At 46.8% G+C, this 113167-nt stretch overlaps 2 protein-coding genes, 1 long non-coding RNA gene and 1 other non-coding gene across 5 annotated transcripts; 2 read left to right on the top strand and 2 right to left on the bottom strand.

Moving 5' to 3' along the window:
• Positions 1-1251: 1251 nt before the first annotated feature.
• Positions 1252-9456, bottom strand: Rad1 (Radiation insensitive 1). 2 transcript variants are annotated; one of them, XM_037412810.2, is made up of 7 exons: positions 9217-9456; positions 8957-9112; positions 6993-7078; positions 6002-6236; positions 4789-4853; positions 2041-2185; positions 1252-1376 (listed from the first exon to the last, which is right to left on the bottom strand). In XM_037412810.2, the coding sequence occupies exons 1-7, from the start codon at positions 9370-9372 to the stop codon at positions 1341-1343; spliced, it is 879 nt and encodes a 292-aa protein (XP_037268707.2). In that variant the 5' UTR covers positions 9373-9456; the 3' UTR covers positions 1252-1340. The 2 variants fall into 2 exon arrangements, with proteins under 2 accessions (XP_037268707.2, XP_075745253.1); XM_075889138.1 differs by lacking the exon at positions 1252-1376 and having other exon boundaries at positions 2045-2205.
• Positions 9457-17198: 7742 nt separating this feature from the next.
• On the top strand, positions 17199-71247 carry LOC119177205 (potassium channel subfamily K member 18-like). Its single transcript, XM_037428621.2, has 5 exons — positions 17199-18889; positions 64949-65130; positions 65647-65770; positions 67927-68164; positions 68751-71247. The coding sequence occupies exons 1-5, from the start codon at positions 18481-18483 to the stop codon at positions 69190-69192; spliced, it is 1395 nt and encodes a 464-aa protein (XP_037284518.2). The 5' UTR covers positions 17199-18480; the 3' UTR covers positions 69193-71247.
• A 23441-nt stretch (positions 71248-94688) lies between these two features.
• TRNAE-CUC (transfer RNA glutamic acid (anticodon CUC)) lies at positions 94689-94760 on the top strand. Its single transcript has one exon. It is a non-coding gene; the product is annotated as a tRNA-Glu (tRNA).
• A 15826-nt stretch (positions 94761-110586) lies between these two features.
• Positions 110587-112166, bottom strand: LOC142803650 (uncharacterized). Its single transcript, XR_012894216.1, has 2 exons — positions 111570-112166; positions 110587-110686 (listed from the first exon to the last, which is right to left on the bottom strand). It is a non-coding gene; the product is annotated as an uncharacterized LOC142803650 (long non-coding RNA).
• Between the last annotated feature and the right edge of the window lie 1001 nt (positions 112167-113167).

Raw genomic sequence — 113167 nt, 5'->3', positions numbered from 1 at the left:
CTCTCTCTTTGGTAGGGCTTATTGTTTTCCTTTCAGAACTGCTATGCAATAACTAATGCTATTACATAGTTTTCTTGAGAACCCTAACAATAAGGCATAGTAAAAGTGACATTAAGGAAAGTACTTGTCAGAGTGGTGACAAGTGTTATAAGAAGAGGCCAGTATATTTGGCAGCACAAAACTTCATTTTAAATATATAGAACTGTAAAATAGGCACCATAAATTTTTAAATAAGCTAATAATTTCTATCAAGGATGAGCCCAACCTATATCCAACACAGGAAAAGCAAATCCCCAATAATTTGAATTGGTACAAGAACACCAACAGTTGAACATTGTCACTTGCTTGTCTAACGCTGCCTTGTGCATCTGCAGCGTAGCATAGGAAGTTGAGTGCCCAATGTAGAAGCAACACACTCTTGGATATAACTTTTTTTTCTCATGGCTAAAAAACGCTTCGAAACAATTCTAAAATAGGAGGCCTTTGCCCATTGAAGCCCTACTGAGGGATGTTGACGAGATGCAAATATCTTGCATTAAATATTTTCCATTAGAGGCAATTTCACGCATTCTTGATATTGAAACTATTACCAATGAAGATGAAAATCTCATGACGGAAAACAGCAATGAAAAGCTGTGTGAATTTTATCCCTGAAACTGCGTACAAAAACAAAACTGAAGGTGAGACAGTATTTACATGGCCGCTGATGTTTAGTATAGGCCTTACAGGCACCGGAGTCGGCATTGGGTCTATAGAGGCATCATAAAAACTGTACAGCATATCTCAGTGACACCAAATTCATGCTCATACATCAAAAAGGCTTGATACTAAGGAAAGGAAGAAGATAAGCATTTGTAGAAAATCCAGTCTCTAGTTACATCAGATTAAACACCGAGACATAGAAAATATCTTGGAGCTTGTGTATCACTATGCATTATGTAATCCATAAAATATACTTAAGTAATGACACTAAACAATAACTCTAAGTTATTATTATGCCACATCAAATGAGTGCTCACATTACTTGCATAGCAATCAAAGGACATGCATCAGTCGTAACAGTTGGTCCCCTAAACTTTGTACTTTGTGCAGTGACAATAATTTGCTTGTGAACGAGTGGAAAGGCAAATATGGGTTCGCAAATGGAAATGAAAAGAAATAGTGTAAACAACAAGGGGAATGCCTAGGACAGCACTTGTTCAATATTGAAAAGCCTTATACAGCTCGTGAATGCAGAAAAAGCACTAACAATACGTAAAAAATCATGTTTATTTACAGGTATGCATACAAATTTATATTCATCTGTACAAAAATGAGTAACATTGCATAGCGCTGCTTCATCAGCGTTCTTGTGGTTCTTCCCTGTTTGGAGTGCACTGTAATTACAAAATATGAAACATCATATACATATTATATCTACAGATGAATTGTACAACTGTACAGATGAATATAATATGTACAGATGAAACATAAACTGGGAGGACGTGAATGATTATATATATGAATGGTGGAACTGACGAGAAGTACAACACATGTATTTGCTTGCAATCGTGTATTGTGCGCTATATTGCACCCGTAATATTGAAGCTACGTACAAGCATTCATGCCTAGGTCTAAGGAATGCCTCTTTTGGTCTAACTAATCTTCACTCCGGTTGTGAATAAGCAGAATACCAGAATAACCTTAAAAACTGTGTACCACAATTTATTAAAATGATTGAAACCAAAAAAAAAATACAGAACTAATAGGAATTTGTGAGACAAAATGAGCAGAATTGCATGCCAAAAATTACCCTTGCACTGGTTGGTGTAACAAAGAAGATCAAGTTAGGAGAACTACAATGTTCCTGATGTAGCCAAATGGTCACATACTTCAAGATAGAAAAGGATAAAAAAAATTGGGTGTATTGGTAAAACAATACTTAAATTTTCAGTGAAAAACTTGCTGTTGTATTGTGCAGTGATTTTCAGTCAGCATACAAGACAGAAGACTTTCTCTTCTTTCGTGCACAAGAGAGTTTTTTGGTGGGTAAGTACTCACATAATACTCGACAAAGGTTGCAGTGCCTTCTTCAGTGCGTATGAGAAACTGGAAGCATATGAGTCCGAGCTGGTCTGTGCGGATGGCCACTTTGCTGGACAAATTGAGAGCCTTGATGCATTGCTTCATGAGGTTTATCTTGTATCTGAACAGAAGGATAGGCCACTGCAATCTTTTAACACTCACTATGGTGAAACAAGAATGCAAAAAAAGAACAGCATCTGAAAGATGTTCTAAACAGAGACACTGAACAAATATAAATCTCGCAGACTTTCAAGATTTTATCGCCTTGGTGTACATTTTAACAGAAGAGTTGTGGGTACTCGAAACAAACAGCAATGAAGAGGGCATGGCATTGATTTTTTTTTTGTTTAGAGCTTCCTCCAACACCAGTTTTCTGAGGCATACATTCCCAATTTATTTCAATAATTCATCCTCAAACACAGTACACAAGCAGCACGAAGCATGGAAAAGCAGATTGAAAAGCAGTCCAGTTTTATGTTGCTGGTACTGTTCCTACGACATTTATGCTGCTAGTTTGGTTTGCTTTGGGAACACGTTTTAACTAAACTCGTCAGAAGTCAGCATACCTTTCTAGTGTCCTTTATTCAATTTCATATCGAAGACTGCCTGTGGTCACTTCCAGTGAGCAAGAGATGAAATTAGTTGACATGGAATTTTGTTCTCATAAGATCTGACAAAACATTACAAATACTGAAGTTATCTCGAATTCAAAAACTGTACAATGCAACAACGAAAGTTCTTGTCAGCACAACAAGAAATACTAATAGCAGATTGACACAGTTCAAGAATGGACAGGCATTCGAGTTTTTAAGTGATGCAGCTTGCCGTAAGATGCACTGAAAATTGTGCCTTCATCAAACACTAAAAAAGAAAATTTGCCAAGCACAAAGGCACACAAACTACTGATGTGGCATTTCCAACATGTTACTCCGTCACCAGCAAATAGGGCAGTGTCAATGAAGTATTTTTCTGTGCTGCATTGACAACTGTTTTATTGACAAGAAACACAATGCATACTTTTGTGTCCATTTAGATAGGTATGTTCTTCATAACAGCACATACTAAGTGGCTCGGAACCATTTGATGAAAGTGTGAATACATGGAGGGGATGTACAGGAGAGCTGGATAAATGTACGGTCAGTTTTCTACTTAGCGTCTTTGAATATTGTACCGAGTAAAGTGATGTTGCAATTAGCTGGAAGCAGATATATATATGTAATGTGACATGGCAGCATTTCAACGCAAATCCCTGTGAACCTAAATTCCTATCTCAATATAACACAAACGCAACGTGAAGTGGAATGCGCTGCATGTATGGCTATTGCCAAACAAAAAGTAAAAGCTGACTCGTATATCACGACTAACCAGCTGCGGTGGTCTAGTGGTTGCGGTGCTTGCTGAACAGAAGGTCGTGAGGTTGAATCCCAGCCGTGGTAGGCCCATTTCAAAGCATGTAAAACACTAGCAGCCTGCTTGCTTACATTAAAATGGGCATTTAAGAACCCCAGGTGGTCTAAATTACCAAAGCCTTCCACTATAAAGTCTCTATCTTTAATCATATCGTGGCTTTTGGACATGTAACGTCGACAAATATTATATTATAAATAAGAACTGCCTGGCTTTAAGGCATGGCTAAGGAACGTACACTAGTGGAATGTACACTACACTACAGTGTAAAGGACAGATTGGATGACATTAATGCTCTATATTCATTTCAGAGCCGAGAACACTTTTTTGAGCGTGGTCAAAAAATGCTGCCGATCAGTAGTCGAGGCTCCTGAGAACACGAGAGCCAAATATTATAGCACAGCACACAGCCTGAAGTTCACAATAAATTCTTAAAGTCAGCTAAAAACTGCTTTTTCTTCTTCCAACAAATGACGCTGCAAGCTTAAAAATGACTCGTCACAGCCATTGGCTGAGTTGAGCATGGTGTGCTCGGTCGTTACTGGGGCCGTTGCGGGAGGCCAACTCTTTTTCACATGAGCGCATGCAATCACACTGAAAAGCCACGTACTCGGAGAAACAAAAAACGAGAGAGTGCTCAAGGTCACAAGGCGCATGTGGCATATTTTCTCTCCTCGTGTCATCCCTCCCTTAGCTTCCAGCGCTTTTGTCGGGAAGAGAGAAGAGAGAATGCAACTGCAGCGAGTGACAAATATTTGTAACTCAGCTCATACTGGACTTAAGGGGACTGAATGCTGGGCGAGCTGGTAATACACAACTGCAAAAACTGCGCCAAAAAGACACAAGAGCACAGAAGGCACACACACAAGCCGAGGGGCGTGTGCCTTCTGTGTTCTTGTCTTTTTTAGCGCAGTTTTTGCAGTTTGTACTGCTCGAATTCTAAAAATTTTCGAGGTGGTGAACTCGTGAGGCAATAAGTTCCCTTAGTGAATCCACTCCATGACTACTTGAATAAGCATTGCACGGCCCCTTTAATAGTTCTCTCTTAGGAACACAATCACTTTCACAGCGAACCACACACTGGATGCAGCATCGGACTGTCAGTGGCAATGTTCCTTATCACATGCTTACCACGTAGTCATGCACAAACAATACTGTCAGCTATAGATGCTGATGGATCTCCTGAATATAAACAGTCAAAAGTATGATCCCTCCATACCAGCACTCTTCTGAATAATCTAGTACCTTCCTTTTAGTGTCATGCTATCACACTCAAAATAAGCAGTACTGCTTTGTACAGAGGTCCTAGTCACTCACGTGTTTCTCTGCTCTGTCTTGCACTGAAATGACTCCATGAAATCCGACTCCTTAGAGTAAGACACCTGCATAATGTGCGACAAGCTCCATTAGACGAGGACGATGTTTGTATTGATAAAATTAACGCAATAAGAACATCCACAGGAGACCATTGACACTAAAAGATTGAGTCTCAATTTAACCAAAGCCATCAAACAAGGGACGCTTGAGCCTGGTGTCAACAGTTTGACAATGGGGCTTATCTTCACCAAGGCAAAGGCAGGACATGTCCATTTGTTTCTGAAGCACTATAGGTCTAGTGAGAAAATTTTCTTGTTCATGCATATTTGATACTGTTACCGTGGTGCATCTATATACAGTAGACTCCTGCAAAACGAAGCCAGAGGAACCAGGAAAATGTGTTTTGTTTAACAGGAGTTTCGGATACTGAGAGATATACAGGAGTGCACAATCCAAGTACAAAACTAATCATATTAGAGACAGTTGTCCTATTTAAGCAGCAATTTTGCTTAAGAAAGTTTCTTGTACTGAGAGCCAACTGTATGAGGATTTGCATAATGTAGAAATATCTAGTTTGTCAATAATAATCTCCATGCTGCTCAGGTTCAAAAAATGTCTTAACTTTCGAAGAATTTGGAAGTAGAGGCTGTAAGGCTTCAGTTAAGGTGTGCGACTAAATGTGTGCAGAATAGTGCTTGTTGAGGTTCAAAAAATGTCTTAACTTTCGAAGACTTTGGAATTAGTGGCTGTATGGCTCCAGTTAAGGTGCGTGACTAAATGTGCGCAGAATTGTGCTTGTTGATGCGTGTGTAAAAAGAACAAGCAGAGCAAGGAGCATGAAAACAGATTCTGTGCAGCAAGCCAACTTATCTTTTTTGTTGCACATTTGCAAAGAACGATTGCAGCTGATTCCCTGAAATGTCTATATGTCGTGCAGGTATACATAGACATATTTGTACACAAGGATATTTTTTTCAGAAATCTAATATTAATTCTCAGTGTTCTTCTCTTCAATTCTCAGGGCTCTTTTTGAGCCCATAAGAAATTAACATTCCAATTACTACTGCTTAATAATAATATGAAAAATGAATTTAAAGAACTGTTTTCATAAAAAAATGAAGAAGCAGTACACCCACACTCACACTTTTTAGGATATAAGCAAACGTGAGACGTGTGGAATGGTCCAAATGAAACAATGTTCACCAGAACTTACTTCGACAGTGCCTGCAGCTCCAAACGTGCTCAGCCTGAAGTAAGGCTCGTTTGGAGATATGAAAACTTCCATGTCTTCACTGGAAATATCGAGCTCAGACCAGACCTCCTTGATACTTTCAGACTTCAGGATGACGACGTTAATCACGTTGTCTCTTGAGAGGTCGAAATTGACAACACCTTCGGATTCGAGCGTCCGTATCTTGCAGTCAGTCACAACACCGCCTTCTTCAAGGCTAAAAAAAAAAATGGTTAGTATATCTCGTTTAACTGCTTCAAGAAATGTCAGCCGAACGCTTATAAGACATTGCACGACATGAGAGCTAAACAATAATTAGCCATAGTCCATTTCTCTATATTGATACTACTGAAGTCATCAACAAGTCAAGAATGGCGTAATGCGCAGGATGTAAAAGCACCATGTACGCGACATGACTTTACTTGCAGGCAAACTGACTCTTTGGAAGATGAAGTGCTCAGGCTACTACCGTATTTAAAGAGGTACGTGACAAAGCTTATTGGTATTATTTCATGACAGCAAACACGAAAAGAGAAAGACAAAAACAGGGCCAGCGCTTCGACCTGTTTGTTTCTTTCAGTGTCTTCGTTTTTTGCGCTGTTTTGCAGTGGTGAAGTTACTATTTGGTTCAGTATCTATTTTCCCGGCCTGCATTGGCATTACATTTCACAGAAAAATTCTTGTCTCATCGTCTAAGCACCAGAATCATTGATTTACAGGGTCAGAAGATGGTGGTAAGTTGTCAAATTGGCTGATTGGGAAAAAAAAAACATAGTGATAAGCCCCAAGTGAAAGGGGAGTGGTACAATAATGTTTCAAAAGATGTTTCAAATGTCTCTTTCACCGAAAAAAAAAAAACAACCTTTGCAAAGAGTCACAATATGTCAAGTGCTGGGGTCATATGAAAATGTTAGCCTGACCCCATATCTGAATTTGTGTGCTAAGAGCTAGGAGAACAGCAGTGCAAACTCACAACATAACAAGAGGATTGCCTTGGCCTCCGTAGCAGAGTCGTGTCGAAACAGGTCCCCCCATGGCACCAAACATTGTGAGACACTCCTGAACACAATGAGAGAGTGAAAATTTTAAGAGACAAATGAGTTTGTGAGACAGCAAATGCAAATTTGTCATTGATGAAAAAATTAAGCCCTGAAGACCTGCACAGTGCGACTTGTTAACTTGAAATTAATAAACAGATAGTGTACCATTATGTTACATCTGAATGGGTCTTGTGTGGCCACCATTTTCTTATAACAGTCACAGCAATTAAGTGAACCTGAATTTGTAAACAATATAGGTACTATTGCATAATTGTTCCTTTGCAATCATAAAAGCTTTGCTAATGTGCACAAATAGCATTTCATGCCATATAAATGATTAGTCCGAGCATCTGTTGTACAACAATCAAAACCCCTAAATGTTTACAAAATGTAATATCTGCATTTCAAAACTTTGTTTAACCTTATGGTGTTTAGCAGGCATAGATTTTATTTATTATTATTTGCCTAGCAAATAGGACTTTACTGCTCATGTTTTACAGCCATTTATTTTGCCTGATGTCCAATCTGTCAACGTTTTGACTGAAAAGTTGCACACCCATATACAATATACACATGGTAGTTACTTTCACCCATCAGTGCAGTTATTGTTGCAAATACACTTATTTGAGTGAGAAAATGCACATTCATCGTTATGGCTGGCAATAGCCTTCTAAGGCTTATTTTGTTTACAGAAGAGCAGCTGACCACTGCAGATGTTCAAAGAGATTTCCATTTATTAATATGTCATGCAGAAATACATTATCTTTAGATAGAATAGCCAAGCAGTTTCTCTCAACAAACCAAATACATTGCATTTAGGCATGCGAGCCGTGTTTCCTGCAACAGTAAGTTTCTGGTGCAGCATTTACACTATTTACTCTTATGTAATGCAAGTTTTTCTCCAAATTTTTGCTAACCGAAAGAAATTTTTATGTTACAACCGAATATTAAAATTTGAATTGTCTAAAACGTGCAATGGTTCACAAAATTCATTTCCATTTTATGTTTTTTTTTCCTGGAGGCAATGAACAGCCATCCTTCGCATTATATTCAAGAAAAATTGATAACCTCTTCTTTGCACAAGTTTTCTGTCTTCAAAAATGTGCTAAAAAAAAGACAGAAAAAGGTGACTTTGAATCACAGTTTCTTGCACAGAACTTTTCGAAGCGCCAGGATAAAGGATAAGCTTTCACAGTAGTGTCATCTGACTTATACAGATGAAAGAAAATTAGTTGAGGTGAGAAGAAATGAACTTCTAGGTAATGCTGATGGCCGCCAAGAGATTCCTTTTGACCATCCTCCATCACACCTCCTATAATATCAACATTTCTTGATAAATATGTTTTAAATCTTTCTGGTAATGCATTTAAATATCTTCTTTTCGTTTTCACAGGATTAAACAAGTTTTTAAAAGGTGGTGAACAACGAAAGAACATGTTCTGTAGCATGAAAGTCTAATAAAGTAAATGGAACCAGGAAATTATCAACGTTTATTCTAATTTATTTGCAAATACTGGTATTCTGATGTCTAGGCCATGGCAGAACAGTACAGCATAGAAAAACTCAGAAAAGACATGAAAACATTCAGTACCTTTCTGGTATTAGACACTTCTTTCGCGTATAATAAATACGATTATATTTCACGTATAACAAATACGAAGCGAGGCGGCACAGCAAATGTTAAATGAAGCGGAAATCAGTACACTTTGTAATGTTCCTGGTACGCAGCTGACATTTTGAGCGTAGGCGTAACACTCAAGTAGTCACTACCAACATTTTATTTATTTTTTTCTTTAAACGTTACTTCATGTCTTGTGCCTACGAAAACGTGTAACGATATTGAAGATCGAACTGTAGTTGTCTCACTTAGCAAGGGAGCAGGATATCAACGCCTTACCAGCCAGATAGACAAACTGATGTCGAAAGAGAGCGTCGGTTCCTTCAGAGAGTAATTCTCAAACAGCTCTCGTTGGACGAAAGCAATAGCTTGGACGCATTTGCCCTCCTGAGCGATCACTCGGATTCCCATGTCGTTGATCTCCACCGTGGCTACCTGATGAGATACACAACGGCATAACGACGCACAAACTTCTAAGAGGGCACGAAGACAGTAAATCAACAACGTAAGTTAACTGAACGCACGAGGTTCTTACGTACTTCTTTGATGCTGATTGCTCTGAGAAGTTGCGAGAGGTCCTTGGCATTGTCGAGCTTGGCGATAAACGAATACTCGACCTCGGCCAGACTGCTCTGATCTTCGCTCATGTTACAAGAAATTTCGCTAGAGACTGGCTCGTAGAAACGATATAACATGCGGATCGCGCAAAAAAACTCTAACTCAAAGTTTCACACACTACAATCAGCAACATCGCAACAATTTGCCGCCACTCAGTCAAGTAAAACGCGATTGGATTGGATAGGCTCGCACAATGCTTGACTGTAACCAAGATGACCAACATAACTTTGAAGCTAACTAAACAAAATTTATTAAAAATCACTCCGTACAAACAAAAACATACATTTGAAATTAGTAATTTAGCACGTATTGTTTGAAATTTGAAGTCGACAAATTGGTTTAGATAAATGCCATCAGAAAGCAGCACCGACGCCACTTTATCGTAAGCGCGCATTATTCAAACGCAGATGCGGCAGAACGCGCCACTTTAGCCCTTCGAGTGTGTTGCAGGCTATCTAAGTCACCAAGCTTTCTACGTCAATGTGGTTCGTTTCTAGACTACCCATGTGCAGCGAAAACCATAGAGTCAGCAACGTTTGATTGCCCCACGCGAATAAGGCAGAAGCTGAGTTAGCCGAGAACACAGCATAAAGGGGCCGTAATGTAGCTGGGCTCAATAGTAGATGCATGGCTAAGTAAGGCACGTGGTTGTTTCATGAATACTCTTTAGTTAGCGGCGTAGTCAGAAATATTTTTCGCGAGGGGGGTTCAACCCACTCTCCACCATGTTAGATCGTGTTTCGTTCGCGTGTTTGCATGGGTACGTGCACATACAAACGCATAAAATTGACAAATTTCGGAGAAGAAAAGAGTTGACGCCACTGCCGTCCCTGGCTACGCCATTCTCCTCAGTTGTAGCCGCAAGCACCGAACCCTTCTTGCTGCTGGCTGAAGAGCACTACTATTCTGACACTCATTGGCCCCGTGTTCAGAATACCGTTTCTTTACACAAACATTTTTAAATGCGAAGCATTTCTAAGCGAATTTCGGCGACTTCAAGCGTATCTATCTATCTATCTATCTATCTATCTATCTATCTATCTATCTATCTATCTATCTATCTATCTATCTATCTATCTATCTATCTATCTATCTATCTATCTATCTATCTATCTATCTATCTATCTATCTATCTATCTATCTATCTATCTATCTATCTGCCTACGACTTTTAGCTTTCCTGGCCGTTTCGATAGTGGTATCGATACTAATCTTAGTATGGCATAACATGACTGTATGAAGAACATATTTGAATAGTCATAACATGAAAAACATGTCATGTATGTCATGAATATCATGATTTACATTTCATCACCCTGCAGCTCTTGCGGGGGTTTCGTTCACATGGCATGTTGCAAAACCGGTATGGTATGGCATGATTGCATGGCGTACACGAGCGACAAGCCCTGACATGAAAATCATGACATTCTTGTCATGTAACAACATGACTACATGCCACGCTCACGATGCGCTCGCGACCGTTTCGCTAGCGTCACATATACCAAATTTGGTATTACGGTACGTGAATGGGGGACGAAGGTAGGATACTGGTACAAACGTGATAAAGATTAGATGCGTGTCATGTAACAACATGACTACATGCTACGCTCATGATGCGCTCGCGGCCGTCTCGCTATTTTCACATGTACCGAACTCGCTATTAAGCGACGCGAACGGACGACATAGGTAAATGACACATCCAAACATGATAGTCACGACATGCGTGTCATGTAACAACACGGCTACATGCCACACTGATGATGTGCTCGCGGCTGCTTCGCTAGCTTCACATTTGGCATTACGTGACGCCAATGGATGACGAAGGTATATGACTGGTGCCAACATAATAATCATAAGATACCTGTCATGCGAGAACATGACTACAGGCCACAGTCAAGGTGCCAATGCATTTCGACGTGACGCGGTGCGCATGCTCGCCGGCGTTGCCACGCCAGGCACTGGTCCTCTCATATACCAACACCACCAAGACTATGAATAGTCTAGGTGGTGTTGCATATACTCGCCGGCGTGCGCCACGCTTCTTTGAAGCGTGCGCGTATCAGCGCGTACGGCGTCCATCCGTCACGAAAACAGGGAGACGCAGTGTTGTCTGGGTAACGCATAGGCACGAAATGCAGCACGTTACATTTCGCGCCGGTTGCCGTCGGGCCGCGCCGACGGACGCTGGTCACGCCTGGCGTCAGACTATAGAGTGCTCGCGTTTTGCTAACGTAGCGTCGCTGTGCCCAGCGTGCGCACATCTCAACGCTACATTGGAGTATATTGGGCCCTTCATAATGCACTTGTGGCCGTTTTGCTATAGCTCCACATATAGCAAACGCAGCGTTATGTGATGTTAATGCATGGCGAAAGTATAAGACTGGTGCAAACATGATAATCTTGACACGCGTGTCATGTGAAAACATCACCACATACCACGCTCATAACGTGCTCACCTGTAGCGCTAGCTCCGCATATACTAAATTTGGTATCACCTGACGTGAATGGAAGGCGAAGGTAAACGACACATCCAAACATGATAATCATGACACGGAAGTCATGAACGGTATCATTTACCTCCACCTCGTAACGTTGTTCTGATTTTAAAGTGACATATTAACATATCTCATTTATGCTTCGCACATCATCGATTCCCACTGTACGTGGGATCTGCCTTTTTTTTTTCTGCGTGCCTCGACGATAACGAGAGACCGTTCTTTTGCAGACGTCATGTCAAATAACACCAAGGAAGTTCGTATGCCGTATCATTCACAGAACCCAAAGTGGGCATTGGTTGTCAGCTTTGGAAGATACATCGTCATTTTACGTGTAATAGGCCTTTCAGTTAGCTTTGAGACCTGTCATCGCAAAGTCAGTACTTCTTTCTTTCTTTCTTTCTTTCTTTCTTTCTTTCTTTCTTTCTTTCTTTCTTTCTTTCTTTCTTTCTTTCTTTCTTTCTTTCTTTCTTTCTTTCTTTTTCTTTCTTTTTTCTTTTTTTCTTTCGTTCTTTCTTTCTTTCTTTTTCGATGTAACTTATTACAGGTAACATGTCTTCGTAGTACCAATGCTGCATCCCTGTACTTTCACAGTACACAACGCACTGTCACAACCTCAGTGCATGCTTAAACAAGGGATGTTGGAAAGGAGAGCCATAGTCATGGGTCGGTAAACTCACGAGTCCATTCACTCATACACACTCAGAGTAGGATTGAGTGGTGAGTCTGGATGAGTAATATCTTGGCGAGTTCTGGTCCGAGTAAGTCATGTTGAAAAAACTTATTGAGTGTGAGTTCATGTGAGTTCTGTTGAAGAAATATATAATCCTGAGGCCAAGTGAGCCCTAAGAGCGAAATGTGATTCTTGAATGAGTACGAGTGAGCTCTACACCTTTTTGCCAATCCATGTTTTTATTTACTCAACTTCAGCCTTCCTCTCTGCTTTGTGTAGGCTCACCCGTATAGCCAAGCCGACTCACACATACTTCAAAGCACAGACGCTGATACGCCAGCTCAACATTTACTGATCAGAGAAATCAATTACGGAGGAGGGTGAGGGGCGTGCCATAATCTCCCTCCCCCCAATCATAGAAAAGTCTTTCCTGGGAATATTGATAAAAACATTTCATGTGAGTCATCTCTTTCAATAAAAAAAATTACTTACCAGAGTGCCACCACCGATAAGTCATATTTGAAGGTACGACATCAAGCGGGGCCAACTACGATTACGCGAGATATTGGTGTTAAACAGTATTGACACCATGTTCGAGCACTTTGACTCACTCGGACTCGGGCAGAGCCGTAAGTTTGCGTGAGTTCAAATGAATAATATTTTGGTGTATTCAAGTCTGAGTGAGTCCCCAAGGCAAATTATATTTTATGAGTGCGTCTGAGTGAGCTTCACATTTTCTGCCGACCAACGGCCTTGGCCAATGGGGTTGCAGGGGCGGCCAACCACCTCGCCTACGGCATTAGTCTACGAGTCATATGAAATCGCCTTGTCAAAGACGCGTCATTAACTGGACCAAACTGGCATGCTGATGCTAACGTGATTGGTCATACTGAACGCCGATGCGCAAAATCTTCAGTAGCTTCGGAACTTCTGAAATCTTCACTCTTCCGACAAGCGTGCTTTGACGTTAGCACTACAACACTGCAGTGAAACGCAACCTAAAAAAAACTGACACATTTCACAAGGAACGAGAGAAAACAGAGTTTACAAAAATGTGCATTGAATAGCGTGGTAGCTTCATTAATAATAAAATATATGAAAGCCGCAACAACAAACCACACTTGGCTGCTACTCACTATGCCACTTTTTGTCACATCGTATGTGCGTCAATAGTAAGTCGGGGTGCATGTTTCGATGCATTGCGATAAAACACGACACCACCTACATAACTAAGAAATGTTGTTCTTGCAAAAAAACCAAATCACTTGACATAATGAATTATGCTGCAAAATATAACGAAATAACTAATATTTGACTTAGTTTTCTCAGTCAAACAACCGACTGAAATGAGCATATCAGACTGGATAAGACCAGGATAACCAGCGCGTATGTAAGAAAACAAACAAAATTACGTCTGGTGCGAAGTATATTGAATCAGCAACTAGCTTGTGTGCTTTATCTCGCTCCACTTTTTCCTTTCAACAAATGCATCATATCTCGCGCTGTTTATATTACAAAGTTTTACGTGGTGGCAGCATGGTTTTATAATGCACCATAGCCGACAAAATGTCGCAGTCATCCGTGTGCTTATAAAAACGAGATTGTAGTTGTTTAAACGCGATGGTGTAAAAGAGCTCGTTTCGCTGAAATTGCGGCGTAGACGTTGGTTTCGGTGTCGTTAGTCGTGGGTGAAACATCGGCGTTGGCCGTGACTGAAAACTCGAGATGTTTGCAAATAAATAAATAAATATCGAAAAGAAACATTTAGTCCGAGCAAAAATGAAACCTAGGCCGTGTGAGGGACAAGCAGGTCTTCAACCACGGAGCCACGCCAGCATATATACCTGCCTCGCAAAAAAAAAGAACGCTCTAAATATCTCATAAAATGGGAGGAGTCTTCCTAACGCATGTTATATTGCGTGGTATAATCGTGGGATCGAACCAGGCGTCAAAAATGCGAATTTCAAAACGAGTAAGTGATTTACAGACTGCCCACTCATTACAAAGTTCGGAGCTACGCGTAAAACCTTTAACCCTTTAATGCCTGAATTACGCAACCAGCGAGCAAAATAAAAGTTGTTTTCCTTTTGCAGCTTTAAGTAGCAACCTTTAGATGATTCCGCAGTTGAACTATCTGAAATTGAACTTAACAGCCAATTCTCCAGATGACACAGAAGCGAGGATCTTGCGACAAAAAAACGTGCTTCAGAACTACGTAACATGTTGTGTGCCACCTCTTGAGTTCGCACACACCAATTAAACAAAATTATTTAACATAGAACTCTCGTCACTAAAGCGAGAAAAAAAAAAACGAACATGTGAGAAGTTGTTGCATGCGCTTGGCACTCTCCTCGATAAACTATAAAACAATGGGATCCAGCTTAAAGTGCCTTGGACGAGACTGCGTTAGATTTTTCATGCTGAAAGCTACATGCCAAGTGAGTACTTAGCAACTGGCAATAAAGGTGGCACGCGTTTCGCGACGTATATTTGATCGAAGTATTTAAGTATGTCGCGAATTCATGACATCGGGCAGTAAAGGGTTAATAAGGTCGCGCAGTGGCTAGTTTGCCAATTCGTAAAAAGAGCAATTATGGTACAGTGAGCACTTTGCAACTGCCCTTGCAGTAGGCATCCTAGGATATATTGAAAGGATCGGTGTTACGCGCAGAAACATTCTTGCGACACTGTTGAAGGCGAATGTGCACGGGGTCCAGTTACACTATCACGTTCTGCTCTTGTAAACAGGAGCTCAAGCGTATCCAAGTTTTTGTTCCACCTTTATCAGGCAAATATTCTAGAATAAAAAAAAAAGAACTCGCAAACACTGTTAGGCTCGAGAAACATGAGATGTGAGACTTTTCTCAGTTAATTTTAAAAAATGGCATATCTGTCGGAGCGTGTTATCAGTTTCCCGCATTGCACACGTGATGTGTCCCTCCACTTCGTAAGCGGACAAGCGACGCGAACGACTTAAGAAGAACTTAGAAGTGTGGCAGCTTGGGCTAGCTGGTATGACATGACGACAGTTATAGCGCGAGAACAGAAAGACGACAAAGAGACACGAAGGACATTCCAAGATTTTGTGTCTTTCGTGTCCTTCTTGTCTCTTTGTCGTCGTTCCGTTCTCGCGCTCTAACTATCGTCTTACCAAGAACAGCGCGTGCGAATGGTAAGACGAGTTCGTTTCGTAAAGGGCACAGTGCACCGAAACGACATGACAAGCACGGTGAGACTTCGCGTGAGGGGACAAAACAAAAATTTCATAAAAACCAAATGTCGTGCCGGGGATCGGTGTTAGGCGGGTGATTATGGAACGAACTGTTAAAACAGCAGCGGGAGGAGTACGAACGAAGGAGGAAAAAAAAACGTAAAAAGAGAAAGGTGTCTACGGCCGCTGCAGGGCTTTCTCAGAACTCTAGGCTCGCGTCTGGATCATCAATCAGCCGTGCGCGCGTCACACTAGCAGTAAGAAAAAAAAAGAGGAAAAGAAGCATCTCTCTGTCAGTCATCAACGAGAAGCGAGTCTCGCGCGGAGCGCTGCGGAAGCCTCAGCGTCGTAACCCGTCGTAGCTTCAGCGTCGTGTTCCCTTTCCAGCCAGGAGAACTGAATGCCAAAATGTAGAGAGAACGAAGGAGGGACTTAACGGGAAAACGGAGAGGATGATAGAGAAGCGGACGGCGGCTTTCACTGTGCTTCTCGGTGGCAACGCACCAGCGACAAAATTCGACAGAAGTAGTATACAACTTGTATACGTGCGATGTATATATATGCTGATCTGTATGTATAATGCTTTCGATGTGAATGCCATGTAAAAACACTTGCTGACGTGTGTCATGTGCTACTGCCATGTAAGGGACCCTGGGCCTTTGTCAAGCTGCTGCGACAGCTTTCTGCCCGGGTGTCCCTCCAGATTGTTTTCTGGTAAATAAAATTGAATTCAATTGAATCGAATACTCTGTTCGACCGACTGCCAAAAAGGAACCCAGGGACAGACAGCAAATGTGTGTGTGTGTGTGTGTGTGTGTGTGTGTGTGTGTGTGTGTGTGTGTGTGTGTGTGTGTGTGTGTGTGTGTGTGTGTGTGTGTGTGTGTGTGTGTGTGTGTGTGTGTGTGTGTGTGACGGGGACAGATACAGAGGGATAGAACGATGTAAGCAAGGAAAGGGAAATGTCGAAATTTGAAACGACTCGAGACAGAGTGAAGGCAAGCTATGTAGGCAGTGAGAACCATTGAAGCAGTCTCGCGTCAGTGACCCGACGCGTACAAGCAGAACCAACAAGCCGGCCATGACGCAAGCAGAGAAGTCCTTCTCATCCTCTTTCCACTGCCCCAGGCAAGCAGCCTGCTCTCTTCTCGGGCATGCGGTCTAAAGTCTTGATCCCAGCGGTCTTTTCTCACCATCATCATCAGCCTCTTCTTTTGTTGTATCGCTCCAACAGAGGATGGACTGCTGAAGAAAGAGAGATACAAATAAACAAACAAGGCCCGCAATGGTCGCCTCTTTCGATGCTCCCCGTCATCGGCGCCCTCTGTACCGCCAGTGCGATGGTGTGGGTGCCGACGCGCCGTGACATCACGCAGGAGTCAACGTCGAACCCTGCGGCGAACGATGCCGACAGCGGAGGTTCGCCCTAAAGGCCGCCGCCAGTGGCTGCACACGCGTGCCTCTTCCACACTACTGCAGCACCACCACCAACACCATATAGCTGGAGGCGCGCGCCGCTGTTCCACGAGTCGCTGCAGCGAGGCTCCGACAGTCTTATTTTTGGAGGCCGCGCAGAGCGCGCGCTTTCTTTCTCCCGCAGAGGCTGCCGCACCGGTGGCAGCGACGGCGGCGTGGCACAGCCCACAACAACAGCGACGGGCCGAAAGAGAAAGCCTGCGCGGCCGCAGCCGCCGCAGGTTTTAAAGGGCCGCGCCAGCCAGACGGTCGGGGAGGAAATCTTCGTCCCGCTCCGCGGAGGCCAGTGTGGACCAACACTCCTGCGTTCTCGAAGGTGGTCGTTGTAAAACATTTTCTTCTGGCAAGCCGGTGACGATCACACGTCGCAGAACCCCAGCTGTGTTTGATATGATAGTCGGCTCGCGTTTCCGGGAGGGCGACTCGACACGTGGTGGTTCTGTGGGATGCGGAAGTTTTTGCTGTGGACGGCGCCCGGAGAACACCATTTCTTCCAGGGTGCGCCGATGGAACATCTATAGGCTCGTAGATGACGGATGTATTTCTGGAAGATTCGGGGTATCGCTGTGATTCCGCTGCGGGATTTAGCGTGTTTTGCGAAATAGTGTCGCACAAAGGCACCTGGTCGCATCACTTCTTGAGGTGACAACCATGTTGTAGAAGTTTCTCTGTGCATGTAGACTGGTGCCTCTGAAATTCAAACGAATTTGAACTATAAGCAGCACGCTGAGAAACACAAGTTGGTCATCGCTGAAGTTAAAAACGCCCACCTGGACCAGCGAAGAAGCCTGGCTTTCTCTTGTTCCACGTGCTTTTGGAACTGCCGCCGTGAAGCAACGTGTTCGACGGCCGTCTTGAGACGCCCACAAGAAAACATACGTCACAGCGGTGCTAGACGCATTGCAAGGCCGATGAAAAACGCTTTTCAAAAGCGGAACTGTGCGCTTAGCTCTGCGCGCCATTTTGCTGCTTCTTCGCTGGAAGATGCCAGGCCAACCTAAGGCTCACAGAACGCCTGATCATCGGCCCTATGCGAAGAAAACAACAATGCCATCATCGACCGCCGGGGTGTCAGAGTGAGTGTTTAATTGCGCTGTAATCATGTTCGTATCTTCCGCGTGACTATGACGAGTCGACCGCCTGACCAAGTCACTGCGCCGAACGGTATCAATGGCATCCTTCGTCTTTACTGCCTACAGTTCTTAGACCAGCTTGGTGTGACTGCCTGGTGCAGTGGTGATCGTTATGAGTGCTTCCAGGAGAATATCCGGTGATCGCCGCGATTCTTGGTCGGCACCGGGCACAGCAAGGTCCGTGCTGTTGCTAGCTCCAGGATGCGGGAACCACGCCGTTCATCGCGGTGTTCCAAGTGCCGTTACTACTGCCGGGCCGGTACCACGTCGCTCATGTCGCACTTCGGGCTGTGCAGCCTGGTGGTCGGCTACTGCGTGATGGGCGCGTTCCTCTTCGAGTTCCTCGAAGCCACAAACGAGCGCAACAAGCGGCTCGAGATGATGCGCTGGCGATCGAACCTGGCCGATGCGCTGTGGCAGCTCACGTCTGAGTCGCGCATTCTGGACCAGACCAATTGGACGGGCGAGGCGGTGGCCAGACTGCGGCGCTTCGAGGTCACCCTCGTGCAAGCGGTGCGCAAGGAAGGCTACGATGGTAAGGAGGATGCCCAGCTGCAGTGGTCTTTCACTGGGGCCCTCCTGTATTCCATCATTGTCATCACCACCATCGGTGAGTACTTGGGGGTTCCGGAAAGATATTCTGTGCCGTCACTTTTGGTGAAAGCAGGGTGCTCGATGGGCTTCGGGGAGCCAGACATATTTTGTGACAAGGACGTTTTGTTGGGCAAGAAAGTCTACCGTATTTGCAAATAAGTAAAACAAAACACACACAAACACATACAAACAGAGAGACAGAGAGAGAGAGAGAGAGAGAGAAGAAAATTACGGGATAACAAATACACAGTCTCTATGCAGTGTTTTCATGCATGTGGCCCCACCAGTGGCCCCGTCTAGTGGCTAAGGTACTCGGCTGCTTACCCGTACGTCGCGGGATTGAATCCCAGCTGCGGCGGCTGCATTTTCGATGGAGACGGAAGTGCAATAGGCCCATGTGCTCAGATTTGGGTGCACGTTCAAGAACACTAGATGGTCGGAATTTGCGGAGCCCTCCACTATGGCGTCACTCATAATCGTATGGTGGTTTTGGGACGTAACTTATCAATCAAATGTTATGAATGCGTGTTAATTTTTTGTGCTTTATTTATTCATAACCATAATTATTCAGTCATTTATAATTCTTACGCAATAAAATGTTGTTACAGAAATGTATACGGACGAGGGTCCTTCGTCTCTGTATTTTATAAAGCGGGACCCTCGGACGAGAGCGTACGCCTTTGACAAATCATCGTGGCTAATCAACAGGTTCGTTGTTATAGATGAAGTGCCGGGAAGACATGATCACGATAGGAACGTAACAGCGACATGCGCAGCCTTTTTTTTTTTGTATTTGACTGCGGCCGAGCTTCGCGAGCTCATCGACATGTTATCGCTCAACGCAAGCTATGCCTAGATGTACAATGAACTTCTTGAATGTTTCCGCTATTCTAATGGTATTGCTCGCCAGCCGAATAGTGGAATAGAATCTAAGTTTCCGAGCACGTCCGCTGAGCTCGAACATAGCCCACCCCGGTGATCTAGCGGCTATGGCTCTCTACTACTGACCCGAATGTCGCGGTATCGAATCCCTGCCACCGCGGCCTCATTTAGATGGAGGCAAAATACTAAAGGATTGTGCGCTAAGATTTAAGAGCATCATTGAAGAAAACCACGTGGTCGAAATTTCAGAAGCCCTCCACTACGGCGTCTTTCATTATCCCATCGTGGGTTGTGGTTTGCAGTTTCAACGAGTAACGACACAGAATGACTTAACATAAGTTGTGAACAAGCATAATTTAGCCGATCTAGCTACGGGCACGATCGCACTCACACTTATAAGTTCTCATGCGGTAGGCTCCTTCTGCCGTAATCGGCACCATACCCATGGCTCCGGAATATATATATATATATATATATATATATATATATATATATATATATATATATATATATATATATATATATATATATATATATATATATATATATATATATATATATATATATATATATATACATGAAATAGATGATCAGAGTTTCTTCCGGCTACCGTGATAAAAGTTATAAACTTCGAGAATAGTGCAGTATAGGAAACAAAACAATAAAATATTTATTTAATCCTAACAGTTTCGGCTGGTGGACCATCCTCCGAAGAAGGCTGGTCCACCAGCCGAAACTGTTAGGATTAAATAAATATTTTATTGTTTTGTTTCCTATACTGCACTATTCTCGAAGTTTATAACTATATATATATATATATATATATATATATATATATATATATATATATATATATATATATATATATATATATATATATATATATATATATATATATATATATTCAGATCCTGCCCACGGCAAGTTATCTTTTCACCCACTTTTCTTTCTTCTCATTTACATTACAATTGGCCTAATAACTTTCCCTATACCTTCCTTGGCATTATTGTCTGTTAGATCTCATTAATATTGTGTAAAAACACGAAAAACGAGCCCTTAAGTATTCACTTGATTCCCTTATTCATTAACGAGGGTCTCGTACTGGCAGACTTGGCGCCTTTAGGTTGTATACGGGGGACTATTGGTCAGCTGCCAGTTAGTAATAGGTTCACGTGCTACGTGACGCCAAACAGGCTCATAAAGAGTGTGCTACACTCGCCGCCATGGCTACTAGTGGCGCTGACTGACACTCCCACGTTTAAATTGACATAGATACTCAATAAAGTGGCTGGGGGGATAGCTGTCGTGGTAGCTCAGTGGTAGAGCATCGAATGCGTTATTCGAAGGTCGCAGGTTCGTATCTTGCCCATGGCAAGTTAACTTTTCACCCACTTTTCTTTCTTCTCATTTACATTACAATTGGCCTAATAAATTCCCACATACCATCCTTGGCATTATTGTCTGTTAGATCTCATTAATATTGTGTAAAAACACGAAAAACGAGCCCTTAGGTATACACTTGTTTCCCATATATATATATATATATATATATATATATATATATATATATATATATATATATATATATATATATATATATATATATATATATATATATATATATATAACAATACGCTGGCTAGTTGCCGCATGGCTACTTCGAAAGCGTGGAGCAAGTTCCCGAACATTACTCCACGTCTCTCCACCCCCACCTCCCGTTTTTCCCCTTTTCGTTCGTAACCTTGCGTCAGGTCTCCTCTCAAGTAACAAAGCAAGCGGGATGACGATTACTGTTACGGAATGAGGAGGCTCCCCAAATGACATCCAGTGTATACGGTGGATGTCACTCGGTATACTTCTGAGCACAAGTTAGTCCAACAAGGACTCCAAACATTATTCGACACCTCGTGTGCTGATATTTTAACTGCAATAACAACGTGACCGCCCATAACTGGTTCTTGAACGGTGGGTTTATCGCGGTGCGGCAGAAAGCGTTTCATGCAAGGCTTGGGCCGCTGGCAGGCTTTCGAAAAAGCCGGGAGCGGGAAAACGCGGCGCCTCCGCGGAACTCGTGCCTCGATGACGACTCTGGGTGATCGATTGTTAAACCGAAATAGCTAGCCGGAGGCCTTTCGTTTTTGTATTGTTAGCGCTCAACAACACGCCCCTATGACGGGCCGAAGCAAGTCGCTTGCTCGGGCCCATCATAAATGGCAAGGAAAACGCCACTGCGAGCACGTTCCTACGCATTTTTGCGGATGAAAGAAACCCATCATTTTATCGGTTGCAGGTTATACTCTAAATGAAAACTAACAAACAATGAAAGCAACTGAAGCACAGGAGACGTTTATTCCAGTCTTTTAATTATGTAGCAGTTATGGCATAAATGTGAAGACATTGAGCTATATACGAAAATTTGCCGTTGGTACACGGACCGAATTTACAAACTTTGGATAACACGCCCGATGATCTGCCATTTGAACTACAACGGTGTACGGAAGCCACTCGAGCCAACTTCCCTTCCTTTCTTTTTCGTTTCTCTCTCTCTCTCCGTGCGTGTAAACGTGGAAGCGTTAGCCGGCCCCTTCTTTTCTTCAGGTTGGAATTCATTGATATCCGTGGATGCTGTTTTACAAGTTTTATTTGGAGAAGTAGGAGATCAAAACCATTTACTTGCCTGACCTTACGTATGAAGTTAAGCAGGGTCCTTACGACCATGCTTACGAGCAGGTTGAAGGCATATGCGTGGCCTTCCCGCTCCTCGATTCCATATTATATACCTTGCCTGTAACGAAGAAATTTATTCATTTTACTGACACCGAAAAGCACGATACTTCACTGAATTGTTTCTTGAATCGAAATAAACTTTCTCACGCCTTTCGTTTTCTTAGTTGTGGCGGTTCCTACGCCTGTGTCCTACGCCTGTGTCGTGATGCAAAGACTGACGCATTCTTTTAACCAGTGTAATGCGACGCACGTGCAGCTTGATCGTACTCGGTTCGTATTGCATGACTCGCGACAATGCCCTATCCATTACAGTGCTCAACCGCTGATCCGAAGGTCGCGAAATCGAATCCCGACTGTTCGGCCGCATTTCTACGGGGGCGAAACGTTAGGGGCCTATGTACTTAGACTTCATCAATCATCAGCCTGTCTACGCCCACTGCAGGACGAAGGCATCTCCCATGTTCCACCAGTCAACTCAGTCCTGTGCTTGCAGCTGCCACTTTATACCCGCAAACTTCCTAATCTCTTCGGTCAACCTAACTTTCTGTCTCCCCCTAACCCACTTGAATTCTCTGAAAATCCTGTCAGTTACCCTTAATGACCATAGGTTATTCTGCCTACGCGCTACGTGCGCAGCCCAAGTCCAGTTCTTCTTATTCATATCAACTATGATATCCTTAATCTCGTTTTGTTGCCTGATCCACTCAGCTCCTTTTTTTTTTGTTTCTTAAGGTTACACCTATCATTTTCCTTTCTATTACTCGCTGCGTCGTCCTCAATTTAAGCTAAACCCTTTTTGTAAGCCTCCGTAGGTAAGTGTCGGCAAGATGCAGCTGTTATATACTTTCCTCTTCAGGGATAGTGGCAATGTACCAGCCATGATTTGAAAATGATTGCCGAACGTGCTCTACCCCATTAGTATTCTTCTAGTTACTTCAATCTCGTGGTTCGGCTCCACGGTTAGTATCTGTCTTAAGCAGGCGTACCCTTTTACAGCTTCCAGTGCACTGCTACTTATCTGGAAGGGCTGTTCTCTTCCGAGGTTGTTGCACATTACTTTCATTTTCTGCAGATTGATTTTAACTCAGCTCTCCTTGTCTAATTCAGCAATCATGAACTGCAATTCGTCCACTGGGTAACTCGGCAATGCACTGTCATAGACAAAGCGCAGGTTACTTAAGTATACTCTTCATTAAATCTTATCCCTAAGTCTTCCCATTCTAGGCCTCGAAAAACATTCCGTAAGCATGCGGCGAATAGCATTGGGGAAATCGTGTCTCACGTTGCACGTACGGTGTTGCATTGCTGCGCTCATGGGCGTATAGGTTTCATCCCCAGCCAAAGAGGTCGCACTTTGATGGGGCCGGATTGCAAAGAACAACCGTGTACTTTTATTTAGGTCCACTTTTAAGAGCCCGAGTCGGTCGAACGTAATTTTGAGTCGCATACCACGACGTGCTTAATAATCAGATCGTGGTTTTGACAGATAAAATCCCAGCAGCTGTTATTATCAGCCTTCATTGCGAGCAAAGCACATGATCTGACCTTCACCTTCTTCATCTCTACATATCTTCTCCTGTACATCTTCGTCATCTGTGTATATCATCATCAGTCACAGGGCCTCGAATCCGTCATGGCGGCGAGCTCATCAATGTCTCATAAACATCACTGCATCGCTTCAATTATCTCTCTCACGAGTTCGAGCACGTCAGTTCGCATACCGGGTACGGAGGCCACACTCGCACGAAGGTGAAGCGCGAAAACACTCTCGTATACTTAAATTTAAGAGATTCCCGAGTGGTTTAAATTATGCGGAGTTCCCGCCAACGGCGTATACATTGAATTCGTATATTAACGCGACAGCGTTTGAGAGCTCATTTCGCAGAAATTGTGGTGTCGGTGTCGGCGTAGTTAGTTGTAAGTTTAAAATTGTTCATGCCAACTCTTAAAGAAGCGAGAGAGGTCCCTCAAAAGTTCTCTTCTCGCCAACCAGCAATGTGGGCCGTCCAGCAGGCTAAGGAAGCGTCCGTCAGGTATTCCCTGTCGGTCCCTACATGGGAGATGCCCGCTACGCGCTAAGCGCGTCCTGTCGGACAAAAATAAGGTTTTTATTTTTCCATTCCGTTCTATTGTCCGCGACCAAAAATCAAGAATGATGCTTAGGTTTTAGTCAGAAACCAACCCAGGTTTTTGGCGAGGAAAAACATTCAAGCGTTCTACCACAAAGCGATGTTGTTGCTCTAAACGGCTTCGGAAAAAAAAAGAAAATGCTTTGTGAACGTCATGTAGTGGAAGGAATCTTCTTAACACATGTGACATTGCGCGGCAGAAGCGTCAAATCACGCCAGGCGTCGGAACACGTGAATTACGCAACGAGGGAGTGTTTTAAAAACCTACCATTACAAAGCGTTCAGGCATATTCTTTTTATCACCGCCAGCTGGAAAAGCACCAGCAAAGTGAGCAGCTGCGTAGGTTTGCGTGTCACCTTACGGACGCGCAGATCAGCGATTGGAAAAAAGGTAAAATTATAGCATGATGAGCGCTTATCTTTTCAGTTTTTTTTTGTGTCAAAAATTATCATATTCTGTGAAAGAGAAAGTAATCACTTCTTCCTTTTACCCTGCATAAACATTGACTGTCTACTTACATTAACCGCCGGTTTCCTGGCCAATCGCCTTTAGAGCGTAAGAGCTAGAACAGAGGAACAAACAAGCAAACAACCCTCCTGAGAGGGTATAGGTGCTACCCCGCCACGGTGGTCTTCTGACTAAGGTACTCGGCTACTGACCCGCATGTCGCGGGATCGAATCCCGGCTGCGGCGGCTGCATTTTCGATGGAGGCGAAAACGCTGTAGGCCCGTGTGCTCATATTTGGTTGCACATCAAAGAACCCAGGGTGGTCGAAATTTCCGGAGCCCTCCACTACAGTATCTTTGATAATCACATGGTGGTTTTGGGACGTTAAATACCACATATCAATTAATCAATCAATCAACCAATCAATGGCTATAGGTGCATATCATCCAAGGAGCACCACCGTGTACATCATAAACAATATAGTATACTTGCAGTAGGCATTCTAGGATGACTTGAAACGGCCTTATGCGCATGGTTGTTGGTTTCCTTACGGCACAGTCGAGGGATGCGCCGAGAACTGAAGCTAGGCTAGCAGTTCAGATGACGAAGCTCATACGTCCTCCAAGTTTTTGCTTTGGGCACGCCCAACAGCTTCATTATTCTTGACTAACCAACCCATGCCAATCTGTAGCGCCCGCCTGATGAAACCAACAGACCATGAAGCCAAGGAACGTACTGGGAGCATTATGTGCAGCATGTCATGTAGCACGTGCTAGGCGGCAAAAGCTACTTGCAGTCATCGCTGCAATAATTGGTGGCTAACACTTCCGGATTTGTACACGCATAAATGCCGAATAAGGCGAATGGGAGGATGACCGCCACCGATGCTGAATCATTAAACAAGTTATCAGAATGTTGCAAGTATTGTAACGTTTCCTTTGCTTTCCTCGGTTTCATTATCTGTTCCTCTCACTTGGTTGTGTCTAAATAATGAATGATACGATAACAAGCACCTGTCTGTAGCACCCTGAATAGACATAATGGTACGTCAACAGCCACCTGTTTGTAGCACGAAGTCACAAATTAATAATCGATCCGGATTGCTAAAAAAATAAAGCGTCTTTGTGGCCGAAAAGCACCTCCCGGACTGGGTGGTCGCTGTATCAGTTAGCCTCCAAATAATATACGGGGTTTTGCGTCCTAAAACCACGGTATGATTATTATGGATGCCATAGTGAGGGCAGGGGGGGGGGGGGGGGGCTCCAGAAATTTTAACCATCTGGTGTTCTTTAACGTGCATTGACATTGCACAGTACGTGGTCCTCTGCCATCATGCCTCCATCGAAATGCGACCATTGTAGCCGGGATCAAACCTGTGACCTTCGTGTCAGTGTTCAAGCATTGTGGCCACTGATTCACCACGCTCGACCATTCCCAGCTTCCCGATAGAGCGACTACCCCGAAAAGGCGTCGGCCACAGGTTTTATCCCCGCTCCATCAAGACAAATGTTTCCGCAACTAAAAACGCTGCTCTTCTGAGAAATTCGTCTGAATTGGTTCGTAGCTTGTAGCTGTAACTACACGCGCGTGTAGTTGTCGACTTATCTTCCTTAATCCTTCCGCCGCCTGGTGAGATCTCACTGAACTAATTTGCAGGTTGTGTCTAACGAAGAAACCGAGCCTTCAATCAATTATCTACCTTTGTCCCCGCCGGCACATGGATGGGGAACTATATATACACGTCGGTTCCCTACAGAAGCCCGCGCTTCGTTGTGGCGGCCGCATGAAGAGTTTATCCGACAGCAATAATAACACTATACGATGAGCAGCCTTTTCAAAATATACACTCACTCTGTTTGCCGGTATTTACACTTACCACCGGCCGCCTCTTTCGTCTGTTCCCTGAGCTCATATTCACTCGAGAGCGGTATATGTATGGTCTCGCAGTACGGCTAGCAGCCGTAGTCCCATGCATGTATACCTCGGCTCTGTGAGCTGCCCCACGCGTACAACAGGCGTTAAGTTTAAATCCGTGCGTAGACGCAGTTTTTTTCTTGTTCTCAGAAGTTTTCCGCCGTCTCCGCGGCGGGTGTTTTCACACTGAAGCCTTGGCTACCGCGGTGATTCCTGTTTTATGACCGGCCCGTCCCAGTTTTTTTTTTTTTTTTATCGGTCTGCAGCTGTCGGTTTGTACCGGTGCGGCATAAATGTATATAGGGCCGTCAAAAAGACGCTGCTGTTTTTTGGTTTTGTCGGTGGCGGCATGACTGCACCACGGCCTTGGTTTTGTATACCTTTTTCGAATGAAGGTTGTTACGATTCTTAAAGACTGGGAGTGCAAATACAGACACAATAAAGAAGTCAAGACACCAAAAACGCCTTTTTCCTTAACTTTTTTTTTCTTTCGTCCGTGTTCCCACGTTCAATCTTTCAGAATGATGGAATACAAACCAACTAATACGATTAATATGTAGGTTGCCGGCAGTTCTAGCCTTGTGAAATTTGCAGGCAATTGCTCCGCCTGCTTTTCTCTTTTGTTGTCATATGGAATCAATTGCTTTTTAAAGCAAAGTGCGGGCACGCTCTAGATAGTCACGTGAAGCGCGACACTACCCTGTATAAGCCGGTTGCCTGTGAGCTATTCCGCACGCAGTGTTGTACTGGGGCTCATATATTACCATACTACACCCTCAACATAATTGTCACTCATCACCAGCCACATGCGACGTCTGTAGCGGTCAAAAAATTGAAGAGTAGTCGGGACACCTGCTTCCTATATATATATATATATATATATATATATATATATATATATATATATATATATATATATATATATATATATATATATATATATATATATATATATTATTTATTTACAATACTGCTAGCCCTTGCGGGCTGTAGCAGGGGTGGGAGGTGAACAGGTGAACAATACACAAACAATGTTAGGCAAAAAACAAGTCCAGCCGTCGTTGAAAATCCTGTGAGGATCTACATCCTGTAAGTACCTCGGGAGGAAGCGCATTCCAGTCAACAATATATCGCACCAGAAACGAAAACTTAAATACATCCACCCGCGGTACATAAGCTTGGACAGAAAGTGAGTGATTGGTACGAGCCGAGTCAGCCGACACATATATATATATGTAGCAACTAGATATTTTTTTGAAAATCTGCCTTTCATATATATATCCTTGGCCACGTGACAATTTCAGTGCAATGACGAATTCAATAACAGCATTTTCTCTATAAATTTCCCACTCACCCAAGATACAGCACTCTTTAGTGTACAGAGATGCGGCCCTTGCCCCGCCGCGGTGGTCTAGTGGCTAAGGTACTTGGCTGCTGCCCCGCAGGTCGCGAGATCGAATCCTGGCTGCGGCGGCTGGATTTTCGATGGAGGCGAAAATGCTGAGGCTCGTGTGCTCAGATTTGGGTGCACGATAAAGAACCCCAAGTGGTCGACATTTTCGGAGCCCTCCACTACGGCGTCTCTCATAATCATATGGTGGTTTTGGGATGTTAAACTCCACATATCAATCAATCAGAGATGCGGCCCTCAGAAGTGTCCCTTTCATTGCAGAATTGTATGCACCGTTTTCCAACAACTGACTCTTTCTCGACCATGAATTTACCGGCAATTAACCGTTTCTGACATGGCAATGCGATATTTTATTAACGCTACGGAGGTAATCTGTCGTTTCGCGTTAACGCACATTGTTGTTACCTGGATGTGGACGACCATCTTTCTTGCCTGTAGCAACTGTGGTGTTACGCTGCTAAGCACGGGGATGAAGGTCCTATTCCCGGTATATGGAGCAAAGAAGAGGTTAGAAGGGAGCATTGTGCCATAAGAAAGAAAGAAAGAGAAAGAAAGAAAGAAAGAAAAAAGTAGTCGGTCATACGCACACACGCCAAGCATCACTTGGCCCCATTTTCTCGACAGCGTAAGCGTTTCTGAATTTCTTTTACAGTGCAGCTCTCAAGGCCTCACCACACGCATTCGTTGCAGCAGGTAAGCGCGTCGCTTTTTGACGCGGCGCCACGCCCTCTCTCATATGGAGAGGGAAGCCGCGTAGATCCGCGTAGCCATGTGCCCTCTCTCTTCATAGAGAGAGTGGGCACGGCGCCGTGTCCGAACGCCACGCGTTGACGCGCTGCAACGGATGCGTGTGGTCAGGCCTTTAGGCGCCCGTTCCTGCGTTGGGTGGCATCGCCGTCGTTGGCTGGCGTCGGCGTAACCAACAAAGTGACCCAGGACGAAAGAGAGCGAACGCAGAATATGTCTATATCGTGAGTCACTGGCCTCTCACTTCGTTTGCCTCCTCCGTCACGTGCTGCCTCTCGGTCGTAGCTCGTGCGAATGCAGGGCTGGCACGTGCACTGCTGCTGGCCTCGCTCGTCGTAAAGGGGCTGTTGTCAGTATGCTTGGTTCGCGACGCCCGCAATACGCTGGGCGCTGTGCGTAGCTCTCAAGTGCTGGCAGGTTCTGTGGCAATATGCAACGATGTCGTATTACTAAAACTGGAGATAGCCAAAACTTCAGAGTTGGCGTAGCCCCAACACAAAGTTTCGTAATTGCTGGTGAACATTTTTTTCCCGTTTTTGTTGGCAATGTTTTTTTTTTTGGGGGGGGGGGGGCTTTCCTCTTTTCTTGAAAGGAGTGGTACCACAATGATGATATCTGACCAATAACACTTTGTGTTAAGTGGTTAAGTAGAGAGCCTGTGTCAGCTGCCCAACGTATTCACTCGCATATTGGTCGCACTGCGATCATATAGGCTATGAGTATAGTGCTGGCCACGGTGTTAGAATAGTTGTGCTGGCTATGGTTGGCTTGTTTTGAATAACTAGATTGGGTAGCCGCACGGGGTAAACGGTCGCAGCGTCCAAAAACACTGTGCACATATGACACACAGGCGTACGCACACATAAAACATAAACACACAGCAGTAAAAAACACTACGCACACACGCGCACATAATAAACACATACAGTACTAGCGTTCACGTGCATAGTCAGCTAAAGCCATCTGGTAGACTGACTTTGTGCAGACTCGCACGCTCAACGTCAGCGATAAAGTGAAAGAGGAGCAGCAGATACATAAGCCAGACAGATTTCTTTCTCTACTTAGCGCCGTCTCACTGCCGGTTGTCAAGTGTTGCATTCATCAAAGTCAAAGCGAAAATAAGGCTTGCTTCCGCACTCTAACAACAACAAACAAGTGTCATTTGACTCTTTTTTTTATAGTTCTGACTTGCCGCGCATATGACTCTCTTTAAAAAAACACGTCAACTCTCTTTTTTCGGAGTCATTGTACTTTTTTCAGAGAGCCATGTGACCCACAAAACATGAATCATGCTTGGTTAAAGAAGGTCATATATGCGGCAAGTCAGAATTTAAAATACAAAGTCATGGCATTTTTTTTTCTTTTTACAGTGCTGTTGCGGAGGCGAATTTATGGAGCCCTGCTTCTGCTGTGAAAAAACGAGCTTGCTGCACGGGGATCACAAACGCAAAGCGTTAAATTCTTGCCCGACTTCATCCATTCGCTGCTTGCTATCTTAAAGCGCCTGCAGTCAACAAGGAAATGAAATATCCAATTACCTATGCGCATTGCGAAGATTTTAGAACACCTGCAGAAACAAGTTTGTCGAGGCGTCGTGCTGTAGGTACATCTATAATTACCGTCATCGACGAACTCTGTATAGCGGGCAGTTGTCGCGTTGCGCTGGTCCGATGTTTCCAAGTCCGGCATTTCATCCTTCGCTTCACAATATCCACGTACATCGTGACATAGTTTAGCACGTTGAATACCCTACCTTACATAAAATATGTCGTTTCTATTAGCTCCGTCGCAGCTTTCATATTATAGCTCGTTTACTCATTGAGATGATAAAACAAAGAAGAATCGCATTATGCAGGTTTGTAGGTTCCGCCAGTACGGTTCAATTCTGGTCTGGAGGCTCGACAAACGCGGTAAGACCAGTGGACGAAAATTTTCGTCACCCGCGGCGCGACATCTTTGAAGCTATAAGGCGTCTTCGTTGCCGAGTTCAAGGTCATGGGTTCAATTCCCGGCAACGGCGGGCGTTTTTCAATGGAGCCTAAATGCAAGAACGTCCATACACATTGATTCATGTACCCGTTAAGAACCCCCCCCCCCCCCCGTGTTTTAAACCAGTATGGACTTTACCACTACGGCGGGCCCTGTAATCGAATCATGGTTACGTCACGCAGAATGCCGGAAATAAACTTTGTAGCGTACTACAGCACACGTGGCATAGAGGCATGCCATGAAATTCGCAAGGCCACCTGACTTGCAGCGATGAATATTATATCCGAATCATAGGTCTATCCTGGACTTCATGGAGGAAACACAGTTGCATAATTTTGTGTAATGTGAACTGATGTCATAGAGAAAACTAACGAAATAAAAAAATATATAATAAAGAAACGTTCAGTGCCAGCTGTTTGGCTGCTCTTACTACCTCGATCAAGGTCTCATTTGTAGCGTCACACTAAGCTGCCGAGATTTAAAGAAAAAGTGCCACCATATCCACGAAGTGAATGACGATGAGTGGGCGAAGCTCCGGAGGTAAACCTGGTAAACCATGAAGCCTCCGTACATTTTGCCCACTCGATTTTATTACAACGCTCCCCCTAGCGTACGTCGCCGCACTAAATCGAACGATTGCCTTCCACCAATGACACATGTCATATGTGACATCATTCCTATTTTATAACATCTCGCATCCTTCGTCATCAACTACAAGTACCGCCGTCGAGTTTATGACATCTTGCATCTTTTCATCATTATCTACTAGTAACGCCATCTAGTGAACACTGCAAGAACTAAACGAGAGGTGGCTACATACAGGGGACGCACAGCCCACGCCTTAAGGAGCTTCGCCCCTAAAAAAATACTGTGGTACTACAGTTTGTCTCTCTTGACGATATCATAGTCTGGGCACGTATCAACCCCACATGTTCATTAATCAACTTTCAGGTGATAGTGCACGTTGGCGCTGCCAGGCTTCCTATTCGCATGGCCAGGGTTATACACGCATACATTAAAAACGGCCTCGAAGAAATTGAACAGGAAGTAACAAATTCTCGCGTCTCCTTCACCTACAAATGCACTTGTGTTGTGTGTTCTTTGTAATAGTGGCTGCGCTTTCTAGCAAGAAAGATACAGATACGAGTCACCCCACATGCATGACGGCGAAGTGCACACATCACTAGGAAGCGCGGCTTCATTGAAAACAGAAACCATCCTGTCATTCCTCCCCTGGATTCATTTATACCGTTTCCACACCGGGCTGCTCGTATTGACTCCTTTTTTTTTTTGAGGCCGCCCTATCAAGAATCTTGAAAAGAGCTGCGTGGTCACAATGGGCACGCTTTCTTCGGTGAGGCTGCCTCCCCTCTTCAGCTTGTCGTGTTGGCTGGAGCGCGGCGTTCGTGGGCGTTTGTGTTGACATTCTCGGCAGTCTGGCCCGGGGTTGCGCGCAGTCTTGTAGGTGCGTCTGTTTGTCCGCGTGTTCTTGATGCGTCTGTGCGTGTGCGTTTGTGTGTATGCACGTACATGTTTGGCAGGAAAGAGAAAGGGAAATGGAATGAGTGAAACAATGAGAAGATGAAATTGAAGCTGTTGTATTTTTGATTATGTGCAAGCGAGAGACAGAAATAGTGAGTGTGTGAGTGAGTGAGTGAGTGAGTGAGTGAGTGAGTGAGTGAGGCGAGAGGGAGGGGGCAAAAAAGCATGGCTCGGTGAGCGCGCATGTTCGTGGGCTTCAATAATCTAAGTTTAGCCCGTTCTCTAGTCGTGTTCCCGAAGGGTTCAGCTGATCAGCGTTGCTCTCGTTCCCGTCACCATCCATGACAGCGCTTTTCTCAAGCCTCTCTTTCTCTCCGCTTCTCTCCTCTATCTATTGCTCTCTGCATTGACGATGAGCACTGCCCTTTTTCACGATACGTCCCATTTCAAGCAATTACCACTACGGCGGGCCTATTAAATCGAGGCATCGCGCTCGATTTAATAGGAAGCTACCTTAGTGATCGGTACCAGTGTGTGTCTATAAATAGGCAAACATCTATGCCCAAAAAAATCAAACGCGGTGTACCACAGGGAAGCATATTAGGACCTCTTCTATTTAACCTTTATATCAATGATATTGTAAATGTGGATCACTCAATAACGTACATTATTTATGCAGATGATACAAGCTTATTCTTTACGGGAACAAATATAGACGATTTGATAAAAGCAGCTAATAAAACGTTAGTCAATTTTTCGAAATGGTCCTGCCAAAATTCGTTACAGATCAACAGCTCTAAAACCAAGGCCGTTCTTTTCCGTGCGAAAGGAATAACATGTACGTACACACAAAAACTGATGCTAAATAATTTCAATATCGAACTTTCAGAGACTGTCAAAACTTTGGGCGTCATCTTTCATCAACATATGTTCTGGAATTCTCACACTGAACAATTGTGTATTAAGCTAAGAAAAGCCCTTGGCGTGCTGAGAAGGTGTCAGTCGTTTCTACCGCTCCCCCAGAAACTTCTTATCTTTAATACGCTTTTTTGTTCTCATCTACGCTATTGTCAGTTGGTATGGGCTTCTGGAACTGAAACATCAAAACAAAAGTTGTATACACTTCAAAAAAGCGCTTTGCGGGCTGTTGCAAATATAGGTTACAGAGAACACACATCCCATTTATTTGTCAAGTTTAAAGTTTTAAAATTTTGTGTGGCATATGAACATAACTTGTTGTTGTCTTTGAGGTCTGAAATTCGAAAGAATTGCGCAAACCTGAGAGGCTTAGCACATTTACAGCCAAAAATTTTGTTGCGTCCGATGCGGAGTTCTGAACACTGGCACATCCCCCGACCGCGAACAAATTACGGACTCCAAATGCTAAAGCACTCTGTTCCCCATATACTAAATAAGTTCAAGCTCACAGAACAGCAATTGCGTCTCCTTTCAAGTAGTGATATATTAAACCTGTTTGTATAAGGAACTATAAACCCAGAAAAATTACACCCAGTACTTGTAAATGCATGAAATTTTAAGTGTACCCCTTTCTGTTATAGCGTCTTATATTGGTTGCCTTTTTTCCCAAAAATTGTTTGTTTGTAAACACCCAAGTGTGCATCTATTCTGTACTTCATAAACAACCACTAGAATGTTATTTTCTTTTCTTTTTTCTTTCAATCATACGTGAGCACCGTATGGAGCTTGGTGTGCCATTGTTTCTGTTGCCTTGTACAAATGGGAGGTGGGGCTAGTCAAGCTGCTATAGCGCAGCTTTTTTCCTACTTTCCATGCCACAATTGTTTCTTGTTTGTGTAAATCACGGTGTATCGTTGTGGTGAAATAAATTTCAACTTTCAACTTTCAACTTTCATTACATTGTCCTCCTTGCAGGCAGGCTTTGCCGCGGTGCGTGTCGAGCGCGAGAGAAGCCACCCTCGCGGTCGACACGAGTGCGCGTTGTGTCTCCGCGTCGCATATCTTGGCGAGCTGCCCGCGAAGCGCGCGTGAACCGAGGCAAATTAAAAGCCACCGCCGAAACACGACGGTGCTTGGGTCGCCCCTGCTCCGTGACGAAGAACACATACACGCGCGCGCACACGCACTCTTCGACGAGGAGAAAGGAGAGCTTCCTCGCGCGCGTTCGCGACCCCCTCGCTGTCTCGTCGCAAGGGAGGCTCTCCTTCACAGCATCAACCAACGCAAGGATGAGGTTACGATAATGCGCTGCGCGCGCGACGGCTCATTCGTTCATCGTCAAGTTTGATCTGGGTTTCGCGCTAGTCCCTTCGTATTGATTGATTGATATGTGGGGTTTAACGTTCCCAAAACCACCATATGATTATGAGAGACGCCGTAGTGGAGGGCTCCGGCAATTTCGACCACCTGGGGGTCTTTAACGTGCACCCAAATCTGAGCACACTCGCCTACAACATTTCCGCCTTCATCGGAAACGCAGCCTCCGCAGCCCGGATTCGATCCCGCGACCTGCGGGTCAGCAGCCGAGTACCTTAGCCACTAGACCACCACGGCGGGGCGCTAGGTCCTTCGTATATCTGACGTAACGGCATTCATCTGTGACGTCCACCGTGGAGTGAGTGGTTGAAGAGGTGTTTATTAACGAAAGCTGGTTCTGAAAGAGAAAAGTACGAGGAAAGTAACCTGCACTGCGCAATCTAGAAATCGTTCGCGGCAGAAGAAGATGGCACATCCTATACAACAATTGCGGTTAGCGTGATAGCGTGCTAGGCTAGCAATAACACTCTGCTTCATATGTCTTAATTGTACCAGTTCGGAATAACTGGCGTAAACATTGAGTGTACATGTGCAAAGGGGCGCCTGCACGTCAAGCCCTGGTAATCGAGGCACTTCAGTAAGCGACGCACCCTCGCTGTAGTCCGGTACGTGAAAATACAACCCTTGCTTCATCTTATAAGATGAAGCAAGGGTTGTATTTTTGCGCACATTCATATATGAATGCGCGCAATGCAATTGCTCTCCTAAACTTTTCTTGATTGATATGTGGGGTTTAACGTCCCAAAACCACCATATGATTATGAGAGACACCGTAGTGGAGGACTCCGGAAATTTCGACCACCTGGGGTTCTTTAACGTGCACCCAAATCTGAGCACACGGGCCTACAACATTTATGCCTCCATCAGACATGCAGCCGCCGCAGCCGGGATTCGAACCCGCGACCTGCGGGTCAGCAGCCGAGTACCTTAGTCACTAGACCACCACGGCGGGGCGCCTAAACTTTTCTTCGTGTCCTTCCTTTGTGCAGGACAGCAAACCAGACGTGTGTCTTCTTAAGATCCCTGCCTTTTTTTCCCGCCTCTCCTTCTAACTATACTTGCAGGTATCAATGGACACAGGCCTAATACTATGTTGCCGGCATGAGATTCCTTTCAACGGTGTCTAGACTGTTGCACCACTGAGCTCGATGTCGAGGGTTCGATTCCAGACAATGGCATTCCTATTTCCTTAAAGACGAATTGCATAAACACTCACGATCGCCAACTTATGTGTGCACTCTAACGAACTCTAGGTAGTCGAAACCTGTCCTAAGTTTACCAGTGCCGTGTGCCACACAATCACATCACGATTTCTACCCGTAAAACTCTTGAAGTTGATTTGATAATGCACACTGTTGACTGCGGCACACGCGGTGGCGAATTGACTGCGACGTGCCGTCTCTTTCTACCACGATAAAGGCCTTGCCGGTTGCACCACTTTGAGCTGGCCAGATTTCAGGAAAAAGCGACCTTGGCACCGTGTCTCCTCGCTTTGGCGGTGTAGGAACACAAAGAAGACTGCGGCTGCGTGTTTTTCTGTGCTTTTTGAGCGCACTGGCCCACGTGACTGTTTTTTACTATAAATAATTAACTTTCTAATTCAAATGCCCATGTTCGCTCTTATGATTGACCCTCCTTTTCACACCACCGTTGTTACTTGATCTTTGTCTTTATAACAAAAAATAATGTCGAGCACCACGCAGATTGTTTTGAATCTTCTCACGCCACTTTACAACGCGATTCGAGCCTGATGAAGCGGGATGTAATTAAGACGTTTTAACACTTAACCTCAAAGCGTTGTGTGTTGAAAAAAAAAGTGGTTAACGATTTAGAGTACTCGGTACTCTACTATGGGAGAGCTGAAAGCCGTCTTCAAGGTGCTGCTGGGTGTGTTAACAGCCCAGCAGAAGGGTCAACAGCCCAGCAGAAGGGTTAACAGCCCAACAACAACACAAAAAAAACATCTTTTCTCGATCACAGAATAACAACAACGACAACTATACTACTACTACTACTACTAATACGAAACACTGCAATTATTGCACAGAATGCGTCACAATACAACACGACATATTGCCGTAATAGTGTGTTGTGCCAGCGTGCATTGCCATCGTACATTGTCATCAGGCGTGAAAACATGGGATTATTATAATGACTTCATAGATTAAAGCCAGTCACCCACTACAAAAGGCACACACGTTACTGCACCCTTAAGGCCACAAAATGGGTGCATAGCAATTTCGAAAACATTTCATACTCTGAGTGTCTGAAGTGCGCACAAGGAACATAATATCCCAATTGCGTTCAATTTTTAAAGCCGAAGCTTAAGAGTCCTCCAACTTTTTTTTTTTCCGGAAAGATATGTTTTGAAGAAATGTATATATTGAAGAAAGCTATGTACCAAATTAACGATGAGTAGATGGAAGGAATGAAGTGGCACCAGTCATCTTAGCCCGAATTATAAATTTAAAATGCAAAAACAAAAACTAGACTCTTACGATCACTTAATTTAGGCTGTAAAGTTATGCACAAAAAATGTAACTAATAGACTTTTGTTGAGTTTATGAACTTAATGATTCATTCTTTTTGGACGACTGTGTCCGCACCAAGAGAGGCAACTTTATCTGCGGTTAAGTAATTCACATGCTTTTCATAGTCAATGTAAAATTGTTCGAACTTTTTTTTAAAAGTAATACTGTATTTTAAAAGTAGTGCTTTTTTAAAAGCAACATCGTACATACGACCATTCAGTATGCAAAACGTCGTTAAGCATCATCAGTAGAGTTGCGAAAGATGCCTCGTAAAAAGTTCACAAGAAATAATAAAGAAATATACAACAACGTCATGCCGTATACTGCCGGGATAAAAGAGTTAAAAACGCGGCGCGCTTCGAAAGTAAGCTTTCCTTCTCGATAACCGACTGTCTGCACTCAATTTGCGAGCAATCATTTTGCTCACAAGCAGCGGGAAGCCATCATCGCGCCGAAGTCCAGAGGAGGCGCTTTTTTTTGGCGGCAGCGAATCGACCTCGAAATCTCATCTAAGCCCGGAAGCAGGCAGATAATCAACGAGAGGTGGGCGATAAATATTATTCTTTGCAACCGGGCTCCCGCCGTGCATCGCAGGGGCGGAGCGTCGCTTAGTGTGTATATAGTATATAAATACGCCTCTCTTGGTCGCTCCCCCGCGAGCCTTCTCAATCATCCGGGCCGTTGCGCCCGCCGAGCCAAGGTCAGAGCCCGTCGCCGGGCCGGACGTAATACGGGCGCACACGCACCGGGTGTGTTTCGTCGTCGTACGTCGCGTTCACCTCGACACGCGAGTATTTTTCGCGGCGAGGTGCGAACTTGAGGCGAACACGGTTGACGTGCAGTATGACGACACTGCGAAAGACGTCAGTGGTAACGCACGAATAAGAGAGTGAGAGAGAATAACATGGTAAAGGTGAGGGGATTGCCTGGGATTTTGTACGAATTGTTTCCTTATAGGAGGGGAAGGAGTGAAATGGATAGATACACAGATAAACAGGTAGAGAGAGAGAGAGAATGAGAGAGAGAGATAGATGGTGAGAAAATAAAAAAAAGTTCAGGCAAAGTGCGTGCTAGGCCGAAACGAAGATCTTGGTATGACGGACTTAAAATTCTAGTCTTTGAAGCCATATGAGTTCTACCATCATCATCATCGTCGTCAGCCTGACTACACTCACTGCAAGGCAAAGGACTCTCCATGTTTCTCCAATTAACACGGTTCTGTGCTTGCTACGGCCAAGTTATCCACGCCTTCGTTTTAATGTCGTCTGCCCACCTAGCGTATTGCTTCGGCCTACTCTGCTAGTACTATCTTGCAATCCAGTCTTACTCATAATGAACAGCGGCTATCTCGGCTTTTCACTGCATGCCCAACCCATGTCTATTTCCTCTTCTTGATTTCGACTAGGACGTCTTTGACAACTATTTGCCCCGTGATCTACACTGCATGCTCTACTCTTGTTCCCAAGTGTTACGTATATCGTGATTTGTTTCCATCACTCGCGGCGTTGATTTAACTCAACGTTGAGTGTATCGTAAGTCTCCAGACCTCTTCCCATCGCATAAAGCTGATTTATATTTTCCATTTCTAAAGATCAATATGCAAGAACCTAGTGTTCAACGATCTCAGAAAATAACAGCGGTTTCCGATAGGTAGTGAGTCAGTGGAAGTTGCATAGAAACACGTCTACTTTATGGCAGCTATTGACCATCAATATGAACTATGAGAACGAAGTAATTAAAAAAATAAGAATGTGGTGGAGTGCGTTTGAAGGTTATCGCCACACAACGGGCGGTTTGCTCATATTTGTCTCCAATAGTATATTAATAAATAAAAAAGAACGACATATTCAACAGCCTGTCGGTAAACGCACGAAAATAAACAGAAACGTGGCAAGACGAAAAAAAAACTATGAAATGAAATCTGAAAATTTCAGACGTGTGCACTTTTAGCGAGCTCACATGCGTATATATGGCACACACTGCGCCTATGGAATGCTGATGATTGATTGATATGCGGGGATTAACGTCCCAAAACCACCATACGATTATGACAGGCGCTGTAGTGGAGGGCTCCGGAAATTTCGACCACCTGGGGTTCTTTAACGTGCGCACAAATCTGAGCACACGGGTCTACAGCATTTCCAACTCCATCAGAAATGCAACCGCCGCAGCCGGGATTCGATCCCGTGACCTGCGGGTGAGCAGCCGAGTACCTTAGCCACTAGACCACCGCGGCGGAGCGCGCTTATGGAATGCGCGGAGGCATTAAATCTTCAGTTTTAGCAATAAATTCCTTCAGATCATCTCGATAAAAGCTTAGGTTATCGCATCGATAAAGCTGTTGCTGAAGTCCACAGATTCTATTGCGAATACTAGTGTACCCGAGGTCAGCGCGCGTTGTGCCAGCGCGTGTGCGTGCAACATTGAGTAACGTGTTGCTGGCATTATTGCGCATGCAATTCAAGCGCTGAACCCATTGATTTTTCACGCATTAGACTTCCACTATATATTTACAGTGCAAAAAATCAGAAACGTTTAGCGAACGCGAGAAAGAGCACATAGACGTATATAATTCCTCATCGCAATTATTCAAGCAGCTTCGCACTATAGCAGTGCCAAGCCTGCTGTATAGTGCGGCGCTCGGTAGCCTTCTTTGTTTATTTTTTGGTTTTCTCTTTCTTTCTTCTTTCCTTTTCTTCTATTTCTCTTTTCAAGATCTTTTTTTCTCTGTTTTTATTTTTCTTCCTATATCTATTTCTCGCTTGCCCCCCCCCCCCCCCCCACATTTTTTAATACATGGTTCTGCCTGCAGCAACGACAGCGTACGACAGACCGGGCCCCTAAAACGCTCCGCACTTAAAACGCCATAACTCATCCGTGCATCGTGCAAGCACTTGAAGGAAGACCAGTAGACTCGCATATGTACAGTCACTTTCAACTGCCGATTATCGCTATGTCACATTCATAGGCGCACGCAAGGTTCTCATGTGGGGACAAACAAAGTATCGCTGCACTTTTTCCCCTTCCCTATGCATCCCTTTGTTTGAGTCCCAACGAAAACGTGCTCCGAAATAGATACCAAAATGCAAACGAAGTGGTGATCTAATTCTTAATGTGGCCTGCCATTTGTCCACGCCTTTCCGACGGCAAACACGCGAAGTAAACAGCCGTTTGTAGGTGAAATCAGGCGTTCTTGGTCGGTATTACTTCCGAAAAAGTAACGCGCAGCCATAACCCAGAGCACCAAAAAAATGACAGCTTATCCACGGGGTGATTGATCGAAAGTGGAGCGAAGCTGGGTCCGCACGTCGCGGCCGCGTCGCTTCGGCCTCCCGTTCTCGTACGCCGGGATCTCGTCGGTGCCACCGCGCAGCTTAACGGCACGCTTCTGCCTCGCGCGCTCGCACATCGGGGTTCTGTCTTCGAGCGCGAGCCGCCGCCGCATGCGCGCACACTGCTTAGCAGCTTTGTCCATCCGCCGACCTTCTGAACGCGCGCGCGCGCGCCAAAAGGGCTTTTATTTTATTACACCGTGCCCCTAGCCTACGGTGCCACCAACGAACACGCGATCGTCAACGTATTCATGTGACGTCATTCCTATTTTCTCGCCCGCTTGCACACTGGGGTTCTGTCTTCGAGCGCGAGCTGCCGCCGCCTTGCGCGTATCATACTTTTTATCGGCAAACCATGAATCATCCGCTGGCCGCGTCCGTCTATCGTCTGCCTGTTTGTCTTTTTGACGCATGGACGGATAGACAGACGTACGGATGGACGCACGGACGGACTGACGGACGCATTGACTGATGGACAAATGGACGGATGCATGGACAGACGCACGGACGCACAGATAGATGGACGCATGGACGGATGCACGAATGGATGGATGGACACACGGATGGACGGACGCACGGATTAACGGATGGAGGGAAGCAAGAACGAACGGACGGCCGGAAGCACGAACAGAATGACAGAAGCTTCGCCCCACTCATCATCATTCACTCCACGGATATGCTGTGATTATTATTATTTATCATACTACAAGTAACGTGCTCTAGTATCGTACCATTTGCATTTTTCAGTGTATGTGCATTTTTGTTAAGGCGTGTTTACTCTAAAGAGACACTACACCGATTTTGCTGTGTGAGCTGTCTTCAGGAGTGTCTCTCTTTTTTTATGTCGTCGGCCTATGTACACTGCAAAGACACAAACAGTCCCGGGGTGTTCTCTCGAGGACCCCGCTCGCGCCTTGTCGTGCTCACAGTATTTCGTTTGCCAATTCTGTAGTCACATCGGAGGCCCACGCAGCGACACCGACTAAACGTGCACACCTGCACCTCATTTTCAGCCATGCTCCCCGTTCTGTCATTGTCCCTCTCGGGCTAAGTGGCGCAGCCTCCGCCATAATCCATGGTAACGAGGGACGGGGTTGGGGATACACAATAGGGTAGCGAAGAAAAGACTTCCGTTGGGTGCTCGAGCTACCTATTCAGACGCCGCGGAAGCCTCGTAGAGGGCATTGTTAACTCCCTCAAGATTGCCCACTTCGAGGTCGTTTGAAGCAAAGACATGGGGCGAATTTTCGCTCAGCCGCCTATCTCCCGAATACACGCCGACGACAGGTCTACGGATGCGTTTTGTTGGGGTTTGTGGTCTCTCGCCGTGTTACACTATAGTATACGATGAAATGTTGTTTTCTGAGGCGTCGTCGGCGTCGTCAGCCTAGTGTGACCATGGGGTCTGGCGACTTCGTCGGCGAGCGACTCGTCGGCCGATGGTTTGCGTCTCCCTCGTGTTTTCATCAGGGTCATGTCAATGTCTTCTCGCTCTAGTGTAAACACGCCTTTATATGTACAAGTACCGCAAGAGAGGTGGCTACATACGATTACGACGGGATGCCCAGCCCGCGTCTTAAGGAGCTTCGCTAAAAAAAAAAATGACGTGCGATGTCTGACTGAGTAAAGAAATGGGCAGAATATGCGCCCTTTTAAGATGACAGGGAGGACAACCGCCTTCCTGCTCCTCTCCCCCCTACCTAGTGTGCGCACGCCTGTGATCCTCTCTGCGTGTCACCGTCTCCTTCCCAAGGTACCGTCTTAGCGAGCATTTTGCGAAAAAAAAAAAAAACGAGGTGACGAGCTGCTCTGCACGCGACGCTGCGTCCTCGCGCTGCCTGACGCACACGTTTGTGTAGGCGATCGAACGGTGGCGTCGGCGGTGCCTGTCCAGAGAGGCCGAGGCGATTAACTGCGCTTTGCTTTCGCGCGCGCTGGCCCTTCCATGCGCCAGCAAAGAGGACGACGATGAGCGCCCGTGATCGCGGCCCTGCCAGACGCCAACAAAAGGTCGGGCCACACCGGCGCCTCGCTGGGGGAGGAGGAGGGGAGACAACGCGCCATGCTACGAGATGAGGATGAGGAGAAAACCGCGGAGAAAACCAGAAATGCAGGCAGGCAGGCAGGGCGAACGCTGCAAGACACAAAGAGCGCGTGAAAGACTTTGCCGAAGGAAGGAAGAGGGGAGGGTATATAAGGAGCAAAACTATAAGCATAAATGACAACACGAATACAGAAAAAAGAGAGAGAGGAAGAGGAACGAAGATAACTAGACGAGAACAGAGCAAGACAAGAAGGAGACGAAAAAGAAGCGACGGTTGTGGGGCCCGAGCACTTGCCGAACTCGGAGCTAAATTTAGGAGCGCCTCTTCCCGAAAACCGTCGGCCTGCCTGCCTTTCATCTTCTTCGTTTCGTTCCGCAGTGACGTCGACGGTGACGTCGTCGTTAACAAGGACGAAACACGAGCGCACGTCACGGCGGGCCACGCTCTAGATTTCGCGAGGCCGTGGGTTCGTCGTCTGCGCGAGTCCTCGTTGGTTCTCGCCGCCTCAGAGGCATTGTGCCGCGCCGCCGGAGTGACCCGGCCGTTCTGTGTGGCTTGTCTGACTCCCCCCCCCCCCAACCCGCCTTTCTTTGCTGCGGGACAGCGTAAGCAGTGCCGGCGCGTTTAGAAGTGGCCCCATAAAAGTGAGCGGCTGCATTTTTAAGCACTCTTGTAAGAGCCACTGTAACGACCCGAAGACGAGTTGTTTGCAAAGTAAGTTAGGCTTTCGGAGAAGGCTAGCTTTTCTTATCTCCCGCAGCCTAAATTTCAGCTTGTAGGAGTACCTATAAGCGGGGCCTCTGGGACGCTTCAGACAAAATTAGTCAGAAGTCCTGATTTATTATTATACAATAGACAAGTAAAAGCTTCAATAGCAAGAAAAGAAGGCAATACATAGCTCGTTACGAAATTGAAAGTTCATTCAGAAGCACCCGTCGTGGTATTATTGCACTTGAGGGGTCGCGTTGCAGAGCTCGAGGATGCGGGTTTCATTTCCCGTCACGGTGGCCGCATTTTGATCCGTGCTAAATGTAAAGGACACCAGTGTATTTAGACTGGGTGCACGTTAAAGATTATCAGGTGGTCTAAATTAATATGAAGTGCGCAGGAACGGCTTGCCTCAGAATCGTATTGTGACCGTCCCCAAGGACGGTCACAAAGAGCTTTTTTGCTCGTAAAATTTGAGTTCGTAGAAAAAAACGCGGTTTTTGTGTTGCACACCCGGCACCGCGCTGTATTGTCGTGTAACAAAATGTATAAATCGGGGAGCACGCTCGCACACATATGCGCGCTTTTATAGCATAAGTGAACTATAGCGTTTATTGAGGATACTTGTAAAGCTGGCTTCACCAAAAGCAGTAAAGCGAAAGGTCAAGCTAACATTACAAAACAAAATTGCTTTTTTGTGTGTGTGTGTGTGTGGAGTTTGCTTAGTATGTCCACAATGGAAAGCTTGTGCTGTACATTTTTAACAAGGGAAATTTTTGTTTCTTATTCAGCACTTGATCTAACATTCTGCCACCCCATCGCCCACCTCTACAAACACACACACAAACACACGCGCATACATACATACATACATACATACATACATACATACATACATACATACATACATACATACATACATACATACATACATACATACATACATACATACATACATACATACATACATACATACATACATACATACATACATACATACATACATACATACATACATACACAACTTTTTTAATGGCTGCCTGTTAAAAAAGCATGATAAGAAAGTGTATGAGGCAGGGAGGGATTCAATCATTGTTATCGCACAGAGAGCATTTCTCATCCTTACTTGTGTTACATGTCAGCGCTACAAACAGGCAGATGTTTTTTTCTTATATATTCATATCAAACTGTAGACCATGTATACTCTCATGCAGCGTGACGACAAACACTAAGAATGAGCGACGAAGAACAATAAAAAAAAAACAGCTTTACAGACAATGTCTTGATGCATGTAGCATAACAAGTGTGCATGTGGCTGTTAGGATTGCAGGGTGTAAATGGACATATTTAGTTTAGCGACCGCAAAAGATTTACAGACGCAGCCTGCCATAGAAAATGGGTGACAGGCTGCGTCCGCAGAGCAGCTACGTATTTTTACGACCGGGGTTTGTAGGCACCGGAGGTCCAGGATGAAGTTGTCGAGGCAGAAAGAAGAGAGACTTGAAGAAGCTTTATTTACATTATATACATGGTGAGCTCTCGTACATGACAAGCTCTTTCTTACATGGCGAGCTTTCGAATCTGGCGTTCCTCTACATGGCGCTCCTTCGAATGAACCGGGTGGCTCATTATAAAGGGTATGTGCTCCCCGGATCCCTAGATCAGGGAACACGTGCAGATGGTACTGTCCAATCACAGATCACACACAACTGGCGAGGGGGACGAGCATGCACGGCCCACGTGAACGTCCAATATTGAGGCGTGACTCTGCAGTCCAACAATAGTTATAGCGCGAGAACGAAACGCTGACACAAAGACAAGAAAGACACGAAGGACACGAGCACTCGTGTCCTTCATGTCCTTCTTGTCTCTGTGTCATCATTTTGTTCTCGCGCTATAACTATCGTCATGTCATACCAACTAGCCCAAGCTGCCACACTGCAGTCCAAGGTGGAGCCAGCGGGGCTCTTCCTCGTCGTGTGTGCACCGCTGGTCGAGGGGTCCCAAGCTCATGACAGCATACTTCAAAGGGTCCGCCGAACTGCTCTCTTAATTAGCGGGGCGATTTGCGACAGCCGCCGCAGTCTCTTCCAAGGAAGATGCTGTATTTGTTGTCCTCTCTCGAACGGCTTACGGCGTCTTGGTGACACGACGTCTCACCCTCCGGCTAGGAAGGACAATGCCTGGCGGTCATAGGCAGCCCGCCAGTCGGTTACTTGTTTGAGGATCCAAAGAGCGCTGCGCCCTCGTCAGCTCTGGCGCCAGTCACAACAGTATAGGCCCAAATAAATCTGTCTAATACGTACGCGTGCCACGTATCTTTAATGCGGGGCCAGATTATGCGCAGGTCGTGTTGGCTCTTCACTTTCACGTGATTCTGCCACTGAAGCTGAAGCGCTACTAGCCTTGTTATGGCGGAATAAATTAAGCATTGATAGGCCTACGTTCTTCCACATTCAAGTTTCGTTTCGCTGCTATTGAAAAATTCACCTATATTGGTAAATATTTGCCAGGATATACATGTTGTCACGTAGCCGTGACGTGGACGAAGGCGGTGGTAAGCTTCCGTAAGGCGTAACTGTTTATTTGGCCAAACTTGTGGCCACGTAACGGAAAGTCAAACTACAGCAAAAAATGCACGCTGTACAGTAATATTGGCGCACAGTTCGTTGGTCGTCGATAAACTTATATTTATTGGTGTGCGCCGTCTTTCATACATCATGCGTCGAACTTTCAAGTCTTATCACTGGTGGTCGTGCAAGCTCTGGAATAATCTCGAGTGTTCGGGTCCCGTGCGCTATCTTAACAAAATGATCTACTACGAACGTGAATAGATGGCTGGATGGATGAAAAACTTTTATTGGGGTCCTGAAGGATTCCACCCCCGTTTTATAGGGGTAGGATTGCGGGCCGCTCCCACGTAGGGACGCGGAGGCCCAGCCTCACCACCGCATCGTGGGCCTTCTGGACAGCCTTGAGTTGTTGTATGAGAACCGGACTTGTGAGCATTAAATAAAAGGAGTTTTCGGAAAACTCTTCATTTTTCTTTGGAAAGAGGGGCGCCTCCAGAGCATTTGGTTAAAATCACTGCGATTGTGGCAGTCTGGACAAAGTTCTGAAATATCGGAGTAATGGCTATAGGTTACGAGGCTAGGGTATGTTACCGTCTGAAGCATGCGAAGAGAGATTGTCTGTGGCGTACACAACTTTTCGCGTGGCAATGGAAAGGACCTATGGCCTAATTTATAGTGCTTCGTTATCTCGTTGAATGTAGTCAAAATGTCCCTAAAATGAAGGTTGGGGGCTGATTCCTCTGTCTGAGAAGCGCAAGTCCCGGCGCGGTGAGTGAAGCCTCGCGCCTTGTAATGGGCTAGCTCGTTGACATAGGGAAGGCACCCGACCTTCAAACCAAGGTGAGCAGGGAACCAAATAATAGTGTGGTGGGTGAGTTCCTTGTGAGCGAGAGTTCTAAAAACTTCCTTGCACACGGAACCATGCAGAAGCGAAGGCCATAGCTGCGGATTTAGAGTCCATATAAATATCAGTCCTTTATGGATCAAGGAGAGCTAGTCTGCTTTGTAAGAAGCAGTGGTTCGAACCGATGCCGAGGATAAAATCTGACTCTTAATATCTACGGATACTACTGCGAAGTGAGCGGAAAATTTGTACTGTGCGGCATCAACAAAGCATGAAACAGACGAGTGGGTGTGAGCTTGAGCTAAAAGAGAGGAGGCTCGAGCGACACGCCTGCCCACGTTGTACTGTGGATGCATATTTTGTGGAAAGGGACACACTTTAATGGGAGAGCGTATATAATCATCAAGTGGCGTATTTTGCACCTCGAGCGTCAAAGGGTTGACTCCAGTGCCAACCAAAATCTTTCTCTCCGCTTGTGTGATCGAAAGCCTGGCAACCTTTGCCATTTGTTGAGCCTCGATAACTTCTTCCAGCGTGCTGTGGACTCCAAGTTTCATAAGGTTCTCAGTGCATGGGTGCATAGGAATACCAAGAACTTTCTTGATGCTTTTCCTTATGAGGATGTTCAATTTATTTCTCTCATGTAGTTGCCATTTGTGCATAGATGCGACATTGCTTATGTGGCTCAACAAGAATGCATGGAACAGTCTGAGGAGGTTATGCTCTCGAAGACCACCCCGACTGCTGGAAATGCGTGAGATTAGTCGCATGACGCCTTCCGCCTTGGAAGTCAGACGGTCGATCGTGCGGCCGTTCTGTCCATTAGCCGGATAATCATGCCTAGAACGCGTATGAAGTCCACCTTTCGAATACGCTGCCCCGATGCCGTGTGCAGCCTAATGTCGATGTCAGCCAGTGGTTGCCAGTTTTTGGGTTTGGGTCCCCGTCTCGTGGGTCGATATAAGAGAAGTTCGGACTTTGCTGGCGAGAGCTTGAGGCCCATTTCATTTATGTAGACTTCAACACAGTCTACGGCCTCTTGAAGAGAGCTCTCCACAGAGACCTCCGAGCCACCGACACTCCATATGGTGATGTCGCCCGCGTAGATGGCGAACTTGATGCCTTCTTGGTTTGAAAGCTTGGCAGCAAGACCACACATTGCAATGTTAAACAGCAGTGGGGAGATGACGGAGCCCTGCGAGGTGCCGAAGGAACCAAGATCGTAGGGTTTAAACTTGAGATCCCCAAGCTGTATAGTGGCTTTTCTATTCCTGAGGAACAAGCTGGTGAACTTGTGAAAGTTGGCTCCTAAGTTCAGAGAAGAGATGAAGACAAGTATGTGGGAGTGCAAGACATTGTCAAAGGCCTTTTTTTAAAGATCAAGTCTAAGAATAGCTCTAACGTCTTTCGTCTCGATGATGTAATGCTTCAGCATTTTCATGACGTCCTCTGTAGATAGGTGTATTTAAAACCTACCATGTTGTATGGGGACAGGTTAGTCTTCTCTATGTGCTTTGATATCCGATCGTTGATGACATGCTCGGCGACCTTGCCTGTACAGGACGTCAGTGAAATGGGTCATAAGTTGCTAAGACTGGGACTCCGGCCAGGTTTAAGTATGAGAATAACTGACGCCAATTTCCAATGCTCAGGGAAAGTCTCCGTCTTCCAAATACGATTGATTTCTTTGGTGATGTAGGTGACAGATTGATCGTCTAAATTGCGTAGTGTCTTGTTTGTAATGCCATCCGGGTCCGGGCTGGAGTTCCCATTAAGATTGTTTAAGGTGGTCTGGGCCTCTGCTTCCTGGAAGGGCTTGTGCAATTCGAACGCTGGTAATCCCGCGTATTGCGCGTAGCCAGAAGGAGGCCGGGTTGTGTCCAAAGGGAGGTATCTCTGTGCCAGACACTCTGTTATCTCCGTGTCTGTTTTAACCTTCTTTTCTGAGTGGAGTATTCGGTCTACCAAGCGCGTCTGGTTGGATTTAGATTTGGTCTCCCGCAGCAGGTGTTTGAGGAGGTTCCATTTTCCCCCAACTCTCATCTGACCATCCACCGTGTTGCAAATCTCGTTCCAATGCTGTTTTTCCAGCGTCTGACAGTTAGCGGTTATTTCCTAGTTAAAGGAGCACTGGCATCATATTTACTTATGCCAGGATTTTTGCGTCAGCGAGTAGCTATAGACCCCGTAGCAATGATTTGCGACCTAAAACGCAACTGAGGGATAAATAAATATCACTTTTAGTGATTATATCACTGGTGTCTAGCGCTATTCAAGAGGGCCGACAATTCCGCCATTTTTAGCGTTGGGAGCACCAGCAGTGGCGCTTCCTCGCGGTCACCTTCAGATCACGCCACAGCTGACCCCTTCTCCACAGAAAATAGTGACGTCAGGCTCAGCTGCTCCGCAAACATTTCGTCCGCTAGGCGGACACATTCAATCATGCCTTGTAGTAGTAGTAGTAGTATTTTTATTTACAGTAAGCCGGATACAGAGCTCACTGCAGGGGCAAAGGGCTAAAGGCGAACAGCCTGACAAAGGCCCTTGTCACCTGCATTGCCGTTGTCGCCGTACAAAGTGTCGACTAGGGTTCAATACGATAGTCTAGAGCTTGGAATCCACGTGATTCACGACTTTGCGACTTGTTTTTGCTTGGATCGACCATTTCCAGAACAGTGATTCCGAAATGGACGCCGTTCCAAGCAGCACTGCAGAGGTGCTCGAGGATGCACGCTTCAGTCATGTTCGCTCGTGTGTCTCAATTAGCTATATTGGTGTGTTTTGGGGTGCAAATCATTCAGGTATACGCAGAAGAATCAATGCAATATAGCTATCGCGAATGAGCATTGGCGGAGAAATAGAATACGTTTCCTGCTTGCGAGGTTCTTTTTTGCGACTCCAGATTGCCCGCCCTATCCAGTCTCTCGCGGTTAACATGGTATTTACACTTTTACATGGACGCAAAGTATACAGATGAATTAAAATTCAACGATACCTGCGTATTACTTGTTAGCGATGATATCTGAGTATACGCTGTTCGCCTTTTGAAAGCTTGTGGTCGTGTTAATGTGTAACACATACGTGATATGAAAATACACCCTCATTGCACTTTTTCCGTGCTTCGAACTAGATGACTGCAACTTACCTGTAACTCACAACGATTCCCAGACAAGCTGACTGACAAGCGCACGTTTAACCACGCTATTTTTTTTTCGCCATTCTTTTAAAGGTTGTTTTTATCTTGATAATTTCATGAAATTGTTCCAACCAGTGCGACGAAGATCAAACGTGACGAGCGAGTGCGTTTCTGCGCTTTTGTGCCAGTCGGCGCCACGATAAGAACACTCGGATGGTACACGTCATCACTACTAGGGCATCGTCACTCAGGATGGTATTTGTGGAATGTAGCACACCGAACACGTAGCACTAGTGTCGATGTCGCAGGGCAGTCTATTTTCAGTTTTTTCTCCTTAGCTTTTCTACGCTGTTGGACATCGAATTAAGATAACTTCCACACGACGGATGCCGTTCAAATTTGGCCAAGAAGACCTATGCATATCAAGCGATCGAATGATGGGCACATCTTGATCTTGAAATGTGATGTCAGTGCTCCTTTAAGACTTGCGACGCGTTCTAGCAGTCTGATTCATACGGTGTGCTTTCCACCTGGCAAGGAGGGCGCTTTTATCCTCAAGAAGATGAGCAAACCTGCTCTTCATTTGATTGACCGCAAGATCAATCTCTATCGTTTTGGTTGCCGATTTGACGTCTTCGACTAGCTGAGACAGCCACTTGTCAAAATTCGGTGGGTCATTATTCTCCTCTGCGTTCTCCGCTCTGATCTTACGGAAGAGGTCCCAATCTGTGAATTTGAAAGTTTTAGGGGGCTTTGCCTGAATTTGTAATGTCGTACTCAGGATACAATGGCCGCTCCGTAAGCCCTCTCTTAAGTTTAACCATAATACCTCCCCCGTGGTCGCGACGAAGGCGAGGTCTGGGGTAGTATCGCTAGAGCGAGAATTTCCAGTGTGGGTAGGAAACGTTGGGTCAGTGACCAAAGTCAGATTCAGATCTGATACCACTTGCCAGAGCTCGGCTCCCTTGGCAGTGGTGCAAGGGTAGCCCAAAGCATGATGAGGTGCGTTGAAATCTCCCGCTATAACTATAGGTGCATCCACTTTCCTAGCGATCGTAATGAATTTTGATATTAATGAGGTGAAGCGATGGTACCTGACTCTTGGAGAGCTATATAAGTGGAGTATGAAAATGCTATTTTTAAGGTTGCTGCCTGGTATAATTTCTAAAAGAGAGTGTTCAATCTTGATATTTGCCATGTGCAAATTGTGCTCAATGTAAGCGTACTTCTTGGACACAAACGTGCGGATACCACGGCCATCTGGAGGTTTCGTGATGTGATGGGTGTAGCCTGACAGGCTCATTGTTTCCGTAAGCGTCTCCTGTAGCATAACAGCATGTGGTCGGATTGGCTGGGTTTAATATACTGCTGTAGAGTTGCCTTCTTTGATTGGAAGCCCCAGCAGTTCCACTGTCAAATTACGAAATTGTCAAGGTGTCCCGTCATTGTTGGGCCCCTCAAAAGCTCTCTCCTGAGAGACGCTAAGGGGTTGCCACCTTCTGCAAGATCCTGACCTTAGGTATTACTTGGGCCGGAGTAGCCTTGGCTGATTGTAAAGCTTTACCTTGGTCAGCCTCCATCTTTGTGACTCTGCTGTCCAATACCGATATCGACTCGACCACCGCGCTGAGAGCATTTTTGACCTCATTCAAGGTACTCATCCTTGACCTGTGCTTTGAAATCTGTGTCCTTGTTATTGGCCGTTTGTTCTAGCGCTCTCCTTTTTGTTGGTTTTGCCCCTGGCTGGACGTTCATGGGTACCTCATCGTGACTCGTATTTCATGCGGCCTGTGTACAGGGAATTATGTTCGAAGGAGACGGAGACGAAACCTGCTGTGATTTCCTTAAGTCGGCTATTTTAGCCCTGAGTTGCTCGACAATGGCCCTGAGATTAGCATTTTCTCTTTGCATCTGCGCACATATATCTGAGCGTTGCTCTGGATTGGTACCCCGCTTTACCTGTGGTTGAGATCCCGTGATCTTGGTTGCCCAGGTCTGGTGCTGATTTCCTTGCTGCACACCGTTGCGGACGGTAGGCACCCGTGAGTTAGAACGGCCATTGGATCTAGAATGTCCTCTGGATCTCGAACGGCCCCTTGCTCAGCCTCTGGGACGGGATCGCCCTCGCGGTGGTTATAGCTGTTGGCTGATGAAAGGTGGGCGCCAGCTGCTGCTCGGGCGCTCAGTCGTAGCGCGGCCACCTGCAGCGTCTGGTAGCGATGGAAAGTCTCCTCTACCATCTGTGAAGTTCATGTCGTCGGCGTCTTGTTCGGCAAATTCCAACGTATATTGCATCCGTCGCTCCCGTCTTCATCGACGGACTATGTAGGGTACTTGAAAACGATGTTTACACGTCTTGTCTGCCGTGGGATGTGGACCCCCACACAACTTGAAATCTGGGGTGCAGATGTGATCCTTTGAAGAAGATGACGTACCACAACCTCTACAGACCACCTCCTCTGGATGGGGACAAACATCGGCTCGATCCTAGCTTTGCGCAGGCATAACAGACATCCGTCTGTCGACGATACAGGGTGCAGCGAACTGAAGTTCCACATATGACATAATTTGGGACATTTAGTCCGTCAAAGAGGATGGTCACCGTAGTGGAATTCCTAATTCTTTTCACTTGGAGTGCAGTCGGGTTGTTTGGGTGTACGATAAGCGAATAAAGTTGTTCTTGACCGATGTCAGCGTCAATACCCCTGATGATACCTTTGCAGGTGTCATCGGGGGCAGCTCGGTAGGCACTAACATCAAAAGTGGCGGTACCGAGAGTAATGGCGGTGCTCTTGGAATACGCTCTGGCATTCCTCTCCACTGGAGTGCTTATAACTGCGATGTTCATCATGTTTGGGCATACCACGTTTTTCGCGACTTTTTTCTCACTGAGCGCTGCAGCCACTGCGAGTGACTTCGCGAACTTTATTTGACTCACAGTTCTCATGTCCAGGCCATTTCTAGGTCTCACGATGACTCGACGGTGATCTCTTGGGAGGTGAGGAAGTCTATAAGCAGCGAAAAGACGCTTCTTTACCGCAGCTCGAGAGCGCTGAGACGACCACGCGTCGCCGTGCATGGAGACGCCGGCTTGCGTCTCGGTCCTGGGGGTATACGTCCCATGAAGTTTACGTTGAGTGGTAGCCACAGACCATCCAGAATCTCGAAGATCATGGGGGATTCTAGCCCTGGCAACCGTGGAGTGCGGACGCTCGTCTCTCGGCTCCTTCGACTACGGCGCGTTCCGCCGTGCCCGCTCCCCAGCTGTGAATCTACGACGTTGCCGCGTTCCTCGTCGCAAGCAGCCAACGACTTCGCTGCTGTGCGTTTGCTTTTTGCCGCTGCCCACGTCTCTGCAGCTCTGAAGCGGTTCCCAGGCAGCCGCCCCTGTTGGGGCCATAGCTGTTCAGGCGCGTTTTTCCTACCATGAGCCAGGAACGCCCATCCACCAGCTCGTCCAAGGTACGTTTTCTCAACCTGAGCGCCAAGGGCGTTCGGCCTATTACCCGCTCTGTTTCGATGGAGCATTTGACTGCCTCCACGACAGTTTCCAACGAACATGAAACGCCGTGGTCGACGGCGAACGCCGACGCGCGTCCCTCGGTAGCAGCGCAGACACCCGAGGCGAATACTGCGAGGCCGGCAACTGATCCTGCTGTCTACAATTCTTTCTCCCAACAACCTGAAGTCGACACTCCACCCGGAGAAAGGATGGAGGAGGACACTACTCTTTGCGACAACACGGACAACGACGCGGGAGGTTGTTGGAAGACGGTCAAACACAGGCGACGCGCCCGCCATATGCACGCCGAGGCGCAACCCCCCGAAGATACATCGGGTATTCCTTATGCCCCTCAGCAAACCACACGCAAGCGGAGCCAGAATCAGAATCCGCCTCCGCTTCCTTTACACGATGAAAAGATAATTCTGCGACCCCACGGCGGACTTTGCCTCGATAGTTGGACGCGCCCAGAACTCGCCAACGCTTTATGGAGCGCGGCAGGCTTGAGCACCGAAGATCGTCAGAACATCATATTCCGCCTGCGGCCCCAGCAGAACTTGGCAGTCATAAGCACACCCAAGTCACATGTTGCCAACGCATTATACAAGGTGCGGGAACTGAGGCTTGGTCAGCGAGTGTATCCTATCACAACGTATTTTGCTGCCCCAGACAACTCATGCAAGGGCATTGTTCCCGGTCTTGTACCCGGCACGCCGTCGTCCACGCTAGTGGACGAGCTTTTGACACCTGGAACACAGATTCTTCAAGCACGTATGATGGGGCAGACCAACGTTGCGTTAGTCACCTTTGAAGGATTGAAAGTGCCTCGCTATGTGCGATTCTACGGCGCCGAACTCCGCTGCTACCCTCATCGCCCTCGCCAACTGGTTTGCAAGATATGTCACCGGCTCGGTCATTGGGCTGACCACTGTCCCACGCCACACGTGCTTATTTGTGCAACATGCGGGACTGACAACCCAGCCCCGTCGCATCCGTGCACCCCTCACTGCAGGTCCTGCGACGGAAGCCATCCTACATCCGACCCAAACTGCTCACGGCGCGCTCGCCAGACACCGAACAAGGCGTGGGTGCGCAAAGCCCTGAAGAAAGAACAGCGTGAACTGCTGCCCCCCAGCACATCTACTGCTTCCAAAGATATGGCAACGACTGGACACTCACAAGTCTCGACTCAGGGGACACTGCGAGCGCGTTCGAAGTCTCGCTCGAGATCCCGTCGCAAATCCCAGACCCGTTCCAAGTCTCGGTCCAGATCCCGCGGAGCATCAATGCGGCCACCCGAGAAACGCCCTCCTGACCAAACTGCACCACCCTCACAACAACCCTACAAGAAGGCCCTGCTTACCAACGCCTCTGCCAAGGTGGCCCAGGCCCCCACGGAGACGCAGAGAATCTCGGCGCAAAAAACATCCACACAGGCACCTCGGGAGGTAAGTCGAGCGGTGGATCTCCCACAGCTCGTTATAGCCCATACTTCACTTTCTACTCTGTCCCCTCTCACTAACTCATCCTCTGCTCCCGATCCCCTGGTAGAAATCGCCCGCTTACGCCGTGACATGGAGGCACGCTGTGAGCACTTGCAAAAACAAATGGAGGCGCTGGTGGCAGACATGGGTACAAGTATGCAGGCGGCCCTCGACCGAATCGAACGGCAGATGGAAGAACTTCGTATAGGAATTACGGAGCAAGTGAAATTATGTATAGAACGTACTCTCGCGCGAGATAATAACATAGAAACTCCTGAACCTAGCAGTTACAGCGCCAGCCTGCCACCCGACCACATCTCTCGGCCGCAACACTCAAACGTGGGTAATTCTAACGGGGGTAACCGACGCGCGCATCCCTATACACGCCCCTCTGCTTCCTCTCGTGATGATGATGGCGCCGCGTGACCCACCACAGCTAGTGGTGTGGCAGTGGAATTGTAGGGGATTCCGTCAAAAACGAGGTTCCTTGCAACAGTACGTTGCCACATCCACAAACCCTCCGGATGTCATCCTCTTACAGGAACCCAATTGCACCCCTTCATTATCCGGTTACAGCCCACTCTCGGGTGTCTCACCTCTTGTGGGAGCCCTAGTCTCGAAACGCGTTACATGTCGCATGCATACGACGAGTAGCGACATTCCTCATCAAATATTGGAAGTTATTACGCAAGGAAAACGCGGCGACAGTTTGTTTATCCTCAATGTATACAGTTCCCCTCGTTCGCGTACACACTGTTTTTACCAAAAGAATTTGGCAGCCTTGGACGGGTTTGTGTGGTATGTGGTGACTTCAACGCTCCACATGTCGCACGGGGTTACGTTAAATCGCAAGCCAAGGGAACCCGCTCATGGAATTCCATCTGTAACATGCGATACACACTGCTCACCGACCCAGAGCACGCCACTCGTATAGGCAATAGTGTTTCTCGCGACACCTGTCCTGACCTTACCTTTGTCCGCAATACTGGCCCAGTCGTAGCGCACGGGCCTTTAGAAGAGCACCTTGGCAATGACCACTATATTGTCGCAACCATCCTGTCGTTACGAGGCGCTCGCAGGCCAGAGCAAAATGTGCGCATTACAGATTGGACAAAATTCAGGGAACGCCGCCAAGACCCGCCTGAGGGCCAGGGCAACGAACGATGGCTTGAGTCTCTCGCTGACGATCTTGAGGCCACCACGCGTACAGTGCGTACCACAACTGAGACACCAGACATAGATCCGCAATTACTTCATCTTTGGAACGCCCGGAGAGGGTTGACGCGGCGATGGAAGCGACAACGCCTCAACAGAAAACTTCGGAAACGTATAGAAGAAATTACAAGGGAATCCGAGGAGTACGCAGCGTCCCTCACCAGTAATAACTGGCGACAATTTTGCAACCGCCTCTCAGGCACATTAAGCACAGCTAAAACGTGGTCGATTCTACGTTCGCTCACAGACCCCAACACATCAAAGAGAAAAACATTTCAGCAGCTGCACATCTTAATGCACGAGTACCGGGATGATCCTGACTTGCTCCTCACGGAACTAGAACATCAATTCAATCCCATAGGCCCGCCACCACAATACCCTGATTACCCTATGTGGTGAGGAGAATGAATTGCTGGATGCCGACATAACCCCGGACGAGGTGCGGGTGGTCCTACAAGACCTACAACGAAACACGGCTCCAGGAGCGGACCAAATCCGATTTTCCACCCTTCGTAACTTGAGTGACGCGGATATCAACCACATTACCCATATCTTTAATGAATACTGGCGCGAAGGCACACTTCCCCAAGCGTGGCGACATGCTGACATTACACTTATCCCCAAACCGGGTAAACCTATAAAAGTTGAAAATCTATGGCCCATCTCTCTAACATCATGCATTGGTAAGCTAATGGAGCACGTACTCTTGCGGCGCCTGCAACCTTTCCTGGAAGAACACTCTTTCTTCGCTAACACACAATTCGGATATCGAGCTCATCTGTCTGCCCAAGATGTCCTTTTACAATTACGGGAGGAAGTCTTAGGACCACCGTCGCGCGCCCAAACGAGAGCACTTGTCGCCTTAGATCTCAAAGGGGCGTTCGATAATGTTGCACATGAACTTATCCTTCGCAATGTTCCAAAGTCGCATTGTGGGGCTCGTATGTACAACTATATCCGCGCATTTCTTCGAGATCGCACAGCTACCATTGGAATCGGGCCGCATCGATCAGGTACAATCCGCCTTGTAGGGCGTGGGACACCACAGGGCTCTGTTCTTTCCCCCACCCTATTCAATATCGCGCTTGCAGGGCTCCCCCGGCTTCTCGATCAGATCCCCGATGTCGCTCACGCTATTTATGCGGACGACATCACTATCTGGTGTACACGCGGTTGCGACGGTGCTATCCAAGAGCGACTGCAGCAAGCAGTCGACACTGTCTCTGAGTATGCGAGAAAAAGGGGCTTAAATTGTGCTCCGCAAAAGTCGGAGCTCATAATCATTCGCTCTCGCAGCCCCTCACCTATGCCGCCCATCACTGTACACGTGGATGGTATACCCATACCACAGGTCAGCCGTGCTCGCATCCTAGGCCTACACGTCCAGGCGGATGGCAGGTCTAACTATACTGTTTCCCTTCTATCCCGACAAACTGAGCAAATTCTGGCCATGATCAGGCGGGTCTCTAACAGGCGCTCGGGTCTTCGAGAAGAGGACCTGCTGCGCTTGGTGGAGGCATGCATCATCAGCCGTCTTACATACCATCTTCCCTTTCAGCGGTCGACTCAAGCGCAACAACTTCGCGTTGATGCCCTCATTGGTAAAGCGACGAAGCTAGCCCATGGCCTACCGCACTATACTTCCACATACCGTCTCCTTAATTTAGGAACGCATAACACACTAGGAGAACTACTAGAGGCGCATTGGGTCAGTCACCGCCAGCGCCTCTTGCTCACACGTACTGGCCGCTATCTCCTTGCATGGTTAGGGCACTCTGTCCCAACACTTGAACCTGAAGCCCGCCCAACGACCTTATCACCCGCCCTACGTAAGGTACTGAATATTCATCCCTTGCCGCGTAATATGCACCCAGTGCATGACAAAGGACGGCGTAAAGCTCGTGTGCGATACCTTAACCGCATGCTCGAAAACATCCCAGAATCCCAGGCTCTATACACAGACACGGCGCGCACTCAAGAGGGCTATACATCCGTAGTGTTGGATGGCACTGAATCCCTGAAGGACTCTGCTGCAATGCGCGGCACTAATGTCACGTACGGAGAAATTCTCGGCGTTGCTCTCGCCATTCGACACGCCGTTCGTGTCCCAGGGGAAGTGTATATACTGACGGACTCGCAACAGGCATGCCGGGCGTTCCTATCAGGACATGGCATTCCGAGAGCGGCAGAACAAATTCTCAAACAGATTCCGAAAAATGATTCAGTCACACCTTCCCGCATCCACTTAATGTGGACCCCTGGTTATGCCTCGCTGCCGGGCAATGAACGCGCACATGCAATAGCCCGCGATATTTCCCTCCGGGCGGCCCGGCGTGGTGAAATGACCAGTTCAGGGTGGGGGGATCCCTTGCTGCGTTACGGAGAGATTCTCCGTCATTATAGAAGCGTTCGCTGCACTCACCGTGCGCCACCACCATCCTTCTCGAGAGAGGAAGCAGTGGCACTACGCCAGTTGCAAACTGACACTTTTCCTAGTCTTGTCTCCCTGAACAAATTCTGGCCACACTGTTATGCCGACAATTGTCCGGGCTGCGGCGGGTCACCCTCCATCTTCCACGTCACTATCGAGTGCACGGCAAACCTTTTCCCTCCATTACCACCCCTCCTCCACCCGCTGCGCAAAAAAGAGCTGTGGGACGACGCCCTCCGCGACGGACCTCCCGAGGTTCTGCGAGCCATCATACAACGGGCTCGACACGTTGCCGGAGTCGTCCTAGGGACCCCGGACTAGGGGTCCCTCCCATGCTTTTTGTTCTACCTACATAATAAAGATGTTTGTCTCTCTCTCTCTCTCGAAGATCATCGGAAGTGATATCCTCCCCATCGACAGAGACTTGCATAGACATTCCGTGCGTAGAGCGCTGAAAAACCCTTTCGAAAAGGGCCGGCGGCCGCTCCGCCGTAGCCTCAGCCTATAGCGCGCTCAGCTGAGCAGATGGGCAACCAGAAGAGTTTCGAAAAAGGGTCAATAAGCTCACCCACTGTGAAATACTTGGTATTGATGTAGTACGTGTGGTTTTATGCGTCAACTGGCATCAAAATACGCTCACAAATGCACAAAAACTACCCAAAAACGTTTTCTAACGCGGAGCCGATGTTTTCATATCCACTAGAAAGCCTTCATGTGCGCCCGTCTCCGGTTTTAGGGTGGTGTCCGCCTTTGACCCACCACTTGCCGCCACCCGCTAAAACACAATGATGCCAGTCCTGGTTTCCGTGGCAACAGGCGCCATGTTGGTTCTTGCGGCCAGGCGTTCCTGCTCCGTCGCTCTGCACCAGCTGCATGTTGGCGCGGGTGTGCAAGCTGCGGTATGAGCTGCGTTTGATTACCACATAGACTTAGCTTACGCTACGACACCATCCTCGTGCTAACCACACACAAAAAAAAACTTTGAAGTTTATATGCCAGGGTGCTGCGTGCCACAATGCAAAACCATCTGGAGACCTTCCGGCTTCCCGACTTGTTCTAGCCAACGGAAACGCTGGGCTACACAAGTGAAGTGAGACTGCTTGGAGGCGACTACTACTCGCCGTGTTTGTGAGGTGAGTACCCGTTGTATTGCGAGTGGGTTGAGTATATCACCGCACATTTCGTGAAATGGCTGACTTAGCCATGCAACAAAAAGCAGTTTGAGCAAAGTAAGCACGACAACGTGCACAGTATAATAATGAATTAGGCTTCGTTTGGCTACGCTTTGCGAGCGGAAGATGGTTGGGTATGCTTGTTTATCCTTGTAGTCGAAGCGCAGTTCTTCAATCGAATGATATGACTAGTCGAATGTGTGGTCCTGCATGCATTCACTATCTGCACTTTGTCGGTTTCCGAAGCCGTCACTGCATTCGTCGCGGAAAACGCCAGGCCCGTAAACCACCTACAGACGCTTCCGTTCGCTTCTTCCTTTTCTGGCAGATGTTCGCATTCCTGCAATTTTACCTCGGTTGCTCAGGAAGGGCATTTGGAGAAGTAGACAGACGAGCCGATGAACGCGTTCCCTGTAGGCGCTTGTCTTGCACAGTTGCAAAGCAACTAACTTTTTGTGTGGCTTGCCATGGGGTATTCGTTCTTCGCTTCAATGAAACGCGCAACCACACCGAAACTCGCTCAATAATTGCAAACAGGAGTTCTATTTAATAACATAGAATGCGACAGATTTACTGTTCGTGTCCGTCCATCCTTCTGTCTATCTGTCGGTCCTGAACGGAGCAGTATATGTGCACTAAGCAAGTCGGTTGTCAGCCCATAACTCAAATATGCCCTACGTGGTGCATCGTTATTTGTGTCGTCCTTTTGTTTCATAACCAGACACACAGATGATTTGATATCGTAAACTCCGCTTTTATTTAGTTCTTGTAGAGAAAATGTGTATGGACTCCGTATATGTGGTCGGAGCCGTGTATGATTTTTTGTCTTATTGCTTTACTCTAGGCCCATTGCGAGGACACAAGCTTCCAGCAAAGGAGGCAGGATGGTTTGAAGACACAAGGCCAGATGCCGTTTGGATGCTGTTTGCAATAAAATATGACCTAGAAAAACTTGATTTGTTCCTCGTTGCTCCCCTTTGCTTTTCTTCCAGCCTAATATACAGGCTTGTAGACATAGGGGGAGGGCGGTGTAATGTTATTGAATGCCCTACTTTTTCGGGCAATGCTTACAGCTTGTAAGGTTTTTAAGCAGTCATTGTACAGATTCGTTCGCAGGAACTAAACTTGCTGTAGGAAATTATATTACGGTGAAACGCAATGTTTAGGGTATGAGAAACAGGCTAGCTGAGCTATTCGGTTTACAGAGAACATCGCGAGCTACCTGGTTGTTTGTTCTGCCTTCCCTGTCGTTACGAGTTCCATCATATAAACAGCACGGTTTCGAGCCTTGCACTAAGAGGCCTTTGAGGTATTTGCAGTGCTAAGGTGAATATGCTTCATGAATGGCGCGCAGACATTGAAGTCCATTCAGGGCCAAACCTCATAAGCGCGAAAATGCACACGACAGCGACGAGCGACGCGACGTAGATCGTCTTCGCGCGATCAGTCGCTAGCGCAGGCAAACCTCATTCACGCGACGGCTTCGGCGAGCGAGTTCCACTGTTGCTGGCATGAGGCCGTCTACTCGCACCAAGAAAACCGCGTAGCGAGCGGTATGCAATTTAAAAATAATATATATTGTTGTGTAATGGAATGGAAAGTGTTTATGAGTGCCTTGCAGCACTTTTTTTATATGCACATGCGTAAACATTGCGCTAATTCTTGTTGCGCATACGTGACTCTGGCAGGGTCACGTGCACCTATGTAGTTTTTGTCTTTTTCCGCTTTTTCGCTATTGGCTACTTGAGCCCAGCACTTCCGGGCGATGAGCGACGATTTCCAAATCTGGAGAACCGAGCGATCGTGCGAAAACGAGCCAGCGACACGTCGCGCGAACGCCCTGTTTCGTCGCTCATAGCATCGCTCGTCGCCGTCGCGGGCATTTTCGCGCTTATGAGGTTTGCTCTTCATAGTGACATCGAGGTTCTCCGCCTCGCAAATATAGGCCCCCTAAATAACCTCAATCCGCCATTGCGGTGGGTCTACCAAGTGGGAGAAACGAACTGTTTTAACAGTATTTTACACAAACTCGAGTCACGAACATGTCTTTCCTGTTCTACCAAACCATGGCTAACTTCAGAAAACAACCCTTCAGCCTTCAGCATTTGCTATAAAAAAAAACCTCTTCTCGTTGAAACCCACGCTGCCGTCAATGTAAATGAGTGACCACTCAGAACCAACATGGCGGCCCGTCAAGTATGGGGGCCGTTTTCGCCAGTTGTAAGCAACCACGATCGGAGTTGTCACCACCCTAAAATACGGAGACGCGCGCACATGAAGGCTCCCTAACATACACACGAGACGGCATCCCCCTTGTGGTCCGTAAACAGAATCACGAACGTAAGCTTCCCGAAAACAGTGAGGCGCAATCGGTGCCGAAGAAGAAGAGAAAAATAGGAGGAAAAGAACGGTAGGGAGGTTAACCAGCCTATAGGTAGCCGGTTCGCTACCCTGCGCATGGGAGGGGGATGGGGGAGATGTAAGATGGAGAAAAGAGAAGGAAGAGATATAAACACAGCGCATTAAGCAGCACACGTGCTCACACTCAGTCATAGTATAGTCTTGTCTTTCGTGGTGTGTGACATTGCTGTTACAGCCGCTTGTTCCAGTACGTGTCGCATAGGAATTTAAACAGTGCTTTTGTAGCCTTCTGTTGCAATTATTTCTCAACGCTTTTGTGGGTCTAAACTGGGCGCAAAAAATAACGCACGTGGCAACATAAGTGATTCCATGAAATTATAGCGCTGAAAACATAGGAACGAATTAAGAGTATGGGACACGCGCTAATCACAACTGGTCATACGTGAGTAGCGCACATTATGTCTTCCTCATTTGTTCCTGTACGTGTTCTCGGCGCTATGACTATAAACCAACCTGGCCACAGGTCTGTACTCAGTGCACCGAGTTTGCTGCTATGCGGCACTACACCGGTGTGATATGCAACATAAGGTGAAAACAGCGCATGTTTTAGATGAGAAGCAGCTCTTTGACTAGCCTGTGTGACGCTGTCCCTACGTCCGCACCGCTGCCCTCTCCGCAAGTGTTGGAGCGGTGCCAAGTAGCTCATGCCCTCCTAGCAATGCGCGGTTACGTCTCTCTACCTCGCCTGCCGCGCGCTCGCCGCGCGTCAGCTCTCTCTCGCTTCACCCTTTCCACCACTCGCAACGCTCGAGAGAGAGAGAGAGAGAGAGAAAGAACTTTATTGATGGCATAGCAAGGTCGGTGAACTTAATTTGCCGGTGGTTTGAAGTGGGGGGACCAAAAGCTTGCCACGACCGTTTCGGCCCAGTTAACCACTTCTGCCTGAAGACGGTAGTCAGCTGACGACAGGAGCGACTCCCACGCCTCTAGGGAGGAAGCTGGCAGTATTGTTCTTGGGGGGGGGGGGGGGGGGGGTTAGCCTCGTATTCCCAAAGAATGTGATTTTGGGTAGCTTTCACGCAGCTGCAATGTCGGCAGTTTGGTGTAATCTCTTCTGGATAAATTTTAGACAACCGATGAGGGCTGGGCGAAGAATCTGTTCCCACTTCTCACGTGAGCATCATCACACCCTCGCCACATCTTTCCCCTGTCGTCGAGAAGAAGCCGTGAGCTGGCGGGAGAATCTCGCGGCGCCGACAATGTGGACACCGCACCGCTGTTAGCCGCGCAATCGCGCCGACAGGCGAGACGCCGTCGTGGCACGCTTCCCCCTAGTGTGCGTGTACCTTTCCTGGCTGTCGCCGGCATTACGAGTGTTGGCGAAGCCGATCACGTTCGCGAATGGCGACGTCAACACCGACGAGGCGCGAGTCAGGGAAGCCGAACGCAAGCGTTGGCAGTGGAAGACCAGCCACACCTACGAGGTGCGAGTCAAGAACACCGATCTAATTCGAGGATACAGACGGCGCGCGGGTAACACCGACGAGACGCCAGCCAAGGAAGTTGAGCGCAAGCCTCTTCAACGCGTCCCACCTCACGAGTTTTTTTGCGGTTCAAACAAACGCTTATTCGAGTAAACGCTACACCGAGCTTTGCTCCAAACCGTTATTCCAGTACCCGCGTCGACACCCGTTTCAACCGGGTCAACGCCGTGCGGACCACACACTGCTTCGCATCCCATCGGGGTTCCCTTCGGGGAGATGCATCAGTAGTTCTTTTGAACACGGACAGAAGGAACAAGAAACGCAAGCGCCGAACAATGTCTGAACCACGTCTGAACAGACGTCGAATAGGCGTAAACAGGGTTCAGACAACCACATCAGCAAACAGACCTGTCTTCGTCGTAAGCATCAAGGATGATAAGCCAAGGATTTAAGGCACGTTCGACAAAGACAGGGTCACCTATAGAAACGTCAGTCAGCCTGTCTGAGGCATTTGTTCCTGTTCAGGGAACTCATATTGTGCCACTATCTGCCAGTTCTCATATATACTTCGTATTACAATGTTCGTTTTTTTTAGAATGTGCCTAATACCAGTGTGTACTGGTCTAGTCACTACGCTCTGTGTATGGTATTTCTTCTAAGAAATTTTTTAGATCAATTTTTATTGGCTGACTTTACAAAGCGTTTTTTTTTTGTGTGTGAGCGCTATTTGCCATTGAATATATATTAATAGCTGATATGTTCAGCTCCAGTGGAAACAACGTTTTCTGTTAAGAATATATTTAACGCAAGCGTTTTCTTGTTGTCAAGATTATTGCTATTCTCTTCACGTAAGGAAAACACGGTCTGCTTACACAAGCATGCGCCAGCAAAAATCTCCAGATAATACTTAAGAGCATCCTCTTGGTTCGTCCCCCCCCCCCCCCAATAAAATGAGCCCGTAATGAAGCCCACAATTTCAAGCTCATCTGCGAAATGTCATAGCCACTAGGGTACCGACCGGTTTATCTTTGTTCTAGTGCCTGATTGATGTATGTGCGTCAGTGCTGATCACTTCAGGATGTTGTGTAATTCCCTGAATCAAAGACATTAAACGATTCTACCGGTACGCGAACAGGTTTGCGACGAGTAGCATTGTAGTATTCGTTCACGCACTGTGGAGAAAGCCGCTACTTTTCCGCGTTAACATTTGGTGTTTTTGCTCAACGTTTCAGGGTACGGCAACATCGCGCCCAAGACGCCACAGGGCAAAGTGGTGACCATCCTGTACGCAATCGTGGGCATTCCCTTGATGCTGCTGTGCCTGTCGAACATCGGTGACGCCATGGCGCAAAGCTTCAAGTTCTCTTACCGCTACATCTGCTGCTCCATTTGTCATCGCAAGGCCGTGCAAAGAGTCAGTTCAAAGGCGTTATTACATTCTTCCTTTATCACGTTGAACTGACTTTCAGTTTTGTGCGTCTTTCATTTGTTGCCATTTAAAATTGCTTCTTAATAGTATGAGCAAATCAAAGTTTAGGTCAGGCTTGGTTAGGCTAGAGTAGAGCATATTCCGGTACAACCATAGAAGGTTGCCGCATTTCCTCCTCAAAGGCGGATGCGCAAAAGCCTGCACCAGACTTTCGGATGCACAAAAGCCAGACTTCCGGTGAACCCGACGTCGCAGAACATTGCCGAGCGGGGCAAATTTTTTCAGGGACGAGGGTGATGGGCTGCCGATCTTCGGTTTTTTAAACCGCTGTATCTGACTGTCTAGGTCACTACTAAGTTACCCAGCATGTCGAAATAGACGTCGTTGTTTGAGTTACCAAGTCCCTAATTGGTGTCTTCTTTTCCAATGAATTATTTGTTACGTTGCTGAATAATTGCTTGTACCCTCTTGTTCTATCTCACTTCACTGGACCCTGTGCAGGCTAAAGGACGGTACTCACGCAAGAACTTTCAGCAGGAACATCAGTCGCATTACCAGCAGCAATTCCAGATGCAGCGCCGGTCTATGAACCGCAATATGGGTCAGGGCGCCAGCTCTGGCCCCGGTAAGTTGATCATGTTCGTCAGCAGCGTTTCAGATCGTTCATGTGTGAAATAACTCCCCCGTCACCAATTCAGTTCCTGGTTGTTAATAGCATCATTCTTTATTATGAAGTCAGACCATTAAACGGGTAATGAACCACCGATCGTGTTTGGTGGGAACACATCATGCGGATAGCATACACTGCAATGAACACGTCAGCCAAATCTTGCTGTCGTACGCGGCAGGGTGATCTTACAAGCGGAGAACGAAGTTGCTGTCTTCTTAAGTACCCTCTTTCCACACATAAGCCCACTATCACTCGATTCAGAGTTGCCGAAGCTTGCTGTTTGACGTCATACAGCAGATCACATACTATTGTTCAATAGCCGACATAAAGCAAGAGCGGCGTTTGGAACAGATGCGCTTCTTGCCATGCCAGGAGGTGTCGCCAGGTGCCGTCGCCACACTCCACATACTCTGCTAACGTTACGAAGTGAGCCACACTAACGCTCAGGAATCACAGAACAGAGCGATAGCGTTCCATCACGCACACCAAAAGTCACGACGCGCGCTGACGTCACTTCTTTCACCTGTGCCATCCCTGGCTGTGTAGTTTCCGGCACGCACGTCGTGACGAAAGACGAGAGAAAGCGTTCGAAGCACGCCACACACCCTTGTGACTCTGCTAACTCTAATTGGAATCGAGGAATTCTTGGAGCAGTCGATTGATGAGGTAATAAAATCACATACTGAGGTCATTACTCTATTACATGGGAAAGTGGTTGCGGCCCCTTTAAGGTGGCAAAAATGTGTGCAGAAGACATGTGGCGTTAATTTAGCGAAAATCATGAATGTGCTGATTTCAGAACTTCCAGTAACTTTATAGCTTGCGCCACTACTATACGAAGATTCTAGGTAAAAGGCGCGAAGAAGACGAAGAACGAGAAGAGAAATATATTGCAGCAAGGTCGACAGCTTGTCTAGTTGGTATATGGTTCCGCATTATTTAAAGGAACGCAAACTACAGGACAAGAAGTAAACACTTACAAAGCTTACAAAGCAGCGTTGTAAGTACAGATTTCTTGTACTGTAGTTTGCGCTGCCTTTCATTATAGAGAACATAAAAAAACACTTACGGCGCACCCTTTACAATGAGCTTTATTGCAAGAGAAAACACACGTGTTGTTCATGCAGACAGCGTTTTCACGTTTCATTGCTGCGCAGTCGCATTCAGAAATTGCAATATATTCTGCCATCCCTCATCTTCTTCACGCTTTCTTCATCGAACAATATAATAACAACACGCTAAGATACTGGCGTGTGCAAAGAAAAAAACACGCATCTTCATAAAGTTGATTTGTTCTGTTTAACGTCCCCAAACCACCATATGATTATGAGAGACGCCGTAGTGGAGGGTTCCGGTAATTTCGATCACCTGGGGTTCTTTAACGTGCATCCAAATCTGAGTAAACGGGCATACAACATTTCCGCCTCGATCGAAAATGCAGCCGCCACAGCCGGGATTTGATCCCGCGACCTGCGGGTCAGCAGCCGAGTACCTTAGCGACTAGACCACCGTGGCGGGGCATCTTCATAAAGTGAATCATGACGAGTGGGTAAAGCTATAGGCAAGGTCGATAACGTCTAAGTTGAAGTCGCCGACTAGTATAAAAAGTTAGTGCTCGTAGGTGTATACATTATACTGACGCAATTTGATTAAAATTGGTCTATTGGTAAACGTCTTTTTGTGTGTGGCGTATGTTACCAGAGCGTTGCGCGGTATGTCTGATTATGTCACTTTGTGGCGCTCAATTTACCAATTTAGTGAAATAAAGTGACATAAAGTGACACGAACAGTCGACGACAAAGCTCCTAAGGTTAGTAACGTCTACGTTGAAGTCACTGACTGGTATAAAGAGTTTGTGCTTGTAGCTGTTTTATATCGTCACAATTATTATTGATATTAGTAAATTATTAAACCTTTTTTGTGAGTGTCACATCTGTTTCGACTACACCGTATGCTACCCGAGTATTGGCCCATATATTAGGCCGTGCAAATGGACCCCGGACAAACCGCGTCCTTGAAGTGCTTCGACCTTCAAAGAAAAACGCATAGAATTTGTATTTGTTGAGTTTTCTTGAGCTTTACTGTACACGAGTGTACGAAACGCCATCCAGGCTCGTCGATCGCGGCGCCCCCTAGCTACAAAGAGCTGTCTGCGTGTCGACCGACGCGGGGCAGAGGCAGTTACCCGCCATCATCACGCCAGCCTCCGGGATCGGCGATGGGCAGGAGACAGGCCGATCTCGAAGCGGCCCGAGTGCCCGTTATCAGCAACAAGTACGCCCTGACGGAGGATGCCGGTGGCACAGCCGCGACCCACCACGACTACAGGACGCCGCCCGCCAGGACAGGGTACGCACGCACGCACGCGCACGCACGCACACGCACACGCACACACACACACACACACACACACACACACACACACACACACACACACACTCAGACACACACACACACACACACACACACTTAAGTGTACTGGCTCCTGTTGGCTAGTGTGACTGATGCATGGCACGAGCAACCATTGCTTAGCACAGGCAGCAGTTGCAACTAAGAAAAAAATTATCTGCAGTGTATATTCGTATGCGTGTACCTGTTGCTATTCCGAAAGATCGATATCTTAGGAAGAATGAAAGCCCATGGCACATTTGGTGGTATTTTGAGAGTGCCCTGACCATGTATAAAAGTGGAGAATCTGACATCTTTAACGATATGGAACTAGAAAAAGTACTTATGCAAGTCATTTTCATGTCTGACCATTATTTGGCCAACTTATTTAGTAGTTTTGTTTAGATGCTCTTTTACATAATTTTTTCAGAGTGACCAGAACACTCTGAAAAAACCACCCTAGTGTACCAGTAGATTCGCCATAAATTGGTGCATCTTTCAACTGCCTAATGTGCAATTTTCTTTCCTAACTCTCGAACAACTGCAGACGGCGCCACTGGCGCGACGAGGGCGGGGAGCTAGCAGACGACGAGTCGGTGAACGCGCTCGAAGACGACGACGAAGACGTCGGCGACGAAGACGAGGACGAGGTCGTGGGTTCGGTGCCTATCTGGCTGTGCTGCGCCATCGTGGTGGGCTACATCTGCGGCGGCGCCTGGCTCTTCTACTCGTGGGAAGGCTGGGGATACCTGGACAGCGCCTACTTCTGCTTTGTCACGCTCACCACCATCGGCTTCGGCGATTTGGTGCCCGGCACGGCTCTCTCGGACGACCAGACTGTGACGCTGGCCGTGTGCGCCGTCTACTTGTTGTTCGGCATGGCGCTGCTCGCCATGTCCTTCAACCTGGTGCAGGAAGAAGTGACACGCTCCGTCAAGTGCGTTGGCCGTAGGCTGGGAATAATATCGGACAGAGATGAAGACCGGTGATGTGTAGTGTCTTCGTTGCGTGATGGTGGTACACTGGAGCCGCTCTTCTGCTTCCAAATAGAAATACTAAATGACAACGTGAAGAAAAAAAGGGTTTCCCCAAGGATGCTGGGAAGATAGCGTGTTCCGGGAAGGTGTGCGGGTGATTCGCAAGGCAAAGGCTGCCCTCTGCGAGAGCCCGCTTCGAGTGATTTATGGTGAGACATACTGCATAAAAAGAGTCGCTCAGGTCAAGCAATCGCCGACCATGTCTACCAGGCGAACCCCTTTTGTGGTAACATCGTCGCCACCGCCACATTGTAGGCGTGTGTACACCGCTACCTGACGACGTGCTACGGATACAGACGGAGTGGACTATACACGAAGAGACACTGCGTCCAAAAAATACGGCGGCCATGACGTCATCCGTCGCTCTATAACTTTCCAGGGCGAATAAGTATAGTACTTGAGGCTTTCTTTGATTATTTGGTAATACAGTCGTTTAGGAATTTCTATGGGGAATACACCTTTATTAGAGCGTGCTCAGAACAGATGACACAACGTGGTTCAATACGTATGAGGTCGACTGTGAAAAAAGTAGCCACTTTTAAGTTTGGCTGAGCTTCTCGCAGCGACTACTTCCTTACAACGCTTTGACAGGAGTATTATTTTCTTTATTACATTTATTTACACAAATACTGCAGGGCACGGGGCCCATGCTGGAGAGGAAATATAAAAGTATTAATATATTGCACAAGAAATGTAGATAACGAGCAATAATACTAACAAAGTCTGAAAGAAATGAAAATAATACAGGTATAAGAGGAGTGGAACAGTTCTACGAAATGAAACAAGCGAAAATGAATTTCATTTCTAGAGTTAGAAACTATAGGTGGCATACTTGTGACTTGCCAAGGTTGCTGCTTGTCTACAGTCGTTCTAAAGGTTTGCGCTAAGGTTATATATAAACAAAACAACCGCTCGTCATAAGCGCGAAATGCATGAATGTGGTTGGCGTAAACATCCATAGCCAAGTTCAGCGTCTTTAACGGAGATAAGTGTAGAAGTACTAGCAGTAGGGATTTTTCGACTTTGTGATGACAATCCATATACACTCCTGGATTAACAGATAAAAAAAATTATGAAAGCCTCATGCATTGACACTGAAGCGGTGTCTTTAGCGAAAATTATTTGTGACAGTTATATGAAATCGAGCGTGAGCGCGAACAAGTGATAGAGATGGAGAAATGTGGTTCGCTTACAATAGGCGTGTAGTAATGCGCCTAAAGTTTGGCGAGAAAAATACAAACAATTCTGTGAGCTGCGGTTCGCTATAGCCTATATATATATATATATATATATATACGCGACACAGGACACGGCAATGAGAGGGTCACCCATTTTCCATACTCTATATAAAGCGAGAACTTTGCATAGCGATAACTCAACCTATGGTGGCAAAGTGACCACATCTAACGATAAGCGAGATAAACTTTCAAGACGCACTCGCATACCAGTGAATAATGTTCGAAGATACTATGAGTGAGATGGCACTGGTATTTGTACTGTGGTTTCTTTAAGTGCGGAAGTATCAGCCTTCAAGAAAGACTGTCACATCGACATTGGCGTAACCACAAAGTGCCCCAAGCAAGACTATCGCAGTGCCTTGACGACGTCACCGCAAAGTGCATTCTTCAGAAAAGACGACCCAAGCATCGAGTCAGTGCTTCTTTTGTTACTTCTGCAGGAAGTGGATGGGGAGGACATTGAAACTGATAATATAACGCAAGAGAGCGAATGTGTCGAGACTTGGAAAGACATTTCCCGATATACCTCGTTACGCGGCTACCGCGCGTGCGTGTGGAACAAGACGCGTTTGCAAAGACCGCAATTATTCTTTCTGTTGTTTTTTTTTCTTTTATGCTTGATATTGTGTTTACTTTTTTCCTTGTGACAATTGTGAGTAGCATGCTACTGTAAAATCGTCTGGGGCATAAGACGACAAGATACGACCATTTTTTACAGGAGTCGAAGAGCTGTGTGAATATTTCGAATAAAAGAGGATATCATTCTGGTCATGTGACCAACGTTTCGCCCAAAAGAAATCCTGGAAAGTTCCGGTGGCCTGTCTTGCTTGAACACGGCCTTTGTTCATTTAACTTTATTTTAGAGCAAAAGCTCTCTTACGATAAGTCTCCCAAGGTCACTCATGGCGTCGCAATGACCTTGACTCGCCGGAGCGCAAGTGTGGTAGACATGACGTCACGCCACGGTATTCGCTGCGGAGAAGCGTCGCAACCAGGCTTTTTCGAAGCCTCAACGATGACACCATGTGACCAAGGGACACCATGTGACCAAGGGAAGGTTTAATGACTGATTCGGCACCGCTTTGTCATTAAGTTTCATCATGAACAGAACCTCACTGTGTCGTGTCTGCGTGCGCTCAGCGCAATCGGCAGGTTGAATCCATTTTTCCAATAGATATAGCAAGATGGCAGGCTGCGAGATATCAGAAGCAATGTTGCCTGTCGAAACACCGGAGCGGAGTGAGGCCAGATTGATGATTGATTATTGATTATTATGTGGGGTTTAACGTCCCAAAACCACCATATGATTAGGGAGGCCGGATGTAGCAGGTGACTAGCCACTGTGTTCTTTCAGCAAAGCGAACAAAAACAAGAATAAGACTAACAATTTAATGCAAAACTGTGCGCATAATCGTAGTAAAACCAATTCAAAAGTATCTTTCGCTCGTGGTAACTATAGGTTAACAAGAGTGAAACCTCACCATTCCTTTTTTTGTAGCCCAAACTTGGCCTACGTACGCAATGACGTTGACTACGGAACAGGCTTGTCGCAAATAGCTGTTTGGTGTTGGGATGACCTGTGAGGAATGTTCGAGAGAACGCGATGCCTGTCTTAGAGCAATGTCGTGCCATCGTATCAACCAGTCGTGAGGGGATTTATCTCCTATGGGGTACCAGCGCTGAATAGGCGGCGTGCTGAAAAAGAGCACCTGGCGAGGAGTCGCGACACAACTCAGCTGCTCGCGCCCAGACGACCAGCCGCAGTGTACCAATCAGGGAGCACGTGCGTGAGCCGCTGCCGTGCTTCATTTTGGAACTAACCACTCAAAAAGCCATTGCGCCAGTAATACTGCACTGTGGTTTAGAAAAATAACTTGGTCCAAAGGCTACTCTCACATAAAAAGCACTAAAAACGAAAAGAAGCCCTGCAATGCGGACGGCGTCTCTACATGTGGTATCGAATGGAGAGTGTTGTGTCGCGATGACAACTCTCTCATCCCCATTTTCTGGTTGCGTGCTGGGTTTTGCAATGATGCTTGTGCTGGCTGACATGTCCCCATTGATAGGTCCGTGCTACGACGATACCGCGCTGCCAACATCTGCAGTAAAACAAAACACAAACAAAAACAAAGTAGATCGTAGCTGCATCGTTTGTTCGCCCTGTCCGCGGTATCTATACAGGGGGACATTGATCAGGCAAACCACTGTGGCAGCATAAGAGGTGTGGTGTCACACTGCTATTCTTGAGGTCGTCGGATGCATTGACGACCCCGAAGGCTGCACATTTATGCGGTTGAAATATAGAAAGAACACCCGCGAACCAAGATATATGATTGGAGAACCTTAAGCGGTCACAATCTTGATACGCACACTTCAGCGTACCTCCACATGATATCTTGTTTGGCACATTAAAGCCTAGGAATTATCGATGTTGAACAGGCATGTTCATTTTATGGCGGCACAGACAAGTGGAAAAACTGAAGCTGTGTTGTTACGCGAACTAAATACCGAGTGAAAATCGCAGACATCTGATACCTCTCTAGAAAGCCATAAATTCCGATGTTACTTAGCCACGGCAGCCTGCAGTGAGACAAACGCTTACCCCATCGGCTGGCTCCAGAAAGTCAAGCTTCGAGTAGTCCACTGCTTTGTTCTTAACAAGAACATTGTCTTTTGACCAAATTAAGTTAAACAAAGGCATCTCTGCATCGGGTGTTCACCGCGAGAGTGTCTCTAATAACAGCTCAGACGCGCAGGTGAACATGGCCATGCCCAAGTCTTGTGGACAAGACAGCTTTTTTTTACAAGCAACTCTTTACAAAAAAAATTACAACCCGCCTATTGTATCATTCACTTCACGCGGGGGCATCAGATACAGTTTAGTAATGGTGGTCAGATGAATGGATGCACGGAAACTTTGTTAGTCCTGAGTGCATGACTCAGCGCTCAGCGACCAGATAAAAATCACCGCATTTCAAGCTGCTTGAAGATAATTATGGGGCGAAGCTTTCGAAGATGATTATTGTGATTAAAGTTGAGATAGTACTGAGACTGATTGTGGTTGTGATACTTATACATTTTTTTATTCAAAGAGATAGTGCTGAGGCCGATTGTGATATAGCGGTGATTCTTCTTTATAGCTGATATGAGGTTCCGAGTTCCGGGTTACGTTTTGACTTCATAATCACAGCTTAATTAGCTATCGTCTCTGGTGTAGAATTTTCTTGTCGGTATTGCCGCCTTGCATCCACTTCAAGTTGTCTCAACTGCGCGTCAGCTTGGCGTTTTTCCCGCTTAGTCTTTCCTTCCTTAGCCCTAGTCTGGGGTGTAGAACTTTGTTGTCACCGTCGCCGCTTTGCATCCGCTTCCTTCTCTTTTGTCTCCGCGGTAGCTTCCCGTCGATGGCGACGCTGATACTAAGCACGTCGCGCTTTCCTGCGTTCGTCTTCGTTTATATCGTGGTTTATATATATATATATATATATATATATATATATATATATATATATATATATATATATATATATATATATATATATATATATATAGCGTTGACAGCAGCGCCGTCACATTTACAATTAACCACAGCGCCCTCTGTTGCTTATAAGTTGAAGGTTACATGAAAAATGGTTCAGAAATGTCACTGAGACAGATGAAGACGTGTTACGGACAGACGGGAGATGGCGGACATCGTGAGGTCTTAAGGAGCTTCGCCCTTAAAAAAGAAAGTTTACATATGCCGCCTGTTGCATATAATACGTTCGTTATAATTCCGGCAAAACGCCGTTTACACTCGACTGTTTGGCCCTGGTTTTCACTGGTGACTGTCTTCACTACCAAACAATTTTAGCAGACACGTGCCATTCGGTTTAGAAACGAGCCCGACAGCACTAGACAGGAGAGCGAGAGCAGGATTTTGCTCGTTTTTCCGCTTAGATGCAACGCCATCTGCTCTTTTTACGTCCTCCCTTTACTCTACCCCTCTATTTATATATTGCTGTACTTGAATACGCAGCAGTACTGCCAGCGCCCTTTGGTTTTGTTGCGGCGATGCGCGCCCGCACCGCCTCTACCATCCGCCACTCTCGTCTGCGGGAGCAGCTGAAAAGTGCGCGTTTTGACCGCTAGGGTGGTCGTGGTAACTCCAGCAGTTGGTTCCCTAAGGCCAATTCTCGCATACGAAAAGCGCCTCTGTACACTACACCTTCGCCATACTCAGTGTGTTCAGGATAATTAGATACTTCGCTAGCCCTAGACACTTCACTAATTGCATTGGCAAGTTTCATATGCAAGCCCCGCCGCGGTGGTCTAGTGGCTAAGGTACTCGGCTGCTGACCCGCAGGTCGCGGGTTCAAATCGCGGCTGTGGCGGCTGCATTTCCGATAAAGGCGGAAATGTTGTAGGCCCGTGTACTCAGATTTGGGTGCACGTTAAAGAACCCCAGGTGGTCAAAATTTCCGGAGCCCTCCACTGCGGCGTCTCTCATAATCATATGGTGGTTTTGGGACGTTAAACCCCACAAATCTAATCTAAGTTTCATATGCAAGCAGACATCTAATTACGATACACCGAATAGCGAAACGTTTGAATAAATTTTCAGTATACACCTCATCTAATTATTAAGCACGCAAGGAAGTCCATTTTTACCACGCATCAACGCACATAATTCTCGAATTGTGGTACGTATGATCAACGTGCAACAGCCGAGGTGACGTGGGATAAAAGAGATCAACCATAAAGCAAGCAAATATAGACATGACGCCCTAATTAGGCGTCTTGACTCCAGCCTGCTACTAGGAGGTTCGGGGGGGAATGACAGAGATATGGCAAGAAGAATAATATGATTTGTGAGAAGGATGATTACGAATACAGATGTTGCATAGTCAACTGTTCCTGTTCCGCCTGCCATGCACGTCGACCTTAGGAAAAAAAAATGGGTTGTGGCTACTTAAGTGTGGCGTGTACAATTTCTTATAGCGCGCACAATTTTCACAGCCGTTATCACCACACCAATTCTTGAGCTGGGTAGCAACAACTGCAGTGCGTAAGTTGTGCGTCGCAGCATTAGATTCATGAGCGAGTCTGACTGGGACGTGTAGTGGCACTCATGTTACAAGTGTCCCTGGAGTTCTGAGCTCACGGTGGTAAGCGCGCATATGATCTTGTTGTCTCTGTGCGCGACTTGTGGTATTTCATCTGATGTCGAATTAATAATCTCCAGCTGGTCTAGAGTAACTGGAACCAAGGAATTCCATCTTTGTGTGAAGTTTGATGACAATGTGATCGCTTCCTCTACTAGCGCACAAGACAAAGCTAATATGGTAGTAGGCGTCACACAGGTCAGGTGACCACAGGGGGAGCAAATAAAGTAACATAAGAAAATTATGCTTATGATGATGCTCGAAGTGACGGTGGTGATGACTTTCACATACTTACTAAGTTCAAGGACTCCGAATCCGAGAGATAACGGCAATGGGGTTGCCGGCGGGGATATGTCTGCTTTCTCCACTTTTTTTTTACATAAAAAACATCTCAGAAATGGGAGGGGGTGTCCCTAACAGTACCGTACGCCTAAATATAGGCTTTGTGGTATTATAATTCTTTATAAAAACGCAGGTGGGGTGTCCCTACTATTTTATCGAATCACAATGATACATCACCGTATGAACCTCAAGCGGGATCGAAAACATCTTTATCACCTGAAACATTGTACAGCGAGAACAACCACACAAAAAAAGCAATATTGGCTTGCAAACTAAGATATGCGTGCAAAACACTTGCGTCCCATAAAAAGGACTCGCTTCTGAGACGCATGTGAACGGACCAATGAGGGACGGTGCAGCGGGCCGTCGCGAAAGTGCGCGCCAAAGCTTCACTTGAGGCCAATCGAGAAGTACTTAAGTCTGCTCCGTCGTATAGTAATAGGTGAAGATTGACATGAACACTCAAACGTTTCGCGTTTTTTTTTCTTCACGCCTTTATCGCCTTTAATCTCTCGCTGCGTTAGACGCGTATCTTTGGAGCTCGTAGTCCCTACCGTCCCTATCGATAATCACGCCGCGTTCACCACAGTTTCAATCAGGGCGGTTGATGCAAGTGATATAGTCCAATAGAGAGATTTAGAATACCGTATACGCAAAGCTTGCGAGCCTTGTGGGCGTAGAGTTAGCGTTCGTAACTCAATAGAAGCCCGCAAAAGAATGGTGCACGACGCATGCGCAACGCAAATCTTTGTATTGCACTGTTTTAAAACTCTGCATGCGCTGGCCACGCACGTGCTGCCAAAATTATGTCACTTATTGCTATCGATGATTGAATCTGACGCGTTTTTGTCGTCAGAATTTACGGGGAAAATCATTGCTTTGACTGGGCACGTGTACTCTTGGAGTTCTGTAATTTCGTCATCGCATATGATTACGGTTTCACTGGTCATGCGCGTCCTTCTGAAACTTCAAGCAGGTTAAGTGAGTGAAACAACTTTATTGCTGATCCGGCATAAAGAGGGAAGAGGTAGGGGAATTAAAGGCAGACTCTAGCGTGCTCGGACATCCCGAAGCAGCAACCTCTTAGCGTCAAGCCCGAGGGGGCGCCGCTTTCCGTCGCTGGCGTTCCAGGACGCCAAGCACGTGCTGGACCACGTATATTTGGTTGCCTGGCTCTTGGCTCATGATTTTTGTGCTGGTGTTAGTTGGCATTGCTCCTTAGTTACCCGGCGGTGGCGCACAGTTCCAGAGGAGATGTCTCTGTGTGACTTACGCTTTCTTGCAGAGTGGGCGTATATCTGTGGAGTATACCTCCGGGCAGACGTTCTTTGCCCAGACGGTGGTCCATATGGCTTGTACTTGCAACTGCCGTAGTGTGGCTGCTTCGCTGCGTTCTAGGTGTCGGTGAGGCGGTGGGTAGAGGTGTCTGCTCGTTCTGTACCACTGCAGAACGTCGCCGTAGATTGTGATGGAATACTCTTCGGCATCGGGTCGTTCCGGTTCCAAGGAATGTGTTGACGAAGACCCGCGGCTAGTTAGCGCTCGTGCCTGCGTATCTGCCTCCTCGTTGCGGTCCAGGCCCATGTCCAGCTCCCCAGCGCGACCCGCAAAAGTTCTCGGAACATCCAAATTTTGGCCAACTGGACAAAGTAGAGTTCGACTGGAGAATGGCGCGAATTCGGATAACCCATTATCTTGTACGTTTACATCAAAGCCTCCCAATTCCTTTAAATTATGCGATATTCCAATAGTTTCGCAAGAAGCATGACTGGAATGGGTTCAAACTTTGTTCATGCGGCGATATCACACACAAAAATCTCGATTTTTGGGATATTTTCCAGCCAACCGTACAAAACCCAATAATGGTCCGAATTCGGGAGACTTGGCAGGTATGCTTTCGGTATACCCACAAAGCAATTCGCGCTTTCATGGAATACATTGATTAAAGACTTGCTATAAATGGAAAGTAAACGAATGCACGTCACGAGAGGCGTTCGTTGGAACACCGTTGCCCGAGCCAGCACGTCATGTGATCTCACTATGGCCAATCAAGTGTGAGCGCGCGTATTTCAAATTTAAATTTACGGTACCACGTGTTTTTTTTTTTTTTCCTCTCGGCAAACGCTGAAAGGCGATTGTCGCACTCCATTGCCCTCCAGTCCAGCCACTCACCTTTGACATTTCACCCAAACTGCCTCGCGCACCGGTCCACGCGCGGAGACCGGCTTCAGGCGTGACTGGTTGGTTTGGGTGACAGCTTCGCCCTGGGCCTTCATTTATTTATGAGCGTCACCATGCCCCGTTAACGTCTCTCTTCCGGAACGAGTGCGTAGCGTGGACCGCGCATCGGTCATCCCTTGGCGTCACTGGCGCCATCCGTCAGCGCGTCCCGACAGCTGACTTTGACGACACGCTGCGAGGAGGTTCGGGAACTTGGGAATCCCAAAACGGATGACGAGAGCCGCAGCAACAGCAACAGTAAACAGCAGCAGCATGCAGTATACGCGAACTTCTTAGAGCAGACTCAGACCCGTCTCTGCGCAGAAGACGCAGTCTCCTCAGAGGAGACGTACTCGCGGCGTAGCACACGACGCGATGAATTGCCGCGCCAGGTGGCTTTTTTTTTTTTTGCTGAAAAGACGGCGCAGTAGGCGCGCGCTGGACCGCGGAAGATCAGCTTCATGACTACTCGCAAGCGTGAAGCAGGACCTAGAAAGAGCGCCTGACAGCGACGAGCCGCGATGGGGGGTCCGGAGATGAAAGAACAGACTATGTGACGACCTCCTAGTAGCGAGGATGCGGGAAAAGAAAGATGTTTTTGCTCGCTCCTGCTTAGCCAGGAAAACACCGATCCAGACAAACCCTGCACTTTGATGTACCTTTCTTGTTTTTCAACGACGCACATTCGACGCTGAGACAAGGGTGACGTGTGTAGAGTACTCGACCAGTACGACCTCCTTATGATATCTGTTTGGGGGCTTGTCACCGCTTTTGTGCCTGTTTTTTAAAGCACACACTAGGCATAATGTGAGGTTACAGCGAAGCCGACAGGTCATGAAGCCGAGGAAAGAACGCGAGGTGTTATTTGTAGCTTTAATTGAAGTTTAGTACGCATTAGCTTACAGAAGTGTGAATCGAACTAGACGGTAAGGCAAAACAAAGTTTGTGTGAAGAAAGAAACATCAGACAGAAATGCCCAGTATCACCGATTGCAATGGATAACATCATTCCTAATTGTAACAGGCCGACTACATCGCTATACTTGCCAGAGCCTATTTTTTTTTTTTACCAGCTTGTCAATAAAGGTCACCACCACCATGAATTAGTCAACCAATTGATCCTGTAACCAGCCCACCATCAACTCAAACAAGGAACCTCGTCCCGGAATCTCGACTATTGACCTGAAAGTCGCGGGTTCGATCCCTGACCATGGCAGTCACATTTTCAATGGAGGCAAAATTTTACGGCTCTTCTACTACGCGATAATAGTGCACATTATAGCACAACATATTGTTGAAATTTACACAGCCCCTTCCCCACTAAGGTATAATTAAACTTCTGGCACGTAGAACCCCTGATATCATATTTATATTGCTTCTAGGCAGCTGAATGTTCAAAAGCCCCTTCACCAACGCGGACTATCAATCACACCTGTATAATTACGCAGTGCGTTTTAATTGATTATTTGATATGTGGGGTTTAACGTCCCAAAACCATCATATGATTATGAGAGCCGCCGCAGTGGAGGGCTCCGGAAATTTCGACCACCTGGAGTTCCTTAACGTGCACCCAAATCTGAGCACAAGGGCCTACAACATCTCCGCCTCCATCGTAAATGCAGCCGCCGCAGCCGGGATTCGATCCCGCGACCTGCGGGTCAGCAGCCGAGTACCTTAGCCACTAGACCACCGTGGCGGGGCAGTGCGTTTTAAGTTAGATGCAACTGTAGTTTCAAGTAACGATACAAAAGAGGCTCCTCTTACTTGTGCAGGTCTTCACCATGGCAACGGTCAGTACGCCCTCATCTGGTTTTGTGTTGATTCGGCGCCAGAAATAGCGTCTTTAGCAGGTATAGGACGGCCACGGTTTTCGTAGAAATGGCCGTTCGTGATCGGAAACACGCCCCTCGATAGCTCAATGACGTCACGTCGCGATGCCTCGTGCTATACTAAGACTACATTTATTTTGCATCCAACGTGTAAATTACTTAAGGACTGCGCTGTGAGGCTAAAAAAAGATAAAAGTTAGAAATTGTTTAAAGAAGCGAACACAAGGTAGAGCATTGTAGCGCTGTTAGCAAGAATTTCGTAGTCTTCTTTTTCTTTTTTTATTTTTAGCCATGCATATCAGGATGAGTTTACGTTATCGTAGCTAGAAGCCAGATGAACCACCACCTGGCCGTCAGAACCCCGCAATGCGCCGAACATGTTCTCTACAGCACGGCAGTAAATAACGAAACGATAAAAAAAAATATGCGGGTCGAAAGCAAACATTAAATGCTTGTTCTTGGCGATGTAGTAAGTTGGCGTCATATTTAGCGAATATAGTAGCATTGGAGCGCACAGCTTAGAGAGTGACCTAAGTGAAACGTGACAGTTGCGAGCAGGGCTAAACAGTATCGTGTTACGAGAGTACCGGATACTTTTGTGCATCTGTATCTCTGTATCGAGATACACTTGGAAAATGTATTTGTATCTCAATAGTGACATACTTCTGCGGTGTATCAGGATCACGTTACTATGCAGGAGACGGATATCTCGTTACTTTTCTGCCTGGAACGAGCTGACGTGTTAAAAAAAAAAGGCAGCATATCCACGGGGTGAATGATGGAGAGTGGGGCGAAGCATCCGTCCGTCCGTTCGTTCTTGCTTCCGTCCGTCCATGCGTCCGTCTGTGTGACCGTCCGTGCGTCCATCCGCCCATCCGTGCGTCCGTCCCTGCGTTCGTACATGCATCCGCCCCTGCTTCCGTACATGCGTCCATCCGTCCGTACAACCATCCGTGCATCCGTCCATGCATCTGTCTGTGTGTCCGTTCGTCCATCTAGTCAACACTGGAAGTACCACCGTCTCGCATCTTTTCATCATATATTCCGCATATAGAAGCACCGCCATCCAGCGGACATTCCAAGGACTAAACGAGAGGTGGCACACGCACGCTTTCTTACGGCTTGCGCTTCGTGTCTACTTCCCACCTTTAACCACCTCGAGTTCATGGCATATGCTAGTTCACTGTATTCATGGCACGGCGGCCCAACGCTCGCTAAACCTTTCTAAAACCAAGGAGGTTACGCCCAGCGAGTATAACTTAGCAACCCTTTCTTCAGATAGTGCTGAATGTACATGCCAATGGCTGCTAATGGGGAATGAGAGACAGGAAAATTCGGCTTTTGCTTCGTGCCTACTTCCTACCTTTAACCACCTTGAGTTCATGGTATATACTAGTGCACTGTATTCATGGCACTACGGCCCAACGCTCGCTAAACCTTTCTAAAACCAAGGAGGTTCCGCCCAGCGAGTATAACGTAGCAAACCTTTCTTGTCAGATAGTGCTCAATGTACATGCCAATGACTGTTAATGGGGAATGAGAGACGGGAGAATTGGGCTTTTAGTTAACGCGCACGCTGTGAATTTTTTATTGTTCAACAACGCACAGGAGAAATCTCCCACCGGCATCACCTTGCAGGTCAAAACCTAAGATTGGTGACGCGCTACGATGAGGGATGGACGGGTGCCGCTTTAAGAAGCTTCGCCTCTAAATAAAACGCAGACTTTCTTGCGCTAAGCCAAGCAATAGCGCGCCGCCGGTTGGCGACACAGGAACAACAATCATAACAATGCCTGAGTTCTGCGTCCCAAAACCACGATATGATTATGAGAGACGCTGTGGTGGAGGGGCTCCATAGATTTTGACCATCTGGTATTCTTTAACGCCAACACCACCTAGACTATTCACAAGGCCCGTTCATACCCCTCTCTCCAGACGGCATACGTCACGCTAGTTGTCCGATGTTATGACCGGCACAGCAAGGAGGTGGCTTGCAAGGGACGCTCATCGGCGTAACGGTCAAACGCTGTCCGCGTCCTGCAGGAACGCGGGAGGCGTCTGTGTGCGCCGCAGGAAACGCACATCAGCATCGCTGGGACACACAGTCAGCGTCTAGCGCGTGCACGGACGGCTATAAAAGGAGCGTGTCGGGAGTGCGCTGTGCTCTCTCTCTGGACTTCGCTGGCCCGCTCGTCTCGAGTGCGCTCTGGGCCCTTGTGATGGAAAGGCGCGTCTGTACGCTCTCGTTGCAATGTACTTCTCTAGCAAATATGTAAATTAAACGCATCTTCTACTTGTTCGTGAGACGCGTCGCAAGAGTCGTCCTTCGCCGGATCCTGGGTGGCAGCCTCAACCCCTCCCCGGACATATCACCGACTGTCCAGTGGCCGAGGACGCGTCGCTCAGGTGGTGGTGTTGGTCACCCCGCGCACTTTTTTACCCCGAACGGCGGACAAACCACGACAGGTTTGCCTTTCATCGCTACCTGCTTCGCTGGTTAGACTGCGTTAGGCTTGGTGCTGCATCGCACTGCTCTGAGTCTTCGTCCGTTCCCACGTGTCCTATTTTATTGGTGTTGTATTTGTGAGTATGTGATTACACATCGATCAGTGTGACATGGGACGTTGTTGTGTTCCCGGGTGCCGCGGCAATTATGACAGTGGTCCCAAAGTGCGTGTTTTCGCATTCCCCAACGATGAAGCTCGGAAGAAGCCTTGGATAAAAGCCATTCCGCGAAAAGATTTCACACCAAGCATACACTCCAAGGTGAGAAACTGCTGAAGTTTGTTGTCTTACCGGCTCTATCGCATTACTGGCGTTCTGGCTCTGTTACTGTTGAACGGAGCGAGTATCGTGAGTGGTGATGGTAGTTTTGTCGCGCTTCAGGTAGGGCAGTGCGGTAAAATAGAACAGAAATACTCAGGCTCGTGTCAAAGTTCCCATTAGCCCGTTTCGTATGAAAGTAATGAAGTCACTGTTATGCTTGGCGCAGGTCTGTGAACTCCACTTCCTCGAGGCTGACTTCATCACAAAGCTGTCACATTTTGACGCAGCGTCGGGACGGACATTGACAGTCGACAGCGAGAGGGTGCGCCTAGTGTCAGATGCTATACCACCGGTGTTTCCGAACTGTCCGTCCTACCTGAGCACGAATCGCAATCGTCGAGAATCTCCTGTCTCGAAACGAGCTCGAATGGAAGACGAGGCCTTGAGCAAAGCGATTAAGGACTCTATATGCGCAAAAAAAAGCGAAGAGGAGAGAAATGCTGTGTCCTCTTTCGAACACTTAAGAGGCAAGCTTTCTGCTACATGTATGCAGTAATGATTTCTGGGCCATCAAGGCCAACGATCGTCGTGTGATGTTTCTCCGCATCAAAGATAATCCTTCACCGCACGTGAGGTTTTCCGTCACTGTGCTTGCTGATCTCTCACTTGCAGTCTCAGCAGGTATGATCAAGCTGCTTTCATTACCTTGCGGAGGCGCAGTTCCAGACGCAGTGCGCGACATCCGGACGTTGTCCTCACTGCTCCAGCAGCTGGAAAACCACATGACTGAGACGCCTGAAGTTGCAAGTCCATCGAAAACAGCGTCAGTGTTGCAGCATATCGGCTCCTTATTGAATGAACTGTCCCAAGACAGTGACACGACCGAAGAACACAGTGCTTTGTTTCGTTTGCTAAATGAGCAAATAGCTCTCGCACTCGCTGCCCCCACTCGTCGCTACAGTGCTGAAACATTAGTGTTTTCTAGCATCCTGCACTCCATATCTCCGCATGCCTATAACTTTGCCAGATCAGCGTCGACGTGGACTTTACCCCATCCTTCAACCCTGCGCCGCGTTTGTTCCAAGTATGGAGGCGATCCACTGAAGGAGCAAAACGAAGCGAACTTCCTCTCCTACATTCGAGAAAGAGTGAAGTGCATGCAGCCGCACGAAAAGACGGTGACGCTAATAGTTGATGAAATTCATATCAAGCCATACTTCGATTATAAAGGGGGCAGCATAGTTGGATCTGCAGTCAATTCTCAAGAGGCAGCCACAACCGTTCATGTTTTCATGCTTCAGTCGCTCTTGTCATCAAACAAAGATGTGCTTCACATTCTTCCTGTTGCTAAAATGACCGCCGAAATTCTACATGAGTTCTGCAAGAAAGTAATTTTAGAAGTGGAATCTATGGGCCTCAGGTTCATTGCTGTAATTACCGACAACAATTCCCTCAACCGGAAAATGATGTCGTTTTTCTCAGAGAAACAGGAAGTAAGCATTGTATATGCTCATCCAGCCGACAACAATCGGCCTCTGTTTTATGTCGTAGACCCTGTGCACATACTGAAATGCATCAGGAACAACTGGATGAATAAAAAAAACGAAGGAATATGCTTTTACTTTCCTGAAGTGAGCGTGTCAGGAATATTGCCCGACGGGCCGCCCAGAATGAAAGCAGCATCATTTGAAGCCGTGCGGCAGCTGTATGCACTGGAGCAGACATCGCTTCTCAAGCTTGACTACAAGCTAAATTCCAAGGCAATCAATCCAACACCTATGGTGTGACAAAATGTAAAGTTGGTGTTAAATGTCATTAATCCGTTTGTATCAAACGCACTTGAGACGCGTGGCGATGTCTTTGAAACCACATGTGCCAGTTCAACAGCTCTCTTCATAAACATCATATCGACGTGGTGGAAAATCGTCAACGTGAAGACCCCTTCGAAAGGTCGCCGACTGAACGACACCCTTCAAAATCCAGTGAATTCTACGGTGGATCAACAGCTGGTTTTCCTTAGTGGCATGGTATGGATGCTTGGAGCAGCGTCAACATGCGCCGTGGCTGCTTGACAAGAGAAACACATTCTGCGTTGAGACTCACTTGCTAATCCCTTGTTGAGCTGTCGCGGTACTGTTTAGAAGAACTGAAGTTCAAGTATGTCTTGCTGGGAAAATTTCAAACTGACACTCTTGAAGATCGCTTCGGTCGCTACCATCAGCTTGCTGGTGCACAATATCATGTTTCCGTGAGGCAGCTTCTGGAGTCTGAAAAGAAAATTCGTCTGCAAAAGCTGCTGATGCTTCCGCAGCCGGACATCAGCAGCGAAAGTGACACAAAAGTATCGCAACATAACTTCTCTGTTCACATCTCAAATGATGAAATTTCCAACCCAAAGCATGACATGGAGGTCGTTGCTTATATCGCTGGATATTGTGCTCATTCAGCTCTGAAGAAGCTGTCATGCGCATTTCGCAGCAGCGTGCTCGTCCTGGAGAGCAGGAACATAGATGTAGAAGGTAACACAATGAGTGACAACTTGTCAAGAGGAAGCTTAAAGTTTCCGCAGCCATGTACTGTGCACATGGTGCTGGTGACAACGCTTGTTGTCGAAAAGCTCACCAAGGGAGAAAATGCAAAGGCGTTCCTCGCGTCGAACAAACAACGTGGCATTGTAAGCTCCATTACCACATCACTGCTAGGAGATGTTGAGCTAGAGACTTGTGAAAATGGCCATACCTCTGAGACTATCGTGCGGCATGTAGTGCGTGTTGCAACAAATGTCGCTCTGAACAACTTTTGTAGACTTCGAAATCACACCATCCAAAGCACCGCACAAAAAATGCAGCTGACAGAAAAATCAAAACCTTGAACAAAAAATGAGGTAGGATGGTTTTAGCCTTTCGTCCTAATAAAAGCACTTCTACAAATGCATTTCTGACTATTACAGTTTGATCACTAAAGTGTAAAGGCAGGCGTAAACAAATGCAGACCACGCAGGAACAAAAAAAGAACAAAAAAAAAGAAACACCGGCTTTCAATAAGTGCCCACAGCAGATATAACGAGAACGAGTGGTGACGACGGCCGGGGTGCAGGGGGCAACTAGCGTGACGTCACGCTCTCCCTGGAGGAGCCTTGTCAATAGAGGAGACCCACGCCGAGGGAGGCGCTGCGGAGCGTGGCGCTGTCAGTCAATGTGTGGAGAAAACTGGTTACTCGAGTGTTGGCCTCTCCGCTTGAAAACGCGTTGCTTTGCTCGCACGCTGCACGCGTTCTGCACGTGTTTTTGAGAGTCTCGCGTCGCGCGCGGTTATGATGTATGCGCTCTGTCCGCATTTAATAGGATGCCGCAATTGAGGATTTTTTTTTTCGTGGTAGAAATTTGGTAAAAGGGCAGCGAAGCAAGTTGTAACAGACGACGCCATCCTCGTCAGAGCGAAGTGCGTTTCGCAAGTGAAAGACGACGCTGTTTACGACGTTAGAGGTGAATAAAATTTTCTGTACGTTCATAATTATATACCTGTTTTATTTGGTTTACTGTGTGTACTATGCACTATGTTACTGGATGCATGGGTAAGGCCGCTTCTCGGGCTTTAGGTTAAGCGGTTCTTGCGCTGTGACTGCTATTTGTTGGGATACCTTAATTTACTAGCACCCACCCAAGTTATCGTGCGGTATATACACAGCACTTCAAAAATAAATGGTCTATTTGGGGCTTCTTTCTGACCCACAACAATAATTGACATCTATCTCGCGTGTCTTTCCTTGCATTATCACCGTTCTCATCGCGGGTACCTTGAGTTCACGAACAGCGTGCGTACCATCATGATGAGCGCCCAGCTTTCAGAGAAACTTTTTTGTGTGCGTCTAATCTGCAGGGGAAGGGCACATTGTTATAAAAGCATTTTATTTTGGTCACGTATCAAAAAAGCACCGTGTTGTTCGGGCTACCCCTGCACACTCAGTAACAACTAGTTCACTGTATCTGCCAACGGACGTGCAACAACGGCTAATGCATTTTTTTCTTTTTTTTCATAGTTGTCCAAGCTTTTGGCAACCACACACTTCCGTCGGCGCTGCGTAGATTTAAAAATATACAACAACACATTACCAATACCACATGTGCACACAGCTTCAACTACTACGTCCCCAACAATATCGAATACTAGTAGCAGCATAAAATATTTCTTCGCCATTTCTTAACAGTGCTCTAAAGACGGGCGTTGAAAATTTATACTTTTAAGTTGGGGACGTGCATCTCCCAGTAACTCGATAGATTAGAGGAACGGTGACGCAGGAATTAACACCCGTAACTTTGAATGCGTTGTGCACATGCTAATTTTTATGAAAAAAATTGTTTACATACTTTTTTCGGCGCACTGCTTTAATCCATTTCTGTCGTCTGCTTGTTTCGTACCATCGGTTTGGGAATCGGTAGAATTTCACTGGTGGGGTCGACCTCTTCGTGTTTGCATGGTTATTGTGACAGTTGACCACGCAGCAATGTCACCCCCTTTTCTGTTGGGGTGACATCGCGGAACGAGGGACGTTTCACGTGCAGCGCGTGCTTCGCAAATGCGTGGAAGCCAAAGGGAGCGGAAGGGCCGGAAGACTCTACTGTTGTGCGCTTTTTCTGGCAGGGGAAAGGCAAGCGCTGGCGTCGCCGGGCAAACTTGAGCGGGTCTCCCCTATAGTCTAGGTGGTGTTGCACTGACACGGGCTTATTTCCTCGGCCGAAATGTGATTGCCGCTGACGGCATCGAACCCAGGACCTTCGGCGACGCGGGAATGAGGGCGAAGGGTTCCCCAGATGCACTGAACGACACATGCGGTAAAAGCGCTCAACGCCGTTGATGGCAAAATAACGGACGCTGAGCTGTCGATCTAATGGCAGTCGCTGTTTCTGAGGGCTAGTGCAGCGTCCTTTACTTATTTAACGCGATAACGTTAGAGAGCTCGGGTCACAGAAATTCCGCCGTTGGTGTCGGAACCGTTGGCTGCGAGCAAAAAATCGTCCGCGAGCAAAAAATTCACAAAGAAACAAATAAATTACAGAATAAATCTTTCGGTCTCATTGAGGATCGCACCCGGGCTGTTCGCGTGGTAATGAGGTGTCCTACCACAAAGCCACAATGTTTTCTTCTTCTTTATTATACAAAGCCGCAATGTTACTTGCAGGTGCTTCGAAAAAAAACTCTACATAAATGCCATGTAGTGGAAAAAGTCTCCTTAACGCATTTCGTTCAGCAGGTGTCATGACGAAAACGAGCTTCCACGATTTTTGGGCGTATTTGGAAGGCCATCGTCCTACGTCGAAAAAGGCCGGGATAGTGCAGCCATCGCCGCTAAAAACACACAGGAATTTTCAAACAGCCCTAAAAATGCGCAACTATGTCCATATAGCGGAAGACATTTTATGTCTTTCCAGAGGCGTTGATCAAGCAAACAGCAAACGCTAGATAATGTGCTGCCATCTGTGAGACATTCTGAAACTCTTTATGGCCTCCGAGATGGCGAGCGTGCGGCGTGTATGTTGGAGGCCATGCGACTCTTGCTTTAGACCAAAAACCCGTATTTACTATTCGCGCACACGGGCTGGTACAATCTACTGTGTGCGTGTGTGTGTGTGTGTGTGTGTGTGTGTGTGTGTGTGTGTGTGTGTGTGTGTGTGTGTGTGTGTGTGTGTGTGTGTGTGTGTGTGTGTGTGTGTGTGTGTGTGTGACAAAACATACTAAGTATGTACTTAGCGGTTGAAGGGCGCACTAGGGGCCGGATTTTGATATCGCGTTCAAGTCTTAAAGGCGAAGCTTAAGGGTCCCCAATTTTTTTTTCAGATCCTAGTGGACCAATGAAGAGGTGTTGCAAGGCTTTCCGGCCATAAAGGTGGCATTCATGATAACACGGCCATGAAGGCGGTATTTGTTATAACACAAGCCTGAGCTTCTCTGCAGCGATAGAGAGACTTGTTTTCTTCCGCGAGTCTTGCGCTGAGTCCGAACCAACTCTGTCTAGAGGAAAGCGTATTTGAGAAGTTGCTAGTGCAACTAACGCAGCAACCTTCTCCGCAAAACACGTATTGCGGGTTTTCCCCTTAATTCACTGACTGTCAGTGATTACAGCGACGTGCTTTATATGCAAGTTCAAGTACATCGCAATATTATTTAGATTGTTATGCTGTATTCAATATATCTCGTAGCGGAGCATCAGCATCCCCAAAAAAGCCTTTCCAGTAACTGTATTCCGGGACACTTTTCTGTCTTCTTGCAAAAGTACCTCTCAAAATATTCCTTTACGTCCAAAATAAATGTACTCCAGTATATGTATATTGAGTCTTTTAGCATGTGTACATCGGTATCTGCGTGCCAGAATTCTTTCTTGACTATTTCTGCCCAGCCTTGGTTGCAATTTAATATTTAGGGTGGAACTTGCAACGACTTGCTCATGAAGCCAGAAGATCGGAACACTGCAATATGATGTTTGAGTATGACAAAAAATATTAATTATGAGGGGGAGAGGAGGAGGGCCGGAAAAGCTGCACGTTGAGGAAGAGGCAGATGACTCTGTCGTGGTTGCGGTCAAAGTTTGGAAGGGTGGCGGCTAGTGCTTTATTCCAGCTGTGTGCACACTACATATAGCTGGAACCTAGCATCCTAGTCTTTACAGAGGCTTATAAGATATGCTTTCTCCCGTGTGTACACGCGTTGTATTTTTTGTCTAAGATATGCCACCCAGTGTTGCAAATTAGAAAAAGGAGGGAAAAGCGAGAGTATACCCTTGTATCCTTTCCTCCCCCCGCCTGACAACTTTAACTAACCAACGCACGTTACTGCACGTTACGAGAGCTTTCCAAGATTAAAGATTAGTGCTGCGTCTTGCGGAACTCTACGAGTTTGTGCTCGAAGCGTGCCCGCGTTTTATTTTCTTCTCCTTGCTATTGTATTGCATAAGAAGACTAACGAGAATAGAACAGGATTGGTTCACGTTGGTTAAAACCATAACTATGTAATGCAAAGAGGCAACGAGACCAGGATAAACATGGAGGAAACTTTTCTTTTACACGCCAGCAATTTTCCGCTGTGAGGGGATGGGGAAAGGGAGCTAGAACGAAGGGTGACCTCGAAACGTTTGGAAGAGAAGCTGAATTCGCAAGGGGGGAGGGGGTGGAAGCGAGACACTCAGTACAGGTCACTCATTCGTGACATGATGGGCAATGTTACCGAATCGTGTGCAACATTCAAAATTGGCTAGCAATCCTGAAAGCGACTGCACACAGATATGCGGAATTTGAATACGCTAATCAAGCTATGCTACCGCACCGAAAAAAAAAATGCTATCCAAATTCAAAGGGGAGCGGAGTAGCGTTGCAGCCCCTGCTTGCTTCCCCACCCATGGCACCTTGCCCTCCGGACGCACATAGCTATCACCAGAGAAAGGTCTTCGAAGGCTGAAGGGGATAGAGTGCGCTTGAAGAAACTACCTATAAGATTGACTCTCTGGTAGTCCAGGTTATCACAGGGGGGGGGGGGGGGGGATGGTGGAGAAGAAGGCAGGTGAAAACTTGGCCCCTCCCCTCCTCCACCTGTCTTCCTGGCACAATACCCACAGCTCAGGCTTTAGAAATCTCGGCACCGCTGCCCTTTGTGCCATTGTACAGGTCTTCCTTGGTGGCTCTAGCGCGACCTTCTGGCGTACCTTCTGTGCTGGCGTACACTTGATGCACGAGCAGTCAGAACTAACGCTCCGAGAGATAGGCGCTTCGTCGCTAAAGAGTAAAAATAACGGCGCGAGTATTTCGGAACCTCGGGAAAACCGAAAACAAACGAAGACTCAATGAGGCGTTAAAGGTGGGTGGCAGCGAGAAAGGCCGAGAAGGGGAAGAGCGTCGAGAGCGGCACACGTAATGCAGGGCGCGGTCGCGACGCTCGAAAAAGCCCCACGCTCGTAGCAGCAACCACCTCCTCCTCTTCTGTCCAATCAAATGCAGCGATCTGTCTAGCACAGATCGCAGAGCTCAGCAGAGCTCGGACGGATGACGCAGGCGGGGAAAAGATAGAAAGCGTAGAGAAGGGACCGCGTGTTGGTGCGGGGATGCACCACACACACACGCACACGCACGCACGCACGCACACACACACACACACACACACACACACACACACACACACACACACACACACACACACACACACACACACACGCACTGCTGTTGCTCACCGAACAAAGCCGGCGCGAATGCTGGCCGCTTCGGTGACAAATTGCCTTAGCCCTCAGTGGAAACGAGATTTTTGGCGGTGCACTTGTTCATTCGTTGTCGCTGGCACCACCTGCAACGCCCCGTTTTTGTTTACGTCCAGAGGGACGCCCGCTGTCGCTCTTGTTCCAAGTGAGAGACGACTATATAGGTTCCAAGTGCGGAGCCACCGTGCGCAGGAATTCCGAGATAAATTCGCTACAAGAACTGACCCAGTTTCTCTTGGCTCTGTATTTATATGCGCCAAACTATAGCGCACGTGGCTATAGGCTTTGATATAGTGTAATTGCGCACAGAGGTGGCGTTTGTAGAAATGTTCGTGGTAGTAGCAATAGTAGCTGTAGTGTAGTCGGAGCTTCATTTTAAGAGGTGATGAGGACGCTCCAATTATTTTGTTAGGTCAGGAAGTTAAAACTTTTTCAATCCATTCCATCCCATCGGGAAGTTAGTAACATCGAGAAAAGGGTTTTCCTATCCCTAACTAAAACTTTCACGTATAGCTGCATCCAAAAGCTGCCATGGCATCGTACATGCATGCCGCTATAACATACGCCTGCTCGTGTGAAAAGCCCGTGAGACGGGCCCCACGTGGATACTTTCGTGCCTGGGAGATGCAGGTTATCGGTAGACGATCACATGAAGCTATACGACAAGCTCGGCTATTCCAAGACGGGGAAAATCGAATGCATTGATTGGGCGAACACGCTAAGCAAGGAAGTTGCGAGACGACGATCCATTCTGTCGGCCGCATAAATCGTGAAATAACGAATGCAACTCCCATTGGACTTCCGCGGGAATGTCTCTAATAATAGATCACCACCACCCCTATCGTCATTTAATACGTAAAAGTATTATGTATTATTGACCAATCGACCATCGTGCGAACAATGAAAGTTCGCACGATGGTCAACTGTGCGTTTTCTGGGCGCGTGCATCTTTTTCTTGCTATCTTTTTGCAGACGGGGTGTGACCCGACCCTAACAAATAATCTTGGCTAACACTGCTATAATAATGAAAAATAGCAAAAAACGATGCCGACGGAAGTGTAGGCGATGTTATTAGCAGTAATTGCTATGCAAATGTAAAGGAAGAAAAATGGACAAAAAGATGACTTGCCGCTGGCAGGCACCAAACCTGCGACCTTTAATTAATGCGTCCAATGCTCTACTAACTGAGCTGCAGTTGTGGCCATCCTCCCGTCCACTGTATGGGGTGTATATGGGCGTTTAAACGTGAAAGTGTCTTTCAGCGCCGCCGTGTCGGTGCCTACGGCATTGTCAGTTTACGGAATGCAGGTCAATGCCGCGCCATTTGAGACTGTTAACGTTGCCGCTCTGCATCAGTAACTACTTAAAGAATTTCATACTGCACAGTTGACAAATAAGTATTGAAGCTGTCGTACGGAACTCGGCATGTAGTGACCTACAGAGTTAATAAAATTAACTGGTTGGAATTGCTTTCACGAAAGCTTATACCACGTTAATCGGAATTACTGACAGTGCGGCCTGCGATGTTTGCGGCACCGACGAAAATATCGAACACCTGCTGTGCCATTGTCCTCGATTTGCCTCAGATAGACAAGTACTTGCCAACGCAATGCGGCGACTGGATGATCGGCCTCCTTCTGTGCAGGTGCTATTACAGCAACGTCCACATGCCTCGACAGCCCACAAGGCAGTGAAAGCCCTGCTGTGTTGCCTGAGAAAGACAGGCTTGTGTGAACGCCTCTGACATGCGGTAGAGTTCTACACGCTGCAGTGAAATTACTGTCAGTCTCTCCCCCACCTTTTTTTTTCTTTTCCCTCTCTTCTCTCTTTCTCGTCTTTCTTGTCCCCTTCCCTAATCCCCCAGTGTAGGGTAGCCAACCGGATGTCTTTCTGGTTAACCTCCCTGCCTTCTCCCTTTTTGTTGCTTCCTTCCTAACTGGTTGGCATGAAAGAGCTGGCTTCGTGAAAATTCCGGTGTCGGTATCGTTGTTGTAAACTAAAAATCGGCGCTGTTCGCGACGGGAAATTAAGAAAGTTGTGCATTAATAAATCGTGCAAATTTTCGCTGCATGTGGTAATCGCGCCCTATAAACATCTGCGTGGCAATCAGATGTTCTACCACATATTCGAAACAGGAAATGGATATACAAAGAGTTATAGACCCATTCCACGTAACAGTGATAGGCACCGTCGGTATGCTGAGGCACTGGTAGCGATGTCGCGACACGTAGGGTCCGCCCAGCTCAAAGCTAGCCACTGCCCTCTATGGTCACGTGACAATTGGAACAGCAGCCAAACAGCAGCTGCAAAGCTGCCCTCCGAGCCCAACGCGGCAGGCTCCCCGTCTTGTTTTCTTATCAACTTATGAGAGACACCAAGGTAGACGGAACAAAGTAAATCGACTAAAAGGTGTTCTACAGATAAAATAAATTCCTACCGAAGTGCCACATGAACGCCAAAGGGACTTGGATCACTGTGCTGCGTGCTGGCACAAATGCAAACGTTGGCAAAAATTAACGTTGCGTCGAAAGATACTTTAAAACCGCTCGTGTTGTGTCACGCTCTTGTTCTGTACTACTACCACCACTTGTGGCTTTCGTATGTCTATTCTTTGTGCTGTAAAGCGTATGAGGTTGATGATGGCATCCCACCGCTGCCTCCAGTTGTAAAGGTCACGAGGTCGATGGCAGGTGCGGTGGGTATCTTTAGGGTAGCGGCTCCCCCGCCGTCGTCCGCATAACCGATGCTCGCCAGTGAGGAGACGCGTTCTTTGTGATAGAAAGAATGTTTATACACGTGATGAGAACGATGAAACTGTACAGAGATTCAGCAGAAAATTCAGCTCAGGTTCAGCTAATATTTACAAATGACTTCGGCTTTTATAGCCCATCACAGAGATCCGAAGAAGGCGGTGACCACTGTTGCCACGAATCAGCTGACGTGATGTCTCAGTGGTCCATTCACCAGAAAGGGTGCAGATTTTGGACTACTCGGTTGATGAGAAACACGGGTGCGAATTTCCCATGGGTAACACGAGTGCACCGCACAATGATGAACCCGGCCCACATCTTGAACACATCAATTTGAGGTGAGATAGAGTGCGGCGGAGAGAGAAAGTCGAGCTCCTCTAGGAAGAAGATGGCCGCTGACACAAACGTCAGCAGCGGTCCATAGCTGCGTTCTGCTACAGTGTTCCAGAACTTTCTCGAACATGGCTGTCCAGGTGCTAGATTTTTGACAACGACCAATGCGACGCCTTCTCATGCTTCCGAACTGTCGGTGCTTTTGTGACGACCTCGCGTGGGCGACAATAGCCGAGCCGAGAGGTTGACTCTATCAGAACTGCAACAGTGGCGCCGTCTCACGCTCTTCGACCCGGTTTAACAAAGGTTTGTTCGCGATGGTTCCGTCGAGTTCCTCCTAATCTGGCCTCAGCAAACTGCCTGGCCCACTTGCAGGACAGCGTTGTTCTTTTTGCTTTTGGGGCACTGATAGGGTTGAAAGCATTCTATCAGACCGGCTTACGCACAATGGCGTCGGCTGAGACGAACTGCTGGGCCAAATGTAACAGTGGTCAAAAAGCGCGTCGCAAATGTCAACTATGTACTTACAACTAGCCAGCCCATGATCTGATTTATCCACTTCAAGAATACTGCAATGAGATAGAAATAGTCTCCGGCATGGTAAAGTGGTTAGGTTACCTGGCTCTCACCCAGGAGGCCCGGGTTCGATTCCCGGTGTCGGAAAGCGCCTTTAAAAAATAAAAGCAGTTTCTCTTTTGAAATGGCGAGCATTTCTACTCGCGCGATGTAGCACGTCAGCACACCCCCACTGCGCATGCTAGCGTGTCATGCCGGCCCAGGAAGACACACGCAAAACTGTCGCTATAGGAGCCATAAAAAAATAAGACACCACCGGGCGTTCAGCAAGCCGAGCATGCACAATGGGGGTGAGCACTTCACCCCAGTACTCCTCTCCCTCGAACAATGCTGCGTTCGGAATTCATTTAAGGGCGTCTTTACTTGCCTTTCGCTTGACTTGACACTTTGCTTGAATCGAATCAATGCGATACAAGAAACAGTAGAGAGTTTGAGAACTTGGGCCCCAAGGAGCTTGGGGCCCCAAAGGAGCTTGGGGCCCCAAGAAGCTTGCGACGCACCAAAGCGCATGCGCAGAATCGAAGCCCATCCTGGGGTATTGCGTTCGTGTTGCCCCAAGTACCAAAAGTCGTGGGCCTCAAGGCGTCTTGAGTCACCAGCGAGACGAAGCAGACGCAGCGGTGTCATATGGCCTGCGTCTTGCACAATCTTCAATTTGGCCGCGGGTGGCGCTCCATGCGTTTGACCGAACGCAGCCTGCGTTTGACCCAGCTCTCAAACTATGCTGATCCTCCGACTGCAACAGCAACCTACGCAACGCGTCTTGGGGCCCAGTGTCGTGGGCCCCCAATTTTCAAGATCTCCACAACTTTCGACCAGTAGTGGGGCACAACCCAACATCAGCTTCCCACAACTCTTTGAAGGCAACGCTTCTCCTTTGTTGAATAAATAGCAACAATAAAGACGAAATAACAATTAAACATTCTGAAACAATACTCAATTACGCAACATTCCCGTGAAACCCCCACCACTCTGCGACTCATTTACTCGAGTTCCTCCCGTGGGAAGATGCGGGCGGCATTTTCTAACCTGCGCAAAGATATGCGGTATCGCTGCCATCCACGGTCATTGATCTTCCAAGATTCGAAATGTTGTACCTCACGTCGTCTGTTGACTCATGTCGTTTCTTGTCCCATAAGTCTTGTATGTCAACTTATCTACCTATCTCTCGTATGATGTAGTGATGAAGGAGCCATGACGTAGACGTCAGGTAAAGTGCTCTTAGCTATTTCGAAAAAAAAAAAAAAACTATACGACTGTCCTGTTGTGCGAGGCGAGACGCCTCCTTAACTTGTGTGGTATTGTGCGACAGAAGCTTAGAATTGCACTAATCATTCAAAGATGTGAATCGCACAACTAATGGTTGGTTTAAAGGCCTACCAAGTACAAAGTTTTTTCCACGAACAGTGGAAGAATGGAACCTTCTAAAAAACTCTGTATAAAGATTCACTTTGGTTGATTTACTGTGTGTAAACTGTGTGTTGGGTGTGTAAACCTGTATTTGTATGTTGAATTCTTTTCTTTTTCCTTTTCTATGTGACTTGAGTGCCTAACATGTACTTACTACTTGTACCGTGCCCACCTGCTTGGACCTGTGAAGGTCTGCAGTATGCATTAAATAAATAAATAAATAAATAAATAAATAAATAAATAAATAAATAAATAAATAAATAAATAAATAAATAAATAAATAAAGCGCGCGGACATTATCGTAAATGTCAGCAACGGACCGAACAAAGCGCGCAGCTGTGCGCGTAGCCATACGAATGTCTAGTGGGTACTTCACAAATGCGCAAAATGAAATTATTACCAAATCCACTATTGAGGGACGTTACTGTATTACGAACATAAATGGCACGTGGTGGCATGAAAATTCTGCATGCATGCAAGCAATTTTTGCTGCGATTCGACGTCGTCAGCGTTGCTGCCGATGGGAGGCGGCTCTCACCAGCGGCGAGCTGGCCGACCATCTTTGGGCCGTCCAGCAAGTCGAAGATGCTCCCCGGGTCCAAGGACTTCGAGTCGTCACCTGAGGTACCGCCACCATGATCGACGGTGGGCGGTTGAAACGGGAGAGTGGTCAATTTTTTCTTCCCCCGCCTTACCCGAAGGAAACTGTCAGACCTTAACTAAAGTTCATTCATTCATTCATTCATTCATTCATTCATTCATTCATTCAGTCATTCATTATCGTTCTTGTGAAAGACCGTCTCTCAACACTTCAGCCTTCCAATTCCCTTTCTTCCACATTATTCGCTGCGCGACTCCTAATTGCAGCACTGCCGAAAACTTGAAAGAACTTCGGAGGATGTCTTCTCTCAGCAACACACGCACACGCGCCCCATCACCGAACTCTCCCACAGCGGGAGTTGCGACACGCCCACCGAATCAAGTGCCAGCAGCTCGCGCCATTGTCGCGATATGCAACCACCGCCACAGCATGCGCTTGTACTCTTCGTGCCGTCGTCTCCGTCACTCTCGCCCCATTCGAGGAGCTACGCATCCCCCGCTGGTTCTATACGCCGCCTTCGTCTTCGTTTTGGTTATTTTCGCCCGTTCTTCGACGCAGACGCGCTTTCAAAATAGAGTCCCGAGTGAGCCCGCGGTGTCCCGAACCCGCAGAGCCGACTGTCTCGGGTCCTAGCCATGCGCTGCCACCGCCACCACGAGGGCGGCGAATCTCTCCTCTTCATCGGGCAGCACTGTCGTTACCAACCCCCGTCTTCCTCGCCGACCACGTGTTCTCCTTACCTCGCTGCCCGATGTGCGCCCATCGGTGCTGCTGCGACGGCTGGCTCGTTGCTTATGTTGTTTGCCTGCTAAATCTGATCGACGCAGCTGTTCATGGCGCGTGCTTCGAGCGCGCACCTACCACCCGTCGCGAGCTTTGCGCGCCGGCTATGGACCTTTCACGTGTGACGATGGCTCAAGAATCGACCCAACACTGATAAATAACTATTGACTTACTCGGTCTCTCTCTTTCTATTTTTTTGGTTCCCTCCTAAGTTCGTCTTGAAAGATTACACATTATTTATTCTGGTCGCATCCGCCTCGATGGTGCTGCTGTTACAGTACGCGGCTGCAGACTCGAATGTTGCTGGTTCGATGCCGGTCGCGATGGCTGCGTCTCGATGGAGGGTAGAGGTTCGTGTATTTCGCACCATAAGGAACACCTGCAGATGGACTGAATATTCGGAGCCCTTCACTACGGCGTGTCTTGTAATATTAGCATGGTTTTGGCAAGTAAAACTTCAGATACTGTTGTTATCACCCTTCAGTACTCTAAGCGACACTTCTACCAAGTGTCATTGTGTCCCCTTCTCATTGTTCCAAGTGCACCTACACGCGTTTTGCTTCGTTTCTCCATCCCATATACCATACACAAGCAGATGCGTGCCACATTTAATGCATAACTGTATTCCAAAAAGACGTTACTCTCCTTGTTTTTCCCTTTACAATCGTGGGTGTCACTTCGCACATGACGACAAGCTTGAGTATATTTCCGCTTCTGCTTCTTGGCAGTGACGTAAGAATATTACTAGCCTTTAATTTCAATCCAGTACTGCTCCAGGAAATGAGAGAAGAATAAGATGCAATGAACACATATAGACAGAAAATAACAGTGAAGTTAGTGTGTGGCAATTATTCCAGTATTGCTACTCTACGTTTCAGACATTTATTGCAGATAGTTGCCCACTATTAGAGGGCTACTAAGACTTGCAGTTCATTGTGAGACACTGCTCATCGCTCTCCCTTTTTTCATTTATCCTCTCTTCATTTATGTTCTGTACAATCGTTACCCACTTTTCCTGAACACACGACCACCTCGAAAGTTGGTATAGGTTAACTCCTTTTGTGGCACAACAGTATGCGACGATGTAGGCCAGAGCAGATGTAGGAACTCCAGAAAGGGTGTGGACTGAGCATGCCAATATATAACGCGTCATTCTTCTCATTTTACGAAGACTTGTTACATCTTGCTGTTACAAGGGAAAAAGTGCTCATCACTTTTTCCTGTACTTCGCTCCCACTCAAATGCAGCCACTGTGACCGGAGTTCGAATCTCCGTCCTGTGTGCCGTGCACAGATCATTGCGGAATGGATTGTATGCCATAATGCAACCGGTAAGGAGGTCAAAGCAACTAGCGACAAACAGACACGAGCGCTTCTTTTGTGCAGTGCTATGAGAGCGAGCAATTCATTATGACGAAAACGAACAAGCAAAGATGGGCACCCTCGTAGAGATGTTAGCAATAACATTCCTGCCAAGCTGCACAAGATGGCGGGTTGGGAAGAGGAGCAGTAAGGTAAATATGAGCTGAAGGCCACCACCTTCATGTAATGGGTGGTTCTTGCACCTCTGCCACTTCCTATGTCACACTCTGGAGGTGTTACGAAACACTTGCCTATGAGTGCCGTCATCCATCATCCACGCACTTGCTCATTTATTTTCGAGACCGATTTTCCCCGACTCTTTTTGCAAGGTATAATGCCTCACGAAATGGCGTACTCTTGAACACCGTGTCGTGGCTTGTACAGGAATGACAGACTACCAGCATCCGACCATGAACAGGCTCTGTGATCTATTTTATTTTCTCTTTCATCAACTGAAGCGCGAACCGATAAGTGGGAGGATATGGTGCGTGCTGAGTGACGGTTTGGCGTCGACGCGAAAGTGTATTGTCCATGGCAGCGAAGTAAAGCCGCCTCGAAAAGCCGACCGTCGCGTTTGTCACGGCTGATGCTGTGTGGGACCAAATGCCATCGTATATTTAGGGTTACAAGCGCAGCGATGTTTTACGACCGTCGATTGTGGCATCGCCTCACAGGTAGGAACGAGCACCACCAAGCGAAAAAAAGCAAACGACGCATAAGAGGTCGCTCGAACGCCTTACGAAAAGGCTGTACAGGTGACAAGCGTTTGATTGATTGATGGGCGTTTTTTTTTTGGCATCCTAAGGAAACGCATACTTGATGCGTGACTGAGACACAGGCGGTTCCCCGTAAGGAGTACCACTTCTGCTATAGCTAAACTTGACACCGCTGCTTAAAGTGCCAACCACTGGCACGCGTATGCTTGCGCCTACGCGTCAAAAGCGTCTAGTCGCGCCTGTGGAGGAAAAGGGCGTGCAACTACTGGCACGCGTCGACCACGTTGACGCCCACGCGTCCAAGGCCGATGCGCAATGTTGCTTGATCTTTTGGCTTGGAACTGTCCAAGTTCAGCACAGAACGGCACGTTCTCAACTGGAGCGGGAATGTATGTTTCAGAGGATATGAGAACACGTTAACAAGTTGATAGTGCTTCAACCACCACAGTTTAGACTATTTTAGAGGTAATTGACATTTCAGTGCCCAAAGTAACTACAGCGGTAGCACCAGAAATCAACATCGGTGCGTGTGCCGCTCCCGCGAATGAACATTCGCGTCTAGCATACTGTACGGCTATCATAGGCGTGTGCAGGGCTCTCCTTAAGGGGGGGGGGGGCAAAAGTTTGTCCCAGTGCCCCTCCCCAGGGCTGACTTAGCACCCCCTCCCTATTATGTTAATATATGGAATTGACATTGACCTCCCCCCCCCCCTCCTCTCTGCGGTGAATGAGGCGTGGCTGCCTTCCTGATCAGGTTTACAAACCACCGGGTTTCTATACCTGCACTACCAAAGTTACTAACAATATCTTGTATATGCTGGTACCTTCAGTATATTTACACAACATATTTTATATCAGTCAACTTAATAATCACGCCTGCAACTTCATGATCTGAGAGATTTAAGTCAGTCATAAGACTACAATTGAGGCCAGAGTAGCAGGCTTTCGGTTGATGTGAGTGTTCGAAATATCCTCTAATGCAACAAAGCACACCCGGTTCTTATTGACACAAGAGATATTGGTCATAAGATAGGAACCAAATACTGCGTAGAATGCCTTCGGGCATTTTCCATAGCCGAAATGTGCTCTAATGCAACTAACTCTGCCTGACACTTCATGATGTGACAGATATTGGTCAGAATATTTCAACTGAACCTTGCACTGGAAGACTTCTGGACGTTGTCTTTAGTCAAAGTATTCTCTAAAACGACAGACGACACCCAACTGTTCATGAAGTGACAGATATCGGTCATAATATTAGAACTGAAACCTCAATACAAGACTTCTGGACGTTGTCTTTAGTCAAAGTATTCTCTAGAACGACAGATGACACCCAACTGTTCATGAAGTGACAGATATCGGTCATAATATTATAACTGAAACCTCAATACAAGACTTCTGGACGTTGTCTTTAGTCAAAGTATTCTCTAGAACGACAGACGACACCCAACTGTTCATGAAATGACAGATATCGGTCATAATATTATAACTGAAACCTTAATACAAGACTTCTGGACGTTGTCTTTAGTCAAAGTATTCTCTTGAACGACAGACGACACACAACTGTTCATGAAGTGACAGATATCGGTCATAATATTATAACTGAAACCTCAATACAAGACTTCTGGACGTTGTCTTTAGTCAAAGTATTCTCTAGAACGACAGACGACACCCAACTGTTCATGAAATGACAGATATCGGTCATAATATTATAACTGAAACCTCAATACAAGACTTCTGGACGTTGTCTTTAGTCAAAGTATTCCCTAGAACGACAGACGACACCCAACTGTTCATGAAGTGACAGATATCGGTCATAATATTAGAACTAAAACCTCATTACAAGACTTCTGAACGTTGTCTTTAGTCAAAGTATTCTCTAGAACGACAGACGACACCCAACTGTTCATGAAATGACAGATATCGGTCATAATATTATAACTGAAACCTTAATACAAGACTTCTGGACGTTGTCTTTAGTCAAAGTATTCTCTTGAACGACAGACGACACACAACTGTTCATGAAGTGACAGATATCGGTCATAATATTATAACTGAAACCTCAATACAAGACTTCTGGACGTTGTCTTTAGTCAAAGTATTCCCTAGAACCACAGACGACAATCAACTGTTCATGAAGTCACAAATATCGGTCATAACATTAGAACTGAAACCTTAATGCAAGACTTCTGGACGTTGTCTTTAGTCAAAGTATTCTCTAGAACGACAGACGACACCCAACTGTTCATGAAGTGACAGATATCGGTCATAATATTAGAACTGAAAGCTCAATACAGGAATTCTGGACATTGTCTTTAGTCAAAGTATTCTCTAGAACGACAGACGACACCCAACTGTTCATGAAGTGACAGATATCGGTCATAATATTACAATTGAAACCTTAATACAAGACTTCTAGACGTTGTCTTTAGTCAAAGTATTCTCTAAAACGACAAACGACACCCAATTGTTCATGAAGTCACAGATATAGGTCATAATTATAGAACTGAAACCTGTAAGGAAGACTTCTGAATGTTATCTTTAGTCAAAGTATTCTCTAAAACGACAAACGACACCGAACTGTTCATGAAGTCACAGATATCAGTCATAATATTGGAACGGAACCCTGTATGGAAGACTTCTGGACGTTCTCTTTAGTCAAATTATTCTCTAAAATGACAAACCGCACCCAACTGTTCATAAAGTCAATGTTATCAGTCATAATATTGGAAGTGAACCCTGTATAGAAGGCTTTTGAACGTTGTCTGCAGCCGAAATGGCCTGCAGCCAAAATGAACGTTGTCTGCAGCCGAAACAACGCACACCCTACTCTTCATGATGTGACGGATTTAGGTCATGAGGCTGTAATTGTGCCCTGTTCAGAGGGCTTTGAATGATAAGCGTATGGGAAATATCCTGTGATGCAAGAAACCGCATCTGGCTCTTAATGATACAACAGATACTGTCATAAGAATGGAAACAAGCACTACGTAGAATGCCTCTGGGCATTTTTTGTAGTCAAAATATGCTCTAATGCAACTAACTGTACTTGAAGTTTTCATAATAAGACAGATATTGGCCATAGGGCTGCAACTGAACCTTGTAGGAAAGACTTCTGGATGTTGTCTGTAGTTAAAGTATTCTCTAAAACGACAAACCGCGTCTAACTCTTCATGAAGTCACAGATATCAGTCATAATACTGGAACTGAACCCTGCATGGAAGGCAGCCAAAATGTTCTCCAATGCAATAAATATACCCGACACATCACGATGCAACAGATATTAGCGACTAGATTGGAACCGAGCACAGCGTTGAACACTTTCGGATGGTATATTTATTTATTTTCAAATACAGCTGCTCACTGTGAGGCTACTGCAAAAGTGGCATACATATATACAAAATGAAAGAATATAAACAGTAATATCACATTAAGTGTGCCAAGGTAAACAAATATCACTACCCTTGAGTGCACCCCTGTAAAAAATAAGAGAAATAGGACATTATTATAATACAAGTGCCTCCAAAAAGTCAGACACACTGGGATTAGGAATCAAACCAAGTAGATCAATCCAGTGTTTGATAACTTTATTTGAACGTGTTAGAGAACTCTACAAATGACTTCTAAGCTGGGTGGTGATTGCGGATCAGTGCTGTGTTGAAGACTTCAGCACTTTGCTGGTAGTTTAAATATCCTTTAACATCTACAAAATGCATCTGACACTTCTTGATGAGACAGACATTGGTTTTGAGATTACAGCCAAGCACTGTGGCTTTAGCATGTCATTAATTGTCAAAATACACTATAATGCAATAAAGCATGCCAAAAACTTTTGATGGGACAGATACTGATCAAAGGATTGCACCAGAGCACCGTACAGAAGTTTTGGCAAGTTTTCCAACAGAACTACACAAAATATGCTTAAGTGAATGCGTATATATAATCCAAGTTAATGCATATACTAAAAAACCGAACAGAAATGAAGGACTCCTTGGAAACACATACAAATATTCAATGTTCAGAACCATCGAATATATTGAGCTCATTACAGTCTGGAGGCACAGATAAATACAAGCACAGCTCTGAAAGGACTCATAAGTCACATGAGGTACTTTTTGCATTTCTTCTACACAAAGTGCAGTACCATACTAGTGTACCTTCATTCATTCTGTGCATACATGTGGTGATCTTCTCTTCCCACAATCGTGTCATCGTGCAGCTGATTTCAAATCAGGTGCTTCTCACAAGGTTTTCAGTTATCTGTCCAGCTGTAAACAGATCGCGCGTTATGTTATAGTAAACTGTAAAATGACGGAGAAGCGCCATTGTATGCCTATAGCTATGAGTATCAGAATGAACTACAAATTAAGAATGTGTGTGTTAGAATGCCTCCAAACAACGTATGTGCTACTGAGCGTAGCACAGAAGCAGAAGAAGCGAGAAGTGAAATAGCAGGCAATACCAGCAGCACTTAATCATGCAACTTTCTTTTTCGATCACCACAGCGACGCACGCTCGAGTTTCTGTCTTGTACGTGAATGGAAATGAGACCGCTGACAGCCCAGTGTGTCAGCGTCACTGGTACCCGACACGAAGTCGCATCTCACTGCTACCAACCAGCGCACGCTTATGATTAGCTTGGCAACACACAAAAATGATTAGCACCGAAGCCAACGAATGTTTCCGCGTCATACAATTCGCGAATACACTTATATAAGTACGTACGTTTTCACATCACGGAAATGTGTTGGCTAGTGCGAGGTTCGCTTTCAGCGATGATGAATATTGATGTTGAAAACAAACACAAACACAGTGCAGATAAAAACTCCTCCGTATGACCTAGGCGATATTTCGGTCGTCGTATATGGTGTCTATGTTGCGACGGAAACTACCGTAGAGTTTTTTTCAGCCGATGTGCATCGCATGTGCTGGTTCATACGAACTAGATGGTAGAGGCCTGCGCTGGATGCAGATGACACCGATCTGAATTGCCTCCGCGGTAGGCGAGGGCTCACGCTCAAACCTTCGAACCTCCGAAGTATGTTCGCCCTCGTTTTTAGCACAGAAAGTCACAGATGAAAGCACAAGAACACCGACATGCTCCTTTCGCTCGGCCGACGATCGCACAGGGGTCCGGCGCTAGCATAGCCGGCCGGCATTCGCTGGATTTGTCGGCGTCGCTCGAACTCGGCACGAAACCGCGTCACGCTGGTAGCACTCGCAGTCGTTCGTCGTTTCGTTGTCGTTCTAGATTACGAAGCGGTCATTCAGGAACGTTAGGAGTAGTTTTCATGCTTGCTTTCAGCACTCGGCTGTGCCTTCGAAGCGGCGGCCATTAGGCACAGCATTCGGAGTCATCGCGGCCTCTGGTTGGTTGGCGCGCGGCCTCTGGTTGGTTGGCGCCGCTGTACGCGTGGTGACGTAGCGTACGCGAGGCGAAATATCAAGCCCGGCTTGATCCCTCGCGCCTGCTCGCGTATTCCCCTCCGAAGCCGACGCCGAGAGGCGCATTTGACGCTTTTGACGCGTAGGCGCGAGCGAACGCGTGCCAGTGGTTGGCACTTAAGGGCCGTTCCACGCGCTTCCCGCACAGCCGCAGCGCGCGTGCCGGGACCCCTACCGCACGCAAGCGGGGCACAAATAAGCCAATTGGCGACGCTGCGGAGGGTGAAAGAGCGTCGCCAATTGGCTTATTTGTCCCCCGCTTGCGTGCGGTATGGGTCCCGGCACGTGCGTTGCGGCTGTGCGGGAAGCGCGTGGAACGGCCCTAATGGCTTCAGCGTACTACCGCTGAGCATGAGCTCGGTCGCAGGCTTCGATTCCCGGTAGTGAAGACGGGTAAATTCTAATGAATGTTGAATAAAAAAACGCTCTCGGTGTACGTCGCTCAATGAAACGTTAGACCAATTAATCATATATAGTTACACATGTATATGTATTTTTTTTCTGTACGTACCCCGTCTCGTTTACAGTTTTTGCGTACCAAAACAACATGAAGCATGCCGTAATAGAAGAGCTCCGGAAATTTTGACATTTGTTGTGCTTTGACGCGCACCGACATCGCACAGTACATGAGCCTCTAGCATTTAACCTCTATCGAAATGCGAACGCCGCGACCGGAATCGAACCCGCGACCTTCACGTCAGAAGCCGAGCACCGAAACGTAAAACTTTGAACGACACTTGTTAGAAGCCAGTGTAAGCACCGTATATGTACAATTCAAAAAGGCGCTGCCGCAGTTTTTTTTCAAGTAATTTTCCCCTGTCCCAAAAACATGACTTGCATGAGCAAACCGTCAACAGTTATGTCCGATAAAGAGCCCGCGTTTTTAGACAGTAGCCCATTTGGGGAACCAAGCACGTGGCCTGAAGCTCACAAACAGTATGCACCATAGCTTCAATGTCACTGTGGCAAATTGAGATTTGGTATTGCGTACTTCGAAAAAAATGCATCGAGAACAACAACAAAAAAATCCCGACAATGAGTAGTTTAACCACACTTCACCACCCGCATTAAGCGACGCTGTAGATTCAGCGGGCAGGATTTCGGAGCATGTGCCAACGCCGGCGGAAACGAACGGAATGCCGTCACAGAACTGCTATGGGGGACAATCTTCACGTGCCATCGGGCCATCGGAGAATCTGGAGCAAAGGAGACTGGGTCGAAGGCATGCGTCGCGCAGTCGAGAGCCGGACGCGGCGCGAATATTTGGAAACCTGCCGCGGCATGGCACGCCGCAGATAAGTCGGCACCGCGGCGCCGGGCCTCGAGCCCTACACAGATCGGCATCGGTCCCAATCCCATTAGGCGGCACGGTGCGCCGGGACTTCGGGTTCGGCTATAATGCGCACCCGCCACGCGACGCCTTTGGAAGCGTATGTAGTAACGGGATACGCTTGTGCATGAAGCCGTGAAAGGCGTCGCAGAGGTGAGAATGTCGACAACTGCGAGGTTCATGCCGCAGTAAGCCTGGAGCACAGTTCCCAGGCGTAGCCAGGTGGGGTGGGCTTCATGCCACCTTTCTTTCTTCCCCGAAATTTTTAATTTTTTTTTGCATGCACACACGCGCTAAAGTGAGGGTAGACCTCCTCATCCCCTCCCCTGAAGAAAACTTTCTGGCTACGCCATTCATTTGTAAAACAAGAAAGGTGAGTTGGAAAAACTCGACAGATGTTACGGGACAATGCGCTACGCAAGGGACAGTTTTATTTAACGAACTGGGGATATGTTGCATATAAATGAAGACGGGTGAAATAATGTGAAGATAATGACGTTCTTGAATTTCTCCGTGATCTAAATACAATAGTGCTAAACATAAAACGCAATACTGAGTGCCGCAGTAAATTGGATGCCGATTGATGGAAACAAAAAAAAAACAGGACAATTTTATAATGACGGGAATTCGAAATCAGAAGAAATTTGATCTATACGTGTCACTCCGTTCGTGGTCACAGCACGAAAAAAACTTGTGATGCACAGAGCAGGCGGAGACAAGTGCTAACTTACAACAAAGTATACTGTGAAAGGCGGACTGTTGTACACAAGCTCGCGGTACAACACAGGCAAGCCAAATATGGTAGCTGATGACAAAACGTAAAATAACTCTGTAAATAGCATCCAATTGAATATACTCGCGCGGTGGCCACCATTACTTTTTTTTCTCCTGAGATACGGAGTGAACATCGCAAGTGCTGCCAATACTCGTAGTACACTTCCTTGCTTTTTTTTTGTAAGTATTCCGCCTGCATGTATTTTTCATTGAAGGGCCACTCAAGAGTAAGTCAACCTTGATTGTTGAAACAGTGGTGCAGAAACCTCGAAGTGCTACTGTTGTGCCAAGGAATTGCTTTTAGTGGTCCGCATCGCGTTAGCTCATTTCAGATCACCCGCCTGAAAGTGGTTTTTCTCACGTCGCTGCTGCCGCACCCAACTTTGCTCACTTTTACTGTGTGCCCGCGCCGACACTAGCAGCAGCAGAGCAAAAGTAGCGGGAGCCACGGCAGCAACAACGGCCGTTCAACAATTGTCCACTTGCTTGGTTCAACTGAGCCCCGCTAGATGGCATCACATATCCAGCTTAATTAGGCGAAAGCAGACTTTTTAAACCACTCGCGTCATTCACCATAGCAACGCCAGGCGGTTCTTTTTTCCATGATTCAAACACAAGTTGAAAAAAAAAAACAGTATTTCAGTACGCGTTGTAATGCGCGGAAGATTCTTTTTTTTTTTACTGCAGCTGATTTGATTACAAGTCGGACGCTATCACACCATTGAGACCATTTAGAAAATTTCCCAGTTGTGTTTATAAAATGCGGTGAACGATTTTGAGTACTTGGTACTCTACTATGGCAGAGCTTAAAGCCTTCCCACGCGCCTCACACTCGATGAGGCCCTGTGGACAAAAATTACGCAGTGAACCAGTTCACAACATTGTGTTTAGAAAAGTGTTTAACAGTTTAGAGTACTTTGTACTCTATTATGTGAGAGTAAAAAGCCATCCCGTGGGCCTCACATTTCATGAAGCCGTGTCGGTAGCACATGTGGCAAATTTGTGCTTAGAGAAATTTATTTTCACGAACAGTTAACATAAATTACAATCCAACTGAACATCGCGACGAAGCACAACATTCACAGACACACCGAAAATTGTTTCAACAAGATATGTTTACATATGGACATTACATGGTAAAGAAAGAACACAGAAATGAAACGTAAATATGTATATGTAAGGTATTTACATGGTATTTACAAGGTATTTGTGCAATTAAACCAACATTAACCTACCAGAACCAGGCAAGCCTGAAAACAAGCTTTACACGTCTTTCGAAGACGAACATAAAAGGGCAGGACCAGTGTCGAAGGCAATCCTCCTCAGCGAGAAAGAAGAGTTTCTACGACAAAACAAATAGCAGCTCTTTGTACAGTCACTCCAAAATCGGAAAGAGAGCGCAACGGCGACAACCTGCTGCAACAGCCTCACAGCGATTGCACCAAGGACAGTAGGCACCAGCAACAATAAGAAGGCAGGTGAAGTGGCCTCGGGAACAACGCCCAGAAGAAACAAAGCGGTTTAATCCGAGGCCACGAAATCCAGCATGCACGGCCCTCCAGAAAACACGAGCAACGACTCATTGTCTTAAAACATGCTGATTTGTTTCCCGTAGGGAGCAGTTCGGGCATGTTGATGACTGGATCATTCTACGCCTTTCGAGGTGACCAAGGGTAGGAAGAACACCCCACCCCAGCCACCACATGAAGTCCCGGAGGTGGGCAGGCAGAAATGATGCGGTCAGCGTGCTCCAAGGCACACGACTAGAGCGGGTGTGGCATGCCGGAGGAACTAATGGTAGCAACAAAGCGGATGCTGTGTCAACGATAGAATTGTCCAACACACCTACCCCAAGACAAGTCGACTGGATATGACGAAAAAATGCGGCAGCTGTTGCATAAAATGAAGTGTTACTGATTGTGGGCACCTATTAAGGTGCACATTAGGCATCAAATGCCGAAGGTGAGTACCCAGAAAGTAATATGCAAGCGTTCGCACGGGGGATTCCTTTCCTTGTACGAGGCGCAACAGGAAGCGCATGGCCAGCAGCCGGCAGCATATTGACGCCGAAGGAAAAGCAAAGCCTCCCTGGGAACGCTGCTGCCCTAACGCTGCACGAGAAACCAAATCAGTGCCACCGGACCTAAACTAGGATTACAAAGCCGACTGCAGTGATCGCACAATACGTAAGCACGGTAGCACAAGCGGAAAGTCGAAATCCCGTGCGTTCTTAATTTTTAGGGGCGAAGCTCCTTAAAGCCTCACCCATTCATCCCTCGTAGTAGTGCATAACATGTCTTACGCTTTGACCTGCAAGGTGGCGCCGGTGCGAGATTTCTCCTGTGCGTTGTTGAACAATAAAACATTCGCAGCGTTTGCGTACACTGAAAGCGGAATTCTCCTGTCTCTCATTCCCCATTAGCAGCCATTGGCATTTACATTGAGCACTATCTGACAAGAAAGGGCTGCTACGTCATACTCGCTGGGCGTAACCTCCTTGGTTTTAAAAAGGTTTAGCGAGCGTTGGGCCGAAGTGCCATGAATACAGTGAACTAGTATATACCATTAACTCGAGGTGGTTAAAGGTGTGAAGTAGACACAAAGCGCAAGCCGTAAGAAAGTGTGCGTGTGCCATCTCTCGTTTAGTTCTTGGAATGTCGGCTGGATGGCGGTGCTTCTATATGGGGAATAGGGAGCATTTATGTGCGCGCGTCTCCGTGTTTTAGGGTGGTGACAACTCCGATCATGGTTGTTTACAACTGGCTGAAACGGCCCCCCATACTTGACGGGCCGTCATGTTGGTTTTGAGTGGTCGCTCATTTACATTGACGGCAGCGTGGGTTTCAACGAGTAGAGGGTATTTTTTTATATATCAAGTTCTGAAGGCTCAAGGGTTGTATATGAAGTTAGCAGTAGTTTGGTATAACAGGAAAGACATGCTCGTGACTCGAGTTTGTGTAAAATAATTTTAAAACAGGTCGTTTCTCGCACTTGGTAGACACACTGCAATGGTGGAGTGAGGATAATTTAGGGAGCCTATGTTTGTGAGGGGGAGAACCTCGATGTCACTATGAATGGACTTCAATGTCTGCGCGGCTTTGCTGAAGTAAATTCACCTTAGCATTGCAGATACCTCAAAGGCCTCTTAGTGGAAGCCTCGAATTTGTGCTGTTTATATGATGGAACCCTTAACGAGAGGGAAGGCAGAACAAGCAACCGGGTCACTCACGATGTTCTGTGTAAACCGAATAACTCAGCTAGCCTGTTTCTCATACCCTAAACATTGCGTTTGTCCATAATATAATTTCCTGCAGCAAGTTTAGTTCCTGCGAACGAATCTGTACAATGACTGCTTAAAAACATACAAGCTGTAAGCATTAATTGCCCAAAAATAGTAGGGCATTCAATCATATTACACCAACCCTCCCCATCTGCCCACAGGCCTGTATATTAGGCTAGAAGAAAAGCAAAGGGGAGCAACGATGGACCAACCAAGTTTTTCCAGGTCAGATTTTATTGCAAAGAGCATCCAAACGGCATCTTGCCAAACCATCTTGCCTGCTTTGCTGGAAGCTTGTGTCCTCGTAGTGGGCCTATAGTAAAGCAAGAAGACGAAAAATCATACACGGCTCCGACCAAATATACGAAGTCCATACACATTTTCTCTACAAGCACTAAATAAAAGCTGAGTTTACGATATCAAATCATCTGTGTGTCTGGTTCTGAAACAAAAGGACGACACAAATAACGATGCACCACATAGGGCATATTTCAGTTATGGGCAGACAACCGACTTGCTTAGTGTACATATACTGCTCCTTTCAGGACCGACAGACAGACAGAAGGATGGACGGACACGAACAGTAAATCTGTCGCATTCTATGTTATTAAAGAGAAGTCCTGTTTGCAATTATTGAGCGAGTTTCGTTGTAGCTGCGCGTGTCATTGATGCGAAGAACGAATACGCCACGGCAAGCCGCACAAAAAGTAAGTTGTGTTGCAACTGTACAAGACAAGCGCCTACAGGGAACGCGTTCATCGGCTCGTCTATCTACCTCTCCAAATGCCCTTCCTCAGCGACCGAGGTAAAATTGCAGGAATGCGAACATCTGCCAGCAAAGGAAGACGCGAACGGGAGCGTCTGTAGGTGGTTTACGGGCCTGGCGTTTTCTGCGACGAATGCAGCGACGGCTTCGAAAACCGACAAAGTGCAAATAGTGAATGCATGCAGGACCACACATTCGACTAGTCATATCATTCGATTGAGGAACTGCGCTTCGACTACAAGGATAAACAAGCATACTCAACCTTCTTCCGCTCGCACAGTGCAGCCGAACGAAGCCTAATTCATTATTATACTGTTCACGTTGTCGTGCTTACTTTGCTCAAACTGCGTTTTGTTGCATGGCTAAGTCAGATATTTCACGAAATGTGCAGCGATATACTCAACCCACTCGCAATACAACGAGTACTCACCTCACAAACACGGCGAGAAGTAGTCGCCTCCAAGCAGTCTCACTTCACTTGTGTAGCCCAGCGTTTCCGTTGGCTGAGAGCAAGTCGGGAAGCGGGAAGGTCTCCAGATGGCTTTGCATTGTGGCACGCAGCACCCTGGCATTTACACTTCAAAGTTCTTGCAGGTGCGCTTAGCGCGAGGATGGTGCCGTAGCGGAAGCTACGTCTATGGGGTTATCAAACGCAGCTCATACCGCAGCTTGCACACCCACGCCAACATGCAGCTGTTGCAGTGCGACGGAGCAGGAACGCCTGGCCGCAAGAACCAACATGGCGCCTGTTGCCACGGAAACTAGGACTGGCAACATTGTGTTTTAGCGGGTGGCGGCAAGTTTGGGGTCAAAGGCTGACACCACCCTAAAACACGGAGACGCGCGCACATGAAGGCTCCCTAGCGCAGTCGGCGCAGCACTTCATGATGTGCACATGAGTTGTGTCTACAGCGCCACGCAGCTGCCGCCAGGGACGAAGCAGCTGTCAAGCGCTGAAAGCGTTTCACGCAGTTCACTCTGCCAAGCTCGTATCAGAGGAGAAGGCGTTGCGGCGCGCAAAGTAACGCGTAACTTTATTGCAGTATGCAGTATCAGCAAGCTCTTCAGAAACGCGTCGACGAAGCGAGCGCACCTCTACTGAGCAGAGCAGATGCCACTGAAAATACGCACACCTGGGGAGTACGCAGTTTAGATTGTGGTGGGTATCACTTTTGTATTTTGCCATTTTTCCCTTTTGTCATTGTGATGGCAGTCAATTTTGATTTGATTTGTTTTGGGTCGGCTTTGTTAGCGGCATCTTTGGTTTTGTGCGCATCATGGAAGTTCACCGTAGCATGCGTGTATATTGGCTTCAAGAAACGACAACAAACAGTTGGTAGTCTGCGCTCCTTCCTGTCTTTCTTGTTTTCCTTCAAGTCTGCTTTCTGCTTCAAGGGAGCAGAAAGCCGTCTGCCGTCGAACACAAGCGGCTATATACAAGCTTTTGTAGAAAAAGTGGTTAACAATTTCGAGTACTCGGTACTCTACTATGGGAGAGCTAAAAGCCGTCCCGTATCAAAGAACGAGAAACAGACAATTAAAGAATCAGGCGATAGTTGCATTTACCGTGATGTGCAAGTTAGTACAGCACTACTATTGACATGTCTTCTAACGTACTAAACGACCCACGTTAGATGTGTTTAATGCGAAGAAACACTAGGACGAAAACAGCTTCTTTGTAGCATTTGTCCCTTTAAGGGGCGACAGCAAGTGCCCCGCTCGGAAGCTTTTAACTAAACGGATGGCGTACACATCGCAATAAACGACTGAGGTGGACAAAGTGTATGAAAAGCAAATACTCGCATAGTAGTTGGCCTAGTACCCGATGAATCGAAAAAAAACCACTATATACGACAAGGATGTTTCCGAAAACCTCCTTGGGCGGTGTGAAAAAAAAATTGTAATTGTGAAATTGTATTAGTAAAGGGCATTTTTCCAATCCCGAGGACACCTCTCTTACATGAAAGTTCGTAGACACCTCTCTTACACGAAGGTTCGTATAAGCGAGAAATCGACCGAAAAGAAAAT

The sequence above is a fragment of the Rhipicephalus microplus genome, chromosome 3 (assembly GCF_043290135.1).
Source record: "Rhipicephalus microplus isolate Deutch F79 chromosome 3, USDA_Rmic, whole genome shotgun sequence".
Taxonomy (NCBI): Eukaryota; Metazoa; Arthropoda; class Arachnida; order Ixodida; family Ixodidae; genus Rhipicephalus; species Rhipicephalus microplus.
This window is presented reverse-complemented; position numbering and strand designations above follow the sequence as displayed.

What these genes read in the sequence shown, in the direction of transcription:
- LOC119177205 (XM_037428621.2), top strand. Translation starts at nt 18,481, where the DNA reads ATGCGGGAACCACGCCGTTCATCGCGGTGTTCCAAGTGCCGTTACTAC. An exon ending in CATTGTCATCACCACCATCG is followed by an intron (nt 18,890 to 64,948) that starts GTGAGTACTTGG and finishes TCAACGTTTCAG; the next exon opens with GGTACGGCAACATCGCGCCC. An exon ending in ACGCCGCCCGCCAGGACAGG is followed by an intron (nt 68,165 to 68,750) that starts GTACGCACGCAC and finishes GAACAACTGCAG; the next exon opens with ACGGCGCCACTGGCGCGACG.
- Rad1 (XM_037412810.2), bottom strand. Translation starts at nt 9,372, where the DNA reads ATGTTATATCGTTTCTACGAGCCAGTCTCTAGCGAAATTTCTTGTAAC. An exon ending in GAGCAATCAGCATCAAAGAA is followed by an intron (nt 9,113 to 9,216) that starts GTACGTAAGAAC and finishes GTATCTCATCAG; the next exon opens with GTAGCCACGGTGGAGATCAA. An exon ending in GAGCTGCAGGCACTGTCGAA is followed by an intron (nt 4,854 to 6,001) that starts GTAAGTTCTGGT and finishes CACATTATGCAG; the next exon opens with GTGTCTTACTCTAAGGAGTC.